The sequence below is a fragment of the Marmota monax genome, unplaced genomic scaffold (genome assembly GCF_021218885.2).
Source record: "Marmota monax isolate L192 unplaced genomic scaffold, Marmota_monax_Labrador192_F-V1.1 WCK01_AAM20220418_F8-fsc00357, whole genome shotgun sequence".
NCBI lineage: Eukaryota > Metazoa > Chordata > Mammalia > Rodentia > Sciuridae > Marmota > Marmota monax.
In genome coordinates this window covers 385,661-506,622 of record NW_026694465.1, presented here as the reverse complement: position 1 = coordinate 506,622, position 120,962 = coordinate 385,661, and the positions used below count along the sequence as shown (strand labels likewise).

At 34.8% G+C, this 120,962-nt stretch overlaps 1 pseudogene; it reads right to left on the bottom strand.

Annotated features, from left to right (window-relative positions):
• Positions 1 to 13,181: 13,181 nt before the first annotated feature.
• On the bottom strand, positions 13,182 to 113,217 carry LOC124075514 (enolase-phosphatase E1-like; annotated as a pseudogene).
• Positions 113,218 to 120,962: the final 7,745 nt, after the last annotated feature.

Here is a 120,962-nt window from a genome sequence, read left to right as displayed (position 1 = left end):
CAGTAATGTATTTCCCCTTGGATTTGACAATAGATTTGTCTTCCTAGCTTTAATGCCTTCTGTTTTCTTTTAGGTATATGAGTTCATCCCTAACCTTTCTTGACCTCAACCAACTCCCACTAGTCAGCCAAGTCCTTCAGAGGCCTATCACAAGTTCACCTGCACTTAGCCTGCACTGGACAGACAAAAGGGACCTCCCTTTTCTCTTCCTCTGTCTCATCTCCTCTAGAGATTGCAGCTTAGAACTATATATAGGATATAACAAAGGAAAAATCTCTGATTTCTGTACTAAGGGAAAAAAAAGACATTTTTTTTCAGCAAACATTTATTAAATATTACAGTAATTTTTTTACAGGGTGATCAGATGATCATGCCAGTTTTATAACAGAAAATCTAATACAGGGAACAATTGTAAATTATGATCAAATAAAAATTTTCAAAATTAATCTGGAATAATTCTCATAATACACATAAGTTGCTATACATATGGTTATGATATTAATAGCAAATAGTTCTTGTAAATAACTATTAGGTATAGAAGACAACACTTTTTTCCGTATATTCTTTCCTTTTGGTGGAGCAGATTATCAGCATTTCTCTTTGTTCATTTTCTTGTACCTAGAAGCAGCAATGAATACTGGTGGTTTTCCTTTATGGCACGTGCAGTTTCATCCCTATCTCTTGCAGGTACCTATGATGATTTTTATTCAAATCTCTGGTCTAATTTCTTTTCCTCTAAATACTTATGGCACTATATGTCTAATGATAACCTTCCCACCTGATAATTCTTAGAGGAATAGATATTTTGTCACTTCCTATTCAGATATTTTGGAAGAAGAGGCCACGGATGGCTGAGTCCTCAAAGCACCAACTGACCAATACGAAATAGAAGTGAAATAATAGCTTTTTAGCCAACAGTAGTGCACAAGGGCATTGCATTGGCTACATTTTGTTGTTTGTAAGCAACAAACAATGACTTCATTTGAGGCTTAGTTTCTGTAACTTACAGAGATCCTGGAATTAGGTTTGTGTTATAGCCAAAGCAATTTTACACGAACAACTTAAATAAGGCTTTTGCAGGCTCTTTGTACTTTTCCATAGTACTCTATGATATGCTAACTGCAGCTACAACTCTTTAAAGATCTACTTTTTATCAAATGTTTATATCATCATATCTATACTTAAGCACCTTAGTTAAACCCATCATCAGCCATGCTTACAATTCTGATAAGATCCATTTTGCTTCTAGGAATTAATTCCTTTTACCTCTTTTTCACAATCTTAAATTTTTCTTACTTTCAATGATAAGGGGTTTTTAATTTTATCTGTAAACATTCCTACAAATATTTCTAGCCAACACAAAACAGTTTATATTGTTTCTTAAAAAAAACAAAAAACATTTTGGTGTTTTCCCTATCAATTTATTCCAATGATAAGGAAAAGAAGAATCTTCTGGACACTGCTAGATAACATGGTGAAAAAGGTATAGGAAGGCAGGGGACCTTATATCCTTGATTTCTCACACAATTAAATATCCTTGCCTGTATAATGTCAGTTTTTCTCTGACCATATGTGATGGTTTAGATGTGAGGTGTTCTCCAAAATTTCCTGTGTTACTGAAGGAATGTTTAGACCTGCAGTAATGACCAAATTATGAAAGTTATAACCTAATCATCGGGTTCATTCATTTGATGATTAACAATTTGAATGGATTAACTGGATGGTAACTATAGGCAAATGGGCCACTGGGGGAACACCTTGGGGATTTTATCTTTTGTTCCTGGCCCTTCCCATTCTCTCTGCTTTCTGGCTGCCATGAGATGACCAGGTTTTCTCTGCCACACCCTTCTATCATGACATTCTCCCTCACCTTGGGCTCAGAGTGGTCCAGTTGGCTGACCAAGGACTGAACCTCTGAAACTGTGAGTTCAAAATAAACTATTCCTCCTCCATATTGTTTTATTCAGGTATTTTGGTCACAACAATGAAAAGTTGAAGAGCACACTTTACAAGTCTCTTTTTCAGGTTCACCATAAATTGAGGCTCCATTGACCATCTATCAAACTTAAAGTGCCTCAAAAAGCATACTTTATGCAGAATTTCCATTAAGTGTGAGTATTATAATAAATTGAGCTTGATTAAAAGTATGCCCTTACTTCCCTCATTAAACATCCACAAACTCAATTCTCCATTATGTTTTAATAATAAGAATTAGTGAATTGCTGTCTTTTATACTGGTTATAATTTTGATTTTGGTTTTTGCTCTCTAGACAATTTCTAAGGTAAAGTTTTGTTTCCAAGTGAACAGTAATGAAGGGAAGGTCATGACTTCCTCAAGCAAGGAAGCTTTTTTGGAGAGCATTTCACAAGTCCTTTGGGTCTTCAAAGAAATCCTGATTTCAATTTTTAGGTTATAGCTTAAAGACAAACAAACAAACAACAACAACAACAACAACAACAACAAAACATAGGGTCTTATCTTACATATAAGAAAATTTTCTGCATTCAGTTGGAGTTGTAATTCATTAACCCAAACTCTGTGACCTTGGTTTTCAGGAGTATTAGCCCTGCAGTTAGGAGGAACAAGAACTTATTCCAGCAATGTCATACGATTTCTCAGGTTCAGTTCCTGACTTAAGGCAATGATTTTGGGGTTAAAGATTTTCTTTTGCTCTTTTATCCAATATTACTAAGAAACCACCATCTTATCTTGTATATTTGAAATTATTCAATTCATTTAAATTGGATAATGTCACCACCTATCTGATCCCCTAGACCTTCAAATTCCATGTTAACCTTATCTTAGGTTCACACAAGTAAGAGGTATTCATCAAGGGCTATTGCTTACCTATCTTCACTATATAAATAGGATTTTCTTTTAATTTTATCTGTGTTTAGATTCTAACCTATAGAGAATATCTCATGCTGTCTTTGAAGATTTGCTGAGTGTGACCATTCATTTTGTTCTGATTCTTAAGTCAGCTAGAGTTTTCAGGATAGTAAATTGGCTCTTACTAAATTAGATGGGAAAAAGTAGGGACAGACAAAACTGAAAAGATATTAAGGCATTTCCAGTAAATGAAAGGAAGGCTGAATATGAACATTGGAAGGGGTCATTTCTGAGGGTACTAACAATTTACTGCTGTTCTTAGGCACTCTTTTCATGTGGCTCAGCTTCAATGGTCATTTAAAAATGATGTAGGCCATTTAAAAAGTGACCTAAAGTAGGTATTTGGGTCATTTTTTATATGTAAAATTGTATATAAAAAAGGATAGGAAAAAATATCCATATTATAGTGAATGAGAAAGAATATGAATAAAGTTTTAAGTTTTAGCATCTAGAAGTAATGACCCAGAATAGGGTGGGTAAATGAAAAAAATAAGTAAATGAAAAAAATTTTTAGATAGAATCAGTTTTAATTAGTAGAATATTATCCAAGGGGAAGTGTCTATTAAGTAGTTAAAAAATTAGATATTAGAGTATATCTTTGAGGAGAATAAATATTTGAAAATTATTATATAAACAAGAAATTTGAAGTACTGGGATTAATGTGGATTCTTTGAAAAAGAGTATGTTGAGAAAAGGCCAAAAATGATCCAAGCATATTTCAATATTTAGCAGAGCTGGTGTAAGAGTAAGATAAATTAAAGTATCAAGTTTAGAAATATAGTTATGGAGGGTAGAGAAAAAAAAGAACTTTTCGATATCAGAAAAATATTTTAATATAGTATTTTAATATAGCACATTTTATTTTCTAGCCAATATTATACTCAATCAGAAAAATATAATACTCAATCAGAAAAATTAAAATAATTTCTATTAAAATAAAAATTATGGATCTCCAGATCATACGTTTTTAAATAATATTTATTTATAATAGTAAAAAAGCATCATGCTATTTAAAATCTTTCAGAATAAAAACCACAGTGGAAAAAAATTGCAGAGAGATAGCACAATACTCTAAAACTTTATTAGTAACACACATAAACCTAAGAAAAATGGCAGCACTGTTTTACATGGATTACATGGTTAGGAAATGCACAGATGTTACAATAAATATGGTACTTTATTTATCAAGTTTGCTGATAGAACTGGGTATCAGAAAAGTTGTAGCTTATGGATTCATGTAAAATGGTGGAAAGAAGATTATCTTAGATTGGGTAGATGAGCATGAGTTTTGTTCATAACATAGGTAGTAATTGAAGTAGTTGGTAGATGTTTGAGTCAAGATGGTAGATGTTTCTGTCAAGATCCTACCAAGTAGGATCCTACCAAAAAATGCACATGTAGTGAATTATAATAAAATGTGATTTAGACATAATTGAATAACTTCAAGGTTAAAGAGGTGAGTAAAATTATTAATTTTTGGATGGCAAAAGGAAAGTTTTGTCTTATCTATTTTGTTTTCCAGGATGAGAATGATTTCTCCAGATAAATAAAGTGGAGAGAAAATTCTGAGTAGAAGCAATAGTTTGAATAAAGACACAAGGAAATATCCAGATTTATCATTGTATTTTATTCCTTGATGTAATTAGCCTTCTAGAATATTACAGTGTCATTTCCTACACAGTGTGTAGCATACTGTTTACACCTGCATTCCCAGAAGAGATGGGTGGCCATTGTGGTAGAGTGGATTTCTATCCATTAATAAAATGGGGTTCTGGTTATATTAATACGACTCTACCATTTGATTATGAACCTTATAAAGGATGTGTCTCGGAGAAGCAGTATCTTGAGTGTAAATTACTTATTTAAGTAGAAATACCAGGAATTATACCCAAAGAAATAGGGAAAATGAGGTGGGGAAAAAAGAAAAGTCAGCAAAGTTAGTGTCCATGAGTGGTTTACAGAGGAAAACTTGGATTCAATCTCTTTAGAACTCCTTGAGTAATCAAACAGAACTTTCCCCACAATCTTCCCACATGGAGGACAATGTGTTTGACCACAAAAGTCCATCCTTGATTGGTTAACTGCTGAGTTCTGGAGTATTAACTCATTTATATTTCGAGGTTGTGGCAAACTGGTTCAGAGAAAGTTCCTTGGATGACTGAAATAGCCCTTAGGCAGATAACAAAGAAGATATAAAGATATAAGGTAGGATGATGTTAGCTTTATAAAAACCCTACTACAACTGTTGGTGAAATCTATCTGGCTACATATATATGGAAAAGAACATTAATACCTCCTAGGGTGTGTATATTTCCCAAAGAAATAATATTCGATGATTAGTTTGGTTTTCCATACCTTTGGGGTCTAGTCAACATTATGAGGAAAGTTTGGGTTGTTCCTATACTCAGTACTGTGTCATTAGTGGTGATTAGAATATAAGCAGTGAGAAGGTGGATGTGACATATATGGGTTGAAGGTGGTAGATAAATGGTCACACATCACCTCACATGTTCTGAAATAATGGATAGAGGACCCAAATAAGTCTTCCTCAAAAGATCTTAATAAGTTACTGGAATTATAATGTCAAGCAGCATGATGGGAAGACTTTTCACACTGTATAGCATTTGGCAATAACTTTCCAGTTCAGCTTTTTCTCTAACATACATACATCATGGTAAAATGACAACACAGAAAGATGGGTTTGTCAATTAATTTGCCCTTTACCTAAGCTTCAGAGAAAAATGTTTTCAAAGGTATCAACAAAACTTTTTGACTTTTTGTAGATTCTTGGCATATCATGATGTTTACTGTCAGTCCATGAACATAAAGACATTTGGGATGGACAGAATTTCTTACATCAAAGTTCTTATTTTTGCCATAAATAGGTCAGATACACCAAAAAAGGCAGGAAATTTCTGTATTAATCATGGGGAGTGTAGGTTGAAAATATTCCAAGCAAGAGAAAGTACAGGTTTTGACCTGAATGCTCCAGTCTATCCTCATGATAGTTTATACTAACCATAGACCTTACTGTGGTCTCTGTGAGTTGGCCTAGCTCTCTGACCTTGCATCATGCCATCTCCTCCCTTTTACATGACTAATCATGTTCCAGTTCAACTAGCCATCTAAAAAGTATTTATTTTTTATTTTTAAATTTGAATATAGCAAACTAATTTCTAATGTAGAGTTGTTTAATTGTCTTGTCTTCTTTCCCTTGAGTACTTACTTTATATACCTCATCACTGAGGTGTCAGCCCAAAACTTACTTCTTTTTTTTAATATTTAGATGTTGTATATGGACACAATATATTTATCTATCTATCTATTTATTTTTGAAAGAAGAGAATGATTTTTTTTAAATCATAACATAAAACTGACATGGACTGTTTTTAGAATTTAACCAGGATAAATAATGCTGTTGTAATATTTACATTTCTCACATTCAAGGGTAAAATATTACATATTTTGTTGTTATCTTGTTGTTATGAATTAATTTCAGCAAAATTTTATTTAAAAAATAGTAAGTAGCAATTAATATATGTTTTTAAACTGTGTGAAGATAAAGTTAGAAAGGCAACTGGTAACAACCAGCAGAATTAGAATCATTTTGTTAAACATTAAGAAACATATTTCTTTTTTAGCTATTATATCTTGATACCTTTTTCATTGATAAGACAAGTGTTGGCTATGGGTGCTACATGATTAGTATGTTTCTTCTTAAGTAACAAATACTTCACTGATTAAGACTCAAGTGTGTTTTCTTTTTGGAGAAGAAACAATTACCTTTATCTTTTGTACCAAGGTAGGTAAATACAGCTGAAATACAGCTGTTGTAAATCTTCTAACTCCCCATTAATCAAGAGAAATAAATTATTAAGAATGCATCTGAAGTATTTTCAGTGTTTAAAATAATAGGCCTTGAATAATTTTCAAAACTAAGTTCTCATTTTGGTATAGGATTTGAGAATCATTACACATTTGATCTGTATTTTTTTCTATCAACTACACTTTGCCCTCAATATGGGTTAGTGTTAGGGCCTCAAACTATTTCTACATATAGAGCATCTTTAAATAAGTTCCGTTTTCATTGAAATTATAAGACTTTCTTCCCTCACCTATGTGCCCATAAATATCAGTGAGCATACACATATGTATACTTGCATACATATGTATGTATTTTTTTTTAATTTTTTATTGTTGGTTGTTCAAAACATTACATAGTTCTTGATATATCATATTTCACACTTTGATTCAAGTGGGTTATGAGCTCCCATTTTTACCCCATATACAGATTGCAGAATCACATCAGTTACACATCCATTGATTTACATATTGCCATACTAGTGTCTGTTGTGTTCTGCTGCCTTTCCTATCCTCTACTATCCCCCCTTCCCTCCCCTCCCCTCCCCTCTTCTCTCTCTGCCCCCTCTACTGACATTCATTTGTCGCCCTTGTATTATTTTTCCCTTTCCCCTCACTTCCTCTTATATGTACTTTTGTATAACTCTGAGGGTCTCCTTCCATTTCCATGCAATTTCCCTTCTCTCTCCCATTCCCTCCCACCTCTCATCCCTGTTTAATGTTAATCTTCTTCTCATGCTCTTCGACCCTACTCTGTTCTTAGTTACTCTCTTTATATCAAAGAAGACATTTGGCATTTGATTTTTAGGGATTGGCTAGCTTCACTTAGCATAATCTGCTCTACTGCCATCCATTTCCCTGTAAATTCTATGATTTTGTCATTTTTTAATGCAGAGTAATACTCCATTGTGTATAAATGCCACATTTTTTTTATCCATTCATCTATTGAAGGGCATCTAGGTTGGTTCCACAGTCTTGCTATTATGAATTGTGCTGCTATGAACATCGATGTAGCAGTGTCCCTGTAGCATGCTCTTTTTAGGTCTTTAGGGAATAGACCAAGAAGGGGAATAGCTGGGTCAAATGGTGGCTCCATTCCCAGCTTTCCAAGAAATCTCCATACTGCTTTCCAAATTGGCTGCACCAATCTGCAGTCCCACCAGCAATGTACAAGTGTTCCCTTTTCCCCACATCCTCGCCAGCACTTGTTGTTGTTTGACTTCCTAATGGCTGCCAATCTTACTGGAGTGAGATGGTATCTTAGGGTGGTTTTGATTTGCATTTCTCTGACAGCTAGAGATGGTGAGCATTTTTTCATGTACTTGTTGATTGATTGTATGTCCTCCTCTGAGAAGTGTCTGTTCAGGTCCTTGGCCCATTTGTTGATTGGGTTGTTTGTTCTCTTATTGTCTAATTTTTTGAGTTCTTTGTATACTCTGGATATTAGGGCTCTATCTGAAGTGTGAGGAGTAAAGATTTGTTCCCAGGATGTAGGCTCTCTATTCACCTCTCTTATTGTTTCTTTTGCTGAGAAAAAACTTTTTAGTTTGAGTAAGTCCCATTTGTTGATTCTAGTTATTAACTTTTGTGCTATGGGTGTCCTATTGAGGAATTTGGAGCCCGAACCCACAATATGTAGATCGTAGCCAACTTTTTCTTCTATCAGACGGCTTGTCTCTGATTTGATATCAAGCTCCTTGATCCATTTTGAATTAACTTTTGTGCATGGCGAGAGAAAGGGATTCAGTTTCATTTTGTTGCATATGGATTTCCAGTTTTCCCAGCACCATTTGTTGAAGATGCTATCCTTCCTCCATTGCATGCTTTTAGCCCCTTTATCAAATATAAGGTAGTTGTAGTTTTGTGGATTGGTTTCTGTGTCCTCTATTCTGTACCATTGGTCCACCCGCCTGTTTTGGTACCAGTACCATGCTGTTTTTGTTACTATTGCTCTGTAGTATAGTTTGAAGTCTGGTATCGCTATACCGCCTGATTCACACTTCCTGCTTAGCATTGTTTTTGCTATTCTGGGTCGTTTATTTTTCCATATGAATTTCATGATTGCTTTCTCTATTTCTACAAGAAATGCCGTTGGGATTTTGATTGGCATTGCATTAAACCTATAGAGAACTTTTGGTAATATCGCCATTTTGATGATGTTAGTTCTGCCTATCCATGAACAGGGTATATTTTTCCATCTTCTAAGATCTCCTTCTATTTCTCTCTTTAGGGTTCTGTAGTTTTCACTGTATAAGTCTTTCACCTCTTTTGTTAGGTTGATTCCCAAGTATTTTATTTTTTTTGAAGATATTGTGAATGGAGTGGTTGTCCTCATTTCCATTTCAGAGGATTTGTCACTGATATACAGGAATGCCTTTGATTTATGGGTGTTGATTTTATATCCTGCCACTTTGCTGAATTCATTTATTAGCTCTAATAGTTTCTTTGTAGAGCCTTTTGGGTCTGCTAGGTATAGAATCATATCATCTCCAAATAGTTATAATTTAAGTTCTTCTTTTCCTATTTTTATGCCTTTAATTTCTTTTGTCTGTCTAATTGCTCTGGCCAGTGTTTCGAGAAGTATGTTGAACAAAAGTGGAGAGAGAGGGCATCCCTGTCTTGTTCCAGATTTTAGAGGGAATGCCTTCAGTTTTTCTCCATTCAGAATGATGCTAGCCTGAGGCTTAGCATAGATTGCTTTTGCAATATTGAGGTATGTTCCTGTTATCCCTAGTTTTTCTAGAGTTTTGAACATAAAGGGATGCTGTACTTTGTCGAATGCTTTTTCCGCATCTATGGAGATGATCATATGGTTCTTATTTTTAAGTCTATTGATGTGGTGAATAACATTTATTGATTTCCGTATATTGAACCAGCCTTGCATCCCAGGGATGAATCCTACTTGATCATGATGCACAATTTTTTTGATATGTTTTTGTATCCGATTCGCCAGAATTTTATTGAGGATTTTTGCATCTAGGTTCATTAGAGATATTGGTCTGTAGTTTTCTTTCTTTGAAGTGTCTTTGTCTGGTTTAGGTATCAGGGTGATGTTGGCCTCATAGAATGAATTTGGAAGTTCTCCCTCTTTTTCTATTTCCCGAAGTAGCTTGAAAAGTATTGGTATTAGTTCTTATTTAAAGGTTTTGTAAAACTCTGCTGTATACCCATCCAGTCCTGGGCTTTTCTTAATTGGTAGTCTTTTGATGGTTTCTTCTATTTCCTCAATTGATACTGGTCTGTTTAGGTTGTCTATATCCTCCTGACTCAATCTGGGCAGATCATATGACTTAAGAAATTTATCTATGCCTTCACTATCTTCTAATTTATTGGAGTATAAGGATTCAAAATAGTTTTTGATTGTCTTCTGTATTTCTGAAGTGTCTGTTGTGATATTGCCTTTTTCATCCCGTATGCTAGTAATTTGAGTTCTCTCTCTTCTTCTCTTCGCTAGCATGGCTAAGGGTCTGTCGATTTTGTTTATTTTTTCAAAGAACCAACTTTTAGTTTTGTCAATTTTTTCAATTGTTTCTTTTGTTTCGATTTCATTAATTTCAGCTCTGATTTTCATTATTTCTTGCCTTCTACTTCTTTTGCTGTTGTTTTGCTCTTCTTTTTCAAGGATTTTGAGATGAAGTATGAGATCATTTATTTGTTGGTTTTTTCTTTTTTTAAGGAATGAACTCCAAGCAATGAATTGTCCTCTTAGAACCGATTTCAGTGTGTCCCATAGATTCCGATATGTTGTGTCTGTGTTTTCATTTATCTCTAAGAATTTTTTAATTTCCTCCTTGATGTCTTCTATAACCCATTGATCACTCAGTAACCTATTGTTCATTCTCCAAGTGATGTATGCTTTTTCCTTCCTTCTTTTATCGTTGATTTTCAGTTTTATTCCATTATGATCAGATAAGATGCATGGTATTATCTCTACTCATTTATATTGTCTAAGAGTTGCCCTGTGACATAATATATGATCTATTTTTGAGAAGGATCCATGTGCTGCTGAGAAAAAAATGTAACTGCTTGATGTTGGGTAGTATATTCTATATATGTCAATTAAGTCTAGGTTATTAATTGTGTTATTGAGTTCTATAGTTTCTTTATTCAACTTTTGTTTGGAAGATCTGTCCATTGGTGAGAGAGGTGTGTTGAAGTCTCCCATGATTATTGTATGGTGGTCTATTAGACTCTTGAACTTGAGAAGAGTTTGTTTGATGAACATAGCTGCACCATTGTTAGGGGCATATATATTTATGATTGTTATGTCTTGTTGGTGTATGGTTCCCTTGAGCAGTATGTAGTGTCCCTCTTTATCCCTTTTGATTAACTTGGGCTTGAAATCTATTTTATTTGATATGAGTATGGACACACCTGCTTGTTTCCGAAGTCCATATGAGTGATATGATTTTTCCCAACCTTTCACCTTCAGCCTATGTATGTCTTTTCCTATCAAATGCGTCTCCTGTAGGCAGCATATTGTTGGGTCTTGTTTTGTGATCCATTCTACTAGCCTGTGTCTCTTAATTGGTGAGTTTAAGCCATTAACATTTAGGGTTATTATTGAGATATGGGTTGTTGTTCCAGCCATATTTGTTTATTTATGTTACTAAACATGGTTTGTTTTCCTCTTTGATTATTCCCCCCCCCCTTTACTGTCCTACCTCCCACTGTTGGTTTTCATTGTTATTTTCCATTTCCTCTTCCTGTAATGTTTTGCCGAGGATTTTTTGGAGAGATGGTTTTCTAGCTGCAAATTCTCTTAACTTTTGTTTATCGTGGAAGGTTTTAATTTCATCTTCCATCCTGAAGCTTAATTTTGCTGGAAACACAATTCTTGGTTGGAACCCATTTTCTTTCAGTGTTTGAAATATGTTATTCCAGGATCTTCTAGCTTTCAGAGTCTGTGTTGAAAGATCAGCTGTTATCCTGATTGGCTTACCCCTAAATGTAATCTGCTTCTTTTCTCTTGTAGCTTTTAAAATTCTCTCCTTATTCTGTATGTTGGGCATCTTCATTATAATGTGTCTAGGTGTGGGTCTCTTATGATTTTGCACATTCGGCGTCCTGTAGGCTTCTAGGATTTGGGATTCTGTCTCATTCTTCAAGTCTGGGAAGTTTTCTCGTATTATTTCATTGAATAGATTGCTCATTCCTTTGGTTTGAAACTCTGTCCCTTCCTGTATCCCAATGACTCTTAAATTTGGTCTCTTGATGTTATCCCATATTTCTTGGATGTTCTGCTCATGGTTTCTTAACAGTCTTGCTGAGCTGTCTATGTTCTTTTCAAGTTGAAATACTTTATCTTCATGGTCTGATGTTCTATCTTCTAAGTGTTCTACTCTGCTGGTAGTATTCTCCATTGAGTTTTTAAGTTGGTTTATTGCTTCCTGCATTTCTAGGATTTCTGTTTGTTTGTTTTTTATAACCTCTATCTCCCTGTATAGTTGATCTTTTGCTTCTTGGATTTGTTTATATAATTCATTGTTGAAGTGATCTTTCATTGTCTGATTTTGCTGTCTGATGTCTTCCTTGAGACTCCAGATCATCTGAAGCATGTATATCCTGAATTCTTTATCTGACATTCCATCTGCTGCAGCTATTACCTCTTCTAAAGTTGCGTTGACCTGCATTGCTTGTGGTCCTTTCTTTCCTTGTCTCTTCATACTGTTCGCGTTCCTTTCTACTTGTTGAAACTGTTGTGCTATTGAATTTTCCCCCTATATATTTATATTGGTCTTGTATAGTTGCAAAGTCTCCCTCGCTGGCACGGGCGGCGGCTCTGCCCCTCCTCCAATTGGGGCAATGTGCCTACCATGCCGGCAGGCCACTGGGCCTGCTCTGCTGGTTGGTAGCAGGTCCGCCTACCTTGCAGGCGCGGGCGGCGGCTCTGTCCCTCTGCGGGCCGCTAGGCTTGTTCTGTCGGTGGTCGCAGTTCTGCCTACTTTGCAGGCGCAGGCAGTGGCCCTGCCCTTCTGCAGGCCTCTGGGTCTGTTCTGCCGGTGGGTCGCAGGTCCGCCTACCTTCCAGGCGCGGGGGGGGGGGGCGGCTCTACCCTTCCTCAGGCCACTGGGCCTGTTCTGTCTGTCGGTTGCATGTCTGGCCTGTTCTGTTGGTGGTCACAGTTCCGTCTACCTTGCAGGCGCGGGGGGAGGGGGCGGCTCTGCCTCTCAGCAGGCCGCTGCGCCTGTTCTGCTGGTGGGTCGCAGGCCCGCCTACCTTGCAGGAGTGGTTGGCAGCTCTGCCCCTCTGCGGGCCACTGGGCCTTTTCTGTCGGTGGTCACAGTTCCCCCTACCTGGTATGCGCGGGGGTGGGGTCGGCTCTGCCCCTCAGCAGGCCGCTGGGCCTGTTCTGTGGGTGGTCACAGTTCTGTCTACCTACATATGTATGTATATATAAGTTACTTTATCATTAGAATAAAACTAGACACTAGGGTGATAATAACTCTGAGAACAGTTGGTCTTCTGTAGAGATATTCCTCTGTGCTGAATAAGGCAGGTATAGTCTGCTGAAGAATATGATGAGGCTGTAGGAAGTTTTCTCATCATCTGTTAATCCTGCATTTCCAGCTGTCACCACCCAAGCTACATGCTCATCTGCTTCCCCAGCAGCATTGGTCTTTAAAGTCACATCTGTTGAAAACAAGATATTGGTTGAGCATCCAATGCTGTTTGCAAACTTTCTATAACTCTTCACTCTCCAATTTGTGTCCAATCTTGGTATCAAAGTGACCATCAAATAGATTAAGAATATTTCCCTCTGTAGAATGCCCAAATAATAGTTTCTGAGCCTCTGCACTTCCAGAAGGATAGATATGCACCTTCATTCCAGCTTCTTTTCACTTCCTGACTGCTGGAATGACATCTTCAAAGAACTCTGCTTTCCTGGGATGAATCTCACTTGATCATGGTGCACAATGTTTTTGATATGTTTTTGTATTCGATTTGCCAGAATTTTACTGAGAATTTTTGCATCTATGTTCATTAGAGATATTGGTCTGAAGTTTTCTTTCTTTGTTGTGTCTTTGCCTGCTTTTGGAATCAGGGTGATATTGGCCTCATAGAATGAGTTTGGAAGTGCTGCCTCTTTCTCTACTTCCTGAAATAAATTGGAGAGAATTGGTATTAGTTCTTCTTTAAAGGTCTTGTAGAACTCAGTGGTATATCCATCCGGTCCTGGGCTTTTCTTGGTTGGTAAGCTTCTGATGGCATCTTCTATTTCATCACTTGATATTGGTCTGTTTAAATTGCCTATACCTTCCTAATTCAATCTGGGCAAATGATATGACTTAAGAAATTTGTTCATGCCTTCAATGTCTTCTTTTTTATTGGAGTATAAGTTTTCAAAATAATTTTTAATTATCCTCTGTGTTTCTGTAGTCTCTGTTGTGATATTATGTATGCTGGTAATTTGAGTTTTCTCTTTCCTTCTCTTTGTTAGTGTACCTAAGGGTCTGTCAGTTTTTATTTATTTTTTTCAAAGAACCAACTTTTTGTTTTGTCGGTGTAATTCATCACATCAATAGACTCAAAAATAAGAATTATATGATCATCCCAATAGATGCAGAAAAAGCATTTGACAAAATACAGCATCCTGTCATGTTCAAAACACTAGAAAAACTAGGGGTTACAAGAACATATCTAAACATCATAAAGTCTATCTATGCTAAGCCTCAGGCCAAAATCATTCTAAATGGAGAAAAATTAAAGGCATTCCCTCTAAAAACTGAAACAAGGCAGGGATGCCCTCTTTCACCATTTCTATTCAATTAGACAGATGAAATAAATTAAAGAGATATTTATAGGAAAAGAAGAACTTAAATTAGCACTATTTGCTGATGATATGATTCTATACCTAGAAGACCCAAAAAGCTCCACCAGAAAAGTTATAGAACTAGTAAATGAATTCAGCAAAGTAGCAGAATATAAAATCAACACCCATAAATAAAATGTATTTCTGTATATCAGTAACAAATCCTCTGAGAAGGAAATGAGGAAAACTACCTCATTTTCAATAACCTAAAAAAAAGATACTTGGGAATGAACTTAACAAAAGGGGTGAAAGATCTATACAATGAAAACTCTAGAACCCTAAAGAAAAAAAATCAAAGAATACCTTAGAAGATGGAAAAATCTACTTTGCTCTTGGATAGGCAGACTTAATATTATCAAAATGACCATACTACCAAAAGCACTATACAGATTTAATGCAATTCCAATCAAAATCCCAATGGCATTCCTTATAGAAATAGAAAAAGCAATCATGAAATTCATCTGGAAAAATAAGAGACCCAGAATAGCTTTAGCTATTTTTAGCAGGAATAGTGAAGCAGATGGCATCACTATACCAGAACTTAAACTATATTACAGAGAAATAGTAACAAAAACAGCATGGTATTGGTACCAAACCAGACTGGTAGACCAATGGTACAGAATATAGGACACAAAGACTAATTCACAAAACTACAATTATCTTATATTAGACAAAGGTGCGAAAAACATGCATTGGAGAAAAGATAGCCTCTTCAACAAATGGTGCTTGGAAAACTGGAAATCCATATGCAACAAAATGAAATTAAACCCCTATCTCTCACCATGCACAAAACTCAACTCAAAGTGGATCAAGGATCTAGGAATTAAACCAGAGACTCTACATCTAATAGAGGAAAAAGTAGGTCCTAATCTTCATCACGTAGGATTAGGTGCCACTTCCTTAAATAAGACTCCTATAGCACAAGAATTAAAACCAAGAATAAATAAATGAGATGGACACAAACTAAAATTTCTTCTTAGCAAAAGAAACAATCTGTGATGTGAACAGAGAGCCTACATCCTGGGAGCAAATTTTTATCCCTCACACATCCAATAGAGCACTAATCTCTAGGGTATATAAAGAACTCAAAAATCTAAGCACCGAAAAAACAAATAACCCAATCAACAAATGGGCCAAGGACCTGAACAGACACTTCTCAGAAGAGGATATACAATCAATCAACAAATATATGAAAAAATGTTCATCATCTCTAGCAATTAGAGAAATGCAAATCAAAACTACTCTAAGATATCATCTCACTCCAGTCAGAACGGCAGCTATTATGAAGACAGACAACAATAAGTGTTTGGGAGGAGGTGGGGAAAAAGGTACACTCATACATTGCTGGTGGGACTGCAAATTGGTGCAGCCAGTATGGAAAGCAGTATGGAGATTCCTTGGAAAACTGGGAATGGAACCACCATTTGACCCATCTATCCCTCTCCTCAGTTTATACCCCAAAGAATTAAAAACAGCATACTATAGAGACACAGCCACATCAATGTTTATAGCAGCAAAATTCACAATAGTTAAACTGTGGAGCCAACCTAGATGCTCTTCAATGGATGAATGGATAAAAAAAATTGCGTCATATATACACAATGGAATTTTACTCAGCAATAAAAGAGAATAAAATCATAGCATTTGCAGGTAAATGGATGGCGTTGGAGAAGAAAATGCTAAGTGAAATTAGCTAATCCCCCCAAAACAAATGCTGAATATTTTCTCTGATATAAGGAGGCTGACTCAGAGTGGGGTAGGGAGTGGGAGCATGGGAGGAATTGATGAATTCTAGATAGGGCAGAGGGGTGGGAGGGAAAGGGTGGGGGCAGAGGATTAGCAAGGATGGTGGAATGTAATAAACATCATCATCCAAAGTACATATTCATGAAGACATGACGAATTGGGTGTCAAACTACTTTATATACAACCAGAGATATGAAAAATTGTGCTGTATACATGTAATAAGAATTGTAATGAATTCTGTTGTCATTTTTTTAATCAATCAGAAAAGAAAGAAAGAGAAAGAAAGAAAGAAAGAAAGAAAGAAAGCTCTGCTTTCATAGGTCCAGCTGTGAATGCTGTCCTCCACATGTGTCCCTGCAATTGTTTGAATGCTGTGGTCTTTCAGTCCATAACACAGTATCTGTCACAGCCTGGATTATCCATTTTAGGTCATCTACCCTATTCCCATATGCTGCAGGGATCGAAACAGCCCCATCCAGTGGGCATCTTTTTCAGGCTGTTTTCTCAAAAGATTGGCATCCTGTTGGCACTCCTCCTCTTCCCAATGTGTTTGCAGATACTCTTTAACATTTTCTTTGGTGTAAGAAAATAAATGTCCAGATGCTACCATGGAAATCGGTCTGCTGGTAGGGAGGATGGAGGGCGGCACCGGCTGCACCCCAAGAGAGTGTTGGGTTTCTGAGAGCCCTGCAACAATCTGGCGACCACGGGGGACCTGAAGAGTGCAGGAGAGGATACCTCCGTGGACCAGCAAGTGGAGAGGACCTCTGTCCAGGGGTCAGAACTCAATGCTCCAAAGGAGCAGGCCTATCTATTTATTTTTAGGTGATGCTGAGCATCCAACCAAGTGCCTCATGTGTGCTAGTCAAGCGCTATACCACTGAGCTACATACCAGCCCCCAAAGGTACTTCTTTAAAATGCATATCATCAACACTTTAATGCTCTTGACAGAATCTGGCTTAAACCATCATATTACTCTATTTTATGTACTTTATATTTTTATCTCAGTGTAAAACATTTATTTTTCATTAATTTTCTGCCTTCACTCCCATAATATAAATCCCACATTACTGGGAAACTTTGCATGTCCTGTCTCACTTAATATCCCCAAACTGCCCCCCACTCAATTTTTTTCTGGTCAAGGATTAGTAACTCTCCAAGATCCTAGATATAGTGAGCATGAATCGGGATTTCAATCCCTAGTAATTGGACTCCAGAATACTAGTGTAGCAAAGTGGCAAGAAATTTAATGTTACTATCACAATGCCCAAACCTGGGTCAAAGACAGGGGCAGGAAGGATCTTTCCAGACTTAAAAAAAATAAAAAATCAACAAGACCAATAGTCCTTTCTGGAATTCCTTAACATCTTATTTCACACAAATGATAGTTATTCTTTTGATTGCCACCAAGTGAATTTGGAAGGTTCCAGGTAGAAAAGAAAGCATGCAGCATGAACAATGATTAGTCCTGAAACATCTGAACCTGGATGGATTTTGAGAGGAGGGAGGTCACTTTCAACCACCTTTGATCTAGGGAATGTAAGTTCTGTCTGTGCTTGGAAATTGTCCTCTCCACCTGCTTATAGAGCCCCTGACTGCATTATTTCCTGATGAATACTTCTTTCTTGATAATATCAGTATCTCTTGCTTGTGTGATAAGCAAATGAATTGTCAGGATTAACTGGAGGTGTCATAGATGAGGTGTGAGCAACTTCTGAGTGTGTGGGAGGCGTGAGGGAGAAGGGGGTGAGGTGCAAGTGAAATTGAGCCAGCACCTTCAGCTGCTTTGAAGTGGTTTTTGTCAAACAGAGCTGTGAATCAGCAGGTGTACCACACACCTCCTTGACACTTGTGCCTGCAGAACCGTGAAAATGAGGTACTCAAAAGAAAACCATCAGCTGGTTTTATAAAGGGGAAAAAAAATACTGCTGGGTTAACTTTATCTCTCAGAGGTGGGACCTCAGGATAAAAACATCCACTTAATCTCTTTCCAATCCGGAAAGAATAAACTTGGATCAGTGCTTTAGAGGGTGAAGTGGAGATGTGTTAAGATGAGTAGCCTTGAGCTTAAGTAACATTATAAGAACTTGGACCACATTTGCAAATGTTGCTATCCTTCCAAAGAAATCCTGCCTCTCCTGCACATTGGTGTGAAGTATAAGTGAATAAAACCATTGGGAGTAACATTTGACATGCCTATCATATTTTAGACACCTCATCTCTGTTGAAGAATTTGTCTGCTGGGAATTTAATATGTGAATTTTACTAACATGTATATGTATTTTATCAATGTGGTCATTGAAGCATTATTTTTATTCACAAAGAATTGAGAAAAGCCTTAATGACAACTAATGAGGAATATTCAGTAATTCACGATACTTTTGTAAAATGAATATATTATGTAGCCATTGAGAACAGACTGCACATCTATGTGTAGTCAATATGAAAAGACACCAGAAATATTTGAAGTGAGAAAGGAAAGTTGTAATCCTCAAAGTATATATGATATTAAATTTGTTACTCAAACACAGGCAGAGATTTTTAATTTTTAAATCAACCTAAGTGCATGTAATTTGTAAAGATAATTAATGACAGGTCAAAATGAAAAACACCTGCTGTCACTTACTCTGGAGGCAAAGAAATAGAATTTCCCCTGTAAAAAGTTATAGTTTTCTTCAGAGGATCCACCCTTATGAATTCTGGTTGGAGACTCATATTTAAAATGCTATTAATTTCTTTTGCCCACAGCATACTAATTTACGTGACATTCCACTTAGGCGTTCTCACTGGTCCCTGAGAATTTTATATAAACTTCAGCTACTACCAAGGATATCTGCCTATTCGTTTGAGTTGCTGGTCATTGTCCCCAAGCTGAATTTCACATTCTTCATGGAGTCCATATTTTAAGTTAGATAATCCATACGTAAAATACTGCAATGAATCGCATTTTCCAAATTTGTGAACATGCATCTAGCTCCCTTCACAAAAAAGATAGCATAGAAGTATAAATGCTATTTTATTTATATTAATTAATCATACAGGCACCCTTTCATTCCATATCCAATTAGCATATAGATCAAGTTTTCCCTCTGTGGTGCTTTGACTCTTGTTTTCCTCTCAACTTGAAGTCCTATGTGTACTTGGGTTAGTTTGGTCTAAAGTCCTATGTGTACTTTGGGTTAGTTTGGTCTAAAGGGGAGTATCTACTCTTCAGATAAACTACAAGTATGAGGTCATTCACTAAGATCACACTTTAAGACTGTACATGCACAGGTCAACAGGTAGTGTTTATCTATAACTGTGCACACATGCTTGTGAGGGGACCCCAGGCAGCCTCAGAGTGTACCATGGAAACCAATCAATCTCTCTTCCTCAGCAGTAAGCTAGACTTCCCAAATGGCAGTTCTTATTTTCTAGTCTAACTTGTTTCTTTTCAATTCACAAGTTCCCTAGTATAAACTAAACTCTAGAAAGGTATACTGGTACAGTTCCAGAGTTTGCCACCTCCTAGACAGAAATTCAATCTTGTTCCGTGATTACTAAGGTGATCGGATAGCTTTGCAAAGCATAAAAACCTTGCTATGCCCTAGTTTCTTGAACAATCAGATTGTTCAATCTACATCCACCTAGTGCTTGGGATAATAGGTGATTATATGTTTATGCCAATATGGTGAAATAGCTGGCACGTCTTTTGTCAAACAAGAATAAAAGAAAAAAAAATCAGTCTGGCAGGCATTTCTCCTGGTAAGACACACTGCTGCTGTATGTGTAAAAGAAAGATGTATAAATATATGTGTGTACATATGTAAATACATGTACTTATTTTTGCAAAGAAAGTTACATCTGGGATGTATAAGAAGCAGTTTATAGTGGTACTGCTGAGAAGTGGGAATGAAAAGTTTGGAGAACTTTTACTTTATATTTTTAACTCCACTGTTTAGCACTGTTTTATTTTTAATGTAATTTTATTATATAATTTTATAATCATAATTGAAAAACAAGGGCTTTTTTCTTTTTTAAATTTTTTTTAGTTGTAGAAGGAGACAATATCTTATTTTTATTTATTTATTTTTATCTGTTGCCAAGGATTGAGCCTAGTGTCTCACACATGCTAGGAAAGTGCTCCACCACTGAGCTTTGACTCCAGCCTGCTTTTTTTTTTCTTATTGTAATTAAAAAGAGGAGAGGGAGAAAACCCCCTGCCTCATAGAAATTCCTGGATATTTGTATGCAATTACTGGCAGGGTTGACTCTGCTTGGAAATCAACTTGTTCAGAGTTACAAAGAAGTTCCCTTGGATTTGATTTCATGTCAAAACCCATCATAATATGCTTTGCATTTAAATTGCACTTTTGATTTTTGAAAAATAAGTCCAAGCATATAACACACATACTCATCCCTGCCCCCACCAACAATAGTTTGGCTTTCACTTTTTTTCTGAAAGATGAGGCAACAAATCTATAGAATTTAACACTTTACTAGGTAGACTTTGAGTATGCATTTGTCATAAAGACAAAGTGGGATGTGAATATATCAAGCAATGAGAATGTAAATGAACAAATATGCCACTGATATCACCTGAGGCCATACATAATCCTGAAGGATTTTCTGGGACTGAAAACATTTGGAGACCTGCCTTTAAGAGAATCACATTCAGAGTCTGAGACACTTTTTATGTAAGCTAAGCTGAATTAAATCTCCATCTTTGAGAGTGGATTTGCTATTCAGCAACGGCAAAGTCCTTGCAGCCATGTCTATGTATAAATTGACCAATCATGGTAAAACACAAATAGTTTGACAACAAAGTGTATGTGTGCATGAATCAGTTCTGCTCTTTTATAAGTCAGTCTTGATGACTCCAAAGTCCATGTGAGGAATTAAATGTTCCCAGCTTTAAGCATCAGGTGTTATATGTCTCAAGGAGCATTGCAAGTTAAGCAGGGATGCTTCTGTTTAAAGATAACTAGCAGAGTCTCTTGCTTTACACTGGCATATATTGATGTGTGATTCTGGTGGAGGAGAGCCCTCTGCTTTGATGCATAAATCAGGAAACTGCAAGAAATTTGCATTGCCAGAAACTTTCCAACCTGAAGTCAGAACTTTCATATCATTAAATTGATCCACTGATACTTGTTTTGATTAAAGCACCAGCTAACTCATAACAGCATCTGTACTCAGTGATATAACTCAAACAAGCATAATGAATGCCTATCTTTTAATTTTTTATGAAAAGGCTTCATAATATATAATTAAGATGTTTTTTACATGTTCTACTGATGAACCATCTGCAGGTATGACATTTAGCATCTGTACTTAAAAGTAGCCACCTGTTACAGTCTGGTAATCCTGACTGTGAATCATTTCAGATAAATAGAATTTGGGATCATTTGGATTCAGGGTTTTTCATGAATCTATCATATTCTTGACACTTACTATTTTATTGCAGTCTATCTTTTAGGTTTTTTTTTTTTTAACTCACATCCATTGAGAGATCTAGTCAACTATACTTGTTTTCAAGCTAGGAAAGCCTTGGTAAATGTATAGCAAGAGAAAATTTTTTTATTTAGAGAACTGAAATTCACTCTTTCCTCCTTCTTCCCTCTTTATCAAAGTCCTATCATATCTGCATTCAAGTACTCAAAACTGTCAGTCTTTGTTTGTGTCATCAATTTCAAAACCACCTCTCAGATTCTTGCCTCACTTTGAAACAAAAAAGATCATGGCATTCAAGAGTTATTTGCATCAGATCAGTAAAGGGATCAAAATTTTACACTAAAGGGGAAAATTGCTAATGAGTTTTTTGAGAATGAACTAAGAAGGCAGTTTTAGAGGTAGTTGTAGTTCTCTGGGAAAGTAAGTATTATTCCAGAATTTATGAATTTCTGGGCACAACCGGAGAGATAGCATAAGCTACTCTGCCTCCACCTGAGCACAGTCTCACTTTTTAATTGATAGATCAGAGGTGAGCCTTACAGAGCCTAGCCACCCTTCACATTCTATGGCAATAAGGTACCATAGAGGATAAACAAAACAAAAGCAATCATAATAATATCTACCTAAAGGTGTTTTTTTTATTGGTTGCTCAAGACAATACAATGATCTTGACATATCATAATTTGATTCAAATTGGGTATGAATTCTTATTTTTCCATATGTACAGATTGCAGGATCACATTGGTTATACAGCCACACTTTAAAATTTGTTATCTTCAAGAAAACACAGGGTAGTGTCATAAATATTTTCAGTAAATTATAGGTCAACAAATAAATTCATTATATGTATGCAGTGGTTGTTTAGTTTTGGACTAAAATGTCCCTAAAAATTCATGTGTTAGAAGTATGGTCCCTAGTGCAACAAGGTTCAGAGGTGGGACTTTTAAGTAATGATCAGATCATTAGGATCTGATTTTACCAGTGAATTGCTTCATTTGAATGGATTCACTGGGTGGTGGTGAGACCATAGGTAGCTGGGACATGGTTGGAGGAAGTAGTCACTGGGAGCATTGCCTTAGGATTGCATCTGTCCTGGGCCCCTTCCTGTTTTCTGGCTGCAGCTTTCCTCCACCATGACTTTCTGTTTTAAAGTGAGCAGACCATGGACTGGAACCTTTGAAACCATGAGATTAATGAATCTTTCCTCCTCTGTATTGTCAGTGTCAGGTATTTTCTTACAGCAATGAAAAACTAACACAGTTGTATATTATACATGAGACAAAAGCCAAAACAAAACAAAACAAAAAAACACCCAAGTTTATATGCTGGTTTCCTGTATAAGGGTTTTTGCTGATCAGTACAGAAAAATCAGCTCTTCCTATTGAACTTCAATATAGCACACTGACTACTTTCCCATTACAGAACACATGATTGTTTTGTTGTATTTAAAATATTTTATATACCACTATCTTGCAACTCAACAGAAAGTTTTGAGAATTCAGGGACCTTGTGAGAGATGAATTTTTACATATACACATTCCTCAATGTGCATTCTTTACACTCTTAATTCCTTAAACTCTCACTTGAGTGTATTTTAAAGTAAGGAGACAATAACATAAAGATAAAATTAACCCTAGAAGAAAGGCTTATTGCGTACCAGTTGAAGAAGATGCCATATGCGTAGGGATCAAGCTGTATGTGAAGATCACAAATGATAGCAGGTAACATGATCCCATTGTAACAGATCCTTGGAGGCAGAGTAGCTGGGGAGAGTTGATTCACATCTTCATCTGCCACACACTCCAAGGCAAATGCTTACAAAGAAGGGTGAATTTACCTATACTGTTTAAACCTCTCTTTTCGCTCTGAGATTGTTGTATAGAATGCAAATGATGTGTGATGTAGATCTACTATATTTACACATGGGCATATAGTTCTTTATCAGATCTCTTTGATTATTGTATTAAGTTTTATTCATCTTCCCAAACTATGTAGCATAGTTTACAGAAACCATATAGATACAAATGATATTTATTAGACATTTAAATAACTTTTTAAATTATTCATTTCACCAAAAATAAAACATTGAAAAAATTGTACGTGTCTAGATTGTTCTAGTCAGTGGTCATCTAGCAATTTAAGCCATAGTGAATAGTAGAGGCTGAATAGCTCTGAACAAGGGACTAAGAATATACAGTCAAAGCCAAAATGGTTTATATAACTATATTTAACTATCTACACATAACTATATATATATTACACATATGGCTATATATAAATTTATTATTACATATTACTTTATATATAACATACATACATTTAACATATATATGGTTTTATATAGTTATAGTTAATACAGAAATTATAGTTAAGGTAGTAGTTTAATAGTAGGTTAGTTTTTTGTGTGCGTATGTATACATATATGTTTATATGTATACATATATGTTATTATGTATATACCATATATAATCATTAGGATTAACTTGGTAAACTACATATGATTACATGTATATTTACAAATGTGTAGTTTTCTATATACTGTTTAGTGCAGTTGGGTTATGCATGCACACCCATATATATTCTGGTTTTGGTGGAGTTCTGAAGATCACTCATTTGTTCAGTAATTTGCTTAAAGTACATGTGTGACTAAGCCTATAACTATACTTATGGCTGAGGTTCATCACAACAAAAAGGAACGCAACAGGATTAACAAAGAAAAAAGATAAAGGTAGACCCAGGAAAGAAATACACAGAGTTCTGATTTTCCTCTCCCTCCAGTGATAAATATGCTCCTTTCTCCATTAGTTAAAAATATACAGTAATATGTGTGCAATGTTTCTGCCAAAGGAAGTGTATTAGAAACCATCAGCCAAGATTTATTGGATGATGTTCACATAGGCACTTCTAACACATAACAAAATGTCAGACCCACAGGAGAAGAGGTATTTACATCAACCACCTTATTTGTGCAAATAACCTAGATATACTGAGAGACCACTCACATTATCAGTTAGGAGATGGTTTAAACACCAACTTCCCATGTGACCATGTGACAGCAATGACAGTTTTGTAAAAAAAAAAAAACAAAAACAAAAACAAAAACAAAAAAAACCTTATGAAGATAGCAACCTCACGTGTATTATATTAAATCATTTCTGTAGTCCATCTTCTTGGCCCTTAGCAAGGTGTCTTTATAGTACAATTATTATCAGTAGTATCAAATGCAGAATTGTGAGACTACCCTGTCACATTATTCTCAGTTATTCCATTTGGTGCCTAGATTTAGCCATTTAAATCAAATCACATGAACTTTGAAGGCCTATCTTAAAAATCTATGTGTCTTTCTCTAGTTTCTTTGTACGTTTTCTAAGGCATCAGGTACATGCCACCTCTGGCAGTAAGTAAGTTGAAGCTGACTTGAGACAATTAAAGTTGAGACACAGTGTCATGACATTTAGGATAAATATAAGAGATATAATCCAAGAGAGCATTCATCATATCTTCAGAAAGAGTGCATGTCAAACAGCATATACGCCGAAATCAGACAGTAGAAATTAGTAGTGTCCCCAGTGTGACTCCCCACCCATATAACTTCCTACCCTCATGTGTCCACTTCTATGGCATCACATCAACTCCATGATGACAGACGATGCGATCTGGAGTGGGTTCTTCCTGGTGTTCTGTCTGTAGAGTGAGGGTATTTGGCCACATCCTGTTGTTTTATGGTCAGAGGTGTCAGAATCTGGTTAAGTTCTAAGTAATCAAGGCAGCCTTGAAAAACACTTTAGAAAAACAACACAGAGAGTTTTTCTTCATGAAGAAGAGAAATCTTCTGATCCTTGTTCTATTTTAATTCTGGATGGAGCTAATTTTTAACGTGAAGTATTATGTCTTTTCTTCTTGGTTAAAGTCATTTTATTAGTTTTCTCCTGCTGCCGTAAGACACTCCCACAATTTAATTGCATCGAGTAATATAATTTATTATGTTATACTTATGGAAGATAGAAGTCTGAAATGAATTGTGCTGGATGGACTAAAATCAGGGTGTTGGTAGTTGTAATCCTGTCTGTCTGAGGGCACTAGGCTAGAACCTATTTCCTGGCCTTTTTGAACTTTCCTTGTTTCAAGGGTTCTTCCTGTATTTTTAAATTCAGTAATATTGTATTTTCTGATCCTTCTCCTGCCATAGCATCTTTCTCTGACTGACTGTAGTAGCAAAACATCTAAAACATCTTCTGATTTTTCTTTTTTTTTTAGTTGATGATGGACCTTTATCTTTTATTTTTTTATATGTGGTGCTGAGAATAGAATCCAGTGCCTCACACACACTAGGCAGGTGCTCTACCACTGAGCTATAACCCCAGCCCACATCCTCTGATTTTAACAACTCATGATTAGATTGGGGCCATCTGGATAATCCTGGATCATAACTGAAAAATCCATTTTAACATTGAAGGTACCATATTTTACTTAGTGCATAGGTTTTGGGGGACATCATTCAACCTTCCTGAACCTACTTAAATTATATGTTGATTTAAACACAACACCTCCATGACTTTGCTGCCCCGGTTCTTGCAAAAAAATCTCTTCTTTATTCTTCTCTAAGTCTCTAGAAGTCATCTTGCATGTGGTGCTGAACACTTCTGCTACCAAAGCTCTGCTAATTACTTCACTTCTCAGTTTCCATATAAACCGATTTCTGTTAGGCTAATCATAGCAGGTTTTCTGAAATGTCTAGAATCTCAGTAGGGAAACAGCTCTGCTCATGACATAGAGAAAAGGTCATGACTATGAAGTTGGCTTCTAGGGAAGTTTCTATAATTACCTGTAATGGATACATAAAGAAAGAATATAATTCATGCTGACGGAGGAGGAGAAAACTTAGTAAGAATTTGAGTAGAAATGTTAAATTGTTGAAGTTTTATGGATCCAATGATTCTCTTTGTAGAATATGCATCTCACATGTTTACTATTGTAGTCAAATCTGTATGCAGTGGGAGGAGGCAGTGACCCTCCATATAGCATGTTCTGAAAGACACTTGAGAGGTCTATCATACTATGCCAAACTACTAGATGTAGGCTCCAGGCATTTGTCTTTTTAGTAAACTCCCAGGAACATGTGATATGCTTTCCCTTTGATTTAGAACAATTTCATTAGATGCTAAGATTAATTTGGAAAATAGTGTCCTGAGGGATTAGAACTCATGATTTCATAAGGATTAAAACACATCACCTTTGCTCCAGGAGAGGCAAGTTCTGGTGACCACTTAAGAAGTGTTGGCTATGTCACAGTTCAGGACCTCTGTGCCCACAGGGTCCATAATATAAAAGACAGAAATGTCCTGTGGCTCCAAGAACCATATGGTATTAGACTGGGAGCAGAAATTCTGTTATTCAATTTCTGTATCCTTGGCCAGGTGGGCCTCAAGAGTAAAGTAAGGTCTCTGAGCCATGTGATCACTGTGCTGATTGATTTCATATAGCAACTTGATGTGGCCATGAGCTGCCTAGACATTTTGTTAAACATAATTTCTCAGTTTGTTTATAAGGGCATTTCTGGAATAAATACACCTTTAAATCAGTAACATGAATAACACAGGTTGTCTTCTCCAGTGTAGGTGTGCCCCATTCAACTCATTGAAGACCAGTGTACAATGAAAAGCTGAATAATAAAGAATTCTTTCTTTATGCCTGACTATTTTCAAGAGAGGACGTTAATCTTCTGCCTTTGAACTTGTGGTAGGACTAGAGTTGATGAGCTGTACAGGATCTCCAGCTTGCAGATCATGGACTTCTCAATCTGTGTAATTGTATGAGCCAATTTCTCATGGTAACTTTGTATATCTGTATGTCTATGTATGTATATTTGTCTCTCTGTATTCTGTTTTTCTGAAGATCTATGCTAATACCATCACCAACATCCTTTTTATCCCAAATATTTTGTTATGCCTTAGAAGATTGGTCTGGTGGGTCTGAATAAATATTCCTCCTATGATTCCAAAGCTATGTTCTGTACTTTGTTTTATCAGCACACTTTCCAAGTTGTATTATAATTGCTTGCCAATTGCTATCTTGCTCAGCAAACCTCAGGTATTCTTCAGGTCAGGAACCATTTCAATCATATTGATTGTTCCATTTTTTGGTATCTGGCATATTTCTGAAAAATAGTAAATTCATATTGAGAATTTCTATAAGAGTAAATTTAATTGAATTTTTAATTTTAATCTAATTTTGATTTTATTTAGTACATAGTGATTGTATAAATTAATGGGTTTTATTGTGACATTTCTATACATAAATCAAAAGTGCTTCTAAAAAAGAGCAACAAAATTTTCCTTCTAACTTAACAGGTTGCCATATATTATTCATTGAAAACTTATACTCGTGTTATCACATTTCCACCTACATTTTACCATTTGAAGAATCAGCCAGGGAACACAATTGTACATTTTTGTCTTTCTGGGGCAAATTCATGTCAAATATTTTATAAGTGAGGAAATTGGGTAGAAGAAGATATTTGCTACAAGTCATTCACAAAATATATTCTTTTACTTGGTAGATCATTTGTCTTTTTCTATTATTATCATAGGTCCATGAGGTTATTCTAGCCTAACCCCTGCACATAGGCACACAGTACAACAGGCATTTTATAAACATGTTTTTGAAGGTGCTCAATTGATTCACTTAAGAAATCTAGAGGAAAATAAGACATGCAAGTTTTCCTACACTACAAGTTGATACAGAGTATGTCAGGATATATATTTTAAAATAGAGAAGAAATAGAGATTATCTCGAAAGAGATTTAATACATACAGATGTCTTTCTACAAATATATCATTATTGTCGTCCTTGACATGAAACAATTGGAGACATAGGTAGGGAGAATCTGTCATAGGATGACCAAACTTTCAGCGCTAACTCCAGATAAGACCAGGGCAAACAAGAATTAGTTGGTCATCTGAGGATAAGTTATTTCATGAACTTTGCCGCAATCTGGCTGCAGCAAAATAACAGGGGGGGGGGAAGGGGGGGTGAGGAGGAACTTGTGAAGGTGGATACAGCATGAGTGGGAGCCCTTTATTGTAAGACAGTAGGGGTATATATACATAACTAATTACTCACAGCTTATCTTAATAAACATAAACTAGATACAGCAGTCAACCAATAAGGAATCATCTTAATGATTACACACAGCTTAATTTAATTGACATAATCTAGACACAGCAGTCAGTCATTAAGGAATCTATCATCTTAATGGCTCGCTGGTGTTACTTCTCAAACCACTCCCTCTGGCAAAATGCCAGGAGCCATCTTGACTTGTTTATGGACCCTAACAGAACTTCTTGACTATACTTGGAGATTGCTTGGGGAAAGATGTTAGAGATGGGAAATTAGCTCTAAGAAAAACTATCAAACAAAAATGAACAAAATAATAGGAGATGAGTTTCATGACCTAACCAAAGCATTCTGGGTGCCAGAAAGCCAAGAGGGGAGAGCTGCAGGAGTGCCTAAGATTTTAGGGGGATAATTTTGTTTCTTAATTATACACATGACATATAAATAGATTATCACTGGACAGAAGTATGCAGAGCATGACATTAAACTACTCCTTCTTTTTCCACAGCTAACCAGTCTTTACAATGTGATGCATATCCTTCCTGAAGTTTCCTGATGCATTAGATATATATATTTTTTTCATTTCTTCCTCTTCACATTTGTTTTGTGATTTTTCTGTTTTCAATTAAGGTCTGTTTTTTGAGATGTTTCACAAGTCAATGCCTAAAGAGCAACTCATTTTTCAAAACCTATCCTTGTATTTTATAAAATATTTTATAAGATGTGTGATGATTTAGTTAACTATTGACCAATTGAGGTCACTTAGTTTTTTTAAGTAATAGTTTTGAAAATAATAAGTAATAATTCAAGAGGCATTTTTATACATATATATGCACAGAATGAAGAATCTCTGTGTGATAGTAATAACAAAATTCTAATTAACATGTATTTGTTACCTATTACGTGTCAATCTCTGTTATGCATTTTGTATCCTGTTTAATCTTTACAACAGTTGTGAGTTAATATGATTATTCCAGTTTTATACAAATGAAGAGATTGCAGTTTAGAGGTGTTAAGCCCTACAAAAAGGTTAAACTGGTAGAAAGAGATGGAGTTGTCGGACAGAACACAAGAGAGCAGTCCTACATGTTAGGCCAAAAGTGCAATTGTTTGGTACAGTTTTTCTCTAGAAATCATTAAATAAATGAAAGCCTATCTAATTTATATTTGTTTATTTTTGGTAAAACTTTCCTCTTCTAACTAAACAAGATGTTGGTCAGTCTCATTTAGAAGCTTACTTACAGTTTCACATGCACTTGACATTTCTCTTCTGACAAAGCATCCAGTGTACACAAAATACAATTTTCACTTAGCTTTATAATGTCAAATTGCTTTTGAAAGAGGCCATAACAAGTGCTTTTCTCAGCCACAATGACTGAACCAAACATTTTCCAATATTTTTGATTATGTATGATAACATCTCAAAAATTTGCTGATCTATTGAGGGAAAAGTGATATTAATTCCTATTTTAACTTGCATTTATTTTAGTAACTATCATGTTCAATTTATGCTACTTATATTTTTCATGCATGAAATTTTTGTTTTTATCTTTTGTTCAATTTCTGTCTTTGACTTTTTAAAATAAAAATCCCTTATACATTTTATACTGTTCTTATTTTATGTATCTTTCAAATATTTTATTTTATTGTTATTTTTTGTGTGCTGTGATGAGGATTGAACTCAGGGCCTCCTACATGCTATGCAGGTGCTTTACCAGTAAGCCACATGCCCAGTTTGTTTTCCAAATGTTTTATAAAATTGAGTTAATTTATTTAGTTAAGGCATAAAAGTGAAATTGTTACTATCAACTAGTGTACTGACATTCTTTCTAGGATTGGCTAGACTGTAGATAGAGAAATTAAAGCTTCTGATTGTGGTTCTTTTAGATTCAAAGATTCTTCTACCATATTTCTTTTTGCACTGTAGCTTTAAATATTTAGCTGAGAACCCACTGAATAGAATGCAGCAAAATGTGTTTTGAGACTGATGATAACATCAGGAGTTCTTAATAGGCCTATGTATCCAACACAGTAACTGTTAAGGGAAGTTAGCAGTCACTATTAGGACTATTGAGAACTCTTGATGTTATCATCATTCACTGTTTAATTTTACATGGTTTTAAACCAAAACTCTGTTTTCAGTATGAAGCACATGATATTGAATAGACAAGATGTATTTCCTAAATTTAAGAAACTGCTGTTTGTTTTTTAATAAGTTGAATCCAGTTGCAGGTTAACAGATTAAAATAATCTTCTTTTTCTTTAGTCAATTTAGGAATCATTAACCTTAACAAAACATATAAAGGGATACCCCTGTCAAAGTTATACCCCCAAATTCCCAATGTTCTTAGAATATATGATTTCCTATAACAGATTAAATACAATAACAGAGTAAATACAGAATACTAAGTTCTTCAATACTTGGGAAATCAACTCCCTATCATTTTAAATGTGACATAAAATGGATCTTTAGTTATAAAGCTTATATAAGGCTAGAAATCTATTAATACATTTTTTTTTAAAATTAGAGCTTATAAACTCACCTGAGTTGAAGACTGTAAAATACCAGTTTCTGAAATAATAGAACAAAGTATAAAAATAACATAAATGATAATTAGTAATATAAAATTAATTGATATTTGCAAGCAAGTGGTAATAAAAAGTTTGAGTACATATACTACCTCCCATAAAGGTTTAATTTCTATAGGATCTGTTCTTCTATTGCAAATGAGTAAATAACTGTTTATTAAAATAGAATATAATGTTATAAGGTATGATATTACATGTAAATGGTATATTATTTAAATATAGATCATGATAAATTAAAGGTGAAAATTACAAATAATATAGTAACCATGTAAATTAAAATACATGTAAGCTAACTAATGGGACAGAAATCAGGTTAGTGGTTTCTAGAGACCAGGGTAAAGGAAAGTGGGACTTGGAAAGGAGTGGGAGAAATCTGTGGGGGCAATGGAAAACTTTTTAATTTTGATTTTAGCTGCAGTTTTAAGATTATATAAAATTTTCAAAATTCATTTAGTTGTGCAGCTTGAATTGAAAATCTTTACCATTGTGCTACATGGTTGATAAGAAAAAAAGATAAAACCAATCACAAACAAAATAATGTCATCTTATAAATCCCTGGACTGGTTGACATTACTGGTCAATTTTCTCAACTATTTAATGAATGTATTGTATCACAGTCATACAAACTATCAAAACATGAAAAAGAATCACTTACTATTTGATTTATGAGTCCAGTAATAACTTGTTGCTAGAACTAAATAAACATACTTGAAAAGAAGATTACCAAGAGCAATATCCTTCCTAAATACAGATGCAAGAATCCATTAAGGATATTAGCAAACTGAATCCAGCAAAATATATATAAACAAAAAAAAAAACAATGCAACTTGACCAAGTAAAGATTTTCCTTGAATTTATGGTTTACTTAACATTAAAAGAAGAAATAATATTATTCAACAAGTTAAGGTAATAAAGTATAAATATAATTATCTCATTAAATTGCAAAAGAGTGTTTAAAAAATTCAACCCCATCATGAATTAAAAAAAAATTCTCTCAGCAATTTAGATATTGAAGGGAAGCTCCTCATCTTAATACTGAACACGGAAAAAATAGCAGCTAACATTATACTTCATGGCGAGTGACTGAATGTTTTTTACCTAAGGTCAGAATCAAAGCAAGGATGTTTCCAGTCCTTGCTTCCATGCTTCTGTTGAGTATTGTTTTGCATATCTGAGACAGGAAAAATAAGCAAAGACAGGAATCACGATAGGCTGATTGGAAAGCAAGCCTCTGTGCACATCTGTTCTGATTATGTACTTTGAAAATCCTGAGGAAGCAATGCTGGAGGAGTTGCATGCACCTGATTTCAAAACTTACTGCAGTAGTAGAGTAATCCAAACAGTGTGCTATTGATGTAAGGAGACAGATCAATGGAATAGAACAGACTCCAGAAATAGACTCTTGTTTGTGTGATCAATAGGTTTTTGACAAAGTTGGGAGGCCATTGAACGGCAAAGACACAGAGTTTTTCATAAGTAATGTTGACACAACTGAATAATCTTCTTAAAAAATAAACTATTAACCTCACAGCATGAAAAATTAACTTGAAATTAATCATAGACCTAGATTCAAAGGCAAAAACCATAAATATCTTAAAAGAAAACACAATAAAAAGGTTTTGTGACCTAAGAAATGACACAAACAAATAATAAATCCTCAAAGTAAAATATGGAATTCGTCCAAACCTAAAAGCCTTGCTCTTTAAAGAAACAATTAAAAAGATAAAGGCAAGCCACAATATGGAAAAGAAAACTGTATTATTTATATACAAATAAAAGAAAAAACTCAATCAGACTATGTAATAAACATTAACATATAAATAAACACAATACTAAAATATCTGACCTGATCTCAGTTTAATAGTGATAAAGATATACAAACAGCCAGTAAATACGTGAAAAGGTGCTTCGCATAATTATTTATTAGATAGTTGCAAATTAATATGCCATAAAACATGTCAATGACTAGAAATAACACTTGAGTCAGCAGAACTTCAAACATTGCTGGTGGGCATGTAATAATTCACAACCGCTTTGGAAAAAAAAATGGCATTTTTTTTTTCTTACTGAATTAAGCATAAATTTACCATAGGATCCAGGATGACACAGGTATTTACTCAAGATAAAATAAAATATATTTTACATAAATTGTACCCAAATATTCATGGCAATTTTATTCATAAAAACCAATACATGGAAACAACCTAAATATCAATCAGCAGGTGAATAGAGAAGAAAATTGCAGTCTATGTAAGGACTCAGTAATAAAAAGGAAGGAACTGCTAAGAAAGCTAATTATGGATGAATATCAAAACTGTGCTGCATGACTAAAGACAGATACCAGAGTACTTAACATATTATTAAATTATATTTAATTCTAGGAAAGTTAAATGTAATCCCTGTAACAAAAAGTACAACTGTAGTATTTGTCTTCAAAGGGGAGTAAGAAAGATTTTGAAGGGAAAGATACATTTTTTTTATGAGAGAGAGAGAGAGAGAGAGAGAGAGAGAGAGAGAGAGAGAGAGAGAGAGTTTTTAAATATTTATTTTTTAGTTTTCGGTGGACACAACATCTTTATTTGTATGTGGTGCTGAGGATCAAACCCAGCACCGCGTGCATGCCAGGCGAGCGCGCTACTGCTTGAGGCACATTTCCAGCCTGGAAAAAATACTTTTTAAACTTGATTTAGGATTCTAGTTATTGAGGAATTTGGAGCCCGACCCCACAGTATGTAGATCGTAGCCAACTTTTTCTTCTATCAGACGGCTTGTCTCTGATTTGATATCAAGCTCCTTGATCCATTTTGAATTAACTTTTGTGCATGGCGAGAGAAAGGGATTCAGTTTCATTTTGTTGCATATGGATTTCCAGTTTTCCCAGCACCATTTGTTGAAGATGCTATCCTTCCTCCATTGCATGCTTTTAGCCCCTTTATCAAATATAAGATAGTTGTAGTTCTGTGGATTGGTTTCTGTGTCCTCTATTCTGTACCATTGGTCCACGCACCTGTTTTGGTACCAGTACCATGCTGTTTTTGTTACTATTGCTCTGTAGTATAGTTTGAAGTCTGGTATCGCTATACCGCCGGATTCGCACTTCCTGCTTAGAATTGCTTTTGCTATTCTGGGTCTTTTATTTTTCCATATGAATTTCATGATTGCTTTATCCATTTCTACAAGAAATGCCGTTGGGATTTTGATTGGCATTGCATTAAACCTATAGAGAACTTTTGGTAATATCGCCATTTGGATGATGTTAGTTCTGCCTATCCATGAACAGGGTATATTTTTCCATCTTCTAAGATCTTCTTCTATTTCTCTCTTTAGGGTTTTGTAGTTTTCATTGTATAAGTCTTTCACCTCTTTTGTTAGGTTGATTCCCAAGTATTTTATTTTTTTTTTGAACTCAAAAAATTAGACAATAAGAGAACAAACAACCCAATCAACAAATGGGCCAAGGACCTGAACAGACACTTCTCAGAGGAGGACATACAATCAATCAACAAGTACATGAAAAAATGCTCACCATCTCTAGCAGTCAGAGAAATGCAAATCAAAACCACCCTATGATACCATCTCACTCCAGTAAGATTGGCAGCCATTATGAAGTCAAACAACAACAAGTGCTGGCGAGGATGTGGGGAAAAGGGTACACTTGTACATTGCTGGTGGGACTGCAAATTGGTGCAGCCAATTTGGAAAGCAGTATGGAGATTTCTTGGAAAGCTGGGAATGGAGCCACCATTTGACCCAGCTATTCCCCTTCTCGGTCTATTCCCTAAAGACCTAAAAAGAGCATGCTACAGGGACACTGCTACATGGATGTTCATAGCAGCACAATTCACAATAGCAAGACTGTGGAACCAACGTAGATGCCCTTCAATAGATGAATGGATAAAAAAATGTGGCATTTATACACAATGGAGTATTACTCTGCATTAAAAAATGACAAAATCATAGAATTTGCAGGGAAATGGATGGCATTAGAGCAGATTATGCTAAGTGAAGCTAGCCAATCCCTAAAAATCAAATGCCAAATGTCTTCTTTGATATAAGGAGAGTAACTAAGAACAGAGTAGGGTCAAAGAGCATGAGAAGAAGATTAACATTAAACAGGGATGCGAGGTGGGAGGGAAAGGGAGAGAGAAGGGAAATTGCATGGAAATGGAAGGAGACCCTCAGAGTTATACAAAAGTACATACAAGAGGAAGTGAGGGGAAAGGGCAAAATAATACAAGGGGGACAAATGAATGTCAGTAGAGGGGGCAGAGAGAGAAGAGGGGAGGGGAGAGGAGGGGAGGGGAGATAGTAGAGGATAGGAAAGGCAGCAGAACACAACAGACACTAGTATGGCAATATGTAAATCAATGGATGTGTAACTGATGTGATTCTGCAATCTGTATATGGGGTAAAAATGGGAGCTCATAACCCACTTGAATCAAAGTGTGAAATATGATATATCAAGAACTATGTAATGTTTTGAACAACCAACAATAAAAAATTTAAAAAAATATATATAAATGGTACTTGGAAGACTAGTGTATCATTCTTAAATGAAGTTCCAAGTTCCAAATTCCTTTTCTAGATCTGTAATTTACCTAGGCGTATTGTTTTCTCTGAGTGATTATTTAGGTTGAAGATTATATTCATTTTACCTTCACAAAGTTTCTGTCAGGTATATTCAAGTATTGCCTCTTCACATTTGTAATCTGCTAGCAGATACTTGCCTAGAGATGATAGTGTTAAAAAATTTTAAAAACATGGACTTGATCAATATCAACATAGGAAAAGATCTTTTGAAAAAAGTCGCGTCCAAAAGTTTGTTGAAAGCATTTGTTTTACGTTAGAAAGTTATATGTTACTCACATAGCAACTGCTAACATAACAACTTGTAATGTCAGAGTTTAAAATAATGAATTCATTAAGATTTGTCTTTATGTTGTTAATTGTTTAGATTATAAACAAATATACTTAATAACTTTATAATAGATATCAAATTTTATGGTTTTACATTATTTAAACCGGCTCATCAACTTGGAATAGTTTAAATTACTGTAATCAGAGCGATCTACCAAGGTGTTTGCAATAAACTTACACAGGAAGAAAAAAAAATTGATTTAGGAGCTTTTTACACAGTTCTTTATATTCATCAGAACTCAAATGGACTCATTATATCATCAATTTTTTTTTTAAATGAGAGATTTGTACTTAAGGGGTTAAATATATATAAGAAAATTTCCCTACTATAATTTCCTTTTAGACATTCAGGATGGATGTTAATAATTAAAATTTTGCACAAAAACAAATAGACAAAAACAGTTCAACAAATTTTAAGCCCATTATTTCCAAAACTCATTTAATTAGGGAAACTTATTTTCAATTTGTCAATGATAAACATCACTATTAGTAAAGGAAATGAGGGAGACCTCCCAGGGAAAGACTTTGTCACTACAATTCCATGATTTTAGAAAAATATGCTATAAATATTAGAGTAATATGCTAGATTCTTTATGAAACACATATACAAAACAAGCAAATATTGACATATAAAAGGCTTTATTATGAGAAAATAGAAACTAAAGAATTAGATGCTGCAAATTCAAGTGTCTGATTAGAATTAACAATACTTAACTGTGTTTTCTGTATGGCTAATTCCTGATTAAATGCTGGTTGATGAATATACAGAAGCTAGAACCTCAAATAATTTCTCCATTTTATCTATCATAACAAAGTCAGATATGATATTCACATATGATGCAGGTATGTTTGAACAAAAACAACAAAACTCATCTTTAATCAATGTATCATCAATTCATTTCTCTTAAAAATTACTACTTTTTAAAATTCCCTATTAATCTTATAGTTGAGTGCATGAGTATACCTCTCCTTCATACACACCTGGGAGTTCTATAGAATGCAACTTTCTCCTCTTGTTGCCTATGGTAGAGAAAAATAAATGAAGAGCTCCTGGCCACCAGTTCTTAGGGGAGGGTTAACAGTGAACCTGTGGTTCTAATGTGAACAGGTGTGAGCAGGACTTGTAATGGATTACTGAAAGAGTAGATCAGAAGGGTAAGTTTACACAGCTGCTAATCATGTCACTCAGGATAGTTTTGTTTTTTTTTTTTTTGATTCCTGCATTTTTGTCACGTGTTTGCATTATTTTATTAAATAAAAGTATTCTGGGTTTTATTGGAAGGAGGAGTTTATGTGAGCATTAATTGTCTGTGATTGAAGAGTAAAAGTTATGTGTAAGTATATCAAAGCACTCTGGAAAAAGTAACAAAGGTTTGGTTTCTAATTCATTTTCAATCTCTGTTATCAGCAACTTGTTTTCTTCTAAAATAGTAAGGTATTTTTTATTTTGGAAGTAATGCAGATTTAACTAATTAAGTAGATAACTTGTAAAATAAAAATTACATTAAAAATAAAAAACCCACAAGATTATCACTTGGATGGAATCACTGTGAATGTGTTTTTCTTTCTAGATTATAAAATCATCAGTATCACAGGGTAAAGAGCTTTGTACTCCTCTTTTAAAATTTAAGTTCTTGTCTATGTTGTTAAATAGCCTATGGATATGTGATTTTTAATGACTGCATAATTATAAAATAATACTAATATAATTTAATTACCATTATAATATAATAATTATATTACTACATAAAATGATTAAATCATAATTAATAGAAAATTTCCTCTGTGGCTGAGCAGTTGTATTTGTTAGATTGGCTTTTGTTATGTTTAGAAAAATATAAACTAAAATATGAGATCCAACTTGGGCATATATAATAAAACTATTTGTAAAATATGCAGTGATATTTATTCAATGTTCTGTACTTATAGACAATTTATACCGGTCACTTTATTTAATCCTCAAACAATACGTGGCATAAATAATGTTGTTGTAATGACTATCAACATTTAGGAAAAAGATGAAACCATCTCTATTCATTTTTACAGTTGATAAACAGAAATACTGATACTTGGAAAGATTAAGAAACTTGCCCAGGATAATTTATCTAGCAAGCAGACTCGGGATTTTAATGCAGAACTGAAAGATGGCAGAAAGGAGTTAGACAATGAGTTCTGATTTCCTCACAACACAGAAAAAATTCGGTGAAGGAAAAGCAAAATTGAAAGTTCGGTGACAACATAAATGCTCTTAAGACTCAATATTACAAAGTCGGAGACCTGGAGGGACTTGAAGATAGGTTACCAGAGTAGAGGATAGGTGCAGACCTCCCTGGGGAGGGGCAGCAGAGATAGAGGGAATGGCAAAACTCTTAAGCTCACCCACTTAAAATCATGTGGAAAGGAGGACAAAAATTTAAAGCATGATGGGAACAACAGGGTTCTTAAGCCAGAGCAAAGAGCTTAAAACCAAACTGTGAAAAGCAAGCTGAGCCAGGGGTTTGAAACCATTTTATTAGATCCTCAGCTGATTACTCAATCCATTACATCAACATATCTTCCCATGCCCAAATAGCTGCAAATTAATCAAGAGGGAAGTTCCCTGCTATGGGACCTTTTATGAATCCAGCCAGAAAGAATTCTAGAGGGACCACTACTAAGAAATTTGCTGAAATCCCCTCTGCTTCCATCTCACCAGAACAAGGGGAGAGGACTGGTACAGAAGCAAGGGCAGAAAGCTCTGCACAACTTTCACTCAACTCAGGGGCAGAGCAACAAAGAAGCTTTTATCCCCAAGCAGAGAAAATTGGATTCACCAGTTCCACACCAGTACTGACCACTGGCATTGGGGAGAGGTACCATGGCAAGCCTAGGGACCATACCCAGGATCTCTGGCCTATACCAGAGGGAAGCTGCCTGAATATCCAGAAATATAGAGGTCCCCTTCCCAGATGGTGGCACGCAGGAACAGGTGGCTGAGAGCATAAGTTCCCCAGAAAACTTAAGTGGAAGGCAGCTGCAAACAAATCCCCAGGGAGATTAGTGAAGCTAGAAAATTTTTAGAGCCAAGGCCACAGGAAGTGGCTGTTCCCAACCTTAAGTGGCATCCAGCCTCACTCATGATCACAACTGGTGAGTGGAAGGGCATTGTTTGGATACTGGCAGGATCTTACATCAGACATAGTCAACAGAGGGAATCCATGTTCCTCATTCACAACCTATGGCAGTGGAAACTAGAACCCAGGTCAATCACCTGAATCTCTTTATACAGTACCCCAGAGAATAATGCATCACAGAATATCCACAGAAAACTCACAGAGTTTCTCTGCTCACAGACAGCTATCAGGAACTTCACAATAAAAAAAAAGGATAGTGTATGGGGGAGCAGGTATATGTTGACCCACCTCAATCATGGGGACACTCTAGAGCCTGCATCCTGAACTCCTGCACAAATAAAACAACTAAATCACAACACTGAATCCTCCAAGCAGACAGATGCAGGTCTCTGAGCTGACAAATAAGAACCAGCTAGTGGGAAGTTTATAGAAACTAAGGAATTGGCTTCTGTGCCCCAGCAACTCTGGAGAGATCAACAAAGAATAATGGATATCTGCTAAATGTCCAAATCCCAATGAAATTTAAACCAAGATTCCACTAGAATTTCCTTCACCTTGACATGGTTTACTATAAACTCTAACATCAAATTTGATCATATAAATAACTCTTTAACTTAAATGGTAATTGTTACCTCGATAACCAACTTTGTACCTTCAACACATTTTATTGTATTTTACCTAATGTTTTAAAACATTAATCAGAATTAATCTTCCTATCTTTGTAGTCCTAGCTCCAGTTTATACTTGCTGCTGTCATTCCCTGTTCCTCCCTTGTGGTATCTGCTACTATCTCAAATATCCACCATCCATATATTTCTCCTTTCTACCTTGGCATGAATTTTTTTTATATATATTTTTCCTCTTTCTTTCTTACTTTTGTTCTGTCTTTCCTTTCCCTCTCTTTTTTTTGCCCAATCTTTCTTCCTCTCCCAGCTAGCCCTCATTTAAAGGTTATAGCAAGTTTATTAAATTTAATAACTAATTATTGAGCTATTCCACAACTTCATTAAAAGTTTATACCCGTATTTGAGTAACTGTGGTGAAAAATAGCAACAAGTCTTTGATTCTCATAAAGTTGAATAGTACAAGGCTTGGCTTAAAGCAATTATGGCAAATAAGATTTAATGGAATCTTTTGGAGTGCTGCTCTTATTGGTATCAGAAGAGGATACACATTGACTAAAATATAAATATCTGAATATTCATCCAACCCAGGGATCTTAAGAGAAAGATGCTCACAAACTAGTCCCTCACTTAAAAGAAGTGAGAACTATCCCAATAAATGGGTAGGAATACAGACAATATGAAAAAGCAAAGGGAAAAACCATCCCAAATAGCCCATAATGCTTCAACAACTGACTCCATCAACACCACAGTAGAGAAAATGGCAGAGAAGAATTTAGAGCATTCACACTTAAAATGCTCTATGAGGTAAAAAGAAGATGTAAAAATTAAAATTAGAGAGAAAACACAGGAAGTAAAAGATCACATAAATAAAGAGATGGATATTCTGAAAAAGAGCCAAATGGAAATTCTGTAAACTAAAGAAAGATTTGATAAACCAAATTAAAAATTCAAAAGAAAGCATCATTGCTGGGCCTGGTGGTGTATGCCTATAATCCCAGCAGCTCGGGGGGCTGAGGCAGGAGGCTTGCAAGTTCAAAGCCAGCCTCAGCAAAAGGGAGGTACTAAGGTACTAAGCAACTCAGTGAGAAAATATCTCTACATAAAATACAAAATAGGGCTGGGGATGTGGCTCAGTGGTCTAGTGCCCCTAAGTTCAGTCCCGGATTACACCCCCCCCCCCCCCCCCCCAAAAAAAAAGTATTATCAATTAGGCCACTATGGTGATAGATTTTCAGGCCTCAAAGACAAAGTATGTAATCCTGAAAATGAATTTGACCATCGCACTCCTCGGTTTATTCCCAAAGGGCTTAAAATCAGAATACTGTAGTGATACACCTACATCAATGTTTATAGTAGCTCAATTCACAATAGTTAAACTATGGAACAAGCCTAGGTCCCCTTAAATAGATGAATGGATAAATAAAATATTGTATATATACATAATGGAATATTACTCAGGCATAAAGAAGAATAAAATTAGGTCATTTGCTGGTAAATTGATGGAACTGGAGAATATCATAAATAAACCAACTCCAAAAGAACAAAGGACAAATATTCTCTCTGATATGCAGATGCTAACTCACAATAAGAGGGGTGGATAGAAAAGAATAGAAATACTTTAGACAAAGGGGAAAGAAGGGAAAGGAGGGGAAATGGGAAGAGGAGAGATAGCAGAATGCATTGGACCTTACTTTCCTATGTGCATATATGAATACATGACCAAGGTAATTCTACATCATGTACAACCAGGAAAATGAGAAGTCATATCCATATCCATAAAATATGTCAAAATACATTTTACTGCCTTGTATAACTAATAAATACAAATTTAAAAAACATCTTAAGAGATCATGAACACAATATTCAAATAATCTAGTATAATATTAAGAGGCCAAATTTAAGAATCATTTAAATAGATAAAGATTCCGAAATACAAGATAAATGGATGCAACAATTTTTTTTCAATAAAATAATATCAAGATATTTTTCAAACCTTAGGAATTAAATGGAAATTCAAATATATAGGATTCTATATATACAAAATCACAATATATCCATTCCAAGACACATTATAATGAAGATACCTAACATACAGAATAAGGACAGAATTTTAAAAGCTTCAAGAGAAAATTAGCTTGTCACAGTTAAGAGGTAAAGCAACCTGGATTTCAAATGATTTCTCAACCCAGACCCAAAGAGCAAGGAAGGAAATGGACACCAACTAAAAATACCATACCCAGCAAAATTAAGCTTCAGAATCGAAGATAAAATAAGAATTGTCCAAGATAAATAGAGGCTAAAAGAATTCATAACCAGAACCCCTGCCTTACGAAGAATACTCAGTGAAATATTTCATGAAAAAGAAATAAAAAATCAAAATGAAAACCAGCAAAGTGAGGAATTACACTAGAAGAATAATCCATTAAAGAAGAATCAAGAATGATTAAACATTAGAAATAAATCAAAATGAAAGGAAATAAAAATAATCTCTCAAAAATAACATTGAATGTATAAAAGACATAGTTTGGCAGATTTGAATAAAAAACAAGACCTAACATTATGCTGACTCCAAGAGACTCACCTCATAAGCAAAAAAATCCCCAGACTGAAAGGAAGGGTAAAGGCATACCATCCAAATTGGACTTGTAAAAAAGCAGGGGCAGATAGTCTGATATCAGATAAAGTGGACTTTAAGCCAAAATGAATTCAAAAAGACATAGAAGGTCACTTCATACTGTTTAAGGTAATCATACATCAACAAAATGTAATGTTCAAAATTATTTATTCCCCAGGTGATGAAGCATCTATATATATATATATATATATATATATATATATATATATATAACAAACTCTTCTCTCTTTTTTATCTTTTAAAATTTATTTTTATTTTTTTAGTCTTTGTACTTGTAAATGGACAACATGTCTTTTTTTATTTTATTTTTTATTGGTTGTTCAAAACATTATAAAGCTCTTGACATATCATATTTCATACATTAGATTCAAGTTGGTTATGAACTCCCAATTTTACCCCAAATACAGATTGCAGAATCACATCGGTTACACATCCACATTTTTACATAATGCCCTATTAGTAACTATTGTATTCTGCTACCTTTCCTATCCTCTACCATCCCCCCTCCCTCCCCTCCCATCTTCTCTCTCTACCCCATCCACTGTAATTCATATCTCTCCTTGTTTATTTTCCCATTCCCCTCCCAACCTCTTATATGTAATTTTGTATAACAATGAGGGTCTCCCTCCATTACCATGCAATTTCCCTTTTCTCTCCCTTTCCATCCCACCTCATGTATCTGTTTAATGTTAATCTTTTCTTCCTGCTCTTCCTCCCTGCTCTGTTCTTAGTTGCTCTCATTATATCAAAGAAGACATTTGGTATTTGTTTTTTAGGGATTGGCTAGCTTCACTAAGCATAATCTGCTCTAGTGCCATCCATTTCCCTGCAAATTCCATGATTTTGTCATTTTTTAGTGCTGCGTAATACTCCATGGTGTATAAATGCCACATTTTTTTTATCCATTCATCTATTGAAGGGCATCTGGGTTGGTTCCACAGTCTAGCAATTGTGAATTGTGCTGCTATGAACATCGATGTAGCAGTATCCCTGTAGTACGCTCTTTTAAGGTCTTCAGGGAAAAGTCCAAGAAGGGCAATAGCTGGGTCAAATGGTGGTTCCATTCCCAGCTTTCCCAGGAATCTCCATACTGCTTTCCAGATTGGCCGCACCAGTTTGCAGTCCCACCAGCAATGTACAAGAGTACCCTTTTCCCCACATCCTCACCAGCACTTGTTGTTGTTTGACTTCATAATGGCTGCCAATCTTACTGGAGTGAGATGGTATCTTAGGGTGGTTTTGATTTGCATTTCTCTGACTGCTAGAGATGGTGAGCATTTTTTCATGTACTTGTTGATTGATTGTATGTCCTCCTCTGAGAAGTGTCTGTTCAGGTCTTTGGCCCATTTGTTGCTTGGGTTATTTGTTTTCTTATTGTTTAATTTTTTGAGTTCTTTGTATACTCTGGATATTAGGGCTCTATCTGAAGTGTGAGGAGTAAAAATTTGTTCCCATGATGTAGGCTCCCTATTTACCTCTTTTATTGTTTCTCTTGCTGAGAGAAAACTTTTCAGTTTAAGTAAGTCCCATTTGTTGATTTTTGTTATCAACTTTTGTGCTATGGGTGTCCTATTAAGGAATTTGGAGCCCGACCCTACAATATGTAGATCGGAGCCAACTTTTTCTTCTATCAGACGCAGAGTCTCTGATTTGATATCTAGGTCCTTGATCCACTTTGAGTTAACTTTTGTGCATGGCGAGAGGAGGGGATTCAGTTTCATTTTGTTGCATATGGATTTCCAGTTTTCCCAGCACCATTTGTTGAAGATGCACCCTCCATTGCATACTTTTAGCTCCTTTATCAAATATAAGATAGTTGTAGCTTTGTGGATTAGTCTCTGTGTCCTCTATTCTGTACCATTGGTCCACCCTCCTGTTTTGGTACCAGTACCATGCTGTTTTTGTTATTATTGCTCTGTAATATAGTTTTAAGTCTGGTATTGCTATACCGCCTGATTCGCACTTCCTGCTTAGAATTGCTTTTGCTATTCTGGGTCTTTTATTTTTCCATATGAATTTCATGATTGCTTTATCCATTTCTACAAGAAATGCCGTTGGGATTTTGATTGGCATTGCATTAAACCTATAGAGAACTTTTGGTAATATCGCCATTTTGATGATGTTAGTTCTGCTTATCCATGAACAGGGTATATTTTTCCATCTTCTAAGATCTTCTTCTACTTCTCTTTTTAGGGTTTTGTAGTTTTCATTATATAAATCTTTCACCTCTTTTGTTAGGTTGATTCCCAAGTATTTTATTTTTTTTTGAGGATATTGTGAATGGAGTGTTTTTCCTCATTTCCGTTTCAGAAGTTTTGTCGCTGATATACAGAAATGCCTTTGATTTATGCGTGTTGATTTTATATCCTGCCACTTTGCTGAATTCATTTATTAGTTCTAGTAGTTTTTTTGTAGACCCTTTTGGGTCTTCTAGGTATAGAATCATGTCATCTGCAAATAGTGATAATTTAAGTTCTTCCTTTCCTATTTTTATGCCTTTAATTTCTTTCGTCTGTCTAATTGCTCTGGCCAGTGTTTCGAGAACTATATTGAATAGAAGTGGTGATAGAGGGCATCCCTGTCTTGTTCCAGATTTTAGGGGGAATGCCTTCAATTTTTCTCCATTGAGAATGATGCTAGCCTGAGGCTTAGCATAGATAGCTTTTACAATGTCGAGGTAAGTTCCTGTTATCCCTAGTTTTTCTAATGTTTTGAACATAAAGGGATGCTGTACTTTGTCAAATGCTTTTTCTGCGTCTATTGAGATGATCATATGGTTCCTATTTTTAAGTCTATTGATGTGGTGAATAACATTTATCTTCTCAATATTAATAATCAAATAGACCACAATACAGTGACACTGGGTTACTTTAGCACACCTCTCTCACCACTAGATACGTCATCCAAATATAAAGTAAGTAAAGTTTTAACAGAACTGAAAAATATAATTAATACTATGGTACCAACAGACACCTATAGAATATTTCATCCGTCAATGACTGGATTCCCTTTCTCCAGAAGCACATGTAATATTTTCTAAAATAGGTCATATTTTAGGTCAGAAGCCAAATCCTGGCCAAAAAGAGAGAGAGAGAGAGAGAGAGAGAGAGAGAATGCCTGCATTCTATAAGATCATAATGGAATGAAATTACAGATCATTGATAAGATTAAAAAAACACTCTAACTAATACCTGGATATTAAATGGTATAATTTCAAGTGATGAATGAATAGCAGAAGAAATCACAGGTGAAATTAAAAAAATTCTTAGAAGTAAATGAGAATAGTGCTAAAACCTATCAAAATCTCTGGGACACTATGAAGTCAATTTTAAGAGGAAGGTTCATAGCATTGAGCTCAAATCAGTAGACAACAAGAAATAATTAGAATCAGAGCCCAAAGTAATGAAATTGAGAAATTAAAAAAATATAGAAAAGATCAGCAAAACAAAGACTTTTGTTTTTCTAATAAGGATAAAGAGGATTTATAAACCCTTAGCCAAACTAACAAAAACAGAGGAGGGCAGAAAACTCAAATTAACAAAATTCAAGATAAAAAGGTGATATCACATTAGACACTGAAAATACAGAAAGAGGGTAATCAGAAACTATTTTTAAAATTTATACTCCACTAAGGTAATGAATCTTGAAAATATTGACAAATACCTATAGACATATGATCTGCTCAAATTGAATCAGGAGGACATAAAAAACTTAAACAGATCAATATCAAGTGATGAAATTGAAACAGCTATCAAAACGTTTTTCAAACAAAGGAAAGTCCAGGACTGTATGGATTCTCAGGCAAGTTCCACCAGACCTTTAAAGAAGGACTAATACCAATATTCCTCAAATTATTTCATGAACTAGAAAAAGAGGGAAATCTTTCAAACATATTCTATGAAGACAGTATCACTCAAATAACAAAACAGGGAAAAGTCATATATCAAGGAAAGAAATACCCTTGATGAATATAGAGGTGTAATTTCTTAATAGAATTTGGCAAACCACACACAAACCCCCCCCCAAAAAAAAAACATATTAAAAAGTGTTTATAATAGACAAAAATGCACTGTGAACAAGTACACTATGTCCCAGAGATACAAGTTTGGTTCAGCATATGAAAATCAAAAAGTGTAATTCATCACATAAATACAGTTAAGGACAAGAATACATGATTATCTCTATAGATGCAGAAAAAGCATTTTACAAAACACAGCACCCATTCATGTTTAAAACACTAGAAAAATGAGGGACAGAAGGAATATACCTCAACATCGTAAAGGCTATATATGAGGATCCTAAGGCCAACATCATTCTAAATGGAGAAAAATTGGAAGCATTTCTTCTAAAAACAGGAAGAGAACAAGGATGCCCACTATTGCCACTGTTATTAAATATACTCCTTGAAACTCTACACAGAGAAATCAGTCAAGAGAAGAAAATTAAAGGAGTACATATAGAAAAAGTAGTGTTCAAATTACCTCTGTTTGCTGATATCATGATCTTATATTTAGAAGACCACCCAAATTCCATAAGTTCTAGAGCTCATAAATGATTTTAACAAAGGATGAAAAATCGACATCCACAAATCAATCATGTTCCTTTATTCCAATGATAAGTCTGCATGATTAATCTGCTGAAGAAGAAATTAGGAAAACTAGCCCATTCACAATAGCCTAAAAAACAAAAAACTTGAAAATTAATCTAACAAAAGAGGTGAAGGACCTCTATAATGAAAGCTATAGACCACTAAAGAAAGAAATTGAAGAAAACATTAGAAGATGGAAAGACCTCCCATGTTCTTGTATAGACAGAATTAATATGGTCAAAATGGCCATAAACACAAAAGCTTATACAGATTCAACATAATTCCCATTAAATTTTCAATGGCAATCTTCCCAGAACTAGAAAAGCAGTTATAAAATTCATTTGGAAAAATAAGGGATGCAGGATAGCCAAAGCAAGAAAAGCCAAGTAGGAGGCAACACAACACGAAACCTTAAATTATATGACAGAGCTGTAGTAAAAGAAACAGCATGGTATGACACCAAAACAGGTATGAAGACTAATGGAATAGAATACAGAAATGGAATTGTATTCCACAGAGAAATGCTCATAAATACAGTTTCTCAGAATAGGCAAAAGTGCCAAAAATATACAATGGAGAAAAAAATAGCTTTTTCAAAAAGTCATGCTAGGATAACTCACAATCTATATGTAGTAAAATGAAATTAAACCCTATCTCTTCCCCTGCACAAAAGTCAACTCAAAGTGGGTAAAATGCTTAGAAATTATACCAGAAATCCCACAACTACTAGGAAAAAAAAATCAGACCAACACTCTAATATGTTGGCACAGGACACAATTTCCTTAACAAGACTCCTAAACTACAAGAAATAAAATAAAAAATCAGATTAAAAAGCTTTTTCATAGAAAAGGCAAAAATAATGTATGTAAAAAGAGAATCTACAGAAAATATTTGTCACTGCTTCTCAGATAGGACCTTAATATTCAGATCTCAAAATGGTTAACACGAAAAATAAACAAAACCAAAACCCAAAATACCATAATCAGCAAATGGGCAAAGAAACTAAACAAATGCTTCTCAAAAGAAGAAATATGAATGGTCAACAAATATATGGAAACATGTTAAATATCTCTTGCAATTAGGGAAGTGCAAATTAAAACTACATTGAGATTTCATCTCACTCCAGTCACAATGACAATTATCAAGAATAAATATAATAAGTGCTGGTGAGGATGTGGAAGGAAAGATACACTTATATATTGCTGGTGGGACTGCAAGTTGGTTCAACCCCTCTGGAAAGCAGTATGGAGGGAGATTGCTCAAAAAAACTAGGAATGTCATTAATATATGACCCAGCTATCCCACTCGTTGGTATATATCCAAACCTTTTTAAATCAGCATACTACAGTGATGCAACCACACCAATGTTTATAGTGGCACAATTCACAATAGCCAAGCTGTGGAACGAATCTAGCTGCCTTTCAACAGATGGATGGATTAAAAAAAATGTACATATATACATCATTGTGGCATTTTCTGATAAATAGAGAGAACTGGAGACTATTATGATAAATGAAATAAGCCAAACCCCCAAACAGTAAAATGTTTAATATTTTCTTTGATATGCCAACGCTAATCCAAAATAATTGGGGAAGGGTGTAAAAAAGTAAAATAGAAAACCATGTGTAACTGATGTGATTCTGCAATCTGTATTTGGGGTAAAAATGGGAGTTCATAACCCACTTGAATCTAATGTATGAAATATGATATGTCAAGAGTTTTGTAATGTTTTGAACAACCAATAAAAAAAAAGAAAAAAAAAAAGAAAACCAGTGGACTAGGCAAAAGGGGTCGAAGAAGGAGGAAGGATGGGGTAAGGAAAGAACAGTGAACGAACTTGACCTAACTTTTTAGGTACATATTTGAATATACTACAGTGAATCTCGCCACCATGTATATTCAAAAGACACTAATTTTTTTTTAAAAAAAGGGAAATTACTCAGCAATTTAGGAAGGTCCTAGGTGACTTAGCAAGACCCTAACTCAAAATTAAAAAAAAGTAAAAAGGTCTGGGGATGTGACTCAGTAGTTAAGTGCCTCCAGGTTTAATCACCTGGCACCAAAAATAAATAGATAGATAGATAGATAGATAGATAGATAGAAAATAAATAAATAAATAAATAAATAAATAAATACAAGAGGCATCAGAAGAGTAGAGGAAAGGGAACAGGGGGAAGGGAGAAAGAGAGGAAAAGGAGAAGTATTGGGAACTGAGTTTGAACAAATTATATTTCATGCTTTTATAATTGTAAAAATTAATATTAATAGTATGTACAACTAAAAAAAAACAATAAAAATGGAAAAAAATTAATGCAGATTTGCCCAGCTCTAGGACTTGAGCTCCTTATAACTAAAATGTATTGCCTTAGAAATATAAGGAACTATATATATGCCTATTCTGAAATTGTCAGCTTCATCAGGAAATGAACCACAGAAGCCCACTGAGCCCTTAGGGAGCATTCTAGATAGCAAAATCTGATGGGCCTGGAGTGGTTGCACATGCCTGGAATCCCAGTGGTTCAGGAGGCTGAAGCAGGAGGATTGAGCGTTCAAAGCCAGCCTCAGCAATGGTGAGGCGCTAAACAACTTGGTGAGACCCTGTCTCTAAATAAAATACAAAATAGGGCTGGGGATGTGGCTCAGTGGTTGAGTGCCCCTGAGTTCAATTCCGGGTATTTCCCCTACCAAAAACAAAACAAACAAACAAACAAAACCTGAAGGACCCACAGGAGTTACCCTGAGATTCAGTGCTATGGGAGCTTAAGGTTCAAGGAGACAGTGTTTATCTTTCTCACAGTCACCTGACTTGCAATTTCCATTTATCTATCTGCATTATCTTTGCTTATACTTTGTTCTTTCTCATTCCTCCACCTGAATGCTTTCTCCTATACAAATGCCACTTGTTTTAGATGAAGTAATACCTTCTCAGCAGTGGTCTCTACTGACTACTCAAGTTTATTACATTAATATTTTTCTAAATTCCCCCAGCTCCATTTATTCCAACTTTTGAATTGGGCCTAGCTGGTACTGCCTTAAAAATGCTCCTGTCTCTGCATTATTTATGCCTCTCATTTCTGGTCTTGATTTAAGCTCTTTGAAGTAGTTCCCTCTATCTTTTTACATGATGAGCATCAATAATTCTTGAACAGAATTGATGAGGACATATTTATATCACAGAGCAGAAATCAAGAAGTGTTATATATCTAGCTATCCATCTATACATGCTATTTCCAAAGTTTTCAAGTAATATTGGTTTCACAAATCCTAATTATTAATGGTGAATTCTCATTTTTATTTCCCAAACGTCCAGTCCTATGTTGTGTCAAAATTTTTCCTCATCAAATTCTGTACCAAGTAAGTTCCCAGTGTAAAGTCTGGTTGTATTAAGCCTATAGAATTTCAGCCACTGTATTCAAGATAAAAGACTTTAATTTTTTCATAGTGCCTGTGATCAATTAATTTGTGATTTTATTTCCAGGATTTCCAGTTCTAAATCCTCAGCATAACATTTATACCAATCTTCAATGTGAAATCAGCTAAATTCTTTCTGACACTCTCAGCTTGGGGCCTCATTACACCCCCATTCTCACTATTTACATGTTTCCTTGACCATTTCAACTCTAATGACATTTCTTTCTTTTTTTCTGAAAGTGAATATCTGTCTTCCCTTTGCCTAACAGTTTTTTTTTTTTTTTACATGGCTATTATTATTTGCTTAAACTAAGTTCCTGGAGAACGATGATCTTATTTATTCTCATTGGTGTCCTTCAAAAGCACTTCATTCAAGGGTATTTGTTCAAGTTCATGTAATCAAACAACTAGGAGGGTTATATCATTTGTGCTGTTTTTCATATTCTAAGTTGTACTAGACATTCTATAAAACTGCAGACTCCATAGCTTCTTTATGTGCCTACGCTGTGTCTGCATCTTTAAAAACACACATATAATAAACTGTAAAACATATATGCAGAAATTTTTTTAAATCCCACAAATCTTTAATACATAGCTGATGAGTTATCTCAAGTTGAGTAGCACTGTTTTTTAATATTTTTTAGTTGTCAATGTACCTTTATTTTATTTATTTATATGCAGTGCTGAGAATTCAACACAGTGCCTCACACATGCTAGGCAAGTGCTGTATGACTGAGCCACAACCCCACTGGTTTGTTGTCAAGACAAGAAATATAAAGTTACCAATAACTTAGATTTTAGAGAACTTTTTATATTCTTCCCAATAAAAAATCATAACTCAAGCCCTTTTATTGTCCTCAAAGATAGCCCCCCTTAGACATTACCATATATAAATTTGCCTATTTTTAATCTTCATATGTATGAAATCTTACTCATTGCATGTTTTAGGTTCCAGCTTACTTTATACAAGATCATGTTTATGAGACTCATCTGCATGTCTATATGTAAAAGTTGGGGATTTATTTCCATCCTTATCTAACATATTTTTTATGAATCTACCTCAATTTGTATACAATTTATCTGTTAGTGATCATTTACTTTGCAGTATATTTGGCAATTGTGAAAACTCACTTCTAAATACATTTGTATAATTGTTTTGTGCACATATGTACATATTTCTAATAAATCTGTACCTTCAAATTGGAATTACTGGATTTGGGGTTATGTGCATTTTCAAATTTGTAAATTTTGGGGTCTCTAATATAGTTTTACAACTTAGGCTTCCAGTGGAAACGTATGAGGGTTCCTGTTGCTCCATAGTCTTACTGAAATTCAGTATTGCAAGTCATTTTTATTTCTGTTGGTATGATAGTAGTACATCATTTTAGTTCTAATTTGCATTTTTGTCATAAAAATGATATTGTAATTTTTAAATTTTTGTTTGGCTATTCATCAATTCCTAATTGATTGACAGGAATTTTAGTTACGTTTGAATTCTCCTGAATTTTACAAATATCTTCTTCCACTTTCATTTTCCCCTTAATCATGCTTTTAATATACAAATATTCTAATTTTAAAGTATTCCAGAGTACTGACATTTTATATTATGGTTAGTGTTTTATGTAAAACATTAAAGACAGTTTTATATATTCTAAGGTTATGAATATTTTTGCTCATTTTATAATCAGAAACTTTATTATTTCCCTTTGGATATTTAGATTTACAACCAATCTACATTTGATTTCCTAATATTGTATAAGGTTTAAGTAAATACTAATTAATGTAAAACTATTTTAGGAAAAGTTTGTCCTTGTCACAATCCTTTATGTTGCTATATTGATATTGCTGAAAAGCTGCTTATTTCAGGATGGGGATATAGCTCAGTTGGTAGAGTGCTTGCCTTGAATGCACAAAGACCTGAGTTCAATTCCCCAGCACAACACACACACACACACACACACACACAAAATGCTTATTTCATTCCAGTATATAACAGCAGGACCAATATTTATACTACTTTATAAATAATAACAAAATAATTAATTTCAAACCTGTGGACATCAGGAATGATCTAAGAATGATCTTGAAAAATAGAAAAAATCAAGGTGAACACTTCAGTTATCATAGATTACTCTTCTAAGAATTTGCAGTCTGGGAAACAGGGAAAGGAAACTCAAATAAAACTCAGTGGATTTTCTGAGATGGGAATTTAGTTGAGACCCCAGAGAGAAACAGTTCTGTTAAGGATGATAGGTTAAATTCTGCCATCCTCACCTCTTACAAAACTTAAAAGAGAAAAACCAAAAAGATAAAAATCGATTTTAAATAACTTTTCTATATCCCAGAACAGAATAAATCTATGTGTATAAATAAAAAGTATCTAATATTCAGTAAGATAAAATTCACATAGCATCCAATAAAAAGTTTAGAGAGTCCACTAGGAATCAGGAAATATGATCCCGATTGGTAGAAAATTAATCAGTTGGAACCATACCAGGCTGGCATTAGATAGTAGAATTAGCAGACACAGAAATTAAAGCAATTGTTATAATGGGATCCTAGATGTTAAAAAATTAAGTACAGACATGGAAAGTAATTTTGAATTTCTAGAGATCAGAAATACAATGTCTAAGATGATAAATGCATTGGTTGGAACAGATGTCTGATGGGACATTGCAGAATGAAAGATTAGAGGATTTGAATTCATGGTGATGCAAAATACACAAAAGCAGTGAGCAAATTATTTTTTGAAATTAAAAAAAAACACAAAGAAATGTTTTAAAAATCAAACAGATTAACCTATGTGTAATTAAAGTCCCTGGAGGAATGATATGTGGCAAAAATTATTGGAAGAAGTAAAAGCTAAAATCATTCTAAGTTAAATTTATAACAACAAGGTTAGCAACGATTCATGAACCTCCAGGAAACTGAAGCAGAGAAATAAGAAAACCACAACACGGCACATCATAGTCTTCAATGGCTTGCAATCAATTAAAATGAAAAAATGATAAAGACATTAAAAGAAAAAAATCAATAATATATAAAGAAATAATAAGAATTAGAGTAGATTTTTTCATCAGAAACAATGATGATGAAAAGAAAGTAAAACAACACTTCTAAATATTGAACCAAGCAAGAATTTTTGTGAATGTAGACAAGCTTAATCTAAAATCTAGGTGAATGGGAAAAGGAGCTAGAAAAGAGGAAATAATTTTGAAAAAGAACATAAACTACTTCATCAACCGTTTAACATTTTCTGAAAAAAAAATGAAATAAATATCATAGGAGTTTATCCTTCATTGAGAATTATTTTAGCAGGCAACAATATAGGGCAGAGATGTCTGTATCTCAAGAATTAATAGTATTCAAAGGTGTACTTTTGAAAGGGTTATTTATTTTGTTACACTCTTTTCTTGGGAGTACTTCTGGGTTGAACTGAAAACTTAGCTGTTCAGCAGAGTCTTTCATTAGCTGACGTTTAGTTTCTCTAGCTCTGAGATTACTGAAGGTTACTTCAGCATCTCAGTTTTTAAGTTACTGGTTTTGCTTCTTCAGAACAAAATACAAAATAATACAAATAATACATAATACAAAAGAATTCCAAGATCCAGGACCACTTCCTTTGACTTCTTTATTCTTCCAGATCTTGGTCAAGTACATTTCTACTACTTTGATAATTCTCCAGCAACTTCAAACTTTTTTTTTCTTTTCTGATTGTTATTGGCATGAGGAATATTCCTGGTACTTCATTATTGCCAGAAGTGGAATATACTTGATGGATTTCTCATTCTTCTGACTTTAGAAAATAAGTATATCCTGATTAACATTAGAAAAAAATGAAATATTCAATATTTACATTAATTTTCTTTCAACTTTCTTCAGAAACAGAAATTCCTCTTTATTCCTTTATTTTAGTTCACTTTTTACATTCTCCACTCCTCCACTCTCTCCTCTCTCTGCTTGCTTCTTCCTCCTCTAATTTGTCTTCCTTTAATCACTTGCTAAATCTTTACTTAGTAGAAGATACAAAATAACCTCATTCTCACTGAGTTCCAAATATTGATTACACAGTTTCCTCTTGACATGGAATATTCAATGTTAGAGTTCTTTTACTCTATCTCCTACATTAATTTCTTATAGGGCTAGGGAATATGAGTGCACCTGAACTTCCTTCTAGAACTTCTTTTGTTGTCTTAGGAAAACTTAGTGATTATCTGGGATATTTTCTTAAGTATTGCAGGTAAAATAAAAAGCACAATGAAGCAAAATGTAGCAACATATGTGCCTTTATGTATGGTAATGTCTCTCTGTATAGTAGAATGATTTTTATACAAGGTGTCTCTTGTGCAATTGTTTCCTACTTCTTGGTTTTCTGTTAAGAAAGATCATTTCAAAGACAAAACTACTGGGAAAATACTTGCAGAAAAGAACTAATAGAAGAAGTAGAAGGCATATTATTTATTTGTTTGTGATACTAAGCAGCTAATATACTCCTATACTGTGTTCTTGAACTCTTGCTTCTGGGGAGTGGGAAACTAATAAACACTGGAAGAACAAATCCAATGTAACTCATTCATGGAGATGAATACTGCGGTAGGATGCATTCCACTTTTTATATTTCAATATACAAAGACAGAATAAATTGGGAGAATAGCAGATTGATGTGTACATTCTGGGAAAACTATAAGAGGAAGGATGATTGCATGGGATCTTGAAACAGTAATGGGAGTTTGACAGATGGAGGTGGGAGAGAAGTAGTGTGAACTGTATTCTACAAACAGACATCCACATAAGCAAAAATTGAGAAATCAGGAAATGCAGAAAAGGAAAAAAAACTGGTCTGAAATCTGACAATGCTAGTGGACAGTAGAGAGGCTATGATAGGCAGAAAATATTGGCTGGCCAATTTGTATAAGTTAAACTTATTACTGACAGAAGAGTTTTGTTTCTGTATACACAATAGGGATCTGCTGAAAAATTTTGACCAAAAAATGGGATACTAAATACATAGTTACATTAGGCAATGATTTCTTCAGGGGATGAGGATAAAGGATAACTCCAGGGGTAACATACCAAATATAGTATGTATATGTATTAATCATGTTTACTGTTAAGAAATTTAGGATAGTATTTATCTTATGCAATCAATAATAATGAAGTCATAGAGACACTAGGGAAAATTTTCAACACCTAAAACAAAACCCTTATTGCTCATTTGAATGCAGAAATTGATTTCAAGAAGACTTGGTTCTGAGGAATAATCTGAATAAAACAATCCAGACCAAAGCTTCAATTGAGGATCATGGCAGTCTTCTTTAGATTCTTTCCTTTATGACAGTACAAGATAGTCAGTTATAAAGTTTGGCTGCTTATTTATAGTAATGGAGAGGATTAAATGCCCACACATTGAATAAAAAGTCTATTTACAGAGAAAAGATTTTGTGTGAGCCCTGAGTTGTATGACAGATCTATGTGAGCTTATATTAAAACTAGGGAGAAACAAATGAGGAATAGAAAATGGTAGAATTACAAAATAATGTACCAAACATGGGTATATTCCTGACAAATCATGAGAGGCATTTTGGTAAGAGCTGAATTTGTCATTAAAGATATTTGTTTGTATATGCTGGTTATTTTGTTCTCTGAGGGGAAATGTATCATACTGATTGCCGTAAATGGGGCCAATTTTAGATTTGCTAGAAAGTTTATTATCATGTAATCAATTTTTTAAATATTTGTTTTTTAGTTGTGGGTGGACACACAATATTTTTATTTCATTTTTTTACATGTTTTCTTTTTTTTTTTTTTTTAATGTGGTAAATCCAGTGCCTCTCATGGGCTAGGCAAGCACTCCACCACTGAGCCACAACCCCAGCCCCACATAATCTATTCTTTGAGAACAAAAACAATCAATCAATAGATTTTTGACTAAAACTAAAACTACGGGCAGGCAATTTCTTTTTTGGTGTCTAACAACTGAATATGTATGTAAAATACTGATTCACTTGTGTTTTTCTTCGTTTTCTCTCACAGCAGCAGTTACATATGGGCTCTATGACAGTGATATTAATAAAATAGTGGAGTTAAACCTCTCTCTATATAAGAGGCCTATGAGCTGATTACTCACACCTAAGCTTACTCTTCTCCTAACTTGGAGCTTACCAGGCCTAAAAATCTGTAGGTACTGGGCAGAGCAAATGGGATACTTAATAGAAAAAAAAATTCCAGAGAATTTGATTATGTGTGAATAATCAAATACTCTAGGTTGTCCAATTAGTCCCAGTTTGTACTCTTTATTCTAGACAAATATTAATAGGTCACATTTTCACTCCTAAAAGCGCCCTAGTCTATATACTGCCACTTTTTAGATGCAGACAATCACATAGTCACACATGGATTTTTGTCCTTAATTGTAGAATCACTTGCTTTTCCTCAGGGGAAGTATACTCCATGATATGTTCAAAATCATGTTAGATCTTAAAGGTCAGACACTATATCTTGTTCCCTGCATTCTTTTTGTTGATACTTGTAAGGCTTCAGACCTGGCTGGTGCACATAAAGTGCACAGGATTGAAGACTACAGCAACAAAATTGTGAATAAACTTGAAGGGAAGAAATGGATTCCTGACAAAACATGCCATGAAGAACAGCAGTAACAAAGGGTCAAAGGGTAATTGGAATTTACTGAAATGTGAAATAGGTTATCTCTTCTGGTTCAGTATTAAGGTATGTTTCCAGCATGTTGCCTTATCTTTTCCCTTGATTCTAAAATTCTATCTCAAATCTGAGGAGTGTCTGTTACAAAGGCTTTTATCTTCTCCAAATGGTTAGATAAGCATCTGTCTTACTCAATTTACTATATCTATTAATCATCACAATTAATGCTGTTAATATGTTTGCTCATTTACTCTATGAGCTGTCTTTGAAAGTGTCTGATTTTGTTTACTGGATGCTATATTTTAATGTTCACTACTAGGTTTTATTATATGTCATTTCAGATTTTGAGATTGGACATTTAATTACATGTATCAAATATAGTATCTTTCATCCCCAGATTTACAGCAATATATTTAAATAAAATTTAGAGCATAAATTTTAATCACTGAAAGAAACACAAGAAATTGGTCTTCCAAAAGAGAACTCTATGAAGAGATATTGGTGAAGGTTTCTATAACAATCAATATTTGACCTGTACACAAATAAAGCAATAATAATATTCTAGTATCTGTGTTTAACTAGTGGATGGAAAGAAAAAAGAGATTTTTAAAAAATATCATCAATCATCATAGGCTTGTTCCAAATCGACTTGTTCCATGTTTTAGGATGGCAGTACCTAAACCTACTTATTTGAAGATGAGCTGCATAGTCTCTTCTTTCTTTTAAGAAAAGATGGAGAAAATATTTTGAAGGCCTCTATGGATCAAAATAGTTGCTGTGGATTGCTTTGCCTGCCTCAGTCTGTCAGTACAATGATTACTTAAAGATTTGGGGCATAGAGTAGAGATGTGTCCATTAGTTACATACACTTCCTAATACCTGTTTTCAGTCTTCTTGTGAATGAGTTAATGTATTCATTTGATCCTCAAAGAAGCAGATGTCAGGACAAAATTAAATATGTAAGATTTATCATGGGAAGCCCTTCTGAGGATGAAAGGAAGAAGGAATAGGCACAGCCAATGAAAGGTTTTTTACAAGCAGACAGTCTGACCCCAGAATAGAGGGAAGAAAGGAGGTCATGTATGGAGATGAAGTCTTGGCCAAGAGAATGGGTATTCCCGAGAACAGTGTCTCCCATCCTAGCAGATGTGTTTTGGTCAGAAATTTACCCCCCATGCTTTGTTCGGTCATTGGCTGGGAGAAGTTTGGGATAGGGAGAATTATCAAAAATACCTGTTGGATCCCAAAATTTAAGCAAATATAGGGTATAAGGTAGCTATTTTCTCCAAAGCAGATTCTTTCTTGGGGGATATCTTCATGGTTGACAGCCCAAGATCCCACATGTAATTTTCCACCTAATGATTTCTTCAGTTCTCATTCTTGGTTAAAATTCCAAGGAAATACAAATTCAGATATCCTTAACTTTTCCCATCCACATATTCTCTTAGAAAAATGAAAAAAAAAAACAACAACTAAAAAAGACCCATAAAATTCAAAGGTATCATTAAGATATTAAAAAGTCTAAGCTATAAAAAATTGAGAAATGGTCTATGATTTTTGAATGATCCTTAAAGACCCTAAGTTCTCCACTATGAACTTGCAAATTCTTGGCCTCCATCTATTCCTTACCACCCCTCTTACTTAATCCCAGTTATCTACTGAAATACTGTTCACCTGTGACTCAGTCTTCCTGCCTCAGTATTCTTCTCAGTTGCCCCACATTAGTGAATAATCCTAGGGAGGAAGAAAAAAAAAAAAACTGAACCTTGGTTGACCTTCCTCAATGTATCACATAAAGTCGTTAAACTTCTTACTCCCCCAAATCCTCATCTAGAAGAAGTTATTCTCACATAGCAATGCTTGAATAAAGGCTTTAGCCACTGGTTTTCCTCCTTCACTATCCACTACTGTGCTGACCCTCTTTCAGTGTCTGTCTTTCCTCATTCCTTTTTGTGTCTGATTCAAAAATACCCTTCCTTTTTCTGGCTGCATTGCTAGTGGACAAAATGTGTGTGTTTTTTTAAAACTTCTTGGAATCTTGCAATTTAACAACTTATTCCCCCACCATAGGAAGATTTATCTCAGCTTTATGAAGTCCTTCTAAAATGCATGGATAAGCATTTGGAAACTGGCTTTGGTTTGAGAAAACAGCATGTCCAGAGGAGCTTCCTGTGACATGTCCATTCCTCAAACACACTTACAGCCAACAGGACTGAGAAACCACCTGCTGCTTTCCCGGTTAGGTGAGTGATGGAGAAAGCGTTTTGTTGGTTTCTCTTAGAGATTTCTTAAAGAGTTAAAAACTTGCAGTTTCTTTACATTTTTTTGTAAGAAAAACCAAGCACAAAAAAAAATGTCGTGACATAGTAGGATGAGGGGTAGAAATAACTCAAAGAATCTTCTTTTATGCATTCTATGTGTCTATTCCTATTCCCAGATTTGGATGAAGGAGAATATCTAAAATTCATAGCATTCTATTGTACTTATTTGTAGTAAATAAATGTTTGGATGGAAAAATTAGACTTGACATTTTGGATTCTTTTAACCACTGAATCATATAGCAGCTTGGAGGTAGGACCCCTGGGTTTTTGCATAGCTTCATTAATAGCTTCCTGGGTTTGCAGATTTTAATCACAGAACGTTGCTTGGACTGCTTACAGGATTCCATTTACCAAATGGAACATGAAGTACCAGCAGCAAGATTTCAGAAACTGGGCAGGTTCTGGCGGGATCAATTCAAGGATGCAGGTGTTGCTGGGGTACTAGACAGGCTGTTGGATGAGGAATTTAGAAAGCAGACCAAAATAAAATAGAAACCCAGTTATGTGAACTAGAAGCAGATGGAGAGGCATTCAGGTTCAACAATTGGCCAGGAAATGCCAACAATACAGCCTTGGATGTTGACAGGAGTAATTTTTTTGGAAATTTGTGCATCCAATGGAAGAAACTGTGTTGAATAAAAGAAGAAAGAAAATAAAGAGGAGAGGAACCCACTGTAATTTCTGGGTTATAGAACAATAATTACTTAATTTTCAAGCACATCCATGTTATGAACTGTACTAAAGACTTCACATTCATTTATGCCTTAGTTTTATTTCAAATCTTTGAGTTAAATATTGTTAATACTGTTTCATGGGGGAGATTTCTGGTGTGTTGTGTTTCAAAAAACAATGTCTAGCATCAAATCATCTGTGTTTAAATCGTGATTATCATTTCCAAGCTGTGGATCTTAAGCTAGTTAATTAACCACTTATTGGGTTGCTATGAAGATTAAAAGAGTTATCATATGTAAAATATCTAGAATAGAATGCACTGAGCTCTTAATAACAGTAATTATCTTACACTGGCATCCACAGCTCAGAGTTTCACTTGACCAGGTAAGTTTGTGATTCCTCTTAGCCCATACCTCACTGTGTTATTTTGACCTGTGTCATGCACACCTTTCAAGTGTACAGAAGTCATGACATGATGACAGCTGAATAACATGGATTATCATTCCTGGCACAGTGTACTAACTCTATAAAGAATTTGGGGTTTAGGTGTCTGAACTTTAAAGAGAGGCCAAATGAGACAGGTGGAGATGGCATAGATGATATATAAACATTAACCAATGTGTGACTCCATTGCACTTATATTAGCACTACTAAAACAAGCCCTATCTATTACCTGGCCCTGATATTTTAATCTAGTCAAGGCTTTAGTGCTATTTATTTTGTGAGAGTTGTGTATTAAAATTGTGTTTGTGACCATTAGGGTAATCGCTAATTTCCTTAACTGTTTAGGAAATGTACTCAGAAATAGTTCAAACGGAAATCGCAACTTTAAATGCTTTCCAGCAGCTGGGAAGATAATATAATTAGAAATTGCCAGATATAAGGAACAGTAGGAAATCAGCAGCTTGTTAGGTAGTCTCTGGAAAACATAGGTACCTTATCTAAATGGACAATTCTTCCATGTAGGAATGAGAGGTGGGGTTCTTAATTGTCAAGTCCTATTTTTTACATGAAATTTCTTGATTTTCTTAGATGTTTGATCAAATTAAAGAAAGATACTCTGTAAATCAAACAAAACATATCAGTAGGATTTTGTCTTTTGCTCCTTGCCCCCCAAGGGGAAATGGAAGAGAGTCATAGAATAGAACATAAAAGCTTTAAATTGCTAAGGTTTATTTAACAGCCCTGATTGATTCCTAAAAAAAAAAATACTAAAACTTGACTTGAGACTTGATAAACAGTGACTTAGTTTAATTCTTTTTTTTTTTTTTTGTTACCAGGGCTTGAACTCAGGGGCACTTAACCACTAGGAAACATCTCCAGCACCTTTTTAAAAAATATTTTATTTAGAGACGGTCTCACTGAGTTGCTAAGTGCCTTGCTAAGTTGCTGAGGCTGGCTTTGAACTTGTGATCCTCCTGCCTCAGCCTCCTGGGCCACTGGGATTACAAGTGTTTGCCACTGCACCCGACTCTTGTAGTTGACTTCAAAATAATGATTATATACCTATTTCATGCCTATCCCTCTTCAAAATGTCACTAATATAACAGAACAAAATTCCAAGTATATATGCATATACATTCTATAATAGGAATACAGAAAAAAGATAAATAATCAATGTACTGTATTATTTTTCCTTAGTGAAGAATAAAACAGAGTAAGGAGGTATGGAATGCTAGAAATAGCATGAACAAGGTGATGAACAGAGAAGGCATCACTGTAAAATGAAATTTGAACTGAGACTTGAAGGACCTAAGGGAGTCAGCAATGCAAATTCTGGGGGAAGAGAATTCTGAGCAAAGGGAACGCACCAATCTAGACAAAGTCTGGATTCTCATTCAAGGTACAGCGGAGACCAATTGTTTCTTTTCATATTACACATTGATATAGAACATTAGCAATGAATGTGTTCAAAAACTGTCTGATTCACAAAGGAAATGGGCAAAGATTTTAGACGATTAATGAACATTGACAAAAGGGTGTCAAAATTCCACACTGTGATCCTCATTAATCTTTTTTACCAAGTTGATGCAAAGTTTACTCTAAATAAAAAAGAAGAAAATACAGTATATTCCTGGGCAGATGGTTCATGGGTCACTTTCCACTATTCAATTTTCCTGTCTAGGAAAGACTATATTATAGTCTCCCCAGCTTATAATTCAGGAATTCCATATTTTCATCCTTCTAATCATCAATATAGCTGTAACAATAAGATAATAATAAGATAACCATATTCTCTAAGAAAAAAACACCCCGTCAAGACATTCCCTTTTAGGTCTTCAACTGTAAAAGACATAGTGCAGGGTCTTCAACAGCAGAGTGGCAGTGGTTTATCAATGTTCTCAATTGTAATCTTCCCCCACTGACTTTGCCCCACAGCACATGAGGCAAACGAACTGGCGGGCAAGTACAGCCTGTGTCTGTGAATGTTGTTCACATATGAACTGAGCATTGGACTTATTTTCTTCAGCACTGGTTTCAGTCAAGAAGAGCTAACCTTTCAGCCACACGGAAGGTAGCCCATTCTTCTTATTATCTGTGGCTTTGGACACAATTGAGAAGCACTGATCATTTATTTGAGGGTCACCACGTCTGTATTCTGAGACTCCCACAGTGGGATCTGATCATTCAAATTTGAAACTTATTAGAGCTTGGGTCTGAGAATAGAAAGCTGACTTCAAATCACATACTTCAAACCTATATTTGATGCTTGTGAAGAAAAAGTTTATCTATGAAACTGTACCAACTGAAAATGCGTGATGTCTCTTTTGGCCTAAATGATATATCAACTCAGTATACATTTCCAAAAGAGTCCAGTGAGTTGTGTAAGACAGACAATTTTAGATGGCCTGAAATGGTGCTTCCTTCCTGAGCTAAAAAGCCCCGATGGAACCAACTGCCCTCCTCTACACTCTTCAGAAATGTATTTGGTAGGGGAAGACTTAAGCTTGGGGATAGTATAATCAGGATACATAATGCTCGATGGGGGTAATAAATTGTTGAATCAGAGAGGATGGTACTTTAAAGTAATCCTTGCAGTGTTTGTACTAGTAAGATCATAAGAAGTTGCTTTTGTTTTAACTTCTGTTATTATTTGATCCAAATTCTTTATTATATATTCAGGTTGCAGTGGCTCAGGAAAGCATAGGCCATATGTATAAGTAAGATTGAAAGCAAGATGACATCTGCTGCAGTCAGCAATAAAATTGCCTTGATATTTGGAGAAAATATTGTAGGAAAAAAATGAAGTGATAATTTAAAGTCTATTCACCAAGTCAATCTCTGGATTTAAATAACAGAAACAGCTTGAGGAAAAATAGCTTTTTAGAGAGCAGGCAACACTTTGGTCAAGTGGAGGTACCGCAGGCCATTAGAATTATTAATTTTTCTTTCCTTAATTCAACAATCCATTATTAATTCAGGATTTCATAATTTCATTCATTTATTATCCAACATTCAGTTCTTGTCTATGGAATGCTTATTACTGACATTTTGAGAGAAGAAGACAGAATCCTGTTTATGGGAAAGAAAATTTAACCTTGGCTATAATGTGAACAGAATTTATAGGATATATACATTGTAGACAGGTTGAAAGAAACCTTCTCTGGGTCCTTCAGGAAGCTTAAGACCTCGGAGAGAAAAAAAAAGCTTGAAGAATAAAGAAGATGACATGTGAAACATTTGGTAATTATTAAAATATGAAAACTGTTTTCTAAATAAGTGACCTAGCCATAAATCACATAGGTGGTTATGGCAGAGTTTGGAAGACATATAGCTAGGTTTAGATTAGGACTCAACTAGGGGAGATTGTATCTGCCTCCAGTAGGGGAAATTTGATGATATATGGAGGCATTTTCCATTATCACAACTTGGAGCATGCAGGTGGCTTCCAGTGATCAGAAACTGGAGATGCCACTTAACAACCTAATAATGCACTGATTGGTTTCCCAAGCTGAACAATCTAGGCCTACCTGCCAATAGTCCAAGATGGAGAGAAACCCTAATCTAAAGAGAGAATATAGAAAAATGGGATGAATATAGTAGAATCAGAGCAAGCAGGAGTAAAGAGAGAATAGAAAGAAGTTCTGGGCCACACAATGACAGTCTGTTCCTCATTCATTTTTTATTGTGAAAATGAGATATGTGAAATAAAGGCGTAACTTATGGTGGGCCAGCATTTCCATGGTAACTGACCTTGTGCAAAATGTTCTAATTCTTGTTCCCTAATTCCAAACCAGACAAGAAGAGTAAGTTATTTCACCTCAAACTGAAGGTATTCATCCACTGAGAACCAGGCTTTCCAGGTATGGATACCAGGTGAACTTCAGGGTTACTACCTCTGGCCTTCTTAGGTCCACAGACAAGCCCAGGGGAGTGGAAGAATAACAACTGTGCCATTCCAACAGGATTTACTTGAGTCCCATGACAAATGACAGACATGGCTTGAGAAAAGAGGAGGTATCATTTTAGAAGTACGGATGCCCCAGAGAGCAACAGATTCACTTCACCTGGATTAAAGAATGACACTAGTTGTCTGTCCAGAATCCAGCACGACCTAAATTTACCTGTTATATTAGGTACCCCAGGAGGAAGGACCATCCGGTTTTCTGTTTTATGATACAATTCAACAGTCTTATCAAGAATTGGTAAGTTTCCATGGGCATAGCTATCATTCAGGGTTCCTATAAATCACAGTACTGAAAGTCAACACACTATAGAATTTGTACCTAAGTGTCAACACACCATCATTTTACAAAGTCAAAATATCTTGCTTAGGTTTGACTTGTCTTATTATGAAGTGGCATTTTCTTGGCAAGTGAAGAATTCACATAAAGGAGTCTTTCCTAAGAATAACTATCAATGCACTGATTTTACCATTCCTCACAATTCAGGCCAAAATTCTCAATGGGCCTGTAACTTTCAAGAGTTTGAAGGCTCTTGAAAGTTTCTAGAAGATACCAAAGTAGTTGTAGTGAATTTGAATGTTGAGGTTAAAAACAGATTAAAGCTTTAGTTTTAAATAATTAAACAAAACTGAGAACTTATTCCTACCCTGGGACAGGACTTTGTTTATTTCTGAAATTTGAGGAGGAGTGTACGTTTTTCCTGACTCTTCCTTCTTCTTTCTTTGGCATCTAGGGTTCTTCCCCCCTGCTATGTGCCAGGCTTGGATAGAACTTTTACTGCTCTAAATTGTATTTACTTCTCAGAATTCCTGAGCCTTGATACTAGGTTCTCTGTGGGAGCTCCATAAATATTCATTGATGGGGATGGTAATGAATACTAGATTTTTTTGGCTCTCTGCTTTCTGACTTTAATCCAGCCATTTCCTTCTCTCTTCCCTGGGGGAACTGGCAATCTGTTTAAAGCATGTTTGCACTTTGGAATCAGGAGGAGAAGCCAGCATAATTATTAGCTTCCAGTGATTCCCAGACTGTCAGTTAATTCTCAGGTCTTGCTGTTTTCTGTACTCTACACACAGAGCTAAATTTATATAAAAATGAATTAGGTACTACCCTGAAATATTTATTTCAGAGAGGAAAAAATGGAAGACTCTTTTCTCTCAATATAACATGCTCCAAACACACCACTGTACAGTGTCCTGAAATTCTATTATTGTCCAGCCATTCAGTGGTCTATTAACTGCCCATTCTTTATAAAGTTGATTCAGGTGGTTTTGAGTGAGGCTGGGAACTTGAATGAGCAAATAGTATGGCTGAGTCTTAATTCTGCCAACAATGACCTGTGATGATTTCAGAAATGTCCTTTCATGACTTTGGGACTCACTTTACTGATCTAGGAAGTGATGAGGCTAGAAAAGAACAAGTCTGTTTTCCTTCATCTCAGGTAAGTTAAAATAAAATTTAAAATTACTCTCTTGCAGATAAAAAATTGACTTATGTTAAAGATATCATTTACCTCATTATATGAATGAGGGAGGGCATAAGATTCTTCAAGCAGACATAGGAAGATCAGAGAAAAGACATTTATTTGAAAAATTATGACATGAAGCTGTGCAGCAAAAAAATTGCTTGTATGTAAACAGGACTGCCTTTCATTGCTCTCAGGTATATATCAATGTAGAAAGTTGTAAATACCTCCCATAATATCAGAATCAGATGTGTTTTAGACAAAAGCACTGTTTTCTATTAAAGCATATATTTTCTACTATGTTACAGATCAGATCCTAAGTTGTGTGCGGTCATGGTGGTACTCAAGATTTATTAGCCATTAATACTTCTCTTAAAATTCTGCTTCTGTTGATTTCTCCATGGTCTCAGAGCCCAGGTCTATGGCTCAGTATATTAGATACTTAGCAATTTACTCTTTGTTTCTCTGACCTAATATTAACTAGATGATACCTAGGAAGTTATACATAAACTTTCTATCAAATTGCATTTCTCTAGTTCATTAAGGTTGCTTCTCATCATTTGAGGAAGAATCCCACTCTATTCCAAAATACAGGGTATCATTATGCAAGATGTCTTCACTTTGTCTAGCATCAGAGATAATCAGAAGTTGGATCAATTCCTGCTTGTGACATTTTAATGAAGCATATGCCCAGGTAAGGCAGGTCAAATCAATTTGTCCTTGCCTTTCACTAACCCTTATTAACACCTTCTCCTCCTTGACAACTCATTTTGGCTCTGAACTCTTTTCTATACTTTCTTTTTTGATTTAAAGAGGTTTTTCACCCTTCTTCCTTTCTTTTCTCCCCTCCTTTATAATTTCACCAAAATCAGCATTTGGAAACAGATAAAACTCTAAACCAGGGTAAATCTTACCATTATCCATTAGTAAAATTCTAAAGCAAACAGATAAGATTTATGATAAAAATTTTACATGACTTTGGTGTAATGAGGTATGTGTGCTGGGGCTGGTGGTAGTAGGGTTTTGGTTATTATTACTCTTTTAGAAAAGCAGCATAATTGTATGCTGTCCCCTGCTCCCAAAGATAAATTTCAAGAAGTTAATGAAATAGTTGGTCATTGGGTTAGAAGTGCTAATATTACATTTTAAATGTATATAGATAAATACTTCTAATACTTCTTGTTTTAATGGACACAGGACCTAATAATGGTTGGCTTCCAAATTTTAATTCATTTTTTAAAATCTTATTTTTCTCTGAAAGTATAAGTGAGGGATTTTTATTTCAAAGTTGATTTCTAATTTAGTTTTTAGACCAGAGTTGGCTGCTATACTTACTTTTTATCACATGAGAGAATACTACCAACATAATTGTGCTTCAAGGAGAATTTTACTGGACCAAAACCCAAAATAATTTAACCTGAATGGATAACACACTGGTTAATCCTCATCTCATGGGTGTGTTTGTATATTTGGTCACAATATAATTTCAATAATTGAGCTTTTTTTCTTCAGTGAAATATTATAGAAAAGTGTCAATAAGTTTAATTTAAGCAAATTTGGAATAATGCAAAATTTGAATTAATAAAAACCTGGAATAACAAAATATTTTAAAGAATCTTTTATTGCAATATATATTAGCTGTAACTTAGAATGATGGTGAGAATATATTTACTATGAATGAGAAAAGAAATATATTTTTCTTACCCATTCCACATTCATAATTGAGGCTCTAATAACAAAAAACAGATTGACCAGTGAAAAGTATAGGGATTTATTTAAGTTTTATGTAACCCACAAATCTTTATAAAGACATTTTGATGCAAAAGGATGGACTAATGTGTATATTTAATGGTTTCTTTGATGAAGAAGTAGATATTAGTGGAGTAATATGATTGGATGAAAAGAAGTTCGATCTAATTTCTATAAACTGGGGAGAACGTAGCAAGGCCTATTTTTTTTTCAGATTTTTCTCTGTGTACCTGTGTTTGCAGAGATAAAAATGTACCTTTCTTCCTCCCTGGTATAAGGTGGAACTATGCTTTGGATGTAGTTTGTCTCCCAAATATTCATATATATTGGAGCGTGGTCCCCAAATGTAATGATATTGAGAGGTGATGAGAACTTTAAGAGATGGAGACTAAAGGGAGGTGACTAGGTCACGGGAACACCAATTTAGAAGAGATTAAGACCTTTGTCATTGTAATGGATTAGCTTGTGGGGTCTGATTAATTACTATGAGAACTGCTTAACATGAAATGGACCAGACTCTCTTGTCAATTCTTTCTCACGTGCATGCCTCCTCTTTGCACATGCCAGTTTCCTTTTATGCTTTATTTACCTTCCATGTTGTGATATAGCATAAGGCTGGAAGCTGAGCAGATATTGATGTCATGCTCTTGAACTTCCCTGGCTCTGAAAGTATGAGCCAAAATAGACTTTTTTTTTTTAACTCACGTTGTATGCAATCTGAAGTCTTGTGATAGCAGGACAAAACAGAATAAGGAGAATTTTCTACTCAGGAGAAATTATACCTGAAAATGTCAAAGTGGTTGTGGGAAAGATTGCAAAAGTTTAAAGGAGCTGGCTAAAACAGTTCTACCTTACCATGAATAGAGAATTAATAAGGGTTTTGGGAGTATGGAGAAGCCTCAGATGATAAAAAGACTAGGGATAGTTTGGAACTTCCCTGACATTGGCAAAGTGGTCATCATGAGAATGGTGATGGAAAGATGGGCAGTAAGCCTGATGTTGATAGACTAAGACAAAGATTAGGCACATTCATGTGAGGATCTTCTGAACTTCTTCAAGGAAGAATGGGAGAGGAAGGTCAAATAATGACCTTGCTAGGTGTTATGATCTGATTCAAGGGAAAAGGATTCAGGAAAGGTGAGATTAACCTTTCTGCTTCTACATTTTTTTCAAATGCCAAGGTGCCATATTATGGGATAGCATGTCCTGAATCCATCAACTGCAATTGATAAATTGACAAAATATATTATCTTATCAATGAGGTATTTTCAAGGTATCAAATGTGCTTTAAAGTTTATCTTTGTAAAAATATTTACATATTTTCTTTAAAAGGATTTTGGTTTTCATTGTCTAAGTAGGTCTGCCTCATCTATATTGCTACAAACTCTGTAATATGTCTTGCACATTGTGAATATATAGAAACTACAAAAAAGAAGCCACAAAGTAACAGAAATTTATTGACTAGTGAGCATGGGTCAGTATGTTTGGAATATTTCTAAATGTATGCATTAACAGTCATAACAAATATATGAAGTAGACATTTTTATTATCTCTGTTTCATAGGTAACAAAAAGCTAAGGGAAGGAGAGTTAAGTAATTTTCCAAGGTTTAATTGCAAATAAATATTTAAATCATATTTGAACCAAAGAAGACTGACCCTTTACCCAGTTCTCTTGAATGTTAGGCTGCTCTGCCTTTGAGTAAATGGTTTGATATATTAATGGTTGATAACTCAATAAACATGAAGAGAAGGATTTAGTACTTATCTACTGCATCCATTGCACCCTGCTAGATGATCTCTATGAATCATCATTTTATCTTTACTTCAAACATTCAATATAGGTATTATTCTCCTCATTTTTCAGATGAAGAAAATGATTCAGAAGCAGCTTAATTAACAGCACAGGTGGCCAAGCTGGGAAGCTGGAGAGTAAGTCCTTGTGCATTTCTGTGCATGCTAATGCCCTCGTTTCTCTTTTACTGCTTTGCCTTTGAAAATTTTATTTCAAATTTATGTGGCCATAGGTAGAAAAAAAAGAACAATTAAGCTACTTATTACCTACCTGAAACTACAAGGATAAAGTACAATACTTATTCGAAAGAAAGTCATTATAAAACATGGCTATAAAAACCTTATACCTTTACTTCTAGGCACATTTCAAAGGCCAAAGAGTTGCATGGAAGAACTAGGTCATAGAGTGACCTAAATGCCCTGGAAGGATTTCTTTTCTTGCCAGGTCTTCTCCTCCCCTTGCTTCCTGAGTGCAAGGAGGTGAGCAGCTTTCTTCTGCCACACCCTTCTACCACGTCCTGCTTCAGCCCAGGCCCAAAGCAATGGAGCTGGCCAAACGTGCATTGAAACCATAAGCCAACATAAATCTTTCCTCCTCTTGTTCCTGTAAAATATTTGGGTCATAGAGAGTAAAAATTGACTAACATGAGATGTAATATCTACAACATGTGCAAGTCAGTAAACGTGTAAACTCTACCAGCTCATGTCTCCTGCTGCCTTATATGCCTGGTAAAATTATATGACCCACTTAATCCTGTAGGTGCTGTCTCTTTTATCATTTTTCTACTGGGGAAGTGATGAATAGGATATTTTAGACATTTGATTTTTCCAGAACTCTTTGTGTTCAGCTATTAAAGGCTCTTTGCATTCTCACTGGCTTAGACTATTATAAGAAAACTGAAATGCTGTGTGATTCTAAGCATGAGTATTTGTTATCATTTTATAGTGGCTTTTTTGCATGTCAAAGAAGAGAAACAAAGATTAAAGAACTGTTTAAATTTACACTTAATGTCTCACACCTTTGTGCTTTAAGTCCTGTTGAAACAGGATTTTCATTCTTTAGCTGCCCATCTTTAGCAGCAACTACTTTATTATTATATGTTAGTATATATTAAAATATTATGCGATATTATATAGCAGATAAATTTTGAAAGTTTATGGGTCATGAATTGGGGCAACTATAGAATAGTACATAATAAAATAAAACCTAAATATAAAATTAAATCTCTCTCTTCTTAAAAGCACCTTAGTTATCCCCACATCCTTTCTCTCCAGGCTGTTTCCCACCATGTTACTAGATTTCATCTTACCTTCTTCCCTCACATATCAGTCAAAACCTTTCATGTCCTCATTAACACATTAGGTATAGAGAGATCTATTTCCAGATCCAGCCAACAATCTCATTATTTGCAAGTTTCAAATTCACTGAGCTCTTTTACTAAGAAAATAATCTGTTCTAGTTCAGAATACAAATCCGTCTAAGGAAACTGTCACAAGGGCATAAAAATAAGAGATATAGTTTTATTTAATACATTCTATACTGTGGACAGAGCAATGTACAAGGTTGTGGATGTCAGATAGGGTTCTTCCTGTTACATCTGTGACGTACACTGTATACAACGGGCTTTACAAGATCTCCCAGTTGTCTTAAGATTTCCATCTCATACTGGCCACAACCCTTATTCCTTTCTTACTCGGCAAATTTCAAAGGCCCAGGAGTTGCATGTGAATTATGAAAGCTCCATGAGGTTCGGACAAACTTTGAACTCCAAGTGGCAGGGAACAGAATTGAAAATTTCACAAAACCACCTTTATTCTCAGGTCAGCTCAGCAGGGACCTAGCAGTATAGAACAGGTGAGAATGAAGGCTAATCAAGAAAAGAAATCCTTTCAAACAACAACATGAGTCCGAAAAGCCAGGATTCATGACCAGGATACTAGTCAGGTCGGTTCTTATTTTAACCAAAGCTTTGCCTTTGGTTTTCCGTGGTGCTCCTTTCCAATTCAGAGGAATGCTCCACTACAGACTTCTTTCTTACGTCTCATACATAAATCAGCAAGACAAAAATAGATGCTTCTTCCAAAGTTAGAGCAAAATAAAAGTCAAGGCTACAGTGATCTTTCTCCACTCCTTTCCTTCTTATATTAAGATTTAGCCGACTGTGAGGACCCAAATTATTCAAGCATAAGTGCAGACAGAAATTGTAAAAGAAAAAAAAAATCTATGATACTGTTATTTAAAACCTAAGGTTAGTCAGTATATTTTGATGGAAATGTAACTCATTTTGTTCTCTTTTTGAAAAAAAATTACAGAAAATTTTAGAGAATGTAACCATATTATGTCTCTCTTGAAAGAAGACAAACCATGCTTTTACTATAAGTCCTAGGCTATTATGAGAGGAAACTAAAGACATTTTTTTTTTAATTGTGTCTATGGATAAAATAGTCCCTGAAGATTAGGGGTGCAATTTATAAAGGAGAGTAGCAGATGTATGTCTCCAGTAAGAAGAACTTCTAGCAAATTCTATCTTTTCATCTCTGTACATATCTCAAACATTTTTCATTTAATTTCAGGGTTTCAGCTTGCAGGTAAAGACAGCATATTCTTCCAATAACTACCAACATCTCCTTGATGCCACTCCTTATTCTTCAGAAAGACATGGAGGAGCTTTGATGTCATGTAGAATATGTTTCCTTTTATGAGACTGTCTTTCAGGCTTTCAGATACAGAACATTCATTTAATAAAGACTGACTAATGTGGCTACTCTGGAGTCAACTAATGCATACGATTTCATATTAATTAAGCTGAATTATTTTGTCCTCATATTTAGTAACTCTAAATTTTGGCAGAGTATATCTTTACATTTTAGAGCTACAAATACCATTGCAGAATTTATTATAAAATGTCACTATAACTTTTAGCTTTGTTTTATTTAGGCTAGAAAAAGCAGGAAAGACTATTTATTACCTTATCTTAGTATAAAAGTATAGAACCTTGGAAACTGAAAACTGAGAAATTCACTTCTCTTTGCACCCTCTTTTTCATGACATTACTAGGAACTCATGAGAAATATTGGGAATAGTGAGAAGCCAGGATTGTCTTTCATGGTGAAAGCTGGGTAAAAGGAACAGCAGGTGCAGTGGAGAACATAAGACCTTGTTGGATTCTTCCTCTCTACATCTACCTGGAAGAAAAGTCTTGTACAGTTGCGGGGAAGGCAGTAAATACTGTCAGACTTGTGTAAATACTTACCAAAAATGAGGAAAGGAAACAGAAAATACCTCTTTTCTCGGAGAAGGATCAGAAAAACATACTTGAGCCAGATCAATAAATATCCCATTCCATTGGAGGCAAGGCCATGATCACTAAGAAAGTCCAACCCTGAGACTCATGAACACATCATCTGCCTAAGACTGAGGCTGAGAAGCAAAACCAATACAATATATTGCTTAGCTAGGAGCAAGAGCAAGAGCTTGAAAAAAATACTGTGATACAGGAAAAGGGAGATTTTTATGCTTTTATTAGTACATTATGGTTATGCACAACAGTTGGGTTCATTTTGACAAAATCATACATGCGTGGAATTTAATTTACTCCATTTCACTCCCCAGTTATCCTCCTTTTCCTTCCCTCCTCCCTTCCTCTGTTACCCTTGCTCTACTCTACTAGTCTACCTTCCACTCATTTATTTATTTTATAGATATGCATAAATATGGAATTCACTGTGGTGTATTTATATATGCTGGTAGTGTGTAATTTTGTCAAATTCATTCATTTCTTCTTCTTTCTTCTCTTTTCTCCCTCCTGCTCAATCTTCTTTTATTCCACAGATCTTCCCACTATCTTTTTGAGACTTGCTTCCAACCCCTTTTCTTATCTTACTTTGTTCTAACTGCTGTATTTGAGAGAAAACATTTGATCCTTGATATTCTGAGTCTGACTTATTTCACTTTGCATGATGTTCTCCAGTTCCATCCATTTGCTGAAAAATGGCATAATGTTATTCTTATTTATGCCTGAGTAAAATCCCATTGTATATATGTACTACATTTTCTTAACCATTTGTCTATTGACAGGCACCTGGACAGGTTCAATAATTTGGTTATCATAAATTGTGCTGCTATAAACATTTATGTGACTGTGTCATGACAGTCGCTCATTTTAGATCTTTTGGATAAATACTTAGGAGTGGGATTGCTGGGACACAAAGTGGATCCATTCCTGATATTTTGAGGAGTAGCCATATTGCTTTACTGATTTGTAGTACTAATTTTCAGTCCCACCAAAAATTTATGAGTATACCTTTACTCCCACATCCTCACCATAATTTTTTATCATTTGTATTCTTGATAATTGCCATTCTGACTAGAGTGAGATGAAATCTCAATGTAGTTTTGATTTGCATTTTGCTGATTGCAAGAGGTATAGAACATTTCTTCACATATCTATTGGCCATTTGCTACAATTTTGTGGGCTCTATCCTCACATTCTTGATTGTTTCCTTTGCTGTGAAGAAGTTTTTAATCTCACGTCATCCCACTTGTTGATTCTTCATTCTATTTATTGATCTTTAAGTGTTATTTTAAGGAATTTGGTGCCTGTACCAATATATTGGGGTGTCGGCCTTATTTTTTTTCTAGGAGTTGCAAAGTTTCTGTTCTAACTACCAGGCCTTTGATTCATTTTGGCTCCATTTTTTGTGCATGATGAGAGATGAGACCTGGAGTGCAGATGTGCCTATCTAACTAGTTTTTGGTGTCTTTCCTCTTGTTTGTATGGGATGATAATGAGGGGCACTCTCTCTCTCCTTGGTTTCCCACACCTAAATGATCCTAAGCACAATTTTCTCTGTGACTGTTTGAATCACGCTGGACCAGCCATAGGCTCTGACCCACAATAGCTGATGGTTGGGTCAGGCTGGCAACTTTTACTAGTTCCCACTCTCACCCTCTGTTTACTGCCCCACAGCCATCTAAAAATGATTTTTACAGCCACAACTCTGGTTCTCACCATACTCTCTGCCAACCAGCTGAGCAATTTTAATCACATTTTAATCAATAACTTCTCAACTTCCCAACTTCCCAGGGTCAGTTGAGATAAGCCTTACTTCCTATTCTATGGGTTCCCAGAAACCAATTTTATTTCCTACACCTTTTTCTCTGTGTCTTTGCCCCACTTGCCTCTCAGCAGTGGACTGGTATATCATGACTGTATTATTTTTATATTATATTTAACATTTCCAAATTTCGGACTCTCTGAATTTTTATTTTTGTCCAGTGTTGAATTTCAGTGTCACCCACTTTGCCAAAGAGCAGTCTTCCCATATTTTAAATCTTAAACTGTGGAACTGTTGGGGAGTGCTCCCTTCCTCTAATCTGCCATCTTCTCTTTGAACCCAGATTTAAATCAGGAATTGAATTTAAACATTTGAATTAAAACTTTCTAACACCCAACCTATACAGAAGATAATATAGGAATCTACTGGTGATGAACTGAGTAAAATTGTAATTACAAAAAAATAATTTTTTTAACTTTATTATATTGAATCCTACACATAAAGGACTCAAAGAGGAAGAGGTAAGCTAATTTATAGGAATAAATAAGGTAAAACCTAGCATCTACTGCCATATAAGAGGAATTTGACTTTCACACAAAAATTATGAAATATATAAATAAATAGATAGAATAACAATTCTGTCAAAAGAAATTTATTAATAGAATCAGAATAGATTATAACACTGGGATGGGATAATCAGACAGGATACAGAAGTAATGATTAATTTGGCAGAAACTCTAGCACAAAAGGTATATAATATGAATGAAGAGATGAAAAATTTCAGTGGATATGTAAGAATTTTTATAAAGAATTGAGTAAAATGGGCAAGGAGTAAAAATATTAACAGGCTAAGAACACTTCAATAAACTCATTAATAGACTTGAAGGGTGAAAAAAATGAAAGCATGAAACTCATTCTAGGTCAACAGCTATCACATAAATTAATCACAAGAAAAATGAGGATTAAAAATAAAATAGGGATTCTAAATTATGTGGAACAGTTTTATTTTTTTCTAACATATGTATAGTACCACACACACACACTAAATATATCCTAAAAAAAAAAAAAAAAAAAACTCTTGAAAATTAAAGGCAAAGAAAAAGCATTAAAGGTAACCAGAAAAATATATATTACATATAAAAAAAGATAAGAAAAATAAGAGGCTCCTTTATTAGGAATTAATAGCACAAATCATAAAACAATATAATAGCATCCTTAGAATGAAAGAAAAGGAGAAAAAACCTTATCCACCAAAATTCTATATGCAGCAAAAATATCTTCAAAATATAACTTTCAGCAAACAAAATGAAGAAATTTTGTTGACAGAACCTGTGATCTAAGCATGTTTAAAGAAAGTTCTCTTTATGGAAAGAATATGACATCAAATATAAATTTTCATCTACACAAAAAAACTGAAGATTGCTCTATGAGACATAACTAAAGGTAAATACAAATTTTATCTTTTAATATTTTAATCATACTAAAATATGAGTGCCTAAAGTAAAAAAAGTATCATTTTGTATAACCTGTATAAAAAATAGCCCATGTAAAAATAAAATATGTTATGATTAAAATAAAATATATTTTGACAAAAATAGGAATAAACAGGTGGACGAAGTGAGAGTCAACAGTTTATAATACCTTTATTCTACACCTAAATTACATAGTATTATTTGAAGGTATTATTATGAACCTCTGAAGATTTATGATGTAAACACTATGGTAACCTATGAAAGTACTTTAAAAGCAAATATAAATATTAGCAACATTGGAAATAAAATTGAATTACTAAATCAAGAAGTTCTGTTTGGGGGGGCTGGGGATGTGGCTCAAGCAGTAACGCACTCGCCTGGCATACGTGCTGCCTGGGTTGGATCCTCAGCACCACATACAAATAAAGATGTTGTGTCTGCCAAAAAATTTAAAAATTATATTAAAAAATTCTCTCTCTCTCTCTCTCTCTCTCTCTCTCTCTCTTTTTAAAAAAGAAGTTCTGTTTTTAGGAAAATTAAGTAGATAGATGTATCCCCATTTCTAATGCCAAGTAAAAGTAAACACTTTGACAATATGTACAAGTAATACATATAAGACTAAAACAATTGAGACAAAGAGGAAGAACTTATAAGGACCTTGGAACCCATGAAATAACGTGGTGCTGAATTTGCTGATTCTTCTTTTTAACTCACATATTCTAGACTTGAAGCTGAAGAAGTCAAGTGAAAACAAAACTTGGCACAGACCAAAAAAACAAACAAAAATCCCACAATTCCTGAATTCTTTAGTGAAAGGCACAGAAAAAATGGTAGTGTGGAGACAGGAAATCTTTAGACAGTAACTTCTCTACTCCAGTGAAACTACAGAAAACTATGACCCCAACAGTATTTCAGTGGGAAACCCAGGCTTTCATCTTTATGAGTCTGGATTATGGTTTTCCAGATCTGCACTGGATGATATCAGTGCAGAAGAAGCTAGCACATTTGAGTATCCGTAGAGACCAACATGATGCAGGGAATTTGTCCATATCTGGCAGTAACAATGACCACACTCCATCAAAATGGAATTTTATTAGGGGAGGCCTAGAGGAGTATCTGGATTTTTTTTTCACTTCCCAGAAGTAATGAATCCATTGTAACTATAGCAGAAACTATGGGGAGCCAGATTTTCTACTTGTAGTTAGAGGTAATTAGGAAACTTCCCATTCTCAGGTATCCAGTGTTCAGGTGGAGTTCTCAGGCTTTTATATTATCCTGTGAGCAATGATATGGCAACCCCATTCTATTGCCACACTGGTATCAAAAAAAGTGAGCTCACACAGAAAATATAATAGTTTAAAAAATACAATAGGGCCAATATTCAATTAAAAATATCTTATACTAAGAATCAGCAAGATCTAAAAGTGAGTGAAAAAGGAAACCAATAGATAAAAAATTGAGATGACAGAAATGTTAAAATTATGTCAGGAAACTATTAAAGCAGCTATTAAAGATACTTCAATAAGCAATTACAAATACAGTTGAAACAACATTTTTTTAAAATAGGAAATAATGGCAAAGAAGTAAAAAAAAAAATCACTGAAAGATTCAAGCTATAAAAAAACCCAAATGAAAATTTTAAAACTAAACAAAAAATTATAGTACTCTAAATAAAAAGCTCAGTAGATTGTTCCAACAGCAGAATACCAGAGAAGAGGGAGGAATATAGAAAATGGAAACCAGTGAATCTGAAATTAAATTGAGAGAGAGAGAGAGAGAGAGATGAAATAAAATAAATAGAGCTTCAGAAACCTGTGGGACTATTAAAAATTCAAATAAGGCACATCATTGAAATAGGAGATGAGGAGAAAGAGTTTTAAACTGAAAAAAAATTATTTAAAAATAACTTCCTAAATTTTGAAAGAGAGATAAAATCTACAGACTGTGAATGAACCCCAAACAGGACAAACAAACAAAATAATCTACATGGAGAGACATAATAGTCAAACTTTTGAAGACTAATGATAAACTAAAAATTCTTGAAAGGAAAAGACACACATTATACTTTCCAATAGAACAAAAACATTTATATGAAAGCAGAGTTCACGTCAGAAATTATGGAAGCTAGAAGAAAATTATAGAATAGTTTTCAGGTCCTGAGAGAACCAGAGAAATTATTCTTCAAGGGTAAAAGGGAAATAAACAAGTTCTCAGGAACAATAGTTAAGATTACTCAGAAAGAATGGCTAAAGGAAGAACTGCAAACATAAAGGAACTGTGGAATATCAAGGAGGAGGAAGAGAGAACTTGAAAAACAAGGAAAAGAGAAAAGAAAAAGTGTATTTCTTTCTTTTGATTTTTCTAAATGGTGTCTGTGTGTGAAGTTTGAAGCAAAAATTCTAACACTGTCCAAAATGGCTCTAAACATATGTGAGAAAAAATATTTAAAACACTAAAGTATAAGGGAGGAGAGTAAAGAGACATAGAGTATGCTTCTAATACTTCACTAAAGCTGGTAAGATCATCACAGCAGACTGTGATAAGTTATATTTAATTCTCAGATCAACCATTATAAGAGCTTTAGAAAGATATCAATAATCATCACAATGTAATTACATTTAAACAGATTTTTTTAAAAAATGGTCAACTAACAGACAGTAAGCTATAAAGAAAAATGATGAAACAAAAATAGAGAATAAGCAGAAATTTAACATAAATAATCACTCTATAGAATAATTCCTTTCATGAGTTGATGACGATTATACCAGGAAAGGTAAGGAAACAAACTTGAACAATTAAAAAAAAATCAAATAATATGGTATATTTTGCTAGCCACAATGGAATCAAAACTAGAAAAAAATTAACAAAAATAACAAACTCAAGTGCAAATAATTGAACACTGAAAACAAAAACCATTCTAATTTTTGATGAATGCAAAAGAAAGTTTAAAAAGATGTTCAAAAGTACCTAGAACTGAATGAAAATGAAAATGCAATATTTATACCTCAACCTGGCACACAGATAAAACAGAACTGGGAATAGATTTCATAATGTTGAATATCTACATTCAAAAACAGTAAAAGTTCAAATCAGTAATCTAGTCCTCCAAAGTTAGGAATAAAGTGAACAGAAAATGAAGGACAGGCAGAAGAAAGGAAATTATAAAAGTCAAAATAGATATAAATGATGTTAGTTCTGCCTATCCATGAACAGGGTATATTTTTCCATCTTCTAAGATCTTCTTCTATTTCTCTCTTTAGGGTTCTGTAGTTTTCATTGTATAAGTCTTTCACCTCTTTTGTTAGGTTGATTCCCAAGTATTTTATTTTTTTTGAAGATATTGTGAATGGAGTGGTTGTCCTCATTTCCATTTCAGAGGATTTGTCGCTGATATACAGGAATGCCTTTGATTTATGCGTGTTGATTTTATATCCTGCCACTTTGCTGAATTCATTTATTAGCTCTAATAGTTTCTTTGTAGACCCTTTTGGGTCTGCTAGGTATAGAATCATGTCATCTGCAAACAGTGATAATTTAAGTTCTTCTTTTCCTATTTTTATGCCTTTAATTTCTTTCGTCTGTCTAATTGCTCTGGCCAGTGTTTCGAGAACTATGTTGAACAGAAGTGGTGAGAGAGGGCATCCCTGTCTTGTTCCAGATTTTAGAGGGAATGCCTTCAGTTTTTCTCCATTCAGAATGATGCTAGCCTGAGGCTTAGCATAGATTGCTTTTACAATATTGAGGTATGTTCCTGTTATCCCTAGTTTTTCTAGAGTTTTGAACATAAAGGGATGCTGTACTTTGTCGAATGCTTTTTCCGCATCTATCGAGATGATCATATGATTCTTATTTTTAAGTCTATTGATGTGGTGAATAACATTTATTGATTTCCGTATATTGAACCAGCCTTGCATCCCAGGGATGAATCCTACTTGATCATGGTGCACAATTTTTTTGATAAGTTTTTGTATCCGAGTGGCCAGAATTTTATTGAGGATTTTTGCATCTAGGTTCATTAGAGATATTGGTCTGTAGTTTTCTTTCTTTGAAGTGTCTTTGTCTGGTTTAGGTATCAGGGTGATGTTGGCCTCGTAGAATGAATTTGGAGGTTCTCCCTCTTTTCCTATTTCCTGAAGTAGCTTGAAAAGTATTGGTATTAGTTCCTCTTTAAAGGTTTTGTAAAACTCTGCTGTATACCCATCCGGTCCTGGGCTTTTCTTAGTTGCTAGTCTTTTGATGGTTTCTTCTATTTCCTCAATTGATATTGGTCTGTTTAGGTTGTCTATATCCTCCTGACTCAATCTGGGCAGATCATATGACTTAAGAAATTTATCTATGCCTTCACTATCTTCTAATTTATTGGAGTATAAGGATTCAAAATAATTTTTGATTATCTTCTGTATTTCTGAAGTGTCTGTTGTGATATTGCCTCTTTCATCCCGTATGTTAGTAATTTGAGTTCTCTCTCTTCTTCTCTTCGCTAGCATGGCTAAGGGTCTGTCGATTTTGTTTATTTTTTCAAAGAACCAACTTTTAGTTTTGTCAATTTTTTCAATTGTTTCTTTTGTTTCGATTTCATTAATTTCAGCTCTGATTTTCATTATTTCTTGCCTTCTACTTCTTTTGCTGTTGTTTTGCTCTTCTTTTTCTAGGATTTTGAGATGAAGTATAGGCAGAACTAACATCATCAAAATGGCGATATTACCAAAAGTTCTCTATAGGTTTAATGCAATGCCAATCAAAATCCCAACGGCATTTCTTGTAGAAATAGAGAAAGCAATCATGAAATTCATATGGAAAAACAAAAGACCCAGAATAGCAAAAACAATGCTAAGCAGGAAGTGTGAATCAGGCGGTATAGCGATACCAGACTTCAAACTATACTACAGAGCAATAGTAACAAAAACAGCATGGTACTGGTACCAAAACAGGCGGGTGGACCAATGGTACAGAATAGAGGACACAGAAACCAATCCACAAAACTACAACTACCTTATATTTGATAAAGGGGCTAAAAGCATGCAATGGAGGAAGGATAGCATCTTCAACAAATGGTGCTGGGAAAACTGGAAATCCATATGCAACAAAATGAAACTGAATCCCTTTCTCTCGCCATGCACAAAAGTTAATTCAAAATGGATCAAGGAGCTAGATATCAAATCAGAGACACGCCGTCTGATAGAAGAAAAAGTTGGCTACGATCTACATTTGGTGGGGTCGGGCTCCAAATTCCTCAGTAGGACACCCATAGCACAAAAGTTAATAACTAGAATCAACAAATGGGACTTACTCAAACTAAAAAGTTTTTTCTCAGCAAAAGAAACAATAAGAGAGGTGAATAGAGAGCCTACATCCTGGGAACAAATCTTTACTCCTCACACTTCAGATAGAGCCCTAATATCCAGAGTATACAAAGAACTCAATTAATTAGACAATAAGAGAACAAACAACCCAATCAACAAATGGGCCAAGGACCTGAACAGACACTTCTCAGAGGAGGACATACAATCAATCAACAAGTACATGAAAAAATGCTCACCATCTCTAGCAGTCAGAGAAATGCAAATCAAAACCACCCTAAGATACCATCTCACTCCAGTAAGATTGGCAGCCATTATGAAGTCAAACAACAACAAGTGCTGGCGAGGATGTGGGGAAAAGGGTACACTTGTACATTGCTGGTGGGACTGCAAATTGGTGCAGCCAATTTGGAAAGCAGTATGGAGATTTCTTGGAAAGCTGGGAATGGAGCCACCATTTGACCCAGCTATTCCCCTTCTTGGTCTATTCCCTAAAGACCTAAAAAGAGCATGCTACAGGGACACTGCTACATGAATGTTCATAGCAGCACAATTCACAATAGCAAGACTGTGGAACCAACCTAGATGCCCTTCAATGGATGAATGGATAAAAAAAATGTGGCATTTATACACAATGGAGTATTACTCTGCATTAAAAAATGACAAAATCATAGAATTTACAGGGAAATGGATGGCATTAGAGCAGATTATGCTAAGTGAAGCTAGCCAATCCCTAAAAAACAAATGCCAAATGTCTTCTTTGATATAAGGAGAGTAACTAAGAACAGAGTAGGGTCGAAGAGCATGAGAAGAAGATTAACATTAAACAGGGATGATAGATGGGAGGGAAAGGGAGAGAGAAGGGAAAATGCATGGAAATGGAAGGAGACCCTCAGAGTTATACAAAAGTACATACAAGAGGAAGTGAGGGGAAGGGGAAAAATAATATAAGGGGGACAAACGAATGTCAGTAGAGGGAGCAGAGAGAGAAGAGGGGAGGGGAGGGGAGGGGAGGGGAGGGGGGATAGTAGAGGATAGGAAAGGCAGCAGAACACAACAGACACTAGTATGGCAATATGTAAATCAATGGATGTGTAACTGATGTGATTCTGCAATCTGTATATGGGGTAAAAATGGGAGCTCATAACCCACTTGAATCAAATTGTGAAATATGATATATCAAGAACTATGTAATATTTTGAACAGCCAACAGTAAAAAATTTAAAAAAAAAACAAAAAAAAACCAAAACAAAACAAAACAAAAAAAAACAAAAAAAAAAAGAATAGATATAAATGAAATAAAAACAGACAAGATAGAAAATGTCAATGAAATAAAGAACTGGTTCTCTTAAAATGATTTTTAAATTGACTAATATTTAGTGTGATGACAAAGGCGAGAGAGAGAGAGAGAGAGAGAGAGAGAGAGAGAGAGAGAGAAGACCTCAAAAATCCATGTCAAAAATGATGTAAGATGCATCACAATCCATCTTGCAGACACCGGAAGGCTAATAAGGGAGTTCTACAAATGATTCTATAAACATAAATTTAACAAAAGATAAACTAGAGCAATTCTTCTAAAAGAAAAATAACTAGTACAACTCAGTCAAAATGAAATGGATCATTTAAGTAATCCTATAACTATTAAACACAGAAAATTAAAAAGGAAATAGAAGATCTGAAAAAAATGCTGTCAATCTTATCTCCTTGACAGGTTATAGATCATTCCTCCCAACAATAGGAAAGTACATAGTATTTTTAGATGCTTATGAGACACACTTATACAGATAATATTCTGGGTCACAATGCAAAAACAAATATTTTGAAAGTAAAACCATTTTGATACATTAAAAACAATATAAGAGTTCTGCTAAAATTATTAAAAATAGTTACAAATACCAGAAAAAAATACATTGGAAAAGTATGGATTTAATATCATTTATTTTTTCGTCTGTAGGCTGTGTAGATATTGTCTTTGATTTGACTGATTTTAAGAAAGTGTTTCAAATACTTTTAAAGGAAGAATAAATTATATTTTATGTAACATTAGCCAAACTGTTAAATTTTATAGAATGAAATTTATTTTAGACACAGGGGATAAAATGTCACAGAGTTGAGTTTGGGATTGTTAGAATTGTTCATGAAAAGTCCTGCTTTAAGCTAAACAAAGCAAAACAAAAATGAATAAGCAACAACAGCAACCAACCCTCACTAAGATCTCCCGTTTATATGGATGTCATTTCAACAGTAATGATTTTAAGACTAAGTGCATTGAAGGATGCTGTTAGAATGGGGCTGTGTGATTTGGAGTTGGTGGTATTCCATTAGAGCAGCCTGAGCACTTACACTGCCATGAACTCTAGCCATTTAGTGGAGACTAAGGAAAGAAAAGCTAATCATAGGTGACAGAAGCAGGAGGCTAAAATAATGCAGCCAATGGATAGGTTGGCCATCAAAAGGGCATATCCAGAAAACAGGTAGTAAACTGTGAGATCAATTTAAAGAACTTAGCCCAAAGTCAGCAGAAAGGAATAAAGAAATGGAATGAGAGACATATCTTAAGATATGGGCATTAGCATAACAAGAATGCCAAGATCACTGGTACTTAAAACAAAAAGGAAAAAACATCTGAATAAATTATACCTGAGGATTCCCTGCAATTAAAGAAAAATAACTGTTACTCCAAATTTTCAACATTTATTTAATGCCAAACAGGACAAATAATGTGTATCTAGAGATGCTTTATATATAAACTATAAACAAATTTAAATTATGAAACACAGTAAAAAACTGAGAACACCATTCAGCTACACTGGACTCCTGACTTCTGCATAGGATTGAATGTGAACTCAGGAAATCACATTTATAAATATCTTAGGAGCATATCCCTCTTTTGTTGGAATTGCTTTTGTTTAGAAACCCCAAATTTAGATTTGAGAAAACTACTAAAACTACTAGCATTGTGGTCAGTTAATAAAACAACAATTTTTATTTGATATTAATTATAATGTCAGCAGTGAGTAGTGTTAAATTTCAAGGCAAAGTGAAATACATTTGAATTTACCATGTATGTATTCTACGCACAAGTATATGATTTTACAATGTATTGTAGTTTTGTGTAAGAGGGTATAGGAAGAAATTTAATTATTTTTACTTCTATTTCAGAGAGGATAAATAATAGAAAACTCTGAAATTCATACTGCAAACATAAAAATAATCTGGATAAGAATTTCTTAAAGTGTTATCAGTGAGCTGAACATTTAGCAGTAAATCCTATAAAGTCAGAGATGGCAAAGGGAAGAAGAATCCACACAAGGAAGCAGGACACTGAAGGAATTCTCCCCTTGAGGTGGTGTGCTGAAACTGAAGATCACAGAGCTTTGATATTTCGTGGCCTAAGAGCTTGCAGAGTGCAGGAGGCAAGCCTAGAACTTTTCCAACTGAAGAGTTCCAATAGAAACAAATTTGCTTTTGACATAATTTTTACCTGAAATATAGGTATACGTGAATTGGAAATTAACAAGGCATGACGTTTACTGCAAAGGATTGTTTAAATCAAAACAATGCCTTCAGAGTAAGCAAAAAATATTTTCTCAGAAATAATTCATGATGACATATTTAACCTGCATATTAAATCTCTGTTTGCATAGGCATAGTACTCTAAAGGGCCCATGGGCAGGTGGGTGGTCATCCAGTGGCCTTTAGTGATTAGTTCCCTCATGTTCCTGAGGAGCAAAAAATATTCTCTGGAGGAACCCATCTTCAGCTGGGCAGTAGTCCTTTCTCACAGACTGATTATAAGAGCTATGGCTTTTTCAGACAGAATGTCACAATAAAAAAAAAAAAGGATACAATCCCAAGAACCAGCAGAGAGCAAATCTAATGCTCAAATCTACAGATATTATAATTATCAAGTTAAAGTCACATGATTTTTAAATATACATAAATTTAAAACTAATGATTATGAATATAGTCTGCCATCTACGTCCACAGGTTCCACATTTGTGAACTTAATATATTGAAAATATTTCTAAAAAATTATGTCTGCATTGAACATGTATAGATCTTTTTCTTGTCATTATTCTCCAAATAATACAAAACTATAGACAGAGCATTTACATTTTCTTAGTTATTATAATCTAGAGTTGATTTAAATTATAGGAAAGAATATATACAGTTTATGTGGAAATACTATGCCTTTTACACAAGCAACTTAGACATCTTCACATTTTGGCACTCACAGGCATCCTGGAACCAATCTCTTGCAATACCGAGAGACAATGAATAGGTAAAGATCAAAAAGCTAACAAGAAGAATAACAGGAATGAAAAAATAAAAAATGCAATGAACTAGATTAGTACCTAAAGAATTCATTACTTGTAAGAAATATGGGGAAATTTTTTAGAAAGCAGCAGAGCAAAGCAGAGATAAAAATCTTTAAAGAAAAAATTAAGAAAACTGAGCAAAGTATACAGTTGGAGAAATATTGAATGAGAATTATCTTAGTCTGCTAAGGCTTCCAAGACAACATAATATAGACTGGGTGATTTCAGCCATAGAAATTCATTTCTTACATTTCTGGATGCAGGATATCCAAGATTAAGTTTTTGGTAAATTTGGCATATAGGGAGGGTTTTCTCCCTAGCTTTCAGAGAATCACCTTCTCTCTTTGTCCTCACATAGAGAAGAGGTAGAGATAGAAGGACACACACACACACACACACACAAACACACACAGGGGTGGGGAGGGAAAGAGAGAGAGAGAACAACACATGGGTTTTATTGGTGTCTCTTCTTATAAGGGCACTAAGCCCATCGTGAACTTGTCCTCAAGACTTCATCTAAACCAATCTCCTCCTAAGTCCCCATCTTCACACACCATCACAATGGGAATTGGAGCTTCACACACCATCACAATGGGAATTGGATTTTTGCAGGGATTGGGTACAGTTCAGTTCATAGCAAGAATTTTAAAGAATATATAAAAGACACTGGCCTCACAGATTTAGGAAGTCAAAAGTTCCAAATTAACAAAAGATTTAAATGAAAATAATTGTCCGTTAAGGTATATTCATAGTTAATAAGCTCAACAAAGGAAAAAGATCTTTAAAATAGCCAAAGAAAATGGTAGACCTAAAGAAGGTAAAAATCAGATTGAAACCTTCCTTTGTAACAAAAATTGTAGAAATCAGGTAACTAAGAATAATGTTACTATGTTTTGAAAATATTCTTGTCAATCTAATATTCTATATATGACAAAAGAGTTTTTTGGGGAACAAGGGCAAAATGCAGGCTTTTCTGGATAAACAAGGGGTTTTCTACCAATCAACAATTACTAGTGGAACTACTAAAGATATACTTCAGAAAGAAAGAAAGTAATTCCAGATAGAAGAAGCAGAAATTAATGACAAACCAAGTGCTGAATATGTTATAAGACTGAACTAATTTTGACTGTGTTGAACAAAATAATAATGAATTTATTTTTATATTTTAAACATTATTAAGTGATTTTATTAAAAAAGTCAATGAACATTTAAAACAACAAATAAAAGCAACAGCATGTACTTTTACACGAACAATAACATGTATTTACGCTAGAGATGAAGAACTCTGCAACCTTTGCAATATTTGAAAGCAAAAAAAAAATGAACATGAAGTTGTAAGTTAAATGTAAATGTCAAAAGTTTAATGTAAAAATAATAGAAATGACTTCTATAACTACCAAACTAATAGTGAAAAATAAGAAAAGAACAAAATTAATGTATGAAAGTAAAGAGAACAAATATTAGTGCAAGTAGCACAAAACTAAAGTGATAGTGACAAATCTGAATGTAATAGTAGCACTACAAGAAGTGCAAATGAATGAAATGTTCTACTTAGAAAGTTTTCAAAAAGAATTTTTAAATGCAAGGATATAAGAAAAAAGATATAAAACTATGCAGAAAGTTGAAAGAAAATATTTTCCATAAAATAATCAAAGTTAACATAGATAACAATAACAATAAAAGATGATGAAGATTTTTCAGACAGAAGGTATCATTACCTTTTGGAAAAAGACAATCTCTCTATACTGATACAGACTCCCAGGAACAGCAATTCACCAGGAAGATTACCGATTCCATTCCTGTATTACAGCTATAACCACGTAAAGCAAAAACTGACAGAACTAGAAAAGGCCCATCTATTACCATAATGAAGACTTTAACATGCCTATGTTATTGATAGCTAAACTACGTAAAATGTGAACAAATATATAGGAGAGCTTAAAGGTACACTTAAAATAATGCTTAATCAGTTTTGCTCTGTGTAAAACAGTGAAAATCAAAGCAAGTGGACTTAATGTACCCATCATAAGTCTGGCAAGTAGACAAAGCCAGGGAACAACCTGCCATGTTGTCTACACTCGGGAACTACTGAAACCAGGACAGTAATTGTGTGCTATTGTAAAATATTTAGGGCTATTCCCATCTATCTCCCCATTTCAGTGTCACTGTTGCCAAAAAACTGGTACCACTGTGGACCACAGAGATACTGAGCACTTTTGGAGATACGTTCAGAGTATCCATTCCAGGGTGTAGTCAATATTTTTTTTTTTGAACTTACAGTACCCTGGGAAATTTCTATTCTCAAGAATATGGAGGCTACTTGATTGGACTCAGAGTTCAACTCAGCAAGAGAGAAATAGTCTACCTTTATGGCATTTCCAAAACCAAACACAAACCCTTGGCAACATATCAGTTGCCTATGGCTGTGATTTCAGTTGGGGCAAAATGGAGCCTGTCTGAGAATTGAAAAGGAAATCTTGGAAAACTAGATAATATCAGGGAACTTTGAAAAGATCTGGCATATTCTAGGGGATCTGAAAGTCAACTTGCAAGTGTAAGGCTATGTGCATGCAAAGGAAATACATGGGAGAAAAGGCACCAGCTATTCACTTTAGGCTGACTTCCAGGCCTGTAGGAACAAGAGCTGATATCAAGGCTATCATGCAAGCTGCCTACATAAAGCTTAAAAGGTGTACCTTCTCACAAGGGTCTTCCTTAGCAAAGAGGGAAAGGCAAAGAGGGAAAGATATACAGGCAAGTCACTGAAGGAAATTTTAATTAATTCAAATTAATTACTTAATTTAATTAATCAGAGTTAGTTATTGATGAATAAATTATACTGATTCAGATATGACCATTAGGAAGCAAACCTTAAAAATATTAAAAAAAACCCACTAACAGGTAACTTCTGGCCACACACTGCATAAGACACAAAATCTAAATTTTAATCTGGAAAAACTTTTAAACAAATAACACCAACAAGAAATGATACAACAATAAAAGTGGAGAACTTTATTACCCTGTGGAGTTATCCTATCTAAAGTATCCAGTTTAAAAAAATGCTAGACTTCAAAAAAATAGAAATGTACGTGGAAAAATAAGAATTTAGCTGAATATCTGACTGAAGGGATCATAGATTTAGTGGCTTTAAATCCACTTTTAAAACATGTTAAAGGAAATAACATTAAAAGATAAAAAGAAACTGAAATTATGAATGCCCAAATATAGCTTTTCAGTAAAATCTTAAAAATTATAAAGAAGAACCAAACAGAATTTCTGAAGTTGAAAAATATAATAAAGATTAGAAAATTTTCTAGAGACACTCAACACTAAATTGAGCTGGGAGAAGAAAACAAAAACATCAGCCAACAACAATAAAGATAGAGCATTATATATGATGATGATATGTAACCTAAGGAATAGAAAGATCAATGAATGAAGAAAAATGACCAAAGCCTTGGAGATAATGTGAATACCAAAAGAAGAAGACAATGAGAAATGGACATAAAAACTTAGTTCTAGAGGGAAGGAAACTTGTGTTTAGAGACAATAAACTGCCCAAATTCCCATAGAAATTGATTGAAACCTTCTCTTTCCCATCTGTTTACTTATATTCTGTCTATCCCAGAAAGAAGTGTGTAATGCTAGGATAAAGGTGCAGAAGTGCCAAGAAGAGTGTGGGTGATAAATGGTCGTCAGTTACCCCAGTAATTTTATGAACTCCTTGCTCAGGGCAGATAAGTACATGGTGAGATCTGACACTGACACTAATAGCATAACTTGGAATGATGTAATATAGTGTGCTAATTTTCTATTGCTGCATTTCAATTTTGAGTAAGTTTTGGTGAGACCAGAGAAGATCAAGAGAGATAGAGATTGGAAAAGGTTTTAAACTTTAACTATACTCACATTGCCTTAGGAATACAATCACAGATATCCACTCAGAGAAAGTACAGGGGTCAATCATGAGGCAAAGGGAGAGAGGAATTCTGGGGAAGTTCCTCTGTGTTTTACATAGAAAGGAAGAGGCAAACCAGGGCAAACCCATTTAGGACTCGCTAATTTGAATAATTACATCAGGCTTTGGGACACAGAGACAGTCTTTATTTGTAGGGTACCTAACTCTGGGGTGATTAAAATAGATGCATAATGGCCTCACAGAACTGGTTGAGTGAAGTGGTTGGTGATGTAGCCTGAATCACCCTCAAAAGGGCATTAACCTGCCTTTATCCAGGACCTCAGAATTGGTTCACGACAGCATTTAAAAGTGTATTATTACATATTAATTTAACCAATTACAGCAAGTTTGTCAGCTTCATACAAGACAAATTTATGTCTTACCATTTTATAGGTCAGAAGTTCAATGGTCTCAACTGATTCTTCTAATTAGAAATAAAGATACTGGGCAACTGGCACCCCTTATTGGGAGCTGTGGGAAAAACTTGCTTCCAAGTTTACAGTGTTGGGTGGAGGCTTGGAAGGGGAGGGACTGGGAGGGACAGGGGTGGGGGGTGGGGGCCGGGGATCCCGATAGGTGGAAGAAGATGAAAGTCGCAGTTGGAATAGTAGACATTCTTTATTCAGAGGCAGCAGCAAACCCCACCCCCTGGCCTCCAGGCCCAGCCCTATTTTACCTCCAGACTCCTTCTATAGATATATGCATATATATATACACACACACACACACACACACACACACATATATATCTCCATAGACATGGATGTTAAAGATATTAATATGTCTGTGGCTATATATATAAATATAATATAAATATGTAAATTTATATATATATATATACATGCCAGACACAGAAGGCACATTACCAGAAGTTTATGTTTATGACCTTTAGTACACATGCTGAATCAGGGTGTTTATGACCTTGGCTACATACTAAAAACTCCTTCTGGAAATCTTGGCAAGGGACCCTGACTATATCCATCTTGGGCCTGCCCCATACACAGGTTCTTGCAAGAACTCATTTCTGTATTGTTGTAGGACTGAGGCCCTTATTTTTAGCTGACTGATGATCTGAGAGTCTTTTTTTTTTTTTTTGGAAAATGGATCCCTTCCTCTATTTTAAAACCCCAAATGACATAAATCTTTCACATGCTTCAAATTTATTTGATTTTCGCTTCTGTATCCTCCTTTCTCTAATTCTAGCTAGAGAAAATTCTCTGCTTTTAATGATATATTTTCATACTAGACCTACCCTAATAATCCAGGATTGCCTACTCATCTCAACATTTATAGCTTCAAGCTTATCTGCAAAATGCCTTTTGTCATGTAATGTTAACATAATTTTTGTAAATTTCAAGGATTAGGGTATAGGCATCTTTAGGGAGGTAATTATTCTGCTCATTATACTTAGATAAAGTTATTATCATTAATCTTAATGTTAGTATCTTTAACATCCGTGTCTGTGGCTAGCATAAAATCTCAGACTTCCATTCCATGAACAATGCACTTTTTCTAACCAGCAACCCATGTGCTTGGCTTTCTGCAACTCTCTAATAAACATCAAAGGAAGAACACCTCTGCGCAGGTGAGGCAGGAACACTGACCAATGAAGAAATTCAGATTGTAAACCATTAGCTTGTTTAGCTATTTGCTAAGTCAAAAAAAAAAATGCTTGTGTTTTTAAAATGCTTAAGTGACCTGGGCACAGTGGCACATACCTGTAAAAAATTCTCAGCTATTTAGAAGGTTGAAGCCAGAAGATCAAGACCAGCCTCATTAACTTAGTGAGACATCTCAAAATTAAAAATAAAAATTATGGAGAATGTAGCTTAGTGATGAAATGATCATGGGTACAATCCCCAGTAAACACCACCCACTTGGGGAAAAAAAAGCTTAATTAAGAAGTTTAGGTAGTTTCTCATTTATGTTTCTGCATTATTTCTAAGAAACCATTTTTGTATGTTTTTATTTTTGCTGAAATGCAAGTGAAACTGAAATTGAAAGTAAAATTGCAAACCTAAAATAAGCAATTGGTGATGAGGATGGTATGTTTTACATGGAAAGAACTTAGAGAACTTATATCACCTGGCATTGAGAACAATGTCAGCTAGCTGGGCTTTGATATTTTTCCTTACTGAAGTCCTGATTGCTTGTCTCTATGTATTTATGTAATTTTTCATCTTAATATATGAAAAAAGTTCATAATAGAAGAGGGCAGAAATGTCCTGATAGTATTAGAGCATTAAATATTTGAGGCTCAAAGATGAGCTTGATCCTGAGATGTGATGCAGAAGAAGGAGATGGGTGATCTGGAGAAGCTCACTTGCCATTTCTCATTCACCTTGCAAATCATCACCTCTCTGGGCCTTCGTGTGTATGTTCTTTCACTTCTGGTACTACCAAGGAATACTATTTTCTGAATGCTCAATATTTCAAATAACATAGCACATTCAAGTTAACGCACATAAGTCTTTATATGCAATAATTCATTTAACAATAATAACTATGAAGGTAGTAAACATTATTCCTGGCTGAAAAACAAGCAAACTTGAGAAAACTAAAAATCAGTGAGGTTATGTAACATCATCCAAATCATGCAGGCAGAATTAAATCTTGTTCTGTTTAAATCTGAAGCAGTAAATATTGTCTTGAAAATCGTACGATAATTTTAACGGTTAGTTTACTGCCCCTTCATTGATACCAAAAATGGCAATAGAATGCAAGATAATAGGTTACTCTTAGGTAGTTTCTTTAACTACAGAGCATAGAATCACAAATATTTCATATTTGATATTAAACTTATTGCCAAGAGTTTGATGTAGATCTAGGTTGAGGTGGCATTCTTCACATAAGAAAAGTCACTTGACTGTCTCTCACAGGGTCTTTTGCTCACCTTCCTTTTATGCTACCTTGCCCCTAATGATTTTTAGGGTGCACTTGTAGGACTTACCCCCCCCCTTTCCACAGGCTACATGTTCTCAGTTTCTTGGACCCCTTGAAGTATCTCTTTACCTTCAGATTCCCCATGTGAATATCTGTTTGCCTCCAAAAAAACTGTATATGATGTTTGTTCACATTTTTTATCCAAGGATCAGAAATCATAAGGATTTTTAATCTGATTTTTTTCTTATTCCAAACAAGATCTTTGAAATATGGTAAACATTTTTTATAAGCAAGATAATCACCCAGTTTGTTGCATCAAGTAGTCCTGTGTGATTTTCACTCTCAATACACTCTTTGTGTCAAGCAGTACTTGTGGAACAACAGCAATTTAGCCTCCCATACTCAGACTCTCAAACAAACAAAGCGAGAGTGTGCTTGACCACAAGTGCATGATCACTCTTTCTTCATTGGCAGAAATTGTGGTGCTTGAAAGTTATTGCCAAGAGCTTTGGAATTTTTATTGAGCATTCCAGGAAGGCAGAGGTTTCTGGGTAATATGTTAATTACTAAAAAGAAATCTTTCCATTTTTCCAAAAAGTGACTTTTAATTTCATAAAAATGTCAGTAAGCCAGGAGCGTTCCATTTTTGTTAATATTCATAGGATCTCTTGATACTGCATAAGAAAATGAAGTGAACTCTGATATTGTTGAGGAATGAATGTGTTTCCTTCCCCTTGTTTATGTATTATTTGGCAAAACTCACATTTTTTTTTCTTTTTCTGGAGAGAAAGTCTGTTTCTTTGGAATGCTAGTCTACTTGCTATCCCTATGTAGGCTGTTTGGGACCCATGTACTATTATTATACATCAGAATCAAAAAATGCAGTAACACACCCGGCATTTACCTTAAAAAAGGCATTGAATCTCCTGTAAAGAAATGTTTTTTTTAGAAATTAAACTCTATATATTTTAGAATATTTCTTAGGTAATAACTGTTTCTTTATATCTCTTGGATAGTTAATGATAATGGCAATGTACTTAATAATGATGAAGTTATTTTAAATTATTTTAAAATTTAAAGACTAGGATCCATAGCATTTAGGATATTGTGCAATCTTGAAACAATTTCTCCTCCATTTCCAATTGTAGTAGAAACACATGAATCTTAAACATGCCTCCGATTAGCCACAGTGATGGAACCAGGTTTGGGAACCAGGTTTGATAAGGAGGCCATTAGGCCAGTTGAGTGTACTTTCTAATGTACCATGGTTCCATTGATAAGTATTTGTGGCTATCCACCTTCACATTTGCCTATCTAGCTAACCCCCAAATCTGCCTACTACTGTTATTGCATTGGCTTTCCGTGTATAAATACACCAAGAAAAGCAGTTAAACTGTTTTTGGACAATTGATTGTCTTAATTTCATCTATTTATATGTCATCTAGGATGTTAGAAGTCTTTAAATGTATCTTTAAAATTATTATTCTGTTGATGCTTCCACATTATATTATATATGCGGGGTTATACATCTTTCAAAATGGAAGTAAACACATGTCAATTGTATTACAATTGGGTTCCATGTACAGGAGAATTACATACAGCATGTGCTACTCCTATGCAGTACCACATGTGTGGTTAGTAGGGGTGTCCAAAAGGCACCCTGCTGTCAGAATAGTCTCTATTAATCATGCCTACTTTTTCTAAGTCCCATTTTCTGGAAGTACATTTTTAGGAGACTACTATGAAACATATCAGTGTGAATTCCATAGGAATGCCCTTGTAGTATCTATTAGGTCTTTTGGAAGGTCTTTGTATAGACCTTATACATTTAATGATCTCCTTACAGTGTTTTGATAAACTACACTCTGCATATATGATGATGGTCCCATAAGATTTTATTGCTGAGTGATGTCATAGGTGTTTTAGTTTGTACAAGTGTAGCTAATTATTGCACAATGACCTCACGTCTGATGACACATTTCTTAGAATGTATCCCCATTGATAAGCAAGGCATGACTGTATTTTCTTTTAAATAACATGAGAAATTAGGTCTTTGCATGGTGCATCTGTCTCCCTTTCTTCTACCTCCCCAACCACTAATCTATTCTGTTACAGAGATTGAAATAACTCTAGTTAAAACTTGGCTTCATTATTATTAAGTACATTGCCATTATCATTGACTATCCATTTCTTTCTTTCCTCCTCCTCCTCCTCCTCCTCCTCCTCCTCCTCCTCCTCCTCCTCCTCCTTCTTCTTCTCCTTCTTCTTCTTCTTTTGGTGATACCACATACCTAAAGCAAACTCTTCTGTTAGCAAAATGGCAATTTACTGTGACAGTAAATCTTGACTTTGTCCAGCAGGGAGGGCTGTTGAGCAGCAGTGGTGGAGTGAAGCATGAATAATTTTGAAAGAGGCCAAAAGTGCCCTGTGGATTTCTAATAATTCCCTACTGTCATTCTGAATCCTTTGAAAAATCACTATATTTATTTCAAATGAATTCATCAAAAATTTTCAATGCTGCCAGCAACTGGATGCTTAAAATGTATGTCTTTTTTTTTTTTTTTTGTCTAGAATATTCTTCCTGACATGGATAACTCTGAATTCCTGGCTAGTGCCTATGCCTTCTTTTCATCTACACTGTATAGACAGATTCCCTGTCTGTCTCTCTTTCTTTGGGGGTCTTTGATCCTCTACATTACAATAGTACTGTGTCACTAGATAGCAAATTTTATTTATTGGATTTTCTTCTTTGGTTTGTGTTTCTCTCTAGTATAGAGGTTATATCATTTTCACTTGATTCTGTTTTTTATTGACATGATATGTGATTGATAAATGTTGAGAGAATGCAAAGAGAGTGATCTTTGATGATGAAGCCAGGAAAAGTCAAGGGGGAGATGTTGCTGACCGAGGTCATCATCCAGAGGAACACCACAGGAAGGGTACTGAATTGGTCAGGTAGACACTGAAGACTTGAGGAAAACAAAGTTCATGTAACAAAGGAAAGTTTGCCAACTTAATTTTCCTCAGGACTTGTCTACAAGTAGGAACAATTTATTTCTGCTCAAGGCCACATGTCTGGCGTGTTAGCTTTGTGCCTCTGTGACCAAAAGCCTGACAAGAACAACTTAGAGGAGGAAAAATTTATTTTGGGCTCTGGGTCTCAGATGTTCATTCCGTGGATGACTGACTAACCCCATTGCTCTTGGCCTAGGAACATCATGGTGAAAGGTTTGCAGTGGAAGAAAACTTCCCACCTCATGTCAGCCAGGAAGCGGAAAACAAGGATCCAGGGACAAAATGTAAACCCCAAAAGTAATCATCCAGTGATGCATATTCTCCAGCCTAACTCCACCTGCTTAGAGTTACCGCCCAGTTAGTCCATTCAAATTGTTAATCCACTAAGTGGATTAACGCCCTGATCAGGTTACAGCTCTCATAACCCAATCATTTATCCACTAAATGTTTCTGTGTTTGCACAGGAGCTCTTGGGGGGGACACCTCATATCCAAACCATGACACTTAGGAAGGCCATATGTCTAATGATTTGCTGTTGTTGTGATGTCATTCCTAGTAATTTTTGAGAAGGGGACTCTCATTTTCATTTTACTTTAGGGCCTGCAAGTTATGTAATTATTGCCTCATTTACCTTCCTGGAACCTTTCAGAGCCTCACATAATCATAACCCTCAACAGCTAAGATCTTGACCAAAACCTGCATTAAAGTATAGCAGACAGGCATGTTTTCAGCCCATCAGCAACATCTGCTGGTGCCACCTGACCAGCTTATCCCAAACAGCATGCTAACATCTGGAGGTGACATTGAGAGAGGAGTTGGTTTCCATTCTCATTGTCCATGGTAAGGGTCTAGGGAAGCAGATTTATTTCTTTTGCCCTTAAAATGAAACCTATTCTGCAAGACCTTTGGCAAGAAATGAGAGGAATGAAACTTGGTTAAGAAAAAAAAAATTACACGGAGATTCTAGGTAGGCTTTTAGTTGTCCTGCTCTGCTGATGGCTGAATTGGTGCATTTCGTCATGCTGCAGCAAGAGAAATCTATTAAGCAGTTTAGAACCACCAGTGTTTAAATTCTAGTCCTTTCCCTTAATAGGTGTGTGACCTTAGGAAGGTTCTGTAACCTCTAAGTATTAATGTCTGTAGTTGTACATGGAAATGGAATAATATGTATGGGGCTCAGGTTTGTTGTGAAGACTGTATAAGCTAACATATGGAACATTCATCAGAACATTGTGTATGTGGATGTTATGGTTTAGATGTGGTGTCCCCCAAAACACACATGTGAGAAATGCAAGAAGGTTTGCAGGAGAAATTACAGCCTTAATCTTATCAGTGAATGGATCACAGATGGGATTAACTGAGTGGTAAATGGAGGCAGGTGGGATGTGACTGAAAGAAGTATTTCATGGGGGGGCGTGGCTATGGGGTATATATTTTGTAACTGGAGAGTGGAGCCTCTCTGATTCCTGATTGTCATGTGGGCTGCTTCCCTCTGCCATACTCTCCTGCCATGATGTTCTGCCTCACTTTCAGCCTCAAGGAATGGAGCCAGCCTTCTGGGGACTAAGACTTCTGATACTATGAGCCCACAAATAAACTTTTTCTCATCTTCAGTTGTTCTGGTTGGGTCTTTAAGTCATAGCAGTGAAAAAAACAGACTAAAACAGTGAGCATGTAAAAGTAGCTGAATTAATATAGAACAAAAAGTGGCTAAGCTCCTCAAGCTTTGTTGGGAAGAATTCAAAATGAATTTTCAATAGGTAAGGAGGAGGGAGGGGAATAATAAATGTATTGGAATGTACAGATCTAATGCAATGTATATTTCTTTGTGTATGTCCTTTAGCAGTTTGTAATATTCCTGCAAAATAGCAAGGGCTTCTACTGCACATGACAGCAATGCTGGGAGTCAGGCCACTGATGGTTCTAAATGTTCTAAAACACTTTTTAAAATATTATATTCCCTCTGGTGTTTCCTCATTGACTTAGAGCTAGGAATGAGGTGAGATCTCAAGATTCTCCTGGGAGCAAGTGGAAATTAAACAGCCATCTGGTATTTCCAGGGGCATTTGGGGGCTCTCTATTACTCTCTCACTTCCCCAACACCAGCTCAACACACAGAAGTACTTGTACAAACATGCCAAACCTCAGCAAAATTATGAATTTGACAGAAACTATCTTCTTATTGCTCTATCTTCATTTTTTATTTTTTTTATTCTCAAGAAGTTAATTTATTCCACAAACATAAATACTTGCAATAGGTATTAAGGAATCATAAGTTGGTCAGATAAGGTCTGCACCCCATCTGGCTGGAGAAAACACATGGATATGTGATTTAAATACAGTAGATTGTTAATGATTCTGAAAGTACTATGTAAAAAGTGACCAGGATGTGGAGCAAGAAAAGAGTAATAAGAAACCAGTTTGGAGAGAAACATTGCTGCAGGATACTTCTCTGAGGAGGTATTACTTGAACCAACACCTAAAGGATGAATTTTTTTTTTCCTTCTGTGCAAAGTAAAAAAAAAAAAAGTGCATGCCCAGTGGAAGGAACAGCAAGTTCATTATTCCAGAAGCAGAAAATGAAATTGAAAAGAAGTAAATGATGCTAGATTGTGGTGAGACATAGGACAAATCAGATACAGGGGAAATAGAACGATTATGGACATTAGGGCCATAGTAAAAGTGTTGGATTTAAATTTAAGAGGAATACAAACCATTGAGGACCCTTGTCCACTGGAGTTACATTTATTTACATTTTATAAAGAAATCATCCACTGCTGTGCGCAGTGAATACTAGGAAGTTACAAAAATGGAACAAAAGAAATCAGCAATCATCCGTGCAACAGATGATAGTAATTTTCAAGGGTGGTGACATAAAAATGAAGATAAACTGTTAGATTCAAGAAGTATCAGGAAGGTGGAACTAATTTGGTGACAGATTATGTGTGGGGACACAGGGAAAGGGAGAAATCAAGGATACGATCTATATGTTTTGCTTGAGCAGTGAAAGGATAATGGTGTTATCAATATTCTGTCCAAATATATTCAGAAAAGAACTGGATTAAAATTGTATGCGGTTAGTAAAGTTGTTTTGTTATTTTTTTAGAAGTGCTGGGTGCACTTTTGCAAATAGGATCAACTGAGAAGAGTTCAAAGTGTTTTGTCTTTGGAAGCCTTGCATTCTATGAGGCAATGAAGACCTAGGTTAATATCATCCATACAGGACTTTTGATGTTTGCATAATTTTTCTTATTGATTTAACTTGAACTCAACAGCATGTGCATTCCCACCTGTTTAGTCTCTCACTTCATGAATGCTCTATTCCCCACTCCTTGCTTTGTTGCCATTGGTAGCAGAGTGTTTACCAGTCCCAAACCCATAGCATGCCTGGAATAGGTGTCATAGCGTGCAGGAAGAAAAGTAGTTAGATGGAGTTGTATGAAGGGAGAAAGAAGAAGGCAACAGTGTTGGACTACCTCTTCATTTTTGCTCATGTTTTTATAGAACAGCACTTCTTTCCAGCATAGTCAAGATATGTGATAATATTATTAAGATGTATGCTACAATGAAACTTCAATTCTTAGAAAAAAAAAACAGACATTTGTTTGTTGAGTTTTCATCCTATGTTTTCTTGTCCCTTTTAAGTCTTATTTTTCTATAAAGTATACCTTGAAGGATTCTTTATTTCTGATTTTCCCTTAAATGATGAAATTCTTTTGTGTGCCATTCATAGACACTTCACTGTCTATGCCATTCATAGACACTCTCACTTACTGGATCTTAATGATCAGCTACATAGTAACTAATCACAAACCTCCTTTTAAAACAAACCCAATCATTGGACAATGTCTGATGGACTGTCAAATAAAATATTTTTGATTAAGCTTTTATTTTTCTCCAATTTTTTAGAACTGATAAAAATTTTCTAGAAACAGAGTAATCTATAATTCCGAGATGATTTTTAATCATGGTTTTAAGAAATGCAGCATTCTTTAAAAATCTTCTGATGTGTTTTTCAATTCTTGATCTGATTTTATTCATTTTTAGTTATTTTAGTAAACTGTATTTCAATAAACATTTTAAATATTAACTATTTCTCCCACTCATGATATCAACTTACTCAGAGATTATATATCCCTATCCTCTTAGTGTCAGATTTGGCTGTCAAATATGATATAATGCACTTTTTACCTGAAGCTTTCAGAAATATTTTATGGATTTCCCTCCTCCCTAGTCCTTCTGCCATGACATAGGTGTACCCCAGGATGCATGTAGAGTGAGGAAGATCTAGAGTCCCAGATGAACTTCTGTGGGGAAGAAATATGAGCTACAAAAAAAACTCTTTGTTTTTGTAAGATACTCAGAAATTTTACCATTGTTACATACACTATTTTAATGGTTCATTCTTAAAATCAATTATTTATTTCTTGGGAAACTCAAAACAGTCGTTTTAGATAGTTCTTTCATCAATTAGCAGAAATTAACCCACACACTATACAATATCTTTTGGGATATTTAAGTATGTATGATGATTTTTGTGGATGATATGAACATTTATGATGATTTGGGAATATTATCAAGAAATCAAGATATAAGAGAAGTTAGAAAGTTGTGGGGACATACTAAAATACATCTATAACCTGAGGTACGTAAAATTAAAAATGAAGATAATAACAGTATTTACTCCAAAGCAGCCAGGACGATTAAATGAAATTATTTATTTTTAGGACCGATCAGGCCAGGCGTGGTGGCACACACCTATAATCTCAGAGACTCAGGAGGCTGAAGCAGGAGGATCGCAAATTCAAAGCCAGCCTCAGGAACTTATTGAGGCCCTAAGCAACTCAGTGAGACCTTGTCTTTGAATAAAACATGAAGAAGAAGGGCTGGGGATGTGACTCAGTGGTTAAGGACCCCTGGGTACAATGCCCAGTACAAGAAAGAAAGAAGAAAAGGAGAGAGAGAGAGAGAGAGAATGAATAATAGAGAATTCCTGACACATCTGACACATAAAAAGAGCTTAGTAGACTTTATCTAAGGTAAAAATCAGGTGGGAAGAAATGAGGTCAATAACATTTCACATTTTCAAAATGGTCGAGGGCTGAAATGTACCTGTCGTCCCATCTTTGCCATGATGCTCTGAATCCTTAAGTGTGCTAAATAGCACATTTCATTAAAAAAAAAAAAGATGAGCCATTAGACTTTTAATCCTGATACTATTCGAATGAATGATTGTACCTCTCTCATAGCCTCAGATGTTACCAGAGAGACAGAGGGCATAGGAGAATATGTGGGTCATTCTGTCTCATTGACACTGATGACTGACAGATGCACTTTCAACAGGACCAAAATCTAATTCACATATTGGAAACTTGTCTGAACGAAGACTCATACTTTCAAAATTATTATAAGTATAAATGCTTTACAAATATTTTTGCTATTAATTTAAGAATAACATTTAAGCTAGTAAGTAACACTATTGGTTTCATGTTTTAGAATTTACAATATCAGTGTAAGGGACTATCAGAAAGTGGAAAAGAAAATTCTCTCTACCTACTGCCACTGACCCCTCCGTTATGAATTTTTTTTGGTTCAATGCTAATTTTTTGTTTGATTCATGGCATATTCTGGAGATGATTCAGGGAAAAGCAGCAAGGGCCATTAATATCTTGCCTTGCCACGGTGAGAATGATTCTGCATCACCACCATTTCTCATGAAGGATGGGTTTTAAATATGTATAGAGTGAAATGCTGTTTGATGGATCACAGCAATGGCTCTTTCAATGAGAGAACAAGCCCATCCCAGAGCCAGACATTCCCCTACAGATGACACTCCAGAACTCTGCTGTCAATATACTTTTACTTAAAATAAAAATGGACTAATGATCAAAACACTCTAGTGTGAAAAATGGAGTTATGCTGTCTGCTAAAATGTGATGCTGGAGATTCACCCTAAGAAAATTCTGTCTCTCTCTACCCAATCCTGGCTGATGGAAGAAACCGGATTTGTACTGAATTCCAAATGACTGAAGCTAATCAATTGTGTTTCCTATGATCACCACACACACACACACACACACACACACACACACACACACACATTCTTATACTTGTTTAAGAATGGGACTGTCTAAAAATAATATTTCCAACAGTACCTACTATAGCTAGGAAGAATTTTTTTCTGTTTTCTTACTTTAATACCTTGGGGGATAGTTTTCCTTCTAAACAGATTATGTCTTTTTTTTTTTTTTTAATCTATTGGGAAGACAAGGGAGAAAGATTTGGGTGGCATTTCTTTTATCTCCCGGGGCAGAAGGATTGACATTCTACCTCTCTTAGGTCTTAGGGATCTTCTCAAACATTTCTTTAATCTTTGTTAGGAGTTGGATTCTTTTGTCCCCAAAGAGATGCCAAAATCCTAAGTTCCATTTCCTCAGAATGTGACCTGATTTGGAAATAGTATCACTGTGGATAAAGAGCTCATATGAGGTCATACTCAAATTGATATGACTGATATCTTTAAAAGAAGAAGGGAAATCAACATCTCCCCTTTCCCCTTTGACTTTTACTCTAGCCTCTGGTAACCACTATTTAAGTATCTACTTCTATGAATTCAACTTGTTTAGTTTCCCTATATCCAGGGTGACTATCAGCACCATATTGTATACGTTTACCTATAAAATATACACATATATTTTAGAAATATGTATGCATATGTACATTACATACTTCAAAAAATACCTTAAAATGGATTCACATATTCACACCACAATGAAATAAGTATTTAAGGTGGTGGAGGTTTATTAGCCTGATTCAATCATTCATCATTGCATGCATGTATTGAAATATTACCTTATACTCTATAAATTCATAAAATTGCTATTTTTCAATTAAAATACAATGAACTTTAAAATGAGAGCAATACAGAGAGAAGAAAACCTTGGGAAGCTGGAAGGACTGGGAGTTTTTCTGCCGCAAACCAAGAAATGTTTGGGGTTACCAGAAGCTGAGATTGGCAAGGAAGGATTTATCCCCTAAACACAGAGAACCATGTCCTATTGGCACACTTATTTAGAATAAAGCCTTCAAAAATGTGAAAGAATAATTTTGTTTTGTTTTGTTTTCAGCATTCTGTTTATGGCATTTTGTTATAGTAGCCCCAAGAAACTACTAGATGTCCCAGTGGGCAGACTCACTCTATTTCTTTGGCTTTCAGGGAGCATAAAATTCTGTCGTTCAGTACACACTTGATCTCCACCAATTAGCCAATGACAACTAGCTGAACTCTTCCATCTTACGCTTCTTTCTTGTGCTTTCTTGTGTGAACTTTAGTTAAGTCAAAGCTCATGTTTCATTCCTTTATATCTTCCTGACTTTTCTTAGAGTGTGAAATATGTATCTTATGACCTAAGATCTCTTTACTAGTCAGAAAAACTAAGACATATATAGTTTGGTGGGGTTTATTTTCTTTTTCTTTATTTCCTTTTAATTTTCAGTTAGAAGCTAAATTCTTTCTAGATTTCAATATTCTAGAGTAGGAACCAAAAGCAATGAATTGAATTTGTTTTATTTTAGTTTTCATTCCATTTAAAATATTTCAGTATGTTTTCTAATTTTCTTTGCAATTTTTTTTCATTGACTTATGGCTACTTTGAAATGCATTATTTATAAATTTCTACATGTATAAGGATTTAAAAATATTTATTTTAGTTCTTGGCTTAAGACTAAATACTCAATATAATGTAAATTTTCCAATTTGTTGATATTTTTTAAACTCAGAAAATGGTTTGCTTTGGTGAATGACCCAGATTCATCTGAAAGATATGGTTGTTCTATTATTATTGATTAGAATGTTCTTAGATTTGTAAGTTTATGATTTCCATCAAATTTGGTGTTTTTTGTAGTTGTTGGCTAGTAGTTATTCAAATACATTTTCCTGTCTCTCTTTTCTTCCTGTACCCCAACTGAATGCATATATATATATATATATATATATATATATATATATATATATATATAATAGCATTTTCTATTTGTCTGCAATTACTGAGGTTCTGTTTTTTTTGAATCTTTAATGTTAACCTATTTTTTAAAATTTTTCCTATGTTTTAGCTATATCTTCAAGGTCAATGAGAATTTTTTTTTTGCAATAACACATTACTATTAATAATTTCTAGTAAAACTTAAAATTAAAAGTTCTATTTGGTGTTTTTTAATTCCATATGCTTATCTCTTTCTTTAATTCTTCAGTCATATTTATAAAAGTTGTGTGAGGTGCCTATTAAAGTTCTGTGTAAACATTTTGCTGTACTCATTCCGTTATCTCTGCCATTTCTTATTGCTGTTTTTCATCTGATTTTCCTTCTATTTGTAGGTCATATTTCTTGCTTTCTGTAATTTTTGTTGAGTACTGGATATTAAGAATCCTCTGTTGTTTGAATTCTGCATTTGGCCCTTTTCATTTAAGACTATTTACCTTCAATCTGGAAGGCTGTTCCTTGCCAATTGATTTGATCCTTTCAAAATGTCAACCTTTGATAGGGAAGATATAGAGTAGTAGCTTCTGTTCTAGGTCATAATTTTTCAACCTCAACATTAATGGCATTTGGTGCAAGATAATTCTCTGTGTTGAGAAGCTGTCCTGAAAGTGGTGGGATATTTAGCAGCATCTGAGACCTCCACTTACCTCATAAACACCATTCCTCCCTACATATTGAGATGACAGAAAATGACTCTAATCGTTTCAATATGTCCACAGGTGGAAAAAAAAAATTGTCGTTTGTTTACATCTAGGACTGGTTTAGCCCTACTTCTCTGGCATGAATCTTCTAGGATACCTACTAAATATTATAGTTGTTCAACTAGGATTCTTCACTCTGCTGGTTAAAACCTGTATGTCCTCATGTTTTTGTATGATACAATAATGTTTAGCTTCCAGCTTCTAATTATTCTCTGCCTATTCTCATAGAGATTTATCCTTTGAATGAACAACAATGATGATCTTTTAAGAGAGAAGAGTTTTGTGAAGATTATGATGAATAATTTATCTCAAGGCAGAACAATAGGAAATAGGATGATATTAAAGAAAATGCTTTCTGTAGAATACTAAAGTAACGAAATAACATACGGAAGTAGGTGCAAATTTTAGTGTTATCCATGTATTCATTCATTCCATGAGTACTTATTAAAAATGATTTATACAAAACTATTTCATATCCATTTCATGTTCTGAAAAAAGAGTAATGCTCACGATCCATCCCTTAAATTTTCTCATTTCTTATAGAAGATATTAAGGCCAAAAATTCAGGCCAATAACAACCAGTGATCCCAAACATTATGAGTAGTGACATAGCAAAGATAACATTTTCATGGGAAAATAGAAAATGGTGACAAAAATATTTATCTAATATTTATCTAGGGCTGGCACTGTTGGTAAACATTTTCAAGACAAAGAACACATTAAAATAAGTTTTAAAATGGACAAACGCAGAAGATACTCAATTGGGAAAGGAAAGTAGAAACAAAACACAAACAAGTAGAGAAAATGGTTTGCCTGGAGAAATGTGAGCAGACCATCAGGGCTACAAATTACAGACCTGCAGCAGAGTAGTGTGGCTGAAAATGCACTTGGGGATCAGGACTGTGTCTTTCTGTGTCATTTTTAAATACTTAAAGTTTTTTTCTGAAGGCAATGAATAACCTCTGCATGCCTTGGGATGGGAATTACAATGTGATTAGATTTAAATTTTGGTAAAAATTTTTTTCAGACTGATGGTGTTGAATAAAGTCTTTGAAAAGACGTCTATCTTATAGTATCAAGCCAGCCTAAATGTTCTCTATCCTATACAGATGTCACACTGGGCCTCATTCTCTTTGTTTTCATGGGTTAAACTTACCTTTCTGTGGGCCACACAATTACCTCTTGCTCAAGATCGTATCATTATCTTCTTGTATTTAAATGTGCTGAAGAAACGCAGGGTTTAGAGGTGAAATGATTGGTTTATGAGAGCCTTAACCTGATTAGTGAGTGCATTAATGCCCTGATAGGGATAAACTGGGTGGTAACTGAAGGCAGGTAAAGTGTGGCTGGAGGAGATGGGATATATATTTTGTCCTTGCTGAGTGAGTACTCTTGCTGCTCCCTGGTGATGTCTTGAGCCACTCCCCTCTATGATGCTTTTTCTGCCATAATGTTCTGCCTCATCTTAGGCCCTAAGGAATGGAGACTGCCATCTATGGACTAAGACATCCATGAACCCCCAAATAAACTGTTCCTCTTTAAAATTTTCATGTCAGGCCTTTTGGTCACAGAAGTGAAAAAGCTGAGTAAGACAAAAGTTAATCTTTCTTTTGCCTTTTAATTGTATTCTTATTAGATTTAATTTTATAGTACGGTGATTAATTTGATGAGCATCCACTTTTCTGCCATGCCATTTCCCATTATCCTACTATATTGCTAAATTTGTGACCTATGAATTCACATCTTCCTTTGGCCAATAAGTGATTTATTCTAATTTATATTTAGGCATTATTATTTCAATTTATTTTATTCTTTTAATTTTTTGAGATCAACTTTACCAATGTTGTAACTTTGCTTTTATGAATAAATTAGATTTTCTTTTGATGCCTCAGAAATAAATGACTAAGGATTTTATGTGTATTTTATTGTGTCTAATGTTAATTTTAATGTTTTTTTTTTAAATATGAGTTTTCTTGACAGCCTTCCTATCTCATCCTACTTACTTTCTTATTTTTTTGCTCAACTAGGTTGTTAAACGAACACACACATCTTTATTGAAGTCAAGTTGACATACAATAAATTGCAAATGTTTAAAGCACATCACTTGATATCTTTTGGCATCTGTATGTGCACATTAAACAACACAATCAAGACCTGTGTGCACACCCTCTAAAGTTTCCTCATGCCCTTTCCTACTCTGCTTTTCCCAACCTTTTTCCCTTTTGTTATTACTAAGCAGTTGGTGTTTTGTTTATTCCTCATTGTAGATTGACTTGCATTTTCCAGATTTTATATAATTGGTTCTTAAAACATGTACTTTTTTTTTTTGCTGGCTTTTTTTTTTCCACTCAGCATACTTAGTTTGTTGCATGAATCAATAATTCAAGCTTTTTCATTGGTGAGTAGCCTCTTATTGTGTAGATATACCACAATTTTTTCATTCCTCACTTGAAGGACATTTGAGTTACTTCTTATATTTGACCACTGCGAATAAAGTTGTCATAAAAATTCACATGGAAGACTTCATGTGGATATATGCAGTAATTCTCTTGGATAAATATGCAGGATTAAACTAGCTGGGTCATATGGAGTGTGTTTAATTTTTATATGAAATGCTAACTATTCTTCAGTTGGCATAATTTTACATTTGTACTGGTAGAGTATGAGACTTTCAGTAGTTCTGTATCCTTGGCAATAGTTGTTATAGTTAGTATTTTATATTTTATATTCTAATAGGTGTGCAATGGTATTTTGTTGCTGTTATTTTCTCTATCTCATGTTTGCTTTATTACTTGGTGTTCTGTTTCGTTGATTTCCTATCTAATTTTTATTATTTTTCTATTTCTTTTATCTTCTTTCTTTTTGACACCAGGGATTTAACCAAAGGGCACTTAATCACTGAGCCACATTCCTAGTCGTTTTTTTGTATTTTATTTATTTATTTATTTTAAATTGATTTTATTTTTTTAAATACTACAACATAGGAATGCATTACAATTCTTATTACACATATGGAGCACAATTTTTCATATCTTTATATATAAAGTATGTTCATGGCAATTTATGTCTTTATACATGTACTTTTTTTTGCATTACAATTCTTATTACACATATATACCACAATTTTTTTATATTTCTGTTTGTATATAAAGTAAGTTGACACCAGTTTGTGTCTTCATACATGTACTTTGGATAATGATGTCCATCACATTTCACCATCCTTGCTAATCCCCTGCCTCCTCCTTCTCCCTCCCTCCCCTCTTACCTATCTAGAATTCATCTATTCCTCTCATGTTCTCCCTCCCTACCCCACTATGAGTCAGCCTCCTTATATCAGAGAAAACATTCAGCATTTGGTTTTTGGGGGATTGGCTAACTTCACTTAGCATTATCTTCTCCAATGCCATCCATTTACCTGCAAATGCCATGATTTTATTCTCTTTTATTACTGAGTAAAATTCCATTGTGTATATATGCCACATTTTTTTTATCCATTCATCCACTGAAGGGCATCTAGTTTGGCTCCACAGCTATTGTGAATTATGCTGCTATAAACATTGATGTGGCTGTGTCCCTGTAGTATGCTGTTTTTAAGTCCTTTGGATATAGACTGAGAAGAGGGATAGCTGTGTCAAATGGTGGTTCCATTCCCAGATTTCCAAGGACTCTCCATGCTGCTTTCTATATTGGCTGCACCAATTGCAGTCCCACCAGCAGTGTATGAGTGTGCCTTTTTCCCCACCTCCTCCACAACACTTATTGTTGTCTGTCTTCATAATAGCTGCCATTCTGACTGGAATGAGATGACTTGATGACTACCAGAGTAGTTTTTATTTGCATTTCTCTAATTGCTAGAGATGATGAACATTTCTTCATATGTTTGGTGATTGATTGTGTATCTGAGAAGTGTCTGTTCAGGTCCTTGGCCCATTTGTTGATTGGTTTATTTGTTTATTCAGTGTTTAGTTTTTTGAACTCTTTATATACCCTAGAGATTAGTGCTCTATCTGATGTGTGAGGGGTAAAAATTTGCTCCCAGGATGTAGGCTCTCTGTTCACCTCACAGAATGTTTCTTTTGCTGAGAAGAAACTTTTTAGTTTGTGTCTATTCCATTTATTGATTCTTGGTTTTAATTCTTGGGCTATCGGAGTCTTATTAAGAAAGTTGTGGCCTAGCCCCATGTGATGAAGATTAGGGCCTACTTTTTCTTTTATTAGATACAGAGTTTCTGGTTTAATTCCTAGGTCTTTAATCCATTTTGAGTTAAGTTTTGTGCATGGTGAGAGATCGGGATTTAATTTCATTTTGTTGCATATGGACTTCTAGTTTTCCCAGTACCATTTTTCGAAGAGGCTATCTTTTCTCCAGTGCATGATTTTGGCACCTTTGTTTAATATAAGATAATTGTAATTTTGTGGGTTAGTTCCTTTGTCCTCTATTGGGTACCAGTTGTCTACCAGTTTGTTTTGGTGTCAATACCATGCTGTTTTTGTTACTATTACTCTGTAGTATAGTTTAAGGTCTGGTATAGTGATGCCACCTGCTTCGCTCTTCCTGCTAAGGATTGCTTTAGCTATTCTGGGTTTCTTATTTTTCCAGGTGATTGCTTTTTCTATTTCGATGAAGGATGCCATTGGGATTTTGATAGGAATTGCATTAATCTGTATAGTGGTTTTGGTAGTATGGTCATTTTGATAATATTAATTCTGCCTATCCGAGAGCAAGGTAGATCTTTCCATCTTCTAGAGTCTTCTTTGATTTCTTTCTTTAGGGTTCTGTAGTTTTCATTATATAGCTCTTTCAGCTCTTTGATTAAGTTGACTCCCAAGTATCTTTCTTTTTTTTTTTTTGATGTTATTGTGAATGGGGTAGATTTTCTCATTTTCTTCTCAGAGGCTTGGTCACTGATATACAGAAATACCTTTGATTTATGGGTGTTGGTGTTATATCCTGCTACTTTGCTTAATTCATTTACTAGTTCTAGAAATTTTCTGGTGGAGTATTTTGGTTCTTCTAGGGTATAGAATCATATCATCAGCAAATAGCGCTAATTTAAGTTCTTCTTTTTCTATACATATCCCTTTGATTTATTTTTTCTGTCTAATTGCTCTGGCCAGTGTTTCAAGAACTATGTTGAATAGAAGTGGTGAAAGAGGGCATCCCCGTCTTGTTCCAGTTTTTAGAGGGAATGCCTTCAATTTTTCTCTGTTTAGAATGATATTGGCCTGAGGCTTAGCATAGATATCCTTTATGATGTTGAGATATGTTCCTGTTATCCCTAGTTTTTATAGTGTTTTGAACATAATGGGGTGCTGTATTTCGTCAAATGCTTTTTCTGTGTCTATTGATATGATCATATGATTCTTATCTTTCAATCAATTCATATTAAGAATTACATTTATTGATTTCCATATGTTGAACTGACCTTGCATCCCTGGGATGAATCCCACTTGATCATGGTGCACAAACTTTTTGATATGTTTTGTATTCAATATGCCAGAATTTTATTGAGAATTTTTGCAACTATATTCATTAGAAATATTTGTCTGAAATTTTCTTTATTTGATGTGTCTTTGCCTGGTTTTGGGATTAGGGTGATATTGGTCTCATAGAATAAGTTTGGAATTACTGCCTCTTTTTCTATTTCCTAAATAAATGGAAGAGTATTGGTTTTAGTTCTTCTTTAAAGAACTTCCTTATAGAACTTGGCTGTGTATCCATCTGGTCCTGGGCTTTTCTTGGTTGGTAAGCTTTTGATGGCTTCTTCTAACTTTATATTGGTCTGTTTAAATTGTATATATCTTCCTCACTAATTCTGGGCAAATTTGTCAATGCCTTTGATGTCTTCTATTTTATTGTAGTATAAGATTTAAAAATAATTTCTAATTATCATCTATATTTCTATAGTGTCTGTTGTGATATTACCTTTTTTCATCACATATGCTGAAAATTTGAGTTCTCTCTCTCCTCTTCATTAGGGTAGCTAAGGGTCTGTCAATTTTATTTATTTTTTTAAAGAGCCAACTTTTTGTTTTGTCAATTTTTTCAATTGTTTCTTTTTTGTTGCTTTTGTTTCAATTTTATTGATTTCAGCTCTAATTTTAATTATTTCTTGCCTTCTACTGCTTTAGCTGCTGGTTTATTCTTCTTTTTCTAGGGCTTTCAGATGTACTGTGAGGTCATTTATTGTTGACTTTTTCTTATTTAAGGAATGAACTCCATGCAATGAATTTTCCTCTTAGGACTATTTTAATAGTGTCCCAGAGATTTTGATTGTGTCCGTATTCTCATTTATCTCTAAGACTTTTAAAAATCTCCCCCTTGATTTCTTCTTTAACACATTGTTCATTCAGTAGCATATTGTTTAGTCTCCAGGTGATGGAGAAATTTTTATTTTTCATTTTGTCATTGATTTCCAATTTCATTCCATTATGATCTGAAAAAAAAATGCATGATAGTATCTCTACTTTTTTGTATTTGCTAAGAGTTGCTTTGTGACATAATATATGGTCTATTTTAGTGAAGAATCCATGTGCTGTTGAGAAGAAAGTGTATCTGCTTGATACAGGTTGAAATGTTCTATATATATATCAGTTAAGTCTAAATTATTAATTGTGTTATTGAGTTCTATAGTTTCTTTATTCAACTTTTGTTTGGAATATCTAACCAGTGGTGAGAGAGGTGTATTAAAGTCTCCCAAGTTTATTGTGTTGTGGTCAGTTTGACTCTTGAATTTGAGAAGAGTTTGCTTGATGAACATAGCTGCACCATTGTTTGGGGCATATATATTTATGATTGTTATGTCTTGTTATGATTGTTGTCTTTCCTAATTGGCTTTCCCTTATATGTAATCTGATTCCTTTCTCTTGTGGCTTTTAAAATTCTCTTCTTATTCTGTAAGTTGGGCATTTTCATTATAATGTGCCTTGGTGTGGGTCTATTGTGATTTTGTACATTTGGTGTCCTTTAGGCTTCTTGAATTTGGATTTTCAATTCATTCTTCATAATATTATTTCATTGGATAAATTGTTCATTCCTTTGGTTTTGACCTCTATGCTTTCCTCTATCTCAATAACTTATATTTGGTCTTTTTATGCTATCCCATATTTCTTGAATGTTCTGCTCATGGTATCTTATCATTTTTGCTGTGTGGTCTATGTTCTTTTCAAGATGATATTTGATCTTCAATGTCTAATATCCTATCTTCTAAGTGGTCTACTCTGTTGCTGATGCTTTCATTTGAGTTTTTAACTTGGTTTATTATTTCTTTCATTTCAAGGATTTCTGGTTTTTTTTTTTTTTAGAACCTCTATCTCCCTGTTGCAGTGATCTTTTGCTTCTTGAATTTGTTTATGTAGCTCATTGTCAAAGTGATCTTTCACTGCCTGTATTTGTTCTCTCATTTCTTTTTTGAGATCCCAAAACATTTTACCCATGTATATCCTGAAATCTTTCTCTGTAATTTTTTCTGCTATTGCTGCCAATGCATCTAATAATGAGTTGTTTTGATTTGTTTGTGGTACTTTCTTCCCTTGTCTTCTCATGTTTCTCATGTGTCTTCCTTTCCAGCTCTGTGGATCTGGTGTGTTATTGTTATTACCCTATAGATTTGTAGTGCTCTTGTAAGGGTTCCAAGATCTCTCCTTTGTGGGCAAGGACAATGTTAACAGATCCCAATATCAACAATACATTACCTACGAACAAATTGTTGTTATTAAGACATTTACAGTTTAGTCTCAATGTCCAGAAATGTTGGATTCAATTATTATTTAAAATATAATCAGTAGTTTCATGAAAAGGTTTACAGTTTCTGGTGGTGCACAATGAACAGGGGGTCAGACATAGGATGATATGTTGAGGGGAGAAGATGTGAGTAAATAGAGTAAATATATGTTAGGAAATGTGAAGGAGAGATCTAGTGATGACGGTTAGTAGTAGGAGGTAATTTGGAGTAGACAATTATGTGGGGAGACAGTAGAGTACATAAAACAACACACATATGTTTTTAGAAAGAAGAAAGAGATAAAAAGGGAAAGAAGAAAGAAAAAAAAGAGGAGAAAAAAGAAAAAAAAAAGAAGAAAAAGGGCTCATGTAATTCCTCTATATTATATTATTTAGGTGACTCAGTCCTTAATGTTCTATTTCATGCAAAGTTCTTGGTTTTACATATGTTGGGGATATGAGGGCCAGAGGATAGAAGGGTAGAAGAGAAAGAAGAGAATAAAAAATACTCTTAGAGATCTATTTCTTTTCTTCTTATCCAGTAGGTGGCATTGTCTCATGCAGTAGGTGTCTCTGCCCTCAGGATGGTGTAGGTAATCAAGGGTGTGAAGACTGGACCTGGTGTGGAGCATCTGGAAGCAAGGAGTGCCACCCATCAGTTCCAGCAGGGAAATAATGTCTCACAGGTCTTTTTTTTTTTTTTTTTGTGACCACTTGAGCCCCTGGTATTGTCTCCCTCTCTTGCCTGGAGATTTCCCAGATCCTGTCTCTCTCTGTTATGCTCCAGACTTTACTCCCCTCACCTCTCTTACTTATCAGGTCCCAACTGCGGGACCTCTCACCCCCTAGGCTAACACCAGGTGGCAGCGCCCTGTTCACACTGCACTCCTGTCCAACTGACAGCTGTTCTTGTGCTGGGTGGCCACTGTGCAGAGTTAATGCCATTGGAGAGGGAAGAGGAATTGGAAATCAGGTACCTGCTCAAATGGCGATCCAATTTGATAGCCACATCTACCACAAAATGGTTAGGGAGTTTTCCAAGATGGAGTCAGTCTGCTTCCAGCACTGGGGTGTCTGGTGAGGTGGGGAAAGCTGGGCAATGGCCTTGTGCTGTGGATAGGTAACAGCCTAGTGACCTGTGTGGGAGTGGAACACAGTCTGGAGTTCTGCAGAGATGCTGATAGGTGTTTCTGCTAAGTCGCTTGTGAGCGGTGTGTGAGCTAGAACTATGGGCTTTGGGTCCAGAGTCTGGAGACTTACTTGAGCCCAGAGGCTCTGATTTCTGCCCGGGGGGTCACAGTGCTGGTGATTTCTGTAAAAATCCACTGCATAGGGGGTCTTCTCATACCCTCTGAGATGTTGTGTTTCGTCTAGGGGAGACCTTGTGGAGAAGCTGCCTATCCGCTTTCTTGGATTCATGTCACAGAGCAGCCAGAAACAGGACTTCCTCTATTCTGACATCTTCCTGCCTCCCTAATTGTTATATTTTATTTGCAGACAGGGTCTCACAGAGTTGCTTAGTGCCTTGCTTTTACTGAGGCTGGCTTTGAACTCATGATCCTCCTGCCTCAGCTTCCTTAACCATTGGGATTATAGGCGTGTGCCACTGTGACTGGCTGGGATTGTAAAAACTATCTTGATGAACTTGCCCCTTTTGTCAGGCAAGTTTTCCTGGTAAGAAATTGTGCTCTGAATCTACTTCTCTGACATTGACATAGACATTCCAGCTTTCTTTTGATCAGTGCTAGCAATATATACCTTTTTTCCAATTTTTATATGTTGCTGTGGTTTGGATATATTTTCAGTTTCTTCCTCAAGAATTCATGGGGCTGGGGATGTGGCTCAAGCGGTAGCGCGCTCACCTGGCAAGCGTGGGGCGCTGGGTTCGATCCTTAGCACCACATAAAAATAAGAAATAAAGGGGCTGGGGATGTGGCTCAAGTGGTAGCGCGCTTGCCTGGCATGCGTGCGGCCCGGGTTCGATCCTCAGCACCACATACAAACAAGGATGTTGTGTCTGCCGAGAACTGAAAAAATAAGTAGTAAAAAAAAAAAAAAAATTCTCTCTCTCTCTGTCTCTCTTTAAAAAAAATTAAAAAAAAAATAAGAAATAAAGATTGTGTCCACTGAAAACTAAAAAATAAATATTAAAAAATTCTCTCTCTCTCTCTCTCTCTCTCTCTCTCCCTCTCTTAAAAAAAAAAGAATTCATGTTCAATTCATGGAAACTTGGTTCTCAATGGGATGGTATAAATGCAGAATGAAATCTTCAAGTGATAGGGCTTAAGGCAAAGTAATTAGATCATGAGATTGTGGTCCTAGGAAGGAATTTATGATAGCGTTCCTGGGATCCTAGTTAGTTTTGTGGAGATGGTTGCTTAAAAGAGCAAGGTGGGCCCCTGCCTGCTCTCTGACTTGCTGTCTTACTGTAGTTTTCTGTCATTGAAATGCCATCTTCCAGGGGTTCCAACTAGAGTCAAGCAGAGGCTCCAGCCATGTTTTTGGACCTCCAGAACTGTGAGCTAACTAAAGCTGTTTTCTTTAAAAATTACTCAGCTTTAGGTTTGTGTTACAGCAATAAAAAACAAGCTAATACACAAGTATTTACATTTTGATTCTTAAAGAGAATTTTTTGGGGGGGTCAGCGTATGTGGTTTCCGATTTTTTTAATCCAATTTGATGAACTCTACAATTAAACTTAAATTTTTAGACCATTCTAATTTCATGATGTTAATTTTTGATTTACTCCTTCCTTCACATTATTGTTTATTTGTTCATCTGTTCTTCATTATTTTTCCTTATTTTATCAACTTCTTTTACATTGAGTATTTTATTTTTTCCTATCTTGACCAGTTGCAATTCTGTTATGTTAATGGAAATATTATTGTTTGTAGTTTACATCTTTAAGTTTTTTTTTTTTTTTTGTACCGGGGATTGAACTCAGGGGCATGCGACCACTGAGCCACATCCCAAGCCCTATTTTGTATTTTATTTAGAGACAAGGTCTCACTGAGTTATTTAGTGCCTCACCTTTGCTGAGACTGGCTTTGAACTCATTATCCTCCTGCCTCAGCCTCCTAAGCCGACAGGATTAGAGGTGTGTATCACCACTTCTGGACCTACATCTTTAATTCTTCACAGTCTGCTTTCAAGAACTTTTATACTGTTTTACATATAGTAACATAACTTTAAGATAGTGTACTTCTATTTGTAGACTTTTAGCTATTGTCTGTTTTTCATTAAATGTTAAATATCCAAACTGTATTATTATGGTTGCATTAAACTCTTGCTTTAAAAAGTATTAAATAATAAATGAAAATGTATTTGTCTGTTATTAAAATTCCTATGCTCATCATTCCTTTATGCAGATCCAGATTTCATTATGATACCATTTTCTTTTGTTTTAAGATCTTTTTAAAGACATTGTTTGTTCCACAGAGCACTTAGTGATTATTTCAACTTTTGCATGTCTAAAAAGGTTTAATTTTTATCTAAGTATTTGAATGATATTATTATATGCACTACTTATATATTAACAGTTTCCTTTTTTTTTTCTTCTCCCTATATTTTATAGATGTTACTCCATTATGTTCTGGCGAGCTCTCCTCAGAGAAATCTAACGCGATTCTTATCTTTGACTCTTTGTATAAAACCTGTTTTTGCCCCTTTGGGTTCCTTAAATTTTTCTCTTAAATACATGTGTGGCCACTTTGTCCTCAGTTCATTGATGTTCTGTTCTGTTTACTCTTTTTTTTTTTTTTTTTGAGCACAGAGGCTCTTAACTGTGGAGCCACATCCGCAGTATTTTTCATATTTTATTTTGAGACAGGGTTTTGCTAAGGTGCTTAAGGCCTTGCTAAATTGCTGAGACTGGCTTTGATCTCATGATCCTCCTACTTCAGCTTCCTGAGTTGCTGAGATTACAGGAATGAGTCACCATGCCCAGCTCCTTGGCTTTCTTCTTCTTTTTTTTTTTCCTGCTTTTTATTTTGAATATTTATCATTGCTATATATATTTAATTTTTTTTCTTAGTTGTAGGTGGACACAATACCTTTATTTTATTTTTGTGTGGTGCTAAGGATTGAACACAGTGCCTCATGCATGCCAGGTGAGTGCTCTACCACTGAGCCACAGCCCTAGACCCATTGCTATATTTTCAAGTTCACTAATTATTTTTTCTACAACATCTAACCAGGTGTTAATTATATTCTGTGTCTTGTTCATCTCAGGAATTGTAATATACAACTCTAGGCTTTGATCTAGATCTTTATTATAACTTCTGTGTCTCTTCTTATCAAGGTCAATAGCTCCTATAACATCTTGAACATTGAGAATGCAGTCATAACACCTGCTTAATGTTCTAGTTCATTAATTCTATCACTATTTTTATTCATATGTCAGTTTGTTTATTTTTTTCTTATTGTTGTGGATTGTTGTATTTTTTATTCTTTACGTATTTGGTAATTTCTGACTTTATGTCAGATATGAATCTTACTGTGCTTGATGCTGGATATTTTTATATTCCTATAAATAATTTAGAGGGTTTTTCTTCATTTTTTGAAAGCATAGGTTTGTATAAGGAAACCATTTGATCATTTCAGGATTTGCTTTAAAGTTTGCTGGGTACAACAAGGATTGCATTATTCCTGGTTTAATTTTTTTTCTTCTGGTGTGTTAAGATATTTTTACTCTATGCATTGTCTCTTGAAAGAAGATGGTTTGAATCTGGGTAGTGATAACAGGTCCTGTGGTTGGCTGTGGGTTTTTCCATCCAGCACTGCTTCTGGAAACTTTCTCTAGGTGATAAGCTGAGATTAATGTAGAGCTCAAATTATTTCTTTTTATCTCACTATCTTTCATTGCTAATGTTCAATGTTTTGAATGTCAATATTTAATATATTTATATTTTATAATATAAAATATTATATATATATATTTCTCTTTCTCTTTTTTCTCATTATTATAAAATATATTTGGATTTAGAAAATCTATTTTAGCTTTATGAAAACCACAAAGTATGACTCCTAAAACAATCCTTTGATTTGTGGAGTAAATCATGTTAATATTATGCATTTTTCTTAGTATCTTGAAAGTGATGATCTTGCTTTTGTATTTTTAAGTATTTCATAAGCCCATTTTTCCTTGATATACATACCCTTAAAAATAAGGCCTAATAAAATTGGTGTCTGCAGATATACATGGCCATTTTATTTCCTTTTTACTTTATCATGACATAATCAATTGTATTTAGAATCATAATCTTGGAAATATAATGATAGAATCAGTAATACAAACCATTCCGTTCAAGTGTTTTTCTACCATCTTTCTTCTATCTTAGCTGAGGACCCTTCACAAGGAAAATATAAGTATCTATTGGGACCAAGGGTAACCTACTAATACGTCTAGTCTAAATCTAGTAATAACCATCGTCCTCCTTCAAAGGTGTGCCTGTGTTGACAGGTTTAGGTGCTGCTGAGGTAGAGCTGCCAAATAAGTTTCAGTTGTGATGCTTCCCATATCTCCATGAGTTTCTTTATGATGTCACTTACTGTCGGGGGATACTGCTGTTACTCATGAAAGTGTATTGTATGATGTATGAGAGAATGCATTTCCTCTAACATCATATCTAGAAAAGGTTTGACATACGCACTTCAATTTTCAGTCTTCAAAGCTAAAAAAGATATTTCTAAATTATTGGGATTTAAATCTGAATCTAACTTGAAAGTTGGATTTACATCACTGCCTGTTCTAGCAAGTGTTTAAAGATTTAAATGACTAATTATATCTGAAACTTCAGGGGGATGTAGGCACAGATCCATGCTCTTTTCTTTTTGGATTTGACAAGCTAAAGGAGGAAAGGAAAAAGCATCCATAAAGCAAAATAAATGTATCATAACTAAACACCAAGTCTCAGCAGCAAAAAGATAAATGTTATTATGGGAAAAATTAGTACTACTTTGAGAATAAATAGTCAATAATTAAAGAAAGAAAATCAAAACTAAGTGAAATTTCATTTCTATCTATCTATAAGCAATAAGTTCTCTCCTCTCTCTTAGAAAGTGGTGGTATTCTTGAGGAGATGTAAAACACAAGCACATTTATTGACCAAGGCATGATAGGTAAAGTGGATTGAACAAATCATTACTTTTTTTTGCCAAAGGCTATTATAGATAATAGATATACATACCACTATGCTAAACTAGCCTACTTCATCAGCTTTGTATTATATAAATTAACTTTTCTTTTGCTCAAATAGGCGATTATTTCAGAGTAAAAGGATCTTTTGTGAACAAACCAGGATGTGATGACTCAAAACACTTCTTTGGCTTGAGTATCTCCAACTCAGGGGAAATAACAGCTACTTATGGAACTTCAGATAAAGCAAAAAACTTTTCTATATGGTTTCCAGGGCGCTCCATAATCTCACTGATCTTCACCTGTCTATTACTCCCCTGCTGTTGGGCTCTCATGGAAGAGACACATTAACATGAGCTTTGCAGTGTGACCATCCTGATAATGAATCTTGGCAGACTTCAAATTCAGCCAAGAGCTCAGTGACTATGAGTGGCAAGTTATTATCTTCACTGTGAGAATAAGGATGGATTACTTTCTGGGTTCCCATGAGCATGTGATTTAGGGTATTTTTCTTCTATCTAGGTGGTATCTCCTTTTCCTTGGTTAAGATCATTGGCATAATCTAGGCAAGATATTGAGCAATACCTAAGAGAGTAATGTATAGTTAATGGGAAGTAGGGTCTAACTTGTAATATTGGCCAGAGCTTAGAAGGATGTCCGGGGATATCCCATGGACTGAGTGGTGAGAGTCCCAGTTTGGTTGGGAAATGTGAGGTAACTACAGTAGGAGCCAATGTATCCATAATCAGAATATTTGTGTAATAGTCAAGGGCAGATTCTATGAAAGCTTTCCATAGGCCACTATAGCTGCCTTAGGATCACTCATTGTATACAGATGAACAAATACACAGTTGTTGGGACTAATTCTAATGATGAACATACTTCCAGTTACTGATAGTCACTTTGCTCTTTGGCCTTGACATCAAACTAGAATAGATTTGGAATGTAAGAAGACATGAGGATAAAAGTGAAGGCATAGATATGAGAAACTAGTGAAAAGGAAATAATTCAGGAGTTACCAGCAGCACAATTTTAGACAGATTTTAGATACTTGAAATTACATCTTGATGCAGTAATAAAATAGTTTAGAAAGATATTTTGGCATTTTCTTGATAACTTACAAGTTCTATTGACAATAGGTATTTTAAATGTAGCTTCTGATTTACTGATCTGTTATTATTAGCTCAGGTAGCATTATTTGTGATGAAAAGCACACAGATTTAGTCAGACTCTTCTGTTCCTGTCAGAAACTATAAGGTTTGATCTTTTTAACTTTAAATGGACGGCAAACATTGATTGCTCTCACATCCTGCATTTATTTTTTGACATTTGTTTAAATTTTTATTTTTTATTGAGTGGAGAATCACACTGATTGAAATGACAAACATTTGCACTTTGTGGTTTCTCATTTCTGTGTGTTATAGATCCCCTACATTGATACCTCTGCAGTCTTCTAAATTATATTTATGTTTTATTGCATAACTTAGACATTAGTAGAAGAAGAAAAGCATGTGCATTTGGAAGGATAGGTCTGTTTTTCTTAAAGTATACATTGTAAACATCTTTCTAATATAACTCTAACATAGATTGTGGTTTATATTTGAATTTATTTTTTTCTTTTTCATCACTAATGTCTTCTAGAAATTTCTTTAAAACTGAAGAATCCTGCCCATCATTGATTTAGGGTACTCAAATATTTGCCCATATATCAGTTGGAAAGCTGCCATGATTGTTTTAGGTTAGGAAACAGAGGCATATTTGGAAGAATACTTATTGCACTAATACTTAGTCCTGTTTTGGAAAGCATTAGATACTGTGGAGTGCTGGGTACTTACCAGTGGAAACAGAGGGCAAGGAATTGGGGAACTATGTGATTTGTTTTTCCTCCCTGCTCATTTGAAGTTGAATTTGTCATTAAAATATTCTTTTGTGGCATTCATATTTTGCTTTATTATTGTCCTACATTATAAGATAAATTTCTAAACACTTTTTATTTAGATGATCCAAATTTTCCATGTAAATTTATAAAAGGCTACATACATTTTTAAAAACTTTGCATTTCTAGGCTAATCTGTATCTTCTTATATTTCATTCTTACGAGAATGACAAACCAATTCTAATAATAGCATTTATTATGTATACAATGCTTTTATATATATATATATATATATATATATATATATATATATATATTTATTTATTTATTGAGAGAGAGAGCGATAAAGAGAGTGCTTTATTTTATGATGTCCTACATATAGTAGCCAATTTAATAAACATTGTAAATTTGGCAGGGCAATTATTTTTATTTTTATTTTATAAGTGAAAACACACACACATACACACACAAAATTAATGACCATTCATGTTTACACAGCTGTTGTAAGATAGATTCTGGAGTTCAAAATGAATTGCCCCAATTCATAATTCACTTGTAAGTGAATTGCTAAAATTCAAATATATGTGAGCAGGTCATATTTGCAAATTAACACTAAAGTTGAACACAGCAAATAAAGAATAGTGTACTGGTAGCAACGTTCAGTTGGTATACAAAAGA